General features: G+C 33.4%; 2 long non-coding RNA genes across 4 annotated transcripts; both read left to right on the plus strand.

The window, feature by feature from the left end:
* The first annotated feature begins 16,873 nt into the window (after positions 1-16,873).
* Positions 16,874-53,554, plus strand: LOC140693702 (uncharacterized). Of its 3 annotated transcripts, none has more exons than XR_012069397.1 (4): positions 16,874-16,983; positions 18,460-18,716; positions 27,258-27,328; positions 53,228-53,554. It is a non-coding gene; the product is annotated as an uncharacterized lncRNA (long non-coding RNA). The 3 variants fall into 3 exon arrangements; XR_012069398.1 differs by lacking the exon at positions 16,874-16,983 and adding an exon at positions 16,998-17,270; XR_012069399.1 differs by lacking the exon at positions 16,874-16,983 and adding an exon at positions 17,255-17,521.
* A 38,474-nt stretch (positions 53,555-92,028) lies between these two features.
* On the plus strand, positions 92,029-93,676 carry LOC140693709 (uncharacterized). The gene is made up of 2 exons (XR_012069406.1): positions 92,029-92,278; positions 93,356-93,676. It is a non-coding gene; the product is annotated as an uncharacterized lncRNA (long non-coding RNA).
* The last annotated feature ends 50,503 nt before the right edge of the window (positions 93,677-144,179 follow it).

The raw sequence follows: 144,179 nt of genomic DNA on the forward strand, positions 1-144,179 counted from the left end.
GAATTTTCTTTCCTACTTCATTTTTTGAAATACTTGGGAGGAAAGTGGTTTTAGTGAAGGCATCCAGGCATTTTGTTCAAGGGGTGTTTTTAAAATTATACATTTTATTTAACTTGCACAGATTGTTCTTTTCAAGTTTTCAGTTTTCTCTTTATTCAGTGTTGGCAGGCTGAGAAATTTATCCATTTCTTTAAGATCGTCCAGTTGGTTGTCATGTAACTGCTCAGAGTGCTTTCATAATCTTTGTTTGTATTTCTGTAATATCAGATGTTATTTCTACTGTTTCATTTATTATTTTTTGGGGGCCCACTCCCTGTATTTCTTGATAAGCTTGGCTAAATTTTATCAATTTGTTAAAATTTTTAAGAAAATAAAAGCTGGTTTTTTTATGATTTTTAAATTATTTTTTAATTTTATTGTATTTATTTTCAACCTAATCATTAAAGATTTCTCATTCTACTGCCTTTAGGTTTTGTTTGCTCTTATTTCACTTTATTTTGGGTGGCAAGCTTGGTCCTTTGTGTGAGGTTTCCTTTTTCCTTGTAGAAGGCCTGAATTGCTCTAAACTTTCCCCTTAGATTTGCCTTTGCTGCATCCCATAAATTTTATGAAGCTCTTTTCATTGTAATTTGATTCTACGTATGTTTTCATTACCTCTTTGATTTCATCATTGACCTTGTTTTATTTTTTTTTTAAAGGATGTAGTTTAATCTCATGTTTGTGGTTTTCCTGCTCTTCTCTACAGATTTGATGCATAGTTTCATAATTTTGTGTATGGAAAATTACTTGCTGTAAACTATATTAGCTTAATGTTCCTGAGGCTCTTTTTATGACATAATATGTGGCTAATTCTTTAGAAATCATCCTGTGCACCCATGAGAATCTTATGTGTTCTCCTTTTCTGATGCAGTTTCCAATAACTCATTTAGATTCAAATGATCTAATTTGACATTAAGACCTCTGTTTCCTTACAGATACTCTTTCTGGAAGATATGGCCATCAAAAAAGTGAGGTGTTAAACTCATCTATTATTGTTTTATAATGAATTAATTACTTCATGTCTACTAATATTTCTTTTTATACTTATGATCTACATTGTTGGGTACATATATAATTTAATGAGTGTAATACTCTATTTTTATTTTGATCTCTTTTTCTTTATGTAATCTCATATTTATCTTTCATTGTAAACCTTATTTTAAAATGTATTTTGTATGATTTGAGCTTTGCAATCTGCACATTCTTGTCATTTCCATGAAATATAATTTCCATCTATTTCCTGGCTGTGTATGTCTTCCACCATAGAGTAAGATTTTTTTGGGTGGAGGCCAAGATGTTGGAGGAGAAGGATGCTGGCATCGCACCCTTTTCCACAAATGCACCAAGACTCATCCACAGACCCACTCAGCTAACCAGAGAACCTGCAGAACTCTGATAGAGCATTGTCCTCTTCAAAAGATAAAGATGCAAAAAATCTGGCAGGAGAAAAGGAGGAAAGAAATAAGAAAAGGTAAAGCAGATTGTGACAGGTCTCACAGGGAGGGATCAGCTAAAAAGGACTGGCGCTCTTTCACTAGGTCTCCCCACTCCAACTGAAATGTTGGCAGAACGGACGGGGAGCCTCCAAGGATTGGATCTCTGAAGTCTATAAGTTGACTGACAGTACTAAGTTAAACAGGCAGAGGATCCCTGTGACAGCCAGCCTGTGATGCATCCAGGCAGCTGAGGGCAGGGCCATGCTGCAAGACCTGGTTGGAAGATGGGGATGGGTGCACTGAGGCAGACCAGGGGAATGGATGGGGCTGTGTGCCATTGCTGTGGGTGGACAGGGCAGAAAAACCTGGGCCCTCCATAAAACAACAGGGCAGATGTTCCCTGGCAGGGGAAAGGTGCATTCCCCATCTCTGAAATTCCACAAATTTTCTTGGAGAAGAGAGCTGGGGCTCAGCCACAGCCACCATACCCTCTGGTGCTTTGCACCCAGGTGGCAGTGGGGGCAAAACCTGTATCCTCTCCTAAGGACTTAGCAGCCTCAAAAGCCAAATGGGGCTTGTCTACAGTCCGAGGCAGATAGGATACTTCTGTCGTTTTTCCTCAGAATACTTGCTCTGCCTAGACAAACATGGAGATGTGTTTTGGCCCAAACAGGGACAGGTCTGTTCCTAAGTCTACCCTGAGCCCAATTCCGGTGTGCAAGCCTGAGGCGGAGCATTCAGTGGCACAGAGCAGTGGAGAGACTGGCACCCTGAGGTGGCTGGCAACCCACCAAATTTTGGGGTTGAATGCAGCCTCTGGCCATGGTGCTGGGAGAGGGCATGACACCCACTCCTGCCTGCTCAGTCAGAAACATTTGACTGCAGCCTCAGACAGGGCAGTGAGAAGCCAGCTCACAGTAAAGATAGCTGCTCCAGAACCAGTTTTCAGTGTAGGAGCAATCTACTTGCTGATAGGCTCTGGGAGCAGCACAGATGAGGGCTCCAATGGAGGGCCTCTGGAAAAAGCAAGCTCAGCTTCAAAAACAGGATGAATACAGAAAGAGTTCACATTAAATGTACACAGTCTCCAGGAGGACACTGACCATCCCCTTGTCTTAATCTGTTTTTACCTGTTCCATTTTCTATTACCCTCTTAATTTTTACTACTAAGTCAATTATATATACCCCCATATTAATCCCTTTGAAATTTTTAAAAATATTTTTAATATTATTATTTTTCAAAACTCTGCACCAACTTGCTTTTCTATTATTCATTATACAATGTCTTCAAACTTTTATTTCTCCCTTCTTTAAAATTCTTTATGTCTCTCTCTCTCTTTTTTCTCTTTTCTTAGTTGTATTTCTACATAGGCATTGTGTAGATAAACACCTTTAAGAGCACAGTAGATAATTGATACTCCATAAACCACAGTGCCAGAGAGGTAGGAGCAAGATGAAGAAGCAAACATTCTCAATTAAAAAACAAGAGAAATCCCCTGAAAGAATGATCAGTGAAATAGATATCGATAGCCTACTAGATCAAGATTTCAAACAAGAGTGATCAAATTATTGAAGGAAATAAAAGATAGAGTTTAGAGATATAAAATATGTAAAAAATGAAATGGAAGATATAAAGAAAAGCTGAGTAGAATAGGTAAACCTATTTACTGAGATGAGAAATGATCTAAAGTGGTCACAAAGCTGACTAGACATTGCAGAGGAATGAATTATTGACTTAGAAGACAGGACAATAGAAAGCATCCAATCAGATTGTCTACAAGAGAAACAATTGAATAAAGCATGAGAACTAAGGGATAATATAAAGCATGCCAATCATGGCATGATAGAAATCCCAGAAGGGGAGGAATGATCAAAGGGGATTGCGAAGGTGTTTGAAGAAATAATGACTGAAAACTTCCCAAACAGATACAAGGAATCAGATATCCAAGTACACTAACCTCAGAGTGTCCCAAACAGGAAGAATGCAAATACCAACACCAAGACATAAAATTAAGATGTCCAGAGTCAAGAATAAAGAAATGATCCTAAAGGCAGCAAGAGAATAGCAAAGAGTGAGTTATAAGGGAATCCCCATAAGGCTCCCAGCTGATTTCACTACATCAATACTAAAGGCCTGAAGGGAGTGGAAAGATATATTCAATGTCCTGAATGAAAAAAAGTTGTATCCTAGGATACTTTAATCAGCATGTTTATCCTTCATGGTAGAAGGATACATAAAGAAATTCACAGACAAGAAAATGCTACAAGAGTTTAGCAACACTAGACCCATGCTAGAAGAAATATTTAAAAGTCTACTCTAAATAGAAAAGCAGCAGGATACAACAAATATGTGAAACTCACAGCAGGAAAAGTGCTAACTCATGAATTACAAATAAAATACACACAAAATTTTAAAACAAGTGATACAAATCATTGAGAATGGGAGAGGGAGGCAGGAAAAGAGAGAATTTTTTTTTTGTTCTTTCTTTTTAAAATATTTTGTTCTCTGTAGGATGGGTTTGAGATCATGTTACTATAAGTTTAATAAAATCACTTATAATAATGGTCTAAAAGACTTATAAAAAAGGGTAACAACAAGACAAAAACTTATCAGGGTGTCAATAAAACTAAATAAAATACATGATAATACAAAGGAAAATGACCAAACCATAAAAGGAAGATAAAAGGAACAAAGAGGAAATACCAAATCAACTGCAAAAATAATGTCAAAATAGCAATAAACACAAACCTATAATCGATTATTTTAAATGTTAATGGACTAAATGCTCCAGTCGAATGTCATAGAGTGATATGCTGGATAATAAAGCAAGAACTTTCAAAATGCTACATACAAGAGACCCAATTGAGAGAGAAGGACACATAGAGATTGAGAGTGAAAGGATGGAAAAGAGTATTCCATTCAAATGGAAAAGCCAAAAAAGCAGGTGTTACAGTAGTCATTTCAGATAAAGTAGTCTTTAAAACTAAGGCCATAAAGGAAGGTAAAGAAGGACATTTTATAATGATTGAAGGAGTTATACAAGATGAGGATAGCACACACGTTAATATATATGCACCAAATAGAGGAGCTCCTAAATACATAAAATAATTACTAACAGATATAAATGGGGATACTAATGGGAATCTAAACATATTTGGAGATTTCAACACTGAATTAACATCACAGGACAGATCACTGAGATAAAAAATAAATTAGGCAACAGAGAAGTTAAATAATACAATAGAAATATTATACTTGGTGGATATTTTCAGAGCATTGCACCCCCCACAAAATAGTATATACATTCTTTTCAAGTGCACATGGGACATTTTCCAGGATTCATGATATACTTGGGCACAAAAGAAACCTCAGCAATTTTAAGAAGACAGAAATTACCTCAAGCATGTTTACTGAACACAATGCCATGAAGCTATAAATCAACAACAGAGAAACAAATGATAACAAAAGGAAAACATGGAGATTAAAAAATATATTATTAAAAAACCAATGGGAAAATAAAGAAATCAAAGCTGAAATGAAAAAGTACCTTGAGACAAAAGAAAATGAAAGCAAAACGGCACAAAATTTATGGGACACAGCAAAAGCAGTGCTGATAGGGGAGTTTATAGCGATACAGGCCTTCCTCAAAAAAGAAGGACAATCACAAAAAAATAATTTAACTCACCAGCTGAATGAACTAGAAAAATAAGAACAAAAAATCGCCAAAGACAGCAAAAAGAAGGAAATCATAAATACTGGGGAGGAAATAAAATAGAGATTAAAAAGAGCATAGGAAAAAATTAAACCAATCCAAAAGGTGGTTTTTTAAAAAAGTAAGTAAAATCGACAAACCTCTGGCAAAACTCAAAATGAAGAAAAGAGAGAGAGCACAAATTTGCAAAATAAGATAGGAGAATGGAGAAATTACAACAAATAAAATAGAAATACAGAATATCATATGAGAATATTCTGAAGACTATATGGAATCAAACTGTATGACCTAGACGAGATGGACAAGTTTCTGGAAACATACTGTCCACCAAGACTGAATCTAGAAGAAATTAACCCCTTGAACAAGCAGAGCACTAGAAATGAAATCAAAATAGCAATATAAAACCTCCCTATGAATAACAGCCCAGGACAGGATGGCTTCACTAAGGAATTCTACCAAACATACAAAGAAGGACCCATATCAGTTTTACTCAAACTCTACCAGAAGATTGAAAAGGAAGGAATACTCCCAAAGTCATTGTATGAAGCCACATTCACCCTGATACCACAACCAGGCAAAGACACTACCAAACAAGAGAATTAAAAGCCAATATCACTGATGAACACAGATGCCAAAATCCTCACCAAAATAGTAGCAAATAGAATCCAAAAACACAGAAAAAAGATTATACATCTTGACCAAGTGGGGATCATGCCAGGGACACAGGTGTGGTTCACCATATGCAAATCAATCAATGTAATACAGCACATCAAAAAGAGAAAGGAACAAAACCGCATGATCATCTCAATAGATGCAGATAAAACATTTGCTATAATTCAACACACAAGTATGATAAAAATTTTAACCAAAGTGGACATAGAGGCAACATATTTCTGCATCATGAAAGCTATAGATAACAAATCTACAGACAGCATAGTACTCAACGGTGAGAAAGTCAAAATCTTCCCACTAAAAACTGGGACAAGTCAATGATGCCCACTCTCACCATTTCTATTAAACACAGTATGGGAAGTCCTAGCAACAGAATTCGGACAAGAAATAAAGTTATTCAAGTTGGATAGAATGAAGTAAAACTGTTATTATATTAACTTAGATGACCTGATCATCTATATAGAGAACCCTAAAGATTTTCCAGAACAAAACTACTAAAGCTAATAAAGACAATTCACCAAGTAGCATGATTCATGATTAATATATAAAAACTGTCACATTTCTTTACCCTAACAGTGAAATATTCCATAATTTTAAAAAATTCATATGAAATCAGGTCAAAAAATGAAAAACCTAAGAAAAACCAAGATTAAAAAATCAATAGGATACTGATAAATAAATTTGAAGATGATGCAAAGAAATGGAATGAAATCTCAAGGTCTAGTTGAGATTAATTAATATTGTTAAAATATGCATACTACAAAAGATGTCTACAGATATAAAGTGATTCAGCTCGAACTACATGATATTTTCCTCATAACTAAAAATACTCCTAAGATTTGTATGGCACTGAAAAAGAACAAGAACTGCAAAAGTAACAATGAGGAAAAAGAAAAATTTGGAGGTATAACCCTAAACCCTCCCAGATCGCAGAATATATTGCAAATATACAGTAATCAAAACAGCACAATACTGGAAAACATACAAGCAACTATATCACTGGAACAGAACACATAGGCAGAAATGAATCATCACATCTATGGTCAACTAAACTATGACAAAGGAAACAAAAATATACAATGCCTAAAAGACCATCTTCAGCAAGTGATATTGATAAAACTAGACAGCTACATGTAAATCAATGAAATTAGAACACTCCCTCACACTGTACACAAATAAACTCAAGATGTTTTAATTATCTGAATCTAATACATGACACAATAAAACTCCTGGAAACTAACATATGCAAAACAAGAGAGAAATTGTAGTAAAATTTTCTTACGTCATTCTTCCAAGCTGAAAACAATAAAAGCAAAATAAATAAAAGCAAAAAAAATAAACTTAAAAGCTTCTACACAGCAAAATAAACAGAATGAAAAGATGAACTTAAATCTAAGAACACATTAGGAAACTACGCAATCAACAAGAGGCTAATTTCTAAAATACACACATCGTTCATTCAACTACATTTCAAAAATCTACAAACAACTCAGACAGAAAATGAGCAGAAGACAATTCTCTAAAGAAGACACACAGATGACAAATAGGAACATAAAAAAAATGTTCACATTGCTAATCATTATACAAAGGCAAGACAAAAATAAAATAATGTTTTACCTCACACTAGTGAGAAGGGCTGTCATCAAAATGTCTCAAATAATAAAGACTGTGGAGGTTGTAGAGAAAAAGGGACTCTCCAACGCTCTTGGTGGGTATGAAAATTGGTGCAATAACTTTGGTAACAGTATGGAAGCTCCTTTAAATAATAAAATTAGACCTATCATATGACCCAGAAATCCCAGTCCTGGGCATATAAAACATAAAACCTGAAAACAAAGAATCCTAGGGTAAAACATAAGAAGTACACTTGACTTAATTTGATACTTTATATGTCTCCTCTGGCAAGGGAAGCAGAAGCAAAAGTAACAAAATATGATTAGATCATTCTAAACAGATTTACACTGAAGAGGAAATGATAAATAAAACGAAAATTCAACCAAAACAATGGGAGAATATATTTTCAAGTAATATTTTCCAATCAACTGTTAATATTCAAAATATATGGCAAACACATACACCACAACAACAAAAAAGACCAAACAATCCAATTTAAAAAAATGTCCATAGGAACTGAATAGATAGATCTGAATCAATTTTCTGAAGAAAACATACAGTTGGCAAAATGACACATGAAAATATGTTCAGAGTTATAAATTTTTAGGAAAGTCATAAACCAAAAATGAGACAAGACCTCACACTTCTCAGAAGGCTCTCATCAAAAAGTAAAGAAATAGATGTTGGAGAGATTGTGGAGAAAAAGAATAACCGAGGACACTGTGTATGCAAAGAATGCAAAGTATTAATTCCATTGCATATAAACATCAAATTTTCTTCATCTAGTTTTTTTCAAGGGATGTTGGGTTTGTAGGCCCCTGTCTGAAGGCTGTAGAGATTAAGCCCATCGGCTGAACTGATAAACAAGCTGTGAGGAATGTCACATATTCAGGCTGGATAAGAAATGGCCTACTCAATGTATCCAGTATAGATGGCTGGATACCCAATGATGGGTAAGTTCCTCAGAGGAGGACAAACTACGGCAGGCACAGCCGCCGGCTGGATAAGAGATGGCCTGCTTAATGAAGTTCCGTGATGAACTTGAAAACAATCCTTGATCATTTAACATCCTGTGCTTTCTGCAGGAGCATCAGGACATAAATAGCTTAAGATTATTAACATTGTTATAACTTAGATGATATATGAGGTATTGTGCATGTCCTATATAAACCCTTCTTCTAATAATCAATGAACAGAGAACTGCTTCGCTTCTCTCCACACAGTGTTTTTGTATATATGTTATCGTGCCACTGACAGGGTTAATTTAATTTGTTGGGAGTGTCTTAAAAGGATGTTGCATTATATACAATGCTCTTTCTGCACCTATTGAGATGATTATGTGAGTTTTGCTTTTCATTCTATTAGTGTGGCATGTCACCTTTATTGATTTGAATATTTTGAAGTCTCCTTAAACCCAGGGATAAATCCCTTTACTCATGTATGTGTATGATACATTAAATGTGTTGTTGAATTCATTTTGCTTGTGTTTTGTTGAGAATTTTGGCACATATTTTCATCAGGGATAATATTCTATATTTTGCATATAATGTCTTTTCTAGCATTGTATTGCAAATAAAGCTGGCACCATAAAATAAGTTTGGAAACTTTCACCCCCTTCAAATTCTTGGAAGATTTGGGGAAGACTTGGTGAAAAATTGTCTTCAAATTTATGACAGAATTCACCAGTAAAGTCATCTAGTATATATTTTCTTGTTTGGGAGGTTTGGATTTCTGATTTACTCATACACACTTTTGCTCTATTTAAATTTCTAATTTTTTCTTGATTCAGTATTGGAAGACATATGATTCTGGGAATTTGTCTTTTGTTCTAGGTCATTCAAATTGTTGGCTAGTGGTAATTTCTTATGATGCTCTGTATCTCTACACATCTACAATATCTTCTCTTTTATTTCTAATTTAATTTCAATCTTTATTTTCTTAGCCAACCTAAATGTTTGTCCAATTTATGTTTAAAAGAAACAGACTTATGTATATTTTATATCTTTTCAATTATTTCTCTTGATATTTCCCTTACTCTGATTCATTCAATTTTCTCATTATTCTTTCTGTTTTCTCCTAGATTCTTGATGTGTAAAGATAAGTAGTGTGAATATTTGTATTTCTTTTATTATTAAATATTATTTATATAGTTATTATTTATTCATTTACTTACATAATCATTTACTTATTTACTTATTTATTCATTTATTTATCAATGAAGTACTACCATTTACAATGTGTCAATCTATGGTTTATAGCAGAATGTCCAAATTCATGCATATGTTTTTGTGCCTATTAAAATAAACTTCATGATATTTACATACAGCCCTGTGTCATACAAAAGGCATTTTGAAAAAATCTATTGTTATATATAGTTGATAACATATATAACTCTACAGCTCCCAAATACATCGTCTCTTAGCCCCTTTCTTCAGTAACCATGAGATTATTAAGTAGGTCTGCAAGTTTGTTTCACTTTTGTAAATGGAATCATAGTGTTCTCATCCAAAATTTTTTTAATGTTCTACATATGTGATGTCATGTATTATTTTTCTTTCTCTTTCTGGCTCACTTCAATTAGAATGACACTATTTGGGACATCCATTTTGCTGCATTTGTCATTGTTTTATCATTTTTTAAGGCAGAATATAATTCCATTGTGTAAATATGGCATAAATTCTGCATATTGTCATCTCTTGATGGACAATTAGTGTGCTTCCATGTCGTGGCTCTTGTCTATAGCACTGCTAAGAATATTGGGGTGCAGGTGTCTTTTTGAATTAGGGTTCTCTTTGATATATACCCAGATGTGGGATTGCTGGATCATATGTTAAGTCTAGTTTTATTCTTTTGAGGAATCACCGTCCTGTTTTCCACAAAGACTGCAACAAACTCTATTCCTACCAACAGTGTAGGAGTGGTCACTTTCTCTACAGCTTCCCCAGCATTTATTGTTTGTGGAGTTTTGAATGATGGCCATTGTGACTATTGTGAGTTGATACTTCATTAAAGTTTTGAATTTCCCTTCTCTGATAAAGATAGTGAGCAATTTTTTTTTCATATTTCTATGTGGTATTTGTATGTCTCTAATGGAGATTTGCTTGCTTAGGGCTTTTGAAAATTTTCATATTGGGTTTCTTGGGTTTTTTTTATTATTATTAGGTTGTATGAACCCTTTATATTTTAGAAATTTAGCCTTTTTCAGTTGCATCACTTCTAAATATTTTCTTTAATCCTGTAGGTTGTCATTTTGACTTGTTTATGGTTCACTTTACTGTGCAAAAGCTTATAAGTTTAATTAGGTCCCATTTATTAAATTTGCTCTTACATCCATTACCTGGGTAAGCTGTTCTATAAGATAATTGCTGAGATTCATCTCAGAGTGTTTTGCGTATGTTTTCTTCTAGGAGATTTACTGTGTCTTGGCTTATGTTTAAGTCTTCAAGTCATTTTGAGTTTATACTTGTGTATGGAGTGAAGGAGTGTTCCAACTCCATTGCTCTGATGCTGCTATCCAGTTTTCCCAACACCAGTTGGTGAAGAGATGGAATTTTCTCTGTCATATTCTTGGCTACTCTGTCAAATATTAATTGAACATAGGCCTGTAGATTTACTCCTAGGCTCTCTATTCTGTTGCATTTGTCCATATGCCTGTTTCTGTACCAATATCATGTCGTTTTGATTATTGTAGCTCTGCAAAAGTGTATGGAGTCCAGGCGGGTTATTCCTCCAGCCTATTTCTTTGTCTTCAATATTGTTTTGGAAATTATGGATTTTTTTTGATTATATATGTCATATAATCATTTGTTTCATTCCTAAAAAGAAATGTTTTGCATAATTTGATAGGAACTCCGATTAAGTCTGTGGATTGCCTTGGGCAGTATGGCCATTTAAACAATAGTATTTCTTCAATTATTAGACCATTGGGTATCTTTTCAATTCTTCAAATCTTTCTTGATTACCTTAATCAATGTTTTCTTGTTTTCTATGTATAAGTCATTTGCTTCCTTGGTCAGAGTTTTGATTAAACATTTTATAGTTTTGGGTGAAGTTATAAAAGGGGATGTTTCTATACTTTGTTTTCCTGTTGATTCAATGGTAGTGTAAAGAAATCTAAATGGTTTGTACATTACTCTGTCTACCTTTCCCATTTCCTTTTATTGCCTAAGTTATATTTTGTGAAGTCTTTACAATTTTCTATATATAGTGTCATGTCTGAATATCGTGACAATTTTACCTCTTCTTTCCCAGTCTGAATTTTTATTTCTTTTTCTTGCCTGATCGTTGTGGGTAAGAATTCCAAGACTATATTGAATTGAAAGTGTGAGAATGGGCATCCTTGTCTTGTCTCAGGTTTTTGTGGGAAGTTTTCCAGTTTTTCACCATTGAGTATTTTGCTGGCTATAAGTTTGTGGTAAATAGTTTTCATTATGTTGAAATATGGTCCCTCTATGCCCACTGTGATAAGAACTTTTATTGCAAATAGTGTTAAATTATATCAAATGCTTTTTCTGCATCTACTGAGATGATCATATCGTTTTTGTCTTCTCTTTTTTTGATATGGTGTTTCATAATTTATTAATTGATTTGCATATGTTAAACCATCCTTGTGTTCCTGGGATGAACCCAACTTGTTCATGGTGAATGATCTTTTTTTTAAATGCTGTTGGATTCTGTTTGTTAATAATTTCTTAAGGACATTTACATCTATGTTTATCAATGATATTGGCCTATAGTATTCTTCTTGGGGTAGTGTCTTTGGTTTTCTTATCGGTTTGATTTTGACCTTATGGTGTGAGATTGGGAGTACTCCTCCATATCAATCTTTTGGAAGAATTTGAGTTGGAATTGTATGGATTTTTCCTTCTATGTTTGGTCAATTTCCTCAGTGAAGCTATTTGGGTCTGAATTTCGTTTGCAGAGATTTTTTATTTAATTGATAATTCTATTCCAGTTTTGGTGATCTGTCTATTCAAATGGTTAATCTCTTCTTGATGCAATATTGCTGGGATGAATGTTTCCAAAAACTTCTCCATTTCTTCCTGGTTATCCAGTTTGTTTCCATACAGTTGCTTATGGTATTCCCTTATGATGTATTGTAAATTTGTTGTACACTTTGTAGTTTCTCCATTTTCATTTCTTATATTATTTTTGTTCTCTCTCTTTTCTTGCTGGTGAGCCTGTCCAGAGATTTGTCTATTTTGTTTACTACTTCAAAAAAGAGTTTGATTGATTTTTTTTCTATTTTTTAACTTTATTTTATTCTTCCTCCCTTCATCTTTATTTTTTCCTTCTTTCTGCTGACTTTTGGTTTTGTTTGCTCTTCTTTTCTTGATTAGTTTACATAGAAAATTAGATTATTTATTACAAAATGTTCTTCTACTTTTAGGAGGGTCTTGTCACTCTGAACTTCCCTCTTAAGAGTGCTGTTACTGTATTCCATAGACTTTGTGTAGTGTTTTGTCATATTTCTCAAGATATTTTTTAATTTATTCTTTTATTTCATCACCTACCCCCCTTGTTTTAGTACCATGTTTTTAATCTGGATGCTGTTATTTTCCTCCCTGGTTTTCCGTGATTGATTTCTAGTTTCATGCTATTATACTCAGAAAAGCTGCTTGAAATTATTATTATCTTCTTAAATTTGTTGAGGCTTCTTCAGTGCCTGAGTTCATAATCTTTCCTAGAAAATGTTCCATGTGCACAGGAAAAGAATGTATATTCTCTTTTGGGGAGAAGTACTGTTTTGAAAATGTCAACCATCTCTAATTATTTTATAATGACTTTTAGTATCTTTGTTCCCTTATTAATTTTCTGTGTGAAAGACCAGTCCAGTGGTGGTAATGGGAAGCTGTAGTCTCCTACTGTGATTGTGTTCCCAGGGATTTCTCTCTTTTTATCTATTAATATTTGCTTTTCTTTTAGGTGCTCCTATATTGAGTGCATATATCATAATGAGTATAATATCCTCATGTTGTATTACTTCTTTAATCATTATGTCACGTCCTTGTTTATCTTTCTCTATGGCCTTTCTTGTAAATTCTATTTTGTGTGAAGTCAGTACTGCTAGTCCTGCTTTCCTGTCAAGTGCATTTGCATGGAATATAATTTTCCATCTTCTGATTTTCAATTGATGTGTGTTCCTCTTACTAATGTGGGTCTCTTGTATGCTTCATAATGTAGGGTCTTGTTATATTATCCCATCTGACAATATATATCTTTTTATTGAAGCACTAAGTCCATTAACATTTGTGATAATTATTGATAGACTGGTGTTTATTTCCATTATGAACTTCATTTCCCAGGTGATTTGTTATTTCCTTTTTGTTAATTTTTTTTCTCCTTGTGGCTTGATAAGTTTTCTTTTACTATTTTGGTTTCTTTTTTCTTTGTGACTTCATTGTTAGTATTTGATTTATGGTTACATTGTTTTGTATTTATATTGACCCGTACTATATCTGTTTATTTTAGCTGAAAAGAACACAAACTCAAATCCATCCTACAGAGAACAGAAACAAGAAGAAAACTCCCTGTATTGTCCTGTTTCACTCTGTGACACTTAAAAATTTTAATGTCCTGTTTTACAACATAATATTTATTCTGTTGTAAGTCATTGAATCTATTGCCTTTCTAATTATGCCTTTCTCTTCTTTATAGTGTCCTGCTTCTATTTTATTTAGAGTAGATCTTTCATTATTTCTTTTTCTCTTGCTAAATTCTTTTAGTATTTGCTTGTGTGCAAGTTATTTATCTCTCCTTCAATTCTCAAAGATAGCCTTGCTTCATAAAGTATCTTAGAACCCAGTTTTATTTTATTGATGACTTTGAATATGTCTTGTCACTGCCTTCTGCCTGCTGTATTTGTGTAGGAAACTAGTTTACAAATTTTATATATATAATTATATATATTTATGTAAAGAGCACCTAGAAATGAAGTTAATATATAAGGTGAAAACCTATACATAAAAAAACAGAAAACATTGATGAAGAAATTAAAATTTATCCAAAGAAATGAAAAGATCTCTTATGTTAACGATGTGAAACAATGTGGTTGAAACAACCATACTACCCAAAGGAATCTACATTTAGTGTGATTCATATCAAAATACCCATGAGAATTTTCCATTAAATAGATCAAATAATTTCAAAATTTATATATAATCACAAAGACCATAAGTTGACAAAATAATTTTGAATAAGAGTATTAAATTTAATGGTGTAAAGTTCTCTGATGTTAAACACTCCTACAAAGCTTTAGTAATTAAAACAACATGTTACTGGCTCAAAAACAGACACCAATCAAAAGAAGAGAATAGATCAACCAGATATAATTCCTCACACCTATGATCAGTTAACCCATGGTAAAGTAAGCAAGAGTACAAAATGAAGACATTCTCCTCAATAATTAGTGCTGGAGAGATTGAACATGTAAAAGATTGATTAGAATATTTCCTCACATTGTATACAATCCATGAGCAAAGAATATCATTCTATTTATTTTGTTTTCTTTTATTTCTTGCACCTGAAATTTATAGATCTATGTTAAGATCTTTTATTTCACATACCAAATGCATTCCTATATTATTCTATTTGATATAAGTTAACACACAATTGTTTTCCTAATTTCTCTTTCTGATAATGTGTTGTTACTATACAAAAATGCAATGAATATTTGTATATTGATTTTGTATTCTGCAAGTTTACTGAGTTTGTTGGTTATTTCTAACAGTCACTGGAGGTGTCTATGGAGTTTTCTATCTATGCATAATTATGTCATCTGTAAAAATTCACTGCTTTTTTACAAGTAGGATGACTTTTATATTTTTCTTGACTGATTGTTCTGGCTAGGACTTCTAGTAATGTAATTTAGGACTTGTGTAAGTGAGCTAGTTTTTCTTATTACTGGACCAGAGTAAAACATTCCTGTATGCTAATATTGAAATTGATGTTAGTCATGGTTTTTTCATATATGGCTTTTATTATGTTTAGTTACATTCTTTGTAGAGCAAATTTGTAAAGAATATTTTTATAAAATAGTTATGATCAGATCTGTCAATAATTTTCCTACATTTTTTGAGATTGTTATTTTTGAGTTCTTTGTTTTTTAAGGGATGATATCACATATATTGATTTGTGTATGTTAAATAATATTTATGTATCAGGACTAAACACAACTTAACTATAGTTTATAATACTTGTAATATGCCATGAATTCAGGTTGCTAATATTTATTTAGAATGGAATTTATAGATACTGAAGGAAAAATTTTCTTTGTAGCTTGAGTGTACATTTATTTATTTAAAAATTTTATCACTCATTTTGAATTTGGCTTCAGTTTAACGGAATTTATTACTAAATAAAAATATAAAGTTTTGTAGAACAGCATTTACTTCAGTTTACTGATACAGAACATAGCTATTATTTACAATTAGTGAACAAAACACTTGCCTTAAAATGCCGTATTATACTAACAATGCCAACTGTTTCAGAACTGAGAAATGTACTGCTACCTAAAATGAATTGCCTGGTCTTTTTCACCCCAAACCACATATACTGTTGTTTCTTTGTTTTTGATTGTTTATTTCTTTGCCCCTTAATGGAGGCACTGCTTATTGAACCAAGGATCTTGTGCATAAATGTATTTATCAACATCATTTTGGAACACATAACAGAACCCACAAGAGTATGGATAATAAACATGACAAAAAATTTATTTCTTCTAGCGACTGAAAAACCTCTGAGTGAAAGAATGGCAAACATAAACATTTGTAAATATACAATAATATGTTCTCTTTTGTAATTTTAAAGTAGAATATTAAATTACATTTTTTTTACTTATAGCAATGAAATGAAATTTAAAACAAAAATTCCCCCCTTTGGGATTTCTTAAATTTGATTGCTTATTTTAACCTAATTTTATTTCATAAATATTTACCATTTATTTATAAACATACCAAATAAACAGATATTTATTCTGCTAATATTTTGAATATAGAGTTATTTATTGTAAAGTACACAGATAAATACATACTTCCATTTCCAAATCAAATTATTTTTCACCTTAATTACAACTGATCATGAAAGTGTTATAAATTTTATGTAGAGGTTTTAAACAGTTTTCACTGTAAATTCCAAAATTTAAAATTATTTTATATATTTTCTGCATTATTTATACTCTGTTCCCCAATCTGGTGTAAATTTATGTACAAAAGGATGGATATTGGTTTTATTTCATAGACCCCAAAATTAAATTATTAAAAAGATTTTGTGTGGATAATATTTGCAGATCACACTATAAAAATAAACATCCTACATGTTTCATTTTAACTGGATAAATGAGAAGTAAACACTGACTGAACATTACACTTGAGTTGCTAGGAGACCAGTCGTTTTGTGATGTCACAGCTACTCAGGTTGAGAACCATTGTGATGGCCTAGCAGTTTATCTGTGCAGGCCTACCAAAGCAGCATTTGAAGATGCAGTGCTCAAAATCATGCAGAATAAAAAGGTAGCTGTAGATAAAGTTACTTTAGATGGCATATTTTTCTTCAGAAATTCAAGTTGTGTCTCATAAAGATGGACCAATTGGTTCAGGAAACCCCGGTAGATCTCTATTGTGTAATCAAACATTCCTTGTGGACTTGGACTTGAAGACTATGATTGAAGAAAATGCTGTTCAGTATTTGTCTGAAAGATCCTTGATTAAAAGACCATGTTACATACATTGTGTCTCTGAACCAGATGAAGATAATGATTTTCGTTCTCTGTCATTTCCAAGAAAACTCTGGAAAAAAGGTGCAAGTGACAAACTTAAATCCATCTGGTGGGGTGATAATGGACCTTCCATAGTGATTGATGAAGATGTCTTTAAGAAGGAAGTTTTGGAAAGAAAGCCCCCTTTCAGAATATTTCAAATTCGAAGTATGAAAAGTTTAGTTAGACAGCTTAACCTTTATGGGTTTGGTAAAGTGCAGCAGAATTTTCAAAGATCTGCTTGTCTAGTTGACTTTCTGGCAAAAGAAAAAGAAGTCTCTGTTTTAAGAAAGGTATACAGAAATTTTAGATACCACTTGGTAACTTATATATAAAATTTTATTCTGTACATCATCCTATGGTAATATAAATGTTAAGATAGATTTTGAAAATTGTATTAAACTACTAAGGCTAAAATACTTTATTTTTTCTAAAAAATGAGGACAGTACCTTAAGAAGTCAAAATTATGAGAAACTTTGCTTGAAACTCTGAATCTTAACAGAAATCAAAATAAAGGTATTAATGCTGCTTTTAAAACGTGGCATAAACCATTACTGCAAATACTACCTTCTTAAATTTGATGACTATTCTATTTAAATGTGTAGTTTCCAAACAAGAAACTTAAAAATATCGTCAGCAATGTTCATATTTTGATGATATTATCTTTGCATTGTAAACGTGAAATCTGAGGATTTACAGGTTAGGCTAATTTTTGGCTTGTATTTTGATTTAAAATATTACTAAAAATTTTCACCTTTGGTTGTAGCTGCAGTTCTGTCATAATCCAAATTTTAAATGAGGCTGTCCCCAGATTTTACTTAGAGTAAATAGAAGAGTTGGGATTAAAAATGATTCTCTGGTATCTTCATTGGCTGAAGATTTCAAAAAGAATCACTTTAAAGCAGGGGGTAATGTGGATAATCATAATTCTGGTTTTGTGGCTAACGCTAGTGGAGAAAGTGCTTTTTAACCTACTGCAAATTTTAACATGCCTCTAATAAGAAGGCCCTCTACCACCCAGATAATTGGTGATACAACTACCCTTATCAGAGGTGATTTTTCTCCTCCATCATCAAGGTCAGTTAGACCAACAGAACAAATTGCAGTGGATCAACGTGCTATTTTAAATGAGTTGACCACTGTCCACTGGCACTATCAATGCAGCTAAACTGAAGCAAATGGCCGTGTTGTGAACTTCATTACAACTAAATATTCTACTTCTCTGTACAGCATATTGTCTCCCATACAGAGCAATTATTTTGGACTGATGGTGGAGCCTTATACTTTTCCAAATACATATCACAACATATCTGCCAATGAAGGTCGTTTTTATAAACTTCAACCTGGGAGCAACCCACGGATTCTAGTGCCAGTGATAGCTGATACATCAGCTACCTCTCTTTCAAGGCCAACTCATCAGCCATCTTCAGTTTATGAACGTCATCCTAATTACAACTGATCTACCACAGGATTACCATATTATACAGGTAACAAAGATTAAAATGATGTTGAAAAATGTCGACAAATATCTGCCAATTTCTTGTTTGAACGATAAACATAGATGTGTAGCTGTATTTTCCTTTTATTTTTTAATAGAATTAAGAGTTAAATGGGGAGTAAGTTACCATTTAAAAAAAAAGAGATATTTGATATGATCATTTGATGAAACAATATGGGAGTAAATTTAAATAATTTCTTGTAAGGAAGAAGAGAAAATGGAAGAATTTGGAATAAGACTAAAACATGGAGAGTGGGAAAAGTACTAAATGGTTTCTGGTTCATACTGGAAAGTATTAAAAGTGTTAAGTTAGGATAGGTTGGAACAGGAGATAAATGCAGGTATCGGCCCAGGGATCATGGTCTCTATTATGTCATCCCTGGAATCATAAAGGTCACATGATGTAGTCTCAGATGGCACATTCAGCACGTGGTAGAATTTAAGAAGTAATTTTATCAATGGTCTTCTTTGCGCTGTTCTCAAAGCATTCGAATGGGTGCTTTCATTCCCTGCCCTCAAGATTCTACACTATATTTTCTAGTCAATAATTTATATTGCTTTTCTGTTCCAGCCAAAGGCCAGCTTACATCCTCAGGGTGGCACTTAATGCTTTTCCAACTCTAAGCCCACAAACTCAACTTAGTTTAGTCAGTTCTTTATAAATTGGCATCTGACTACCTTGGCATATCTTAATGTTTCACTGTATCTGGAGATACATCCAGGCAAATGCTTGTCAACTATTTTAGCTCCAACCTCACCACTTTTGCTCCAGCTCATCCTTGGAAGTTGTGTGTCCTCCTTTTACCTACTTACACTTTTCCAGTCTCAGCACAGAAACCACCTCCTCCAGATGTTTTCTGTCTATCCCACTTTCCTTGTCTAACTTGTATACCAGCAAAGTAAGCACAGCACATGCCAAAGGATGAATTTTACTATTTAGTGAACGAAAAATACATGTTGACTTTAAGCAAAATCTACTTTCCTGAAACAACAAAACTCTCATGGTTTTCAAAATATTTCGTTATGGTCTTTACTCTTCACCACAAACTAGTTCTTTTCATAGTCCAAGGACTAGTAACTCAAGAGAGTAAGTGGAAGTAGGTACAGGAGAAAAAGTATTATTTTCTTCTTAATTCATGCTCCAGAGGCCTAAAGCATTCCATTCCCATTTGCTGGAATTTTTCCTGTCTCTTCATCACCCACCCACCCCAAAATAGCTGATTCTCTTCCCCTTACCAATAACTATACTGACTTCTAATTAATTTACTTCTTAGAATCAGAAATTTACACAGAAGAGACAGTGCCATTGCAAATATTTAATGTATGTTTATACACCCCACATAAATTGTGCCCCTTCTAACTTTCACACAGGAAGCATCTTAGAGGTACTAGCCCGTTGGTTGGAGTGGTCATATTCAGTAACCCAATTGCAATCTAAAATGTGTGGAGTAGGAGGAAGTGAGGGTAGTGGAATTAAAGATTTATCTAACTGCAAGAACACCAAATTTCTGCAGATATTAGAAATATAAAATATTCATGGAAGACTCTGACTTTTTCCCATTATTTTAAAATTAAAGGTGAAGCATTTTCAGAATGTGAAATGCCCTGAAATGCTGGAAAAATTGTAGGCAAGTTCAGGGAGCCTAAGGCTTCTGCTCATAATCATGCAGTCAGTGTCAGCTGATAAGACTGAAATGGCAAGATTCAGTCCTGAAAATGCGTCACCAGTTGTGAAGAAAGCCTTTGATAATCTGGAGAAAAGGCAAATGGGCCAGGGTAAGCTGTAGCAACATCCCACCAATATGAAATTTACCAAGAGAAGAAAATAGCCCACTTGTAGCAGGAGAACTTTGTCTGGACAGCAGTGGTTTTTTCCTACAACAGAAATTTCAAGCTTTTAAGTTTGTGAGCTCAACTCTGATGGTGGCTATGTTTTTGCTTACATTAGCAGTCTGGGGTTCAGATGGGCTGGTTCAGCAGCTAGTTTCCAGCTCTCTTATCAGACAGTGGTTCTCACCACGATCATATTAACAAGGTTCTATAATGAAAAGTGAAAAGCTACAGTTTACTTTCAAAATTAGAAATCCTAAATAAGAATATTGTTTATTTGTCCATCTGTAGTATTCTACCTTGCAAAAGCTAGACTATTGGCAAAAGTAGAAAAGTAGTCTGGTGTTTGAAAACTATTATCTGAGACCTGCCCACTGAATTCTTCCCACTAAGTACAACAAATATGTCTACCATTGTGTGTGTGTGTGTGAAAATGGATTGTTAAGCAGCAACTGTTTGTCTTATTTGAGTCATCAGTGAATTATTCCTCTGCATCTAGCAGAATCTCTGTGAGTTAAGAGTTTCATTGAGCCACCAGATTTCCTTCCAATCAGGGATAGGTAGTTTTTATTTCTCCCAGTATACTAATTGTTACCTGTTCATTGAATCCCAAGCTGATATTAGGGCCATTATAATGAACCCTTGAATTGGACTGAGGTATATACATTTTCCTGTCCCCAGAGCCCAGCACAGGACTGTGTCTCCTTTTTAATTTAAGCTTATGTCTAATTTTTTTTGTCTTATTCTCATTGTTGACACAATTTATTATGGCTTTGAACAGCCGTTGTCTTATTTATAGCAACTGAGCCACTGACTTATTCCCGTTCAACTAGAAATTGCAATAACCTTTCTTTCCTTGGACTACCTGGAATAGAGTGAGCATAGTCATCATTTTGAAAGCAGTCCTCAGTCCTAATAGTGCAGAACCTTTACAGTTCTTTGCCCAGCACTTGAGCGAGAATGTTTCTTGTGGATCTCAGGGATTATCCTCACATCCCCTGTTGCAACCATGAGAAAACACCACATTGTTATCCAAAATCAAGTCTTAGTCAGTATTGCATTCCCATTGCAAAACAGTTAAGAATTGTAGGAGTTCTGAGATTTTACCATGCTGAGATTTTTAGCAACCCAGCAGGTTCCTTTATTACAGATGCTGTCGTGGAGATGAGACTTTCGGTCAGAGACAGTGAACTTTATCACTCACAGCAAAAGCAGCCAGGGTTACCATTTGTTTCCATTCTCTAATCTTAGATGAATATACAGAGTGATATTTTGTTGCCTACAGAAGCAGTGGGCTTTTAACATGAAGAAAGTTTAAGGCATGACAAAACACTAATTTTATTAGTATCTTTATGTATAATTTATTAGAATCACTTATTTATTAGTATTTTTACCTAGGATAAATATATCATGACTCAAGATTTCTTGCTGCAAAAACAATCATGAGAAATGACATGGGAAAAAATGACCATTGGTTTTCCATTTTTTCTTCCACTTTTTTTTGAGATATAATTGGCATAAAACATTGTGTAAGTTTAGGTGCACAGGATAGTGATTTGATTTACAAGTATCATGAAATAAATATCATAGCAACTTTAGGGAGAATTCATTATCTCTTTTAGATACAATTTGAAAGAAATACAACTTGTCTTTTGGTTGTGATGAGAAACATTATGGTCTACTCTCTTAACAACATTCATTTAGCACATAAAGCACTATTAGTTGTAATTTTCATTTTACTATGGGACATCCTTACAACACGTTTATTTTATGGCTGGAGGTTTGTAGATTTTGAGTGCATTAATCAAATTCTCCTTTCCCAACCTCTGCCTCTGTTGACTGCAAGTCTAATTTTTTTCTATAAAAATGTTTCCTTGTTTTTGAAGTGTACTTTAATCTAAACACTGTGTTGGTTTCTCTTACACAACATACTGTTTGCAGTTTTTAATACATTTCAAGCTGCTCACCAGAATATACCTAGTTATGACTTGTTGCTATGTAAAGAAGTTTTATTGTTAATTACTAATACCCATACAGTATGTTTCTTGTCCCTGACTCATTTAATTTGCAATTGGAAAATTTTCTCTCTTAATTTCCCTCAACTTTTTCTTTTCCTTACCCCATTTCCCTCCTTCTTGTGAACAACCTGTTGCTTTCTATAACTATAACTCCTTTTCTGTGTTGTTATGTTCATTTGTTTTAAATTCCACATATGAATAAAATCATTCAGCATTTGTCATTCTGTTTCTGACTTATTTCACTTAGCATATTACCCTCTTGATCTACGAATTTGTTGCAAATGACAAGAAATTATTCTTTTTAGAGCTGAGTAATAACTCATTGTATTTTTATGTGTGTGTGCATATATATAGTGCATATAAATATATATTGTGTGTATGTATATATAAATATTGATAAATCTGCATTTAAGTTGGGTAGATATATATACTATAAACACACATGTTCTTTATCAATCATCTATTGATGAGCAATAAATATGCTTCTATATCCTGTCTATTGTGAATAATGTTGCAGTAAATATAGGTTTGAATTTATCTTTTCTAATTAGTGTTATCATTTTCTTGAAATAATTATCCAGATATGGAAATGTTGGTATATATTTCATTTTTAATTTTCAGATATATCTCCATGTTGTTTTCCACAGTGGCAGCACATATTTACATTCACTCCAGCAGTGCATCATGGTTGTTTTTCTTACATCCTCATGAACACTTATGTTTGTTATCTTTTTGATAATAGTCATTCTGACAGGAGTGACAGAAAATCTCATTGTGTTCTGGACTTGCATTTTTCTGATGGTTAGTGATGTTGATCGGTTTCATATGCCTGTTGGTTGCCTTTCCCCCACTGTATATTCAATTTTTGTAATGGGATAAATGACCATAAGTGTCTGATTTCATTTTGAAGCATTCTTTGTGTTCCATTATTCTGTTTGTTCTGTGCCACTACCATATTCTTTTAATTCTGTAGCTTTTAATTGTAGTTTAAAATGAGGGACAGTGATACACCCTCTTAGTTCTTTGTCAAAGCGTTTGTGTTTTTAGTTTGTTTTCTTTTCTTTCTTTTTTTAATTGATTTCAACTATTTTGTGTTTACATGTAAATTTTAGATTTATTTATTGTAAATTCTGAAAATGCCCTTGGTATTTTGATAGGCACTGAATTTAATTTGTTTATTTTCTTGGCTAGTACTGTCATTTAAAGAATTTATTTTCTCATCTACCAACACAGTATATCCTTTCATCTGTTTGCATTATCTTCAATTTCTTTTGTAAATATTATACAGTTATCTGAGAACAGGTCTTTTAACTCCTTGGTTGGAAACATTTCTTGATTTTTTTTTGTTTTTTGTAATCCAGCTGTAAAAGTGATATTTCTCTCACTTTCTCTATCTATTAGCTTGTTGTTAGTGTGTAGAAATGCAAGTTTTCTGTATGTTAATTTTACATTCGGAAATTTTACCAAATGCGTTGATAACTCTTAGAAATTTTGTGGCACCATTTTTAGGATTTCTGTTTAAAGTATTTCATCTGCAAACAGATACTTTTACTCCTTTTCTTAATTAGTTATATTTTATTTACTTTTATTTTGGATAGCTATGGCTAGAATTTCCAGTACTATACTGAATAAAAGTGGTAAGAATGAGCATTCTTGTCTTCTTCCTTCTCTTATTGGGGATGCTTTCAGCTTTTAATCAGTGAGTGTCATGTTAGCTGAGTTCTTGTCATATATGACCTTAACTATGTTGAGGTATGTTTCTTTATACCCACTTTGAGGAGAAATATATTCTTAAAAAGATACCAAATTTGTCAAAACATTTTATGACTCTATTGATGTGACCATATAATTTTTATTCTTCAGGTTGTTAGTGTGGTGTATCATACTGATTAATTTGTGGGTATTTAATCAATTTTGCATCCCTAGAAATAAATGGACTTAATCATAATGTATAATCCTCTGAAAATATTGTTTGATTTGCTAACAATTTAGTGATGATTTTGCATCTATGCTTATCAGTAGTATTTAATCTCTAATTTTTTGAGGTATTTGTTCCAGTTTTATTAGTGGTGTGATACAGAAATGTGGGGTAGAAAGCCTTCCTTCCTCTCGAAATTTTTGGAATACTCTGTGAAGTATAGGTGAAACCTCTTCTCAAAATGTTTGGCAGAAATCACCTGAGAATCTGTGTAGGCCTGTAATTTTGTTTCTTGGAAGATTTGGTTTAATTACATATTCAATTTCATTAGTGATAATCTGTTCATATTTTCTTTCTCATTCCATTCTGGAGATTAGTTCTTTCTAAGAAATTGTCCATTTCTTCTAGGCTTTCCATTTTATTGGCATATAATTTGTTGTATCATCTTATGATGCTTTGTATTTCTTTGAAATAAGATGTAACTTCTCATTCATCTCTGAGCTTATTAATCTGTAACTATCTTTTTTGCTCTTGTGTCTGGTTAAAGTTTATCAACTTTATTTATCTTTCAAAAGGCATTATTTAGTTTGATTATATGTTTCTATTTTAATCTTTATTTTATTTAATTATGTTCTGTCCTTTCAGCTGTCTTTCCTTCTAGCAAAAAGTTTGTTTATTATTTTCTACAACATTTGCTGGTAACTATATTTTATAAGAGAGAGATATTTCCTATTTGTATAAGTGGGATTATTTTGCTATAAGCATCCCTATTAATACTGCTTGTGCTATACCCCATGGATTTTGTTTTGGTTGTCATGTTTTATATATATTTTTTCTTTCAATTATTCAGCAATCCATTTGTTGTTAATATTGCATGATTTATCCTCCACACTTTAGTATTTTTCTCAGGTTTTTTCTTTTAGCAAATTTTCATTCTCACAGAATCCATAAGTTTCTTCAAAAAACAAGGAGAATAATACTAAAATTTATACATAAATCTGAAAGACCCACATTTTCTAAAAGTATTTCGAAAAATGAACAAAACTGTGGGCATTACCCTCCCTGACTTTATAACATACTACAAAGCTACAGCAATCAATACATCAAAATATGGTACTTAAAGAAACACATAGATCAGTAGAACAAAATAAAGAGTCCAAAAATAAACCCGCACACCTAAGGTCAATTAGTCTACAATGAAGGAGGCAAGAGTATACAATGGAAAAAAGGCAGTCTCTTCAACAAGTAGTTCTGAGAAAAGTAGACAGTACATGTAAAATGAAGATGTAAGAGCACTTCCTTCCAAAGTATAAAAAATGAGGTAAAAATGGATTAATTTCCCAAATGTAAACACAAATTTATACAATTTCTGACCAAGAACAGGAGCAGAAGTGACTCTGAGATAAATCATAGCAATGTTTATTTTTGATTTGTCTTCAAATTTCAAGCATAAAGGAAAACTAACAATTACAGTTTTTAGTTTACTGAGGAAAAAATAGATGTATTATGTGACACAGGGATTCTAATTCTTGTATATGTGTGATGTGCAAAACCTTTTCCAGAGCAAAGGAAACCTTCAACAAGACATGATATCAGACAGAATAGAAGGAAAAATTTCAGACAATGAGACCAACAAGATGTTAATATTCATAATATATATATAGCATATTAGACAAAATATTTAATAAACAAAGACCCCAACTTAAAAACAGTTGAAGGATCTTCATGGAAACTTTTCAAAAACAGACATGTGGATGATTTTCATGCACATAAAAAGAAACATATTGTTGCTATTCATTAGGAAATTAAAAATCAAAACCAGAATGAAACATAATCTCACAACAACCAAAACGGCTTTTAATAAAAACTCTACAAATGACAAATATTAATAAGAATATCAATAAGAGGGAACCCAGGTGCACTGTTGGTGGAAATATAAATTGATGCATCCACTATTATAAAAGTGTGGACAGTGCTAAGGAAACTAGAAATAGAAACATTATATGTAGCCACAATTCCAGTTTTTGTTATAAATCTGATAAAAATGAAAACATTAACTTTAAAGGATAAATTACCCACAGAGTTCTTAACATCATCATTTATAGTAGCCAAGGATAGAAGCACAACTCAACTGCCTATCAACAGATGATTGGCTTAAGTAGTTGTGAGATATAGATAACATAATAAATACTAAGTCATTGTCATATTAAAAAATAAAACTCTACAATTTGGAAATATGTGAGTGGACCCAGAGATTATTGCACATAGTAAAATAAGTCATACAGAGAAAAACACACTATGTTGTCACTTAAATGAGGAAAATAAAGATATAAGAGAAATAATCATAAAAAAACAGAAACAGAATCACGTATATATGTGTAGTGTACCAAGTAGTGGTTTCCTGTGGGGACAGGGAAGAACGATGGAGAAGACAGAAATGTGCAAGATACTGGTAATAAATTAGAAAACCAAAAGGGCTATATTTACAGCACAGAGAAATATTTTAATAATTTAATTGATTTTAAAGATGTTATATGGATATATTATAGTAAAATGTGTATGTGGGTGTAAAAAACATTGAAGAAAAACCCCAGGAAAAACAAAATATTTTGTAGTTCTATGATATTAAGGGATGTGATTTGTTCACTTTCTTTACTGTTCTTATAATGTCCTTAGTAGAATTTAAGCTTTCATTTGAAAAAGTATATACTTTTAAAAGTGACATAAGTTTAAATTATTTTTGTCTCTCCCCTTACATCTACAGTCAGTAAAGCATTCACATCTGAAGAAAAATAACTACAACACAAAGCAATAATCCAGAAGGCATGTGAACAGGTAAAGTTTGATGGACTAAAATACACAAATGAGGCTGAACTAAGGGAAGAGCAGATTTGGTGTCTGCAACCAAGGCCCACTGACTAAGATATCTTAGTCCACAAGTTCAGAGAACCCAGTAGAAACAGAGTCACAGTGGTTCACACAGATTCGACCTCCAACTTCACCAGTGCTCATGGTCACATGTAATTAGGAGGGACCCACAATGGAGACAGAATTTCCATCCTTCAGACGCTCAGACATTCATGACACTGTCCCTACTCCCCATTCACAGTGGTGGAGACATGTTACCTTGCAATACTGGACATGGCAAAGGCACTTGCCTGATTCCAAATACCCACCTGTCTTTACATGTTTCCTCACTGAGTACACTGAGTTTCAAGGGATATCAAATAAAAGGAAGGGTTCACAGTCCTAGTGACAAGAGTGGCATTAACTACCAGAGAAGTCTAAGAAGTGACAATGAAAACATATCTTTATCCAGAAAATAGTGACTGCAAAGTGCCAGATTGAAATATTATCACAGGTAGCTCAGGTAAGTAAAACAAAATCTGTGCAATATTGCAAACAACCAGAAAACAAAAACAAGGACTCCAACTCAAAATCTGTTATTTAGTGTCATCAGAGAAATAACTTATCAAGACCATGACAAATCACAGTAACATTATAGGGCGTGCACACACACAGATAGACACACAAAGTCACCGACACAGACACAGTCAAACACGCACATGCAACTGCACACACACACACACACACAATGTCAACCCTGCAGCAAACAAACTTAAAGTCATGGTATATTGCCACATTACTAATAGAGAATCCAAATAGGTGTCATACAGAATCTCAATACAAAAAACAAAACTAAGAAAGCAGTTTAGTGAGCTCAGGAATAAATGAAATGATGATAAGGAATACATTATCAAAGAGACTGAATCTATAAAATAACCAAATAGTATTGGAGGACCAGGAGAATTTAATAAATGAGATGAAGAAAGCAACAGAAAGCATTGGAAGTAGACTGTCTTTGTGGAAGAGAGATTAGCAAACTCACCAATACAAAACTAGAAATGATAGGAGAGGGCAGAGATTCAAGATATTAAAAAGTGAGGGAATTCTACAATAGCCATCAGACTTCTTCAGGAAGTACACATTAGACTGGAATCCTGGAGGGAGAAGAAATTTAGAAGGCAGCTAATGGTTTATTTAAAGAAGTAATAGTTGATAACTTTCCGAACCTGTGTAAGAAGCTGATATACATGTCCGTGAGCCAACACCAATAACTATAAGAAAAAGGGACCTCCTTCAAGATATGTCATATGCAAATTGGCAAGTCAATGACAGAGTAAAATTTTAAAAGCATCCAAAAAAGTTATGATAATCTACAAATGAACCCCCATTAGGCTATCAGCAGATTTCTGAGAAGAAAACATAGGCCAAGGGTAAATAAAATTACATTTTCAAATACTAAAATACAAAATGTCTCACCCATTAATACTTACACAATTATCACTTAGAGATACAGTGAAAATAAAGACTTTAACAGACAAACAATACCTGAATGAGGTAAAATAAACAACCGAGATAACTTATAATAGGTGTAAAAAAGAAGCTTTCCAAGAAATATAAAATGGCAAAAATATGCAAAACATTGACCAAAATGCTAAGGAGAGACCACGAGAAATTTGCAACTGTTTCTTTGGGTATGTTTTTAAATGCTACTATAATATATGGATTAAAGAGAGAAAAATAGGAAATCAGTTGCAATAAATATAGATACTTCAAACTGGTTACATGTTCATAGCAGTAAAAGAAATAAATTGAAACAGTAATCATAAAAGGTAAAGATTAAAAATAAAATAATATTTAAGGAAGCTTCTATCAGCTGATAAAGGACTAAATTACACATGAGATGTTTTATTTTTAATTGAAGTACAGTAGATGTAGTATATTGTGTAGTTTCAGAAGTAAAGCATAGTTATTTTTACCAGTTTGTAGATTTTATTGCATTATGAATTATTAAAATGATTGTAACATACAATTATTTTAAGCCATTGTGTATAATTCCCTGACCTATGCAGATTATTCTTGTTGCTTCTCTCTTTTATTTATACTAGTTTGTATCTGTCAATGTCCTACCATTAAATTCTCTTTTCCTTCCACTTTGGTAAACATAAATATTTTCCCATATCTTTGAGCCTGCTTAAGTCTTGTCTATCTAATCTCTTTACCTCTCCATCATGTCTCTGTCTATTTATCCATGTATCTATCTATCTATCTATCTATCTATCTATCTATCTATCTATCTATCTATCTACCATGTATGTATGTATCTGTCCATCTATTTATCTGTCATCTATCAAAAGATAGCTATAGATTGATGTAAACTGATAATTGTTATTCTTTATATTCCACATATAAATTATGTTATATTCTTTTGTCTTTTTCTAAGTTACTTCACTAAGCACAATATTTACTAGGTTCATTCATGATGCTGAAATAACATAGTGTTATACTTTTTCATCACTGAGTAATATTCTATGGCATATTTATAGAAACATCATATCTTCTTAAGTCCATAGTCTACTGTGGACTCTTGGATTGCTTCCCTGTCTTGTATATTATAAACACTGCTATTGGGAACATTGGTTCCTCTCAATTTAGGGTGTTTCCCCAGATTTTTTCTATGAGAGGCATTACTGGGTCATATGGTAGTTAACTTTTTAGGTTTTAAAGAAATCTGAATACTGTTTTCCATAGAAGTTGTAGCAATTTACATTCCTGCCAAGAGTATACAAGAGATTTGTTACCACAACATCATCTCCAACACTTACTATTTGTAGACTTTTTGATAATAGCCGTTTGACCTATGTGAAGTGATAACTCATTTCAGTTTTGATTTGCAATTACCTAATAATTAGTTATGTTGAGCAATTTTATCACTTGCCTGTTACTCATCTGTAAGTTTTCTTTGGAAAAATATTAACTCAGGTACTCTGCTCTTGTTATTGATTGGGTTTTTGTTTTTCACCTTGTGTTGTGTAATCTAAATACATCTTACATCTATTAACATACATCTATTAACCCCTGGTCACTTGCATTGTTTGCAAATATGTTCTCCTATTACACAGGCAGTGTTTTCACTTCATTGATATTGTCCTTAGCTGTGCAGAAATTTTCAAGTTTGTTTAGGTCCCACTTGCTTATTTTTGCTTTTATTTCTTTTGCCTTAGGAGATTGATATAAGAAAATATTCCTATGATATATATCCAATAGGGTTTCACCTACATTCCCTTCTAGACGTTTTATAATATCAGGTCTTATATTTAGGTCCTTAATATACTTGGAGTTTATTTTTGTATATGATGTCAGGGAATGCTCTCATTTCACTGTTTTACATGTAGATGTCCAGCTATCCCAACACCATCCATTGATGAGACTGTCTTTTCTCCATTGTGTACTCTTGCCTCTTTTATCATAGATTCATTGCTCATAGGTGTGTGGAATTATTTCTAGGCTCTCTATCTGTTTCTAATTGATTATATCTCTGTGCCAATGCCATACTGTTTTTATTACTGTAGGTTTGTAGTATAGTAAGGTGTCCGGGAGGGTTATACCTCCAGATATGTTGTTTTCCTCAAGATCATTTTGGCAATTTTTAATGGTTTCATGTAAAACTTAGAGTTATTTAATTTCTGGTTCTGTAGAAAATACTACAGCTTCGTAACAAGAATTGCACTTGATCTGTAGGTTTCTTTCTGTAGTACGGCCATGTTAACAAGACATCTTTCAATCCAAGAGCACAAGACATCTTTCCATTTCTTTGAAACATTTCAATCCAAGAGCACAAGACATCTTTCCATTTCTTTGAAACATTTTTAATTTCTTTGTCAATGTTTTGTAATTTTCAGTGTGTAGATATTTCACATATGTTGCTACATTTAATCCAAAATATTCTGGGGAATGGGGTTTTAAACATTATTGCTTTCAATGTCCATTTTATGGTATCTCTTCATTAATGTGTAGAAATGCAAGAGACTTTTTTACGTTAATCTTGTACCCTGCTCCCTTAATGAAATTATTTATTGTTCATAATAGTCAGTGTGGAGCCCTTAGGACACTCTATGTAGATTTTTATGCCATCAGTACTGGTGAAAATTTGGCCTCTTTTTCCATTTTGCATTTCTTTTACTTTTTTTCTTTTCCTCTTCCTTTCTTGTATTAGTGTGGAACACAAGTGGTGACAGTAGGAGCCCTTGTCTTGTTCCCGAATTTACCCAGAAGGCTTTCAGCCTTTCCCCTGAGTATTTTAAATTGTTATAAATGGCCTTTAGTATGTTGAGAGATGTTCCCATTTTACTCACTTTCATGAGAGTTCTGAAGGTTAATGTATGTTGAATTTTCATGTGCTTTTTCTTTGTGTATTGACATGGTCTTGTGAATATTGTCCTTCCTTTATTAGATAATTGTCATACTGATTGAATTGTGTATGTTGAACCATCCTTGTGTCTCTGGAAGGAATCCAACTGATCATAATGTATAATCTTTTCTATGTATTGCTGGATTAATTTGTTGATGTTTTTTGAGGATTTTTGAATATATATTCATCTAGGATATTGGATTTTCATTTTCATTTTTTTTTTGGTATTTTCTTTGACTGGTTTTGTTATCAGTGTAATGGTGGCCTCATAGAATAACTTTGGGAATTTTCCTTCTATCTTCATTTTTTAAAATAGTTGGGGGGAAAGTGGTTTTAGGGAATGCATCCAGGCATTTTGTTCAAGGGGTGTTTTTAAAATTACAGATTTTATTTAACTTATACTGATTGCTCTTTTCAAGTTCTCAGTTTTCCCTTACTTCACTGTTGGCAGGCTGTACATTTCTAGAAAATTGTGCATTTCTTTTAGGTAGTCCAGTTTGTTGTCATGTAAAAGCTCATAGTGCTTTCATAACCTTTTTTTTTTTGTATTTCTGAAATATCAGATGTTATTTCTACTCTTTCATTTCTTATTTTGTTTTGGTCCAGTCTCTGTATTTCTTGATAAGCCTGGCTAAATGCTTACATGTTTGTTAAATTTTTAAGAAAAATTAAAGATGTTGATGATATGAATTGTAATTTATTTTTCAACTTTTACTTTATTTATTTTCAACTTAATCATTAAAGATTTCTCTTTCTATTGCCTTTGGGTTTTGTTTCTTTTATTTCTTGTTATTTTTGGTGGTATGCTTTGTCCTTTCTATGAGGTTTTTCTTGTTCCTTGTAGAAGCCCTGGCTTCTTCTCAACTTCCCTCTTAGATTTGTCTTTGCTGCAACCCATACATTTTATGAAGCTGTGTTGTCATTGTAATTTGTCTCCAGGTATGATTTTATTACCTCTTTGATTTCATCATTGAACATGTTTTATTTTATTTTTTTAAAGGATGTGGTTTGACCTCATGTTTGTGCTTTTCCTATTCTTCTTTCTACAGTTGATTCATAGTTTCATACTTTTGTGTATGTAAAAATACTTGCTGTAATCTATATTTGCTTAAAGTTCCTGAGGCTCATTTCATGACATAATGTGTGGTTAATTCCTTAGACAACATCCTGTGCACACTTGAAAAGTTTATGTGTTCTGCTTTTCTGATGCAGTGTCTAACATTTCAGTTAGGTTCAAATGATCTAATATGCTATTAAGACCTCTGTTTTCTTACAGATATTCTTTCTGGATGATCTGGCCATCATTATAATAAGGTCTTAAACTCATCTGCTATTATTGTTTTATAATGAATTAATTCTTTGTTGTCTACTAAAATTTCTTTTTATACATAGGATCTATGGTGTTGGGTCCATATATAATTTAATGAGTGTAATACCCTATTTTTTTATTGATCTCTTTTTCTTTATATAATCTCATGTTTCTTTCATTTTGGCCCTTATTTTAAAATGTATTTCCTATGAGTTGAGCATTGCAATCTGCACTTTCTTGTCATTTCCAGGGAATATCATTTCCATTTATTTCCAGGCTATGTTTATCTTCCACCATAAAGTGAGACTTTTTTGGGGGGGAGGCAAAGATGTTAGAGCAGAAGGATGCCCGTAGCTCACCCTTTCACACAAATGCACCAAGACTCACATCCACAGACCCACTCAGCTAACCAGAGCACCTGCAAAACTCTGCCAGAACATTGTCCTCTTCAATAGATAAAGGTGCGAAAAATCTGGTAGGAGAAATGAAGAAAGAAAGAAGAAAAGGCAAAACATAGTGGGACAGATCCCATGGGGAGGGAGCAGCAAAGAAGGACTGGTGCTCATTCACTGTATCTCCCCTCTACAACTTAGAGTTTGGCAGGACGGAAGGGGAGCCTCCAAGGTTTGACCTTTACAAAGTATAATTTGACTGACAATTCTCAGTTAACAGGCACAGAGGATCACTCTGAAACACAGCCAAAAATGCACCCCAGATGCAGGGGGCAGGGCCTTGCTGCCCGAGCTGGGAGGAAGATGGGGATGGCTGCACTGAGGCATCCCAGTGGAATGGAAAAGGCTTTGTGCCATTGCTGTGGGTGCAAAGGGCAGAACAACCTGGGCCTTCCATAAAACGACAGGGCAGATGTGCCCTTTTGGGGGGAAGGGTACTATACCCATCTCTGGAAATCTGCAAAAAGTTCTAGGTGAAGAGAGTTGGGGCTAAGACACAGCCACCATAACCTCTGGTGTTTTGCACCCAGGTGACAGTGGGGGCAAAACCTGCATCTACACCTAAGAACCTAGATGCCTCAAGAGCCAGATGGAGACTTGCCTACAGCCTGAAGCAGATAGGATACTACTGTCCTGGTTTCTCAGAGATCTTGTCCACCAAGACAAACAAGGAGCTGGATTTTGGCCCAGAACAGGGACAGGGCAGATACTCAGTCTACCCTGAGCCCACTTCTGTTGTGCAAACCCGAGGCAGAAAGTACAGTGTCACAGTGCAGCAGAGTGACCAGCACCCTGAGGGTGCATGTGGCCCCCTACATTTTGGGCTGGAATGCAGCCCCTGACCATGGTGTTGGGAAAGGTTGTGATGCCCAATCCTGCCTTGTCAGTCTGCAACATCTGACTGCAGCATCAGGCAGGGCAGTGATAAGCCAGCCCATAGTAAAGAGAGCTGAACCTGACCCAGTGTTGGGTTTAGGAGCTATCTGCTTGCCGACATGCCCTGGGAGCACCACAGATGAGGGCTCCAATGGAGGGTCTCAGGAAACAGCAGGCTGAGATTCCAAAACAGGATGAATACAGAAAAATTTCACAGTCTCCAGGAGGACACTGACCACCCCCATGTTTTAATCTGTTTTACCTATTCCATTTTCCATTACCCTCCTAATTTTTACTTCTTATGCAATTATATATACCCCCATTTAAATCCCTTTGAAATTTTTAAAAATATTTTTATTATTATTATTTATCAGATTTCTGCTTCAACTTGCTTTTCTATTATTCATTATACAATGTCTTCAAAGCTTTTGTTCTCCCTTCTTTAAAATTCTTCATCTCTCTCTCTCTTTTTTCCATTTTCTAACTTGTATTACTACATAGGTATTAGGTAGATAAACTCTTTTAGGACCGCAGTAGATAACTGATACTCCATAAATCACAGTGCCAGAGAGGTAGGTGCAAGATGAAGAAGCTGAGAAACCATTCACAATTAAAAGAACAAGAGATATCCCCTGAATTAATGATCAGTGAAATAGACATCAATATCCTACAAGATCAAAATTTCAAAAAAATAGTGATCTTATTATTGAAGGAAATTAAAGATAGTGTTTCGAGATATAAAATATGTTTAAAATGAAATGAAAGGTATAAAGAAGAGCCGAGTAGAATTAGTAAACCCATTGACTGAGATGAGGAATGATATAAAAGCATCATAAAGCTGACTAGACAATGCAGAGGAAAGAATTAGTGACTTAGAAGACAGGACAATAGAAAGCACACAATCAGAATAGCTACAAGAGAAACAATGAGAAACAAATGAAAAATGCATGAGATCTATGGGATATTATAAAGCATGCCAATCTTTGTATGATAGAAGTCCAAGAAGGGGAGGAAAGATCAAAGGTGATTGCAAAGCCATTTGAAGAATTCATGACTGAGAACTTCCCAAACATAAAGAAGGAATCAGATACTCAGGTACAGTAAGCTCAGAGTGTCCAAAACAGGAAGAACACAAATATACCCACACCAAGACATATAATTAAGATAGCCAGAGCCAAGGATAAAGAAATGATCCTAAAGGCAGCAGGAAAATAGCAAAGAGTGAGATACAAGGGAATCCCCATAACTCTCCCAGCTAATTTCACTACACAAGTACTACAGGCCTGAAGGGGGTGGAAAGATATATTCAAAGGCCTGAGTGAAAAAAGATATACCCTAAGATACTTTAATAAGCAAGTCTATCCTTTTTGGTAGAAGGAGACATAAAGAATTTCACAGACAAGAAAATGCTTCAAGAGTTTAGCAACACTAGACCCATGCTAGAAGAAATATTGAAAAGTCTACTCTAAATAGAAAAGAAGCAGGATGCTTCAGAAATGTGAAATTCACAGCTGGAAACGTGATAACTCATGAATTACAAATAAAATATTCACAAAATTTTAAAATAAGATATCCAAATCATTGAGAGTCGGAGAGGGAAGCAGGAAAATAGAACATTTTTTTTTTTAGTCTTTAAAAATTCTTTTGTTTTTGGTTAAATGGGATTGAGATCATGTTACTATCAGTTTAATAAAAGCAGTTATAATAATGGTCTAAAAGACTTATAATGAAGGGTGACAACAAGACTAAAACATATCAGGGAGTCACTAAAACAAAATAAAATTCATGAAAATACAAAGGAAAATGACCAAACCATAAAAGGAAGGTGATATGAACAAAGAGGAAATAACAAATCAACAGCAAAGATAAGGTAAAAATGGCAATAAACAGAAACCTATCATTGATTACTGTAAATGTTAATGGAATAAATGCTCCAGTAGAAAGTCAAAGAGTGGCATGCTGTATAATGAAGCACGAACCTTCAATATGCTGCATACAAGAGAACCACTTCAGATAGAAGGACACATATACATTGAGAGTGAAAGGATGGAACAGGGAATTACATTCAAATAGGAAATCCAAAAAAGCAGGTGTTACAGTACTGATTTCAGACAAAATATTCTTTAAAACAAAGGCCATAAAGAAAGATAAAAAAGGGCATTTTATAATGATTGAAGGAGTGATTAAAAAATGAGAATAGCCCACTCGTTAATACATATGCATGAAAAAAAGGAGCACCTAAGTACATAAAATTATTACTTACAGATATAAAGGGGGATAGTGATGGGAATCTAATCATAGTTGGAGAATTCAACACTGCATTAACATCACTGGAAAGATCACTGAGACAGAAAATGAATAAGGCATCAGAGAAGGTAAATAATACAGTAGAAATATTACACTTGGTGGATATTTTCAGAGCATTGCAACCACAAAAAATAGAATATACAGCCTTTTCAAGTGCACATGGGGCATTTTCCAGGATTCATGATATACTTGGGCACAAAAGAAACCTCAGCAATTTTAAGAAGATAGAAATTATCTCAAGCATCTTTACAGACCACAAACCCATGAAGCTAGAAATCAACAACAGAGAAACAAAGGGGAACAAAAGGAAAACACGGAGATTAAAAAATATGTTAATAAAAAACCAATGGGTCAATGAAGAAATCATAGCTGAAATGAAAAATACTTTGAGACAGAAGAAAATGAAAGCAATACCACACATAATTTATGGGTCACATCAAAAGCAGTGCTCAGAGGGGTGTTTACAGCAATACAGGCCTTCCACAAAAAGAAGAACAATTTCAAAAAAAATTTAAACCACCAGCAGAATGCACTGGAAAAAGAAGAACAAAAAACAACAAAAGGCAGCAGAAAGAAGGAAATCATAAATATTGGGGAGGAAATAAATAAAATAGAGATTAAAAACACCATAGAAAAATATCGACAAATCCAAAAGCTGGTTTTTCAAAAAAGTAAGTAAATTCAACAAATCTCTGTCCAAACTCGAAAAGAAGGAAAGAGAGAGACCACAAATTAGCAAAACAAGGAAGGAGAATAGAGAAATAACAACAAATAAAAAATACAGAATATCATACGAAAGTATTATTAAAAGTATATGGACAACCTAGACGAGATGGAAAAGTTTCTGGAAACATACTGTCCACCAACACTGAATCAAGAAGAAACTGACCCCTTGAACAAGGAGAGCACTAGAAATGAAATCAAAATAGCAATATGAAAGCTCCCTACAAATAAAACTCCAGGACAGGACGGATTCACTGCAGAATTCTACCAAACATACAAAGAAGAACTCATACCAGTCCTTCTCAAACTCTTCCAGAAGATTGAAAAGTAAGGAATACTCCCAAAGTCATTCTATGAAGCCACAATCACCCTGATACCACAACCAGGCAAAGACACTACCAAAAAAGAGGATTCTAGATCAATATCACTGATGAACACAGATGCAAAACTCCTCACAAAAATTGTAGCAAATAGAATCCAACAACACAGATGAAAGGTTATACATCATGACCAATTGGGGATTATGCCAGGGACACAGGGGTGGTTCAACATATGCAAATCAATCAGTGTAATACAGCACATCAACAAGAGAAAGGAACAAAACCACATGATCTTCTCAATAGATGCAGGAAAATTATTTGATAAAATTCAACACTCAAGTTTGATAAAAAATCTCACCAACATATCTCAGCATCATGAAAGCTAAAGATAAACCTACAGCCAGCATAGTACTGAATGGTGAGAAAATTAAACCTTCCCACCAAAATCTGAGACAAGACAAGGATGCACACTATCACCACTCCAACTCAATATAATCATGGAATTCCTAGCCACAGCAGTCAAACAAGAGAGAGAAGTAAAAGGGATGCAAATTGGAAAGGAAGAGGTAAAATTCTCACTATATGCAAATAATATGTTACTATATAGAGAAAACCCTGCAAGATCCAACCAAAAACTACTACAGCTGAACGGAGAATTCAGCAAGGTAGCAGTTTACAAGATTAAGGTTCAAAAATCAGTGGCATTTCTTTACACTAACGATTCAGATAATGCTAAAGAGCTACAGTAAAAATGACAGCACTGTATTGGTAGGAAAACAGACATATAGGCCAGTGGAACATTATAGAGAGCCTAGAAATGAACCCACAAACTTTTAGTCAATTAATCTTTGACAAAGGAGGCAAGAAAATACAATGGAATTGAGACAGTCCCTTCAGGAAATGGTGTTGGGAAAAATGGACAGCAGCAGGAATATCAATGAAGCTAGAACACTCCCAATGAAGCTAGAACACCATACACAAAAATAAACTCAGAATGGGTCAAAGACTTAAACATAAGACAAGATACAAGAAACCACCTAGAGGAAAATATAGGCAAAACGTTATCTAACTTACGTCTCCAAAATTTTCTTGCAGGTGAAATAAAAACAAGAATAAACATGTGAGACGTAATGAAACTTACAAGTTTCGGCACAGTTAGAAATCGGAAGTGAAACAAAAAGACCACCTACGGAATGGGAAAATAATTTGCATATGAAACCTATAAAGGCTTGATCTCCAAAGTATATAAGCAGTTCATCCAACTGAATAAGAAAAAATAAACAACATAATACAAAAATGGGCAGAAAACCTAAACAAGCGATTCTCCAAGGAAGACATACAAATGATCAAAAGACACATCAGAAAATGCTCAATATCTCTGATTATCAGAGAAATGCAAATCAAAACTACAGTGAGGTATCACCTCACACTACTCAGAATGGCCATCATTCAAAAATCCACAAATGACAAATGCTGGAGGAGCTGTGGATAAAAGGGAACAGTCCTTCACTGCTGGTGGCAATGCAGTATGGTGAAGCCACTGTGGAAAACAGGATGGAGATTCTTCAAAAGCCAAGGAATAGACTTATCATATGACACAGGAATCCCGCTCCTGGGCATAAATCCAGAAAAAACCCTATTGTAGGATGACACCTGCACCCCAATGTTCATAGCCAGCATTATTTACAATAGCCAAGATGTGGAAAAGTCCAAAATGTCCATCAACAGTTTATTGAATAAAGACGAGGTGGTATATTTATACAATGGAATGCTATTCAGGCTTATAAACTGACAGCATAATGCCATTATCAGCAACATGGATGCTCCTGGAGAAAATCAGTCTAAGTGAAGTAACCCATATATAGAAAGAGAAATACCATATGAGATGGCTCATCAGTGGAAACTAAAAACAAAACAAAACAAAAAACAAAAAAAAACAGAAATTCAAAACAGAAATAGACTCATAAATATAGAATACAATGTTTTGGTTGCCAAGGGGGCACGGGGCAGGGAGAGATAGACTGGGAATTCAAAATTGTAGAATTGATAAACAGGATTGTACTATATAGCACAGGGAAATATATAAAACATCTTACGGCAGCTCACTGAGGAAAAAATGGGAAAACAAATGTGTTATGTTCATTGTAACTGAAAGATTGTGCTCTTCGCTGGAATTTGAGTCAACTTTGTAAAATGAATATAAACGAATAAAAAAAGTTAAAAATAGAAGAAAACATGATCCTAAATATTACAGGTGTAAATATAAATTAGAGAGCAAAAACACTATGCAAAAGAGTAGTAAAACACCAGATTTTGTTTTATGTTTTCTTTTTAAGGTAAGCAAAATCAAAAAACCTCTAGCCAGGTGCACCAAGAAGAAAAGAGAGATGCTCCAAAGAAATAAAATAAGAAATAAAAAGAGAAATAATAATTGTTACCTCAGATATACAAAAAAAGGATCATTTTGTCAACACATACATGCCAATAACCTGGACAACTTAGAAGAAATAGGCAAATGTCTAGAAAGAGACAGAGATAAGGAGAAACAAATAATTTGAACAAACTAATTACTAGAAGAAAGTTAGAATCTTCATTTAAAAAAATCGTTAAACATTAGTGCAGATATAAACAGCTGTCGTGGAGTACTGTACAAACATACAAAACAGGACTTATACTGTTCAAACTATTCAAACATAGTGAAGATGTGGGAAACTCCCAAATTAATTCAATGAAGACTTCATCAATGTGATAGCAAAGCCAACAAAGTACAGGCAAAGAGAATTTCAAGCCAATATATTTGATTGATTTAGTTGCAAAAGTTCTACCAAATATCATTAGCAAACTGCATGCAACAATAGCTAAAATGAATCATGCACTATGATCAACTTGGATTTATTGCAGGGTCACAAGAGAGGTTCAACATACACAAATCAGTTTGATACACCAAATTAACAAAAGAAAAAGTGAAAATGATGTGGTCACCCCAATAAATCCATAAAAAGCATTTCAAAAAATTCAACATTTATTCATTAAAACAACAACAACAGCAACAACAACAACAGCAACAACAACAACAACAACAGCAACAACAACAACAGAAACCTCTTACAAAAGTAGGATTCAGGAAATAAATCTCAACATAACTAAAGTCATTAATTACAGACCCACAGAAAATATAATATGTAAAAGTGAAAAACTGAAAGCCAAAATAAGAAATAAGACAAGGATGCCCACTCTCAAGATTTCTATTAAACACAGTATGGGATGCCCTAGCAACAACAATTGGAATAGAAAAAAATGTATTCAAATTGGATTGAATGTAGTACAACAGTCATTATTTTAGATGACATAATAATCTATATAGAGAACTCTAAAGATTCTCCACATCAGAACAACTAAAACTAATAAAGACATTTACCAATGTTGCATGATTCATGATTGATATAAAATACTGTCACATTTCTTTAACAATGAAATATTCCATAATTTAAAAAACCATATGAAATCAGATGAAAAATGAAAAACCTATTAAAAATCAAGATAAAAAATCATTAGGACACTGATAAAGAAAATTGAAGATGATGAAAGAAATGGAAAGAAATCTCAAGGTCCTAGCTTAGAGTAAATAATATTGCTATAATATACATACTACAAAAATGTCTACAGATATAAAGTGATTCAGATCGAAATACATGATATTTTCCATAGAAATAAAAACAGTCCTAAGACTTGTAAGGAACTGCAAGAGAACCAGAACTGCAAAAGGAACAATGTGCGAAAAGAACAAAGTTGGAAGCATAACCCATAACCCTCCCAGATCTCAGACAATATTACAAAAATACAGTAATCAAAACAGCACAATACTGGAAAACAAACATCTATATCACTGGAACGGAACACAGAGGTAGAAATAAAACATCACACCCATGGTCAACTAAACAATGACAAAGGAAACAAAAATATACAATGCCTAAAAGACAGTCTTCAGCAAGTGATGTTGAGGCAATTAGACAGCTACATGTAAATCAATGAAATTTGAACACTCCCTCATACAGTACAAAAATAAACTCAAAATGATTTAATTATCTGAATCTAACACATGACACAATAAATCTCCTGGAAACTAACATAAGGAAAACAATAGATAAATTGTACTGAGATTTTCTTATCTCACTCTCCCAAGCTGAAAACAATAAAAGCAAAATAATCAAATTAGTCTGAATTAAAATTAAAAGCTTATACACAGCAAAATAAACAGAATGAAAACATGAAATTCCAAATGGGAGAAAACATTTGGAAAAAATGCAATCAACAAGAGGCTAATTTCTAAAATACACACATCGTTTATAAAACTCCATTTCAAAAATCTACAAACAACCCAGCCAGAAAATGAGCAGAAGACAATTCTCCAAAGAAGACACACAGATGACCAACAGGAACATAAAAACATGCTCATATTGCTAATCATTATACAAAGGCAAGACAAAAATAAAATAATGTTTTACCTCACACTAGTGAGAAGGGTTGTCATCAAAATGTCTACAAATAATAAAGACTGTGGAGGTTGTAGAGAATAAGGGACTCTCCAACGCTGTTGGTGGGAATGAAAATTAGTGCAACCACTTTGGAAACAGTACAGAAGTTCCTTTTAATAATAAAAATAGACCTATCTTATGACACAGTAATCCCACTCCTGGGCATATAAAACATAAAACCTGAAAACAACGAATCCTAGGGTAAAACAAAAGAAGTACACTTGACTTAATTTGATTTTTCATATGTCTCCTCTGGCAGGGGAAGCAGAAGCAAAATTAACAAAAGATGATTGTATCAGTCTAAACAGATTTACACTGCAGAAGAAATGATCAATAAAATGAACAGTCAACCAAGACAATGGGAGACAATATATGCAAGTGATATTTTCCTATCAAGTGTTAATATCCAAAATATATGGCAAACTCATACACCACAACAAAATAAAGACCAAACAATTCAATTAAAAAAAGTCCATAGGTACTGAATAGATAGATCTGAATCAATTTTCTGTAGAAAACATACAGTTTGCTAAATGACACATGAAAATATGTTCAGAGTTATAAATTATTAGGAAAGTCATAAACCAAAAATGAGACAACACCTCACACTTGTCAGAAGGCTCCCAACAAAAGGAAAAGAAATAGATATTGGTGAGATTGTGGAGAAAAGGGAACACCATGGAAACTGTTGATAGGAATGCAAAGTATTGATTCCATAACATATAAACATCAAATTTTCTTCATCCAGTTTTCTGTCAAGGGATGTTTGGTTCGTAGGCCCCTGTCTGAAGGCTCTAGAGAATAAGCCCATGGGCTGAACTAATAAACAAGCTGTGAGGAGTGTTACATATCCAGGCTGGAAAAGAAATGGCCTATTCAATGTATCCTGTATGGTTGGCTGGATAGCCTATGCTGGATAAGATACTCATAGGAGGACAACGTAAGACAGGCAGAGCCGGCTGGATAAGAGATGGCCTACTTAATGAAGTTCTGTGATGAACTTTAAAACAATCCTTGATCATTTAACATCCTATGCTTACTGCAGGAGCATGGGGACATAAATAGCTTACGATTATTAACATTGTTATAACTTAGATGATATGTGAGGCATTGTGCATGATGTATATAAACCCTTTTCCTAAGAATCAATAAACAGAGAACTGCTTCGCTTATCTCCACACAGTGTTTGTGTGTATATTATATCGTGCCTCTGACAGGTTTAATTTAATTTGTTGGGAGTAACTTAAAAAGATGTTGCATTATATACAATACTCTTTCTGCACCTATTGAGATGATTATGTGAGTTTTATTTCTCATTCTATTAGTGTGGCATGTCATCTTTATTGATTTGAATATTTTGAAGTTTCCTTAAACCCAGGGATAAATCCCTTTACTCATGTATGTGTATGATACATTAAAAGTTTTATTGAATCCATTTTGCTTGTGTTTTCTTGAGAATTTTGGCTTATATGTTCATGAGGGTTATATTATATATATTGCATATAATGTCCTTTCTAGCATTTTATGCAAATATAGCTGGCATCATAAATCTAGTTTGGAAACTTTCACCCCATCAAATTCTTGGAAGATTTGGGGAAGAATTGGTGAAAAATTGTCTTCAAATATATGACAGAATATACCGGTAAAGACTTTTTGTAAGTATTTTCTGGTTTCAGAGGTTTGGATTACTGATTTGCTCATACACAGTTTTGCTATATTTAACTTTCTAATTACTTCTTGATTCAGTATTGGAAGACATATTTCTGGGAATTTGTCTTTTGTTCTAGGTCATTCAAATTGTTATCTAGTGGTCATTTTTTATGATGCTATGCATCTCTACAACATCAGTGTTAATATCTTCTCTTCTATTTCAAATTTTATTTGTCTTTATTTTCTTAGCCAACCTAAACTTTTGTCCAGTTTATGTTTAAAAGAATCACACTTAGGTATATTTTTTGTTATCTTTTCAATTATTTCTCTTGTTATTTGCCTTACTCTCATTCATTCAATTTTCTTCTTCATTCTTTCTGTTTTCTCCTAGGTTCTTGATGTGTAAAGTTAAGTAGCGTGAATCTTTGTATTACATTCATTATTAAATATTATTTATTTATTTATTTATTTATTTAATTTGTCTATTTATTTACGTATTTATTTTCTTATTTACTTATATATTCATTTATTTATCATTGAACTACTTCCATTTACAACGTGTCAATCTGTGGTGCATAACACAGTGACCCACTTCATGCATATGTTTGCATGCCTTTTAAATTTAACTTCATGATATTTAACATACTGCCCTGTGTCATACAATAGACATTTTGAAAATATTTATTTTTATATATAGTGGATAACATTTATAAATCTACAGCTCCCAAATATATCCTATCCTTGACCATTTCGGCAGTTACCATAAGATTATTATGTAGATCTGCAAGTGTGTTTCATAGTTGTAGATGAAATCATAGTGTTCTCATCCAAATTTTTTTTTTAGGTTTCTCCATGTGTCATGCCATGTATAATTTTTCTTTCTCTTTCTGGCTTACTTCAATTAGAATGACACATTTTGGGAGATATATTTTGCTGCAAATGTCATTGTTTTATCAATTTTTATGGCAGAATATTATTCCATTTTGTAAATAAGGCATAAATTCTGTATACTGTCATCTGTTGATGGACATTTAGGGTGCTTCCATGTCATGGCTTTTGTATATAGCACTGCTAAGAACATTTGTGTGCAGGTGACATTTTGAATTAGGGTCCTCTTTTATATATACCCAGGAGTTGGATTGCTGGATAAGTTAAATATATTTTTATTCTTTTGAGGAATACCCATCCTGGTTTCCACAATGACTTCAACAAACTACATTCCTACCAACAGTGTAAGAGGGTTCCATTTCATCATAGCTTCCCCAGCATTTATTGTTTTTGGACTTTTTATTGACGGCCATTGTGACTAATGTGAGGTGATAATTCATTATAGTTTTGAATTGCCCTTCTCTGATAATGAGAGTTAGCAATTTTTTTTTCATATTTCTATGTGGCATTTGTATGTCTCTAATGGATAATGTATTGTTTAGGGCTTCTGTGCATTTTCAGATTGGGTTTCTTTTTTTTGTATTATTATTAGGTTGTATGAACTCTATATTTTGGAAATTTAGCCTTTGTCAGTTGCATCATTTCTAAATATTTTCCTTAATCCTGTAGTTAGTCATTTTGCTTTGTTTATGGTTCCCTTTGCTGTGCAAAATCTTATAAGTTTAATTAGGTCCAATTTTAATAATTTTGCTCTTACATCCATTACTTGGGTAGACTGTACTAGGAGATCATTGCTGAGATTTATCTCAGAGTGTTTTGCCTATGTTTTCTTCTTGGAGATTTACTCTGTCTTGCCTTACATTTAAGTATTCAAGCCATTTTGAGTTTATTCTTGTGTATGGAGCGAAGGAGTGTTCTAACTCCATTGCCCTGCTTGCTGCTATCCTGTTTTCCCAACACCAGTTGGTGAAGAGATGGTCTTTTCTCAGTCATATTCTTGGCTACTCTGTCAAAGATTAATTGAACATAGGCCTGTAGATTTATTCCTAGTCTCTCAATTCTGTTGCATTGGCCATATGTCTGTTTCTGTACCAATATCATGTCGTTTTCATTATTGTAGGTCTGCAATAGTGTATGGAGACCAGGAGGGTTATTCCTCCAGCCTCTTTCTTTGTCTTCAATATTGTTTGGAAAATTATAGATCTTTAGTGTATCTATATAATTCTTGCAATCATTTGTTTCAGTCCTAAAAAGAAATGTTTTGAATAATTTGATAAGAACTGAGATTAAGTCTGTGGATTGCCTTGGGCAGTATGGCCATTTTAACAATATTATTTCTTCCATTACAAGACCATTGGTTATCTTTTCAATTCTTAAAATCCTTTTTGATTTCCTGAAACAATGATTTCCTGTTCTCCATGTATAAGTCATTCACCTACATGGTCAGAGTTATTTTTAAGCATTTTATAGTTTTGGGTGCAGTTATAAAAGGGGTTGTTTCTATACTTTTTTTTTCCTGTTGATTCAATGGTAGTGTAATGAAATCTAATTGGTTTTTGTACATTACACTGGCTACCTTGCCCAATTCCTTTTTTACCCTAAGTATTTTTTGTGAAGCTTTTACAGTTTTCTATATATAGTGTCATATCTGCATATCATGACAGTTTTAACTCTTCTTTTACAGTCTGAATCATTTTATTTATTTTTCTTGCTTGATCGTTGTGGCTAGGAATTCCAAGACTATATTGAAATTGTGAGAATGTGCATCCTTGTATTGTCTCAGGTTTTTGTGGAAAGGGTTCCAGTTTTTCACCATTGAGTATTTGCTGGCTAAATATTTGTCATAAATAGCTTTCATTATGTTGAGATATGGTCCTTCTATGCCCACTGTGATAAGAACTTTTATCACAAATAGGTGTTAAATTTTATCAAATGCTTTTTCTGCATCTACTGAGATGATCATATCATTTTTGTCTTCTCTTTTGTTGATATGGTGTATCACAATTGTTTGATTGATTTGCAAATGGTAAACCATCCTTGTGTTCCTGGGATGAACCTAAAGTGTAAATGGTGCATGATCTTTTTTTACATGCTGTTGGATTCTGTTTATTAATAATTTCTTAAGGACATTTACATCTATGTTTATCAATGATATTGGCCTATAGTTTTCTTTTTGGGGTAGTGTCTTTTTCTGCTTTTGGTATCAGTTTGATATTGGCCTATGGTGTCAGTTTGGGAGTACTCTCTCCATATCAATCTTTTGGAAGAGTTTGAGGAGGACTGGTATGGATTTTTCTTTGTATGTTTGATCAAATTCCCCAGTGAAGGTAATTGGGTCTGGATTTTGTTTGCAGAGAATTTTATTTTATTGATATTTCTATTCGATTTCTGGTGATCTGTCTGTTCAAATGGTTAATTTCTTCTTGATGCAATATTGGTGGGCTGAATGTTTCCAAAAACTTCTCCATTTCTTCCTGGTTGCCCAGTTTGTTTACATACAGTTGCTCATGGTAATCCCTTATGATATTTTGCAAATTTGTTGTACTCTTTGTATTTTCTCCATTTTCATTTCTTATATTATTTGTGTTCTCTCTCTTTTCTTGTTGGTGAGCCTGTACAGAGATTTGTCAATTTTGTTTACTATTTTAAAAAATAATTAGATTAATTTTTTTCTATTTTTTAATCTCTATTCCAAATCTTCCTTCCATGGTCTTTATTTTTTACATCATTCTGTTGACTTTTGGTTTTGTTTGCTCTTCTTTTCTTGATTAGTTTACATAGAATGTTAGATTATTTATTTGAAATTGTTCTTCTTCTTTGACGAAGGCCTTTTCACTATGAACTTCCCTCTTAAGCCTGCTTTAAGTTTTCCATAGAATTTGTGCTGTGTTTTGTCATATTTCTCAAGATATTTTGTAATTTCTTCTTTTACTTCATCAACTCTCCCCCTTGTTTTAGTACCATGTTTTTTATTCTGGATGGTGTCATTTTTTCTCCCTGTTTTTCTGTTTCATGGTATTATACTCAGAAAAGATGCTTGAAATATTTTTTATCTTCTTAAATTTGTTGAGGCTTTTTCAGAGCCTGAGTTCATAATCTTTCCTAGAAGATGTTCCATGTGCACAGAAAAGAGTGCATATTCTGTTTTGGGGAGAATTACTGTTTTAAAAATATCAACCATCTCCAATTATTTTATAATGTCTTTTAGTATCTTTGTTCCCTTATTAATTTTCTGTGTGAAAGACCAGTCCAGTGATGTAATGGGGAGTTATAGTCTCCAACTCTGATTGTGTTCCCAGGGATTTCTGTCTTTTTATCTATTTGTATTTGCTTTATATATTTAGGGGCTACTATATTGAGTGCATATACATTAATGAGTATAATACCCCCATTTTGCATTGTTCCTTTAATCATTATATCATGTCCTTGTTTATCTTTCTCTATGGCCTTTCTTGTAAAGTCTCTATTGTGTGAAGTCAGTACTGCTAGTCCTGCATTCTTCATATGTACATTTGAATGGAATATATTTTTCCATCTTCTGACATAAATTTGATGTGTGTTCCTCTCGCAAAAGTGGTTCTCTTGTATTCATCATAATGTAGGGTCTTCTTATATTATCCCATCTGACAATATATATCTTTTGATTGAAGTACTAAATCCATTAACATTTGCGATAATTATTAATAGACTAGTGTTTATTTCCATTTTTAACTTCATTTTCCAGTTGATTGGTATTTCCTTTTTGTTCATTTCTTTTTCTTTTTGTGGCTTGATAAGTATTCTTTTATAATCTTGGTTTCTTTTTTGCTTTGTGAATTCATTGTAAGCTTTTGACTTATTATTACGTTGTTTTATATTTATATTGACCTATGATATTTCTGTTTATTTTAACTGATAAGAATATAACTCAAACCCATCCTGCAGAGAAGAGAAACAAGAAGAAAACACTCTGTATTTTCATGTTTCAGTCGGTGACGCATAAAATTTTGACATCCTGTTTTACAACATCATATTTATTCTGTTGTAAGTCATTGTAGCTATTTCCTTTCTAATTATACCTTTCTCTTTTCTATAGCTTCCTGCTTGTTTTTTATTTAGAGTAGATCTTTCATTATTTCTTTTTCTCTTGCTTAATTCTTTTAGTATTTGCTTGTGTGGAAGCTATTTATCTCGCCTTCTACACTAAAAGGTAGCCTTGCTTGATAAAGTATCTTAGATTACAGCTATTTTCATTCAGGACTTTGAATATGACTTGCCACTGCCTTCTGCCTGTTGTATTTGTGCAGGAAATGTATTTACAAATACAATGTATTTAATTATATATATGTAAAGAAAACCTACAAATAAGTTAACAAATAAGGAGAAAACCTATACATTAAAAAACAGAAAATATTGATGAATGAAATTAAAACTGGTCCAAAGAAATGAAAAAAATCTCTTGTGTTAATAATGTGAAACAATGTGGTTGCAACAACCCTACTACCCAAAGCAATCTACATTTAGTGTGATTCATGTCAAAATACCCATGATATTTTTCCATTTAATAGAACAAATAATTTCAAAATTTATATGTAACCACAAAGATCATGAGTTGCCAAAATAATCTTCAAAAAGTGTATTAAATATAATGGTGTAAAGTTCTCTGACGTTAAATAGTCCTACAAAGCTTTAGTATTTAAAACAAAATGATACTGGCTCAAAAACAGACACCAATGAATTGAAGAGAATAGAGCAACCAAATATAATCCCTCACACCTATGATCTTTTAACCCATGATAAAGGAAGCAAGAGTATAAAATGAAGAAAAGACATTCTCCTCAATAATTAGTGCTGGGAGATTGAACATGTAAAAGATAGATTAGAATATTTCCTCACAATGTATACAATCCATGAGCACAGAATATCTTTGTATTTATTTTGTTTGCTTTTATTTCTTGCACCTGTAATTTATACATCTATGCTTAGATCTTTTATTTCACTTATCAAATTTATTCGTATTTTAATATTTTTGGTATTAATTTACACACAATTGTTTCCCTAATTTCTCTTTCTGATAATGTGTTTTTAGTATACATAAATGCAACGGATATTTGTATATTGATTTTGTATTCTGCAAGTTTACTAAGTTTGTTCATTATTTCTAACAGTCACTGGAGGAGTATATGGAGTTTTCTATCTATGCATAATTATGTCATCTGTAAAAATTTTACTGCATTTTTACAAGTTGGATGCCTTTTATAATTTTTCTTGACTACTTGTTCTGGCTAGGACATCTAGTACTGTAATTTAGGACTTCTGAAAATGAGCTACTTCTTCTTATTACTGGGCCAGATGAAAACATTACTGTATGTTAATATTGAACTTGATGTTAGTCATGGGTTTCCCATATATGGCTTTTATTATGTTTAGTTACATTCAATCTAGAGCAAATTTGTTAAGAATATTTTTATAAAAAAAGGTAATATCCAATCTGTGAATAATTTTCCTACATATTTTCAGATTGTTATTTTTGAATTCTTTGTTTTCTAATGGACGGTATCACATATATTCATTTACATATGTTAAGTAATATTTATGAATGAGGACTAAACCCAACTTAACTATAATTTCTAATACTTATAACGTGCAATAAATTCAGGTTGCTATTATTTATTTAGAATGGAATTTACAGATACTGAAGGAAAATTTTACATTGTAGCTTGAGGGTACATTTATTTATTTAAAAATTTTATCTCCCATTTTGAATTTGGCTTATGTTTAACTGAATTTATTTCTAAATAAGTATATAAGTATTGGTAGAACTGGATTTACTACAGTTTACTGATACAGAACATAGCTATTATTACAATTAGTGCACAAGACACTTGCCTTAAAATGCCGTATTATACTTACAATGACAAATGTTTCAGGACTGAGAAATATGTTGCTTCCTAAAATGCATTACCTGGTCTTTTCCACCCCAACCCACATACACTGTTATTTCTTTGTTTTTTGATTGTTTGTTTCCCCCTTAATGGAGGCACATTTATTGAACCCAGGATATTGTGCATAAGAGTATTAATCAACATCATTTTGGAACACATAACAGAAGCCCCAAGGGTATGTATTATATAGATGACAAGAAAATTTATTAGTTCTATGCACTGAGAAACCTCTGAGTGAAAGAATGGCAAAAACAAACATTTGTAAATATACAATAAGATTGTCTCTCTTGTAATTTTAAAGTAGTATATTAAATTACATTTGTTTTACTTATAGCACTGAAATACAATTTAAAACAAAAATGCCACCCTTTGGGATTTCTTAAATTTTAATGATTATTTTAATCTAATTTTATTTCATAAATATTTATCATTTATTTATAAACATAAAAAATAAACATATTTATTCTTCACATGTTTTGAATATAGAGATACATATTGTAAAGTACACAGATAAATAACTACTTCCATTTCCAAATCAAACTAAGTTTCACTTTAATTACAAATGATGATGAAATCATTATACCATTTCTTTACAGTTTTTACACAAATTTCACTTTAAATTCCAAAACTTTAAAATTACTATAGATATTTTGTGCATTATTTATACTCTGTTCACCAATCTGGTATAAATTTGTGTACAAAAGGATGGAGATTGGTTTTATTTCATAGACCCCAAAATTAAATTATTTAAAAAGATTTTGTGGGAATAAGATTTGCAGATAACACTATAAACATAAGCATCCTATATGTTTCATTTTAACTGGATGAATGAGAAGTAAACAGTGGCTGAATGTTACTCTTGGGTTGGTAGGAGATCAGTCGCTTTGTGATGTGACAGCTACTCAGGTTGAGAACCATTGTGATGGCCTAGCAGTTTATCTGTGCAAGACTGCCAAAGCTGCATTTGTAGCTGCAGTGCTCAAAATCATGCTGATTAGAAAAGTAGCTGTGGAAAAATTTATTTGAGATGGCACATGTTTCTTCAGAAATTCAAGATGTGTCTCGTAAAGATGAACAAACTGGTTCAGGAAACCCCGGTACATCTCTATTGTGTGATCAAACATTCTCTGGGGACTTGGACTTGAGGTCTATGATTGAGGAAAATATTTTCCAGACTTTCTCTGAAGAATCCATGATAAAAAGACCATGTTACACACATTGTGTCTCTGAACCAGATGAAGATAATAATTTTCGTTCTCTGACATTTCCCAGAATACTCTGGAAAATGACTGGGAGTGACCAATTTAAATCCATCTGTTGGGATGATAATGGAACCTCTGTAGTGATTGATGAAGATGTCTTTAAGAAGGAAGTTTTGGAAAGAAAGTCCCCTTTCACTATATTTGAAACTGGAAGTATGAAAAGTTTAGTTAGAGAGCTTAAGCTTTATGGGTTTAGTAAAGAGTGGCAGAATTTTCAAAGATCTGCTTGTCTAGCTGACATTCTGGCAGAAGAAAAATTAGTCTCTGTTTTAAGCAAGATATTCAGAAATATTAGTTACGACTTGGTAACTTATATATAAAAGTTTATTTTGTACATCAATCTATGGTAATATAAATGTAAAGCTAGATTTTGAAAATTGATTGAACTACTAAGACTAAAATCCTTTATTTTTTCAAAAAAATGAGGACAGTGCCATAAGTAGTCAAGATTATGAGAAACTTTGCTTGCAACTATGAATCACACCAGAAATCTAAATAAAGGTATTAAAGTTGCTTTAAAAATTGGAATTCACCGTTGCTGCAAATGTTAACTTCTTAAATTTGATGACTATAAAATTTAAATTTGTATTTTCCAAATAAGGAACTTCAAAATATCATCAGCATTGTTTATATTTTGATGATATTTTCTATGCACAGTAAACGTGAAATCTGAGGTTTTATTAGTTAGGCTTATTGTAGTCTTGTATTTTGGTTTAAAATATTACTAAAATTTTTCTCCTTTGGTTGTAGCTGCAATTCTATCATTATCCAAATTTTAAACGAGTCTGTCCCCAGCTTTTAGTGAGAATAAAAAGAAGAGTTGGGATTAAAAATGCCTCTCTGGTATCTTCATTGGATGAAGATTTCAAAAAGAAGCACTTTAAATCAGGTGGTAATGTGGATAATCTTAATTCTGGTTTTGTGGCTGACACTAGTGGAGAAAGTCCATTTTTATCTCCTGCAAATTTAAATATGAATCTAATAAGTAAGCCCCCTACTAGCCACATTATTGGTGATACAAATACCCCGATCAGAGGTGATTTTTCTCCTCCATCATCAATATCAGTTAGACCACGAGTGCAAATTGCAGTGGATCAACGTGCTATTTTAAGTCAGTTTACCACTGTCCACGGGCACTCTCAAAGCAGCTTCAATGAAGCAAATGACACTGTTGTGAACTTCATTACAACTACAACTTCTAATTCTCAATACAGCATCTTGTCTCCCATACAGAGCAATTGTTATGGACTGATGTTGGAGCCTTCTACTTTTCCAAATAGATATCACAACAAATCTGCCAGTGAAGGTCGTTTTTCTAAACTTCAACCAGGGAGCAACCCACGGTTTCCAGTGCCAGGGATAGCTGATACATCAACTACCTCTCTTTCAAAGCCAACTCATCAACCATCTTCAGTTTATCAACGTCATCCTAATTAAAACTGATCTACCAGAGGACTACCAGTTTATGCAAGATAACAAAGATTAAAATTGATGTTGTCAAATGTCCACAAATATCTGCAAATTTCTTATTTGAACAATAAACATAGATTTGTACCTGTATTTTCCTTATTTGTTTTAAATGGAGTTAAAATTTAAATGTGAGACTAAGTAACCATTTAAGAAAAAAAATATTTGATTGATTTGATCATTTGATGGAACAAAATGTAAGTAAATTTAAATAATTTCTTGTAAGGAAGAAGAGAAAATGGAAGAATTTGGAAAAAAACTAACACATGGAGAGAGACAAATGTACTAAATGGTTTCTGGTTCATCCTTGAAAGTATTAATAGTGTTAAGTTAGGATAGGTTGGAACAGAAGGTAAATGTAGGACAAGCCCAGGGATCATGGTCTCTATTGTGTCACTCCTGGAACCATAAAGTTCACATAATGTAGTCTCAGATGGCATATTAAGCATGTGGTAGAATTTAAGAAGCAATTTTATCTATGGTCTTCTTTGTGCTGTTCTCAAAACATTCCAATTGGTGGTTTCATTTCCTGAACTAAAGAGTCTACAGTATATTAACAAGTCAATAATTTATGTTGCTTTTACGTTCCAGCTAAAGACAAGCTTATGTCCTCAGGTTGGCACTTAATGCCTATCCATCTCTAAGCCCAGAAACTCAACTTAGTTTAGTCATTCCTTAATAAATCTGGTATCTGACTTCCTTGGAATATCTTTATGTTTCACAGTATCTGGAGATATATCCAGGCAAATGCTTGTCAACAATGTAAGCTCCAACCTTACCACTTTTGTTCCAGCTCATCCATGGACTTTAGGTATCCTCCTTTTACCTTCTTAGACTTTCCCAGTCTCAGCATGAAACCACCTCCTCCAGATGTTTTCTGTCTATCCCCCTTTCATTGTCTAACTTGGATACCAGCACTGTAAGCACAGCACATGCCACAGGATGCAATTTAATATTTAGTGAATGAAAGATACATGTTGACTTTAAGGAAAATCTACTTTCCTGAAACAACAAATCTCTCATGCTTTTCAAACTATTTCGTTATGGTGTTTACTCTTCCCCACAAACTAGCTCTTTTCATAGCCCAAGGACTAGTCACTCAAAACAGTAAGTGGGAGTAGGTAAAGTAGACAAAGTATTATTTTCTTCTTAATTCATGCCTCGAGAGGCATAAAGTATTCCATTCTCATTTGCTGGATTTCTTCCTATCTCTTCATCACACACCCACCCAAAATAGCTGATTCTCTTCCCCATACCAATAACTATACTGCCTTCTAATTAATTTACTTCTTAGAATCAGAGCTTTGTCCAGAAGAGACAGTGCCATTTCAAACTTTTAATGTAGATTTATACACCCCACATAATTTGTGCCCCTTCTAACCTTAACACAGGAAGTATCTAAGAGGTACTAGACCCTTGGTTGTGGTGGTCGTATTCAGTAACGAAATTGCAATCTAATATGTGTGGAATAGTAGGAGGTGAGGGTGGTGGAATTAAAATTTGTCCAACTGCAAGATTACCAAATTTCTGCAGATATTAGGAAATATAATATATTCCTGGAAGACTTTGAGTATTTCCCATTTATTTAAAATAAAAGGTGAAGCATTTTCAGAATGTGAAATGCCCTGAAAGGGTGGAAAAATTGTAGGCAAGGTCAGGGTGTCTAAGGCTTCTGGTCATAATCATGCAGCCAGTGTCAGCTGATAAGACTGGAATGGTAAAATTGAGTCCTGAAAATGTGCCACCAGTTGTGAAGAAAGTATTTGATTATCTGGAGAATGGGCAAATGGTCCAGGGTAAGCTCTTGGAACATCCCACCAATATGACCTTTATCAAGAGAAGAAAGAGACCACTTGCAGTAGGAGATCTGTGTATTGACAGCAGTGGTTTTTCCTACAACAGAAACATCACGCTTTTAAGTTTGTCAGCTCAAATCTGATGGTGGCTATGTTTTTGCTTACATTAGCAGTCTGGGGTTCAGATGGGCTGGTTCAGCAGCTAGTTTCCAGCTCTCTTATCAGACAGTGGGTCTTACCGTAATCATCTTAACAAGGTTCTATACTTATAAGCCAAAAGCTACAGTTTACTTTCAAAATTCAAAATCCTAAAGAAGAATATTGTTTGTTTGTCCATCTGTAGTTTTCTCCCTGGTAAAATCTAGACCATTGGCAAAAGTACAAAAGTTGGCTGGTGCTTTGAAAACTATTCTCTGTGCACTGCCCACTGAATTCTTCCCAGTAAATACTACAAATCTGTCTACCACTGTGTGTGTGTGAAGATGGATTGTTAAGTTTGTCTTAGCTGAGTCATCAGTGAAATATTCCTCTGCATTTGGCAGAATATCTGTGTATTAAGAGTTTCATTGAGCCACCAGATTTTCTACCGATCAGGGAGAGGTAGATTATATTTCTTCCAGTATACTAATTGTTAACTGTTCATTGAATCCCGAGCTGAAGCTAGGGCCAAGCCTCTGAACCCTTGAATTGGACTGAGGCAGGTACATTCTTCAGTCCACAGAGCCCAGAACAGGATTGTGTCTCCTTTTTAATTTAAGCTTACATCTAAGTTATTTTTCTTTTAATTCTCATTGTTGTCACAACTTATTTTGGCTTTGAACAGCCGTTGACTAATTTATAGAGACTGAACCACTGACTTATTCCTGTTCACCTAGAAATTGCAATAATCTTTCTTTCCTTGGACTACATGGAGTAGAGTTTGCATTGTCATCATTTTGAAAGCAGTCCTCAGTCCTAATAATGCAGAACATTTACAGTTCTTTGCCCAGCTCTTGAGCGAGAATATTTGTTGTGGGTCTCAATGATTATCCTCACATTCTCTAATGCAACCATGAGAAAACACCACATTGTTATCCAAAATCAAGTCTTTGTCAGTATTGACTTCCCATTGCAAAACAGTTAAGAATTGTAGGGGTTCTGAGATTTTCCCATGCTGAGATTTTTAGCAACCTAGCATGTTCCTTTCTTACTGATGCTGTCATGGAGATGAGACCATCGGTCAGAGACAGTGAACTTTATCACTCAGCAGAAGAGCATCCATTTCCTAATCTCAGATGAATACACAGAGTGAAATTTTGATGCCTACAGAAGCAGTGGGCTGTTAACATGAACAATGTTTAAGGCATGGTAAAACTAATTATATTAGTATCTTTATGTATTATTTATTAGAATCACATATTTATTAGTATCTTTACCTAGGATAAGTATATCATAACTCAAATTTACTTGCTGCAGAAACAATCATGAGAAATATCATGGGAAAAATGAATATTGTCTTTCCATTTTTCCTTCTGCATCTATTGAGATATAAATGGCATAGAACATTGTGTAAGTTTAGGTGTCCAGGATATTGGCTTGATTAACAAGTATCTTGAAACAAATATCATAGCAACATTAGGGAGAATTCATTATCTCATTTAGATTCAATATTAAAGAAATACTATTTGCCTTTTGGTTGTGATATAAAACCTTATTGTCTACTTCCTTAACAACATTCATATATAACATAAAGCAGTATTTATTGTAATTTTCATATTACTACGGGGCATCCCTTGAACACGTTTATTTTATGGCTGGAGGTTTATAGCATTTGAGTGCATTAATCAAATTCTCCTTTCCCAACCCCTGCCCCTGTTAACTACAAATCTAATTTCTTTCTAAAAGTATGTTTCTTTACGAAGTGAACATTAATTTATAAACTGTGTTAGTATCTCTTAAACATCAAACTCTTTGCAACTTTTAGTACACTTCAAACTGATAACCAGAATATATCTAGATATGATATGTTGCTATTTAAAGATATTTCGTAGTTATTTACTATTGCCCATACAGCACATTTCTTGACCCTGACTCATTTAATTTGCAACTGGAAAATTTTCTCTCTTAATTTTCATGAAATATTTCTTTTTCCTCACCCCATTTCCCCCATTCTTGTGAACAACCTGTTTCTTTGTATATCTATATCTCCTTTTCTGCTGTGTTATTTTCATTTGTTTTAAATTACAAATATGAGTAAAATCATATATCATATGTCATTCTATTTCTGAATTATTTCACTTAACATATTACCCTTTTGGTCTACAAATTTGTTGCAAATGAAAAAATTATTCTTTTTATAGCTGAGTAACAACCCATTGGAATTTTATCTGTGTGTGTGCATATATATATACATATATATTTATATATACATGTAAATATAGATTAATCAATAAAATCAAAGATAAAAATATAGCTGTGTAGATATATATATTATAAACACACATTATCTTTATCCATCATCTATTGATGAGCAATTAATTTGCTTCTATATCCTGTCTATTGTATATAATGCTGCAGGGAATATATGTTTGAATTTATCTTTTCTGGTTAGTGTTTTTATTTTCTTGGAATAAGTATCCAGATATGGAAATGTTGGATTATATTTCATTTTTAATTTTTCGAGAAAACTGCATACTGTTTTCCACAGTGGCAGCACAAATTTACATTCACTCCAGCAGTGCATCAGGTTTGTTTTTCTTACATACTCACCAACACTTATATTTGTTATCTTTTTGATTATATTCTTTCTGACAGGGCTGACATAAACTCTCATTGTGTTTTGGACTTGCATTCTTCTGATGATTAGTGATGTTGACCGGTTTCATATGCCTGTTGGTTACCTTTTCCCCACTGTATATTCATTTTTTGTAATGGTCTAAATGACCATAACTGTCTGATTTCATTTTTAGGCATTCTTTGTGTGCCATTATTCCCTTTGTTCTGTGCCACTACCAAATTCTTTTTATTACTGTAGCTTTGTATTATAGTTTTAAATCAGGGAAAGTGATACATCCTCTTTGTTGTTTATAAAATAAATTTGTATTTATGGTTTGTTTTTTTCTTTTGTTATTTGTTTTAGTGATTTCAACAATTTTGTGTTTACATGTAAATTTTAGAATTATTTATTGTAAATTATGAAAATGCCCTTGGTATTTTGATAGGCACTGAATTTAATTAGTGTATTTTCTTTGCTAATACTGTCATTGAAACAATATTATTACCTCATCAATGAACACAATATATACTTTCATCTGTTTGCATTATCTTCAATTTCTTTTATAAATATTTCATAGTTTTCTGTGTACAGTTCTTTTACCTCCTTGATTGGATATATTTCCAGGTTTATTTTTTTTGTAATGCAACTCTAAGTGAGACAGTTCCCTCACTTTCTCTATCTGTTAGCTTGTTGTTAGGTGCAGAAATGCAAGATTTCTGTATGTTAATTTTACAATATGAAATTTTATATCAAATGCATTGATAAGCCCTAGTAGTTTTGAGGTGCCATCTTAAGGATTTCTGTTTAAAGTATGTCATCTGCAATCAGATACTTTTATTCCTATTCTAAATTAGCCATATTTTATTTACATTTATTTTGGATAACTATGGCTAGAATTTCCAATACTATTCAGAATAAAAGTTGAAAGAGTGTGCATTCTTGTCTTTTTCCTGTCCATAAAGGAGATGATTTCAGCTTTTAATCAGTGAGTGTCATGTTAGCTGAGTTCTTGTAATATATGATCTTATCTGTGTTGAGGTATGTTTCCTCATGCCCAATTTGAGGAGAAACTTACTCATAAATAGATACTGAATATTTCAAAACATTTTATGACTCTTTTGAAGTGAGCATATTATTTTTTTCTTCAATTTGTTAGTGTGGTGTATCATATTAATTAATTTGTGGGTAATGAATCGCTTTTGCATCCCTTGAATAAAATGGACTAATCATACTGTATAATCCTTTTACTGTATTTTTTTCATTGCTAACATTTTAGTGATGATTTTTACACCTATGCTTATCAGTAGTATTTAACCTGTAATTTTTTGAGGTATTTGTTCCAGTTTTAATAGTAGTGTGATACAGAAAGTTGGGGTAGGAAGCCTTCCTTCCTCTGCAAATTTTTGGAATTCTCTGAGAAGTATAGGTGATAGCTCTTCTCTAATTGTTTGTCAGAATTCACCTGTGAAGCTGTCTAGGCCTGGAATTTTGTTTCTTGGAAGATTTTGTTTAATAACTTATTCAAATTCATTAGTGATAATCTGTTCATATTTTCTCTTTCTCATTCCATCCTGGAGATTATGTCTTTTTAAGAAATTGTCCATTTCTTCTTGGGTTTCCATTTTATTGACATATAATTTGTTGTATCTTCTTATAATGTTTTGTATTTCTTTGATATAAACTGTAACTTCCATTTATTTATGGGCTTATTTATCTGTATTCTGGTTTTACTCATGAGTCTGGTTAAATTTTATCAATTTTATCTATCTTTCAATAGCCATTATTTAGTATGATTGAATGGTTCTATTTTTAATCTTTTTATTCGTGTATCTTATGATCTTTCAGCTGTCTTTCCTTCTACTAACAAGTTTCTTTCATATTTTGCTACATCATCTGTTTGTACGATTATGTTATAAGAGAGAGATATTTCTTATTTGAATAAGTGGGATTATTTTGCTATATTCATCCCTATTAATACTGCTTTTGCTATACCCCATGGTCTTTGTTTTTGTTGTCATTTTCTTTATATATATTTCCTTTGATTTATACAGCAATCCATTGGTTGTTTAATATTGTATGATTTATAATCTAAATTTTAGTATTTTTCTTTTGTTTTTTCCTTTAGAAAATTTCTATTCTCCCAGAATCCATATGTTTCTTCACAAAACAAGGAGAAAAATAATAATATTCAAAATCAGAAGACACAAATTTCCTAAAATTATTTTTGAAAAATGAACAAAGCTGTGGGTATTACCCTCCCTGACTTTAGAACATATTACAAAGCTACAGTATTCAAAACATCAAAATTTATCACTAAAAGACACACATAGATCAATGGAACAATATAAAAAGTCCAGAAATAAACCCACACACATATGGTCAATTAATCCACAATGAAGGAGGCAAGAGTATACAATGGAAAATTGGCAATCCCTTCAACAAGTAGTTCTGGGAAAACAGGACAGTACATGTAAAAAGAAGATGTATGAGCATTTCCTTCCATAGAATACAAAAAAAATGGATTAATTTCCTTAATGTAAAACCTGAAACTATATAATTTCTGACCAAGAACATGAGGAGAACTGACTTTGAGATAAATCATAGCAATATTTATTTTTGATATGTCTCCTAATTAAAAAAAGGAAAATTAATAATAGTTTTAAGTTTACTAAGGAAAAATTAGATTTTCTACGTGATACAGGGATTCTAATTCTTGTATAAGTGTGAAGTGCAAAACCGTTTTCAGAGCAAAGGAAACCTTCTACAAGAAATATGACAACACATAGAATAGAAGGAAAAACTTCAGACAATGAGACCAAGATGGTGTTAATAGCCATAATATATATGTAGCATATTAGACCCAATATTTTAAAACACATGCCCCATCTTAAAAACACTTTAAGGGTCTTCATGTAAACTTTTCAAAAACCGACATGTGGATGATTTTCATGCACATAAAAAGAAACATAATTTTGCTATTCATAAGGGAATCATAAATCAAAACCAGAATGAAATATAATCTCACAGCAACCAAAATGGCTATTAGAAAAGTCTTCAAATGACAACCATCAAAGGATAAAATGGAGCCCAGGTACACTGTTGGTGGAAATAAAAATTGATGCATCCACTTATATAAAAGTATAAACAGTGCACAAATAACTAGAAATAGAAGCATTATATGTTGCAGCAATTCCAGTTTTTGGTATAAATCTGTAAAAACATGAAAACATTAACTTTAAAGGATATTTTACCCCCAATGTTCTTTACATCATCATTTATAATAGCCAAGGATAGATGCAGAAATCAACTGCCCATCAAGAGATGATTGGCTGAAGTAGATGTGAGATATAGGTAACATAATAAATAGTCATTGCCATATCAAAAAATAAAATTCTTCAAATTGGAACAATGTGACTGGACCCAGAGAGTGTTGTATATATGAAAATAAATCATACAGACAAAAACACTTTAAGTTATAACTTACATGAGAAAATTAAAGATATAAGTGTAATAATCATAAAGAAACAGTAACATAATCACATATATATGTGTACTGTTCCAAGTAGTGGTTTCCTTTGGGGACAGACAAGAAGGATGGGGAAGACAGAAATATGCAAGCTACTAGTTATAAATTAGAGGAGCAACAGTGCTATATTTACAGCACAGAAATATTTTAATAATTTAAATGATTTTAAAGAAATTATAGGCATATATTTTAGTAAAATGTGCGTGTATGTGGGAAAAATATTGAAGAAAAGAACCCAGGAAAATAAAATATTTTGTAGTACTATGACATTAAGGGGGGTGATTTGTTCAATTTCTTTATTCTTCTTATAATGTCCTTATTATAATTTAAGCATTTAAATGAAAAAGTATATACTTTGAAAAAAGTGACATAAGTTTAAATTATTTCTGTCTCTCCCCTTAAATCTACAGTCAGTAAAACGTTCACATCTCAACAAAAATAACTACAACACAAAACAATACTCCAGAACGCATATGTACAGCTGACGTTTGGTGGGCTAAAACACATAAAGGAGGCTCTACTGAGGGAAGAGAAGATTTGGTGCCTGCAACCAAGGACCACTGACTAGGGTATCTGAGCCTACAGGTTCAGAGAACCCAGTAGAAACAGGGTCTCAGTGGTTCACACAGCTTCAGCCTCAAACTGCACCAGTACTCATGGTCACAGGTAACTAGGAGGGAGCCACAATGGAGACAGGAATTCCATCCTTCAGACACTCAGACATTCATGACATTGTCCTAACTCCCAATTCATATTGGTGGAGACAAGTTACCTTGCAAAACTGGTCATGGGAAAGGCACTTGCCTGATTCCAATTACCCACCTGTCTTTGCATGTTTCCTCAATGTGTACACTGAGTCTCAAGGCATATCAGATAAAAGGAAGTGTTCACCATACCAGTGACAAGAGTGGCATTAACTACCGGAGAATTCTAAGAAGTGACAATGAAAGCACATCTTTTATCCAGACAGTAACGACTGGAAAGTGCCATTTTGAAATATTATCAGAGGTAGCTCAGGTAAGTAAAACCAAAAATTGTGCAATATTGCAAACAACCAGAAAACAAAAGCAAGGTCTTCAACTCCCAATCTGTTATTTAGTGTCATCAGAGCAGTAAATTACCAAGACCATGACCAATCACAGTAAAATTATAGGGCATGGTAACATACAGATACACAGACACAGACACCAAAACAGACACAGTCACACACGAGCACACACACGCACACACACACAATGTCAACCCTGCAGCAAACTTAAAGTCATGGTATATTGCCATATAATTTAGACTCCAAATAGGTGTCATACAGAATCTCAATACATAAAACAAAACTCAGATATAAGTTTAGTGAGCTTAGGAATAAATTAAATGCTGATAAGCAATACATTACCAAAGAGACTGAAACTATAAAATAACCAAACATAATTGGAGGACGAGATGAACTCAAAAACTGAGACGAAGAATGCAACAGAAAGCACTGGAAGCAGACTGCCTATGTGGAAGAGAATTTACCAAGCTGACCAATACAAAACTAGAAATGATAGAAGAGGGCAGAGATACAAGATATTAAAAAGTGAGGAAATTCTACAATAGCCATCAGACTTCTTCAGGAAATGCACTTTAGTGTGACATCCTGGAGGGAGAAGAAAGTTAGAATGTAGCTGATGGTTTATTTAAAGAAGTAATAGTTGATAACTTCCCAAACCTGTGTAAGGAACTGATATACAAGTCCGTGAGCCAACAAAACACCAATAACTTTAAGGCAAAGAGACATTCAAGATACGTCAGATGCAAATTGACAACTCAATGACAGAGGAAAATTTTAAACGCAGCCAAAAAATATTATAATAATCTACAAAGGAACCTCATTAGGCTTTCAGCAGATTTCTCAGCAGAAAACATTGGCCAAGGGTAAATAAAATGACATTTTCAAACTCCTGAAATAATAAACCTCTCACCCAAGAATACCCTACCTTGCACAGTTATCACTTAGGTATAAAGTGAAAATAAAGTCTTTACCAGACAAAAAAAACCTGAATGAGATGAAAAAACAAAACTGAGACACCTTATACGGGGTGCAGAAAAGAGCTCTACTAAGAAAAATAAGAGAGCAAAAATATGCAAAACATTGAACAAAATGCTAAGTAGACACCATGAGAAATTTGCAACTGTTTCTTTGGGTATGTTTTTAAAAGCTTCTCTACTATATGTATTCAAGAAAGAAAAATAGAAAATCAGGGGCAATAAATATATATACATCAATCTGGTAACAACTTCACAAGAATAAATGAACTAATTTGAGACAGTAATATTAAAAGTTAAAGAGTAAAAATAAATCAATATTAAAGGAGCTGCTATCAGCGGAAAAAGGGCTAAATTATACATGAGATGTTTTATTTTTAATTGAAGTACAGTTGATGTAGTATATTGTGCAGTTTCAGATGTACAGTTAAGGGATACCAACCTCTTTGTGGATAATATTGCATTATAAATTATGACAATATTTTTAACATTAAATTATTCTAAGTTATTGTGTATAATTCCCTGATCTATACAGATTATCTTGTTGCTTCTCTCCTTTATGTATTCTATATTATATCCCTCAATATCATACCATAAAATTGCACTTCCCTTCCACTTTGGTAAAGATAAATGTTTTCCCATATATTTCAGTCTGCTTCAGTCTTGTCTATCTAATCTCTCTTTCTTTCTACCATATCTCTATCAATCATTCAATCAATCAATCAATCTGTCTATCTGTCTATCTATCTATCTATCTATCTATCTATCTATCTTTCTATCTATCATCTATCTATATATCTATCTATCTCTCTATCATTTATTATCCTTCTATCTATCTATTTATCTGCCATCTATCAATAGATAGCTATAGATAGATTTACATAGATATCTGTTATTCTTTAGATTCCAAACATAAATTATATTATATAGTTTTGTCTTTGTATAAGTTACTTCACTAAGCACATTATTTACTAGGTCCTTTCATGACGTTGAAATAGCAATGTGTTATACTATTTCATGGCTGCATTTTATACCATTGCATATTTATAGAAATATCGTATCTTCTTAATTCCATAGTCTACTGTGGACTCTTGGATTGCTTCCCTGTCTTGCATATAATAAACAGTGCTGTTTTGAACATTGATTCTTCTCAATTTATGGTGTTTTCCCCAGATTTTTCTGAGGAGAGTTATTAATGTTTCATATGGTATTTGTTTTTTAGGTTTAAAGAAATCTGACTATTGTTTTCCATAGAAGTTGTTCAAATTTACATTCCTACCAAGAGAATTCAAGAGAATTCTTACTTCCACATGGTCTCCAACACTTTCTATTTGTAGACTTTTAGATAATAGCCATTTGAGAAGTGTGAAGTGATACCTCTTTGTTGTTTTGTTTTGTAATTACCTAATAATTAGTAATGTTGAGCAATTTTATCACTTGCTTGTTGCTCATCTTTATGTTTTCATTGGAAAAATATTAGCTCAGTTACTCTGCCCTTGTTTTTGATTGGGTTTTTGCCTTTCACATTGAGTTGTGTAACCTAAATGTATGTTGCATCTATTTACCTACATCTATTAAACCCTGGTCATTTGCATTGTTTACCGATATGTTCTCCAATTACACAGGCAGCGTTTTCATTTCATTGATTGTGTCCTTAGCTGTGCAGAAGTTTTCAAGTTTGTTTAGGTCCCACTTGCTTATGTTTGCTTTTATTTCTTTTACCTATGGAGACTGATATAAGAAAATATTCCTATGATATATATCCAATAGGGTATCACCTATATTCCCTTCTAGCAGTTTTATAGTATCAGGTCTTATATTTAGGTCCTTAATACACTTGGAGTATATTTTTGTATATGATGTCAGGGAATGCTCTAATTTCACTGTTTTACATGTAGATGTCCAGCTTTCCCAACACCATCCATTGACGTGACATTTTATCCATTGTGTACTCTTGCCTCTTTTATCATAGATTCATTACTCATAGGTGTGTTGAATTATTTCTAGACTGTTTTTATTGATTATATCTCTGTGCCAATTCCATGCTGTTTTTATTCCTGTAGGTTTGTAGTATAGTAAGGTATCTGGGAGGGTAATATCTACAGATTTGTTGTTTTTCTCAAGATCATTTTGGCAATTTTTTAATGGTTTCATGTAAAACAGTTATTTTTTTCTACTTCTACGGAAAACACTATAGCTATCTAACAGGAATTTGCTTAAATCTGCAGGTTTCTTTGTGTAGTACGACTATGTTAACAATACAAACTCTTTCAATCCAAGAGCACAAGACATATTTCCATTTCTTTGAATAATTTTTAATTTCTTTGTCAATGTTTTATAATTTTCAGTGTGTAGACCTTTCCCATATGTGGTTACATTTATTCCAAGATATTCGAGGGGATGGATTTTAAATAGTATTGCTTTCAAAGTCCATTTTAGGGTATCTCATGATTAATGTGTAGAAATGCAAGAGACTTCTTTACATTAATCTTGTACCCTGCTCCTTTGTTGAAATTATTTATTATTCATAATAGGCAGTGTGGATCCATTAGGACTCTCTATGCAGATTGTTATGTCATCAGTACTGGCGACAGTTTTGCCTCTTTCTTTCCATTTTGCATTTCTTTTACTTCCTTTTCTTTTCCTCTTCCTTTATTGTTTTACTGTGGAACAGAAATGGTGAGAGTAGGAGCCCTTATATTTTACCCTAATTTACCCAGAAGGCTTTCAGCTTTTCCCCCTGAGAATTATAAATTGTTTTAAATGGCCTTTATTATGCTGGGAGATGTTCCCATTATACTCACATCCATGAGAGTTCTGATCATGAATGTATGTTGAATTTTGTCAAATGCTTTTTCTGTGTGTATTGACATGGTCCTGTGAATTTTGTCCTTCTTTTGTTAGATATGTGTCATGCTGATTGACCTGTGTATGTTGAACCATCCTTGTGATTCTGGAAGGAATCCAACTGATCATCGTGTATAATCCTTTCTATGTATTGCTGGATTAATTTGTTGATGTTCTTTTGAGGATTTTTGAATGTATATTCATCAAGGATATTGGATTTTCATTTTTTTTTTGGTAGTGTCTTTGGTTTTGTTATCAGGGTAATGGTGGCCTTATAGAATAAATCTGGGAATTTTCCTTCCTCCTGCATTTTTTGAAAGAGTTGGTGGGAAAGAGGTTTCAGTGAAGGCACCCAGGCATTTTGTTCAAGGGGTGTTTTTAAAATTAAAGATTTTATTTAACTTATACTGATTCTGCTTTTCAAGTTTTCTTTTGTGTCTTTATAAAGTGTTTGTAGGCTACACGTTTCTAGAAATGTATCCATTTCTTTAAGGTCGTCCAGTTTTTTGTCACATAACTTCTCACAGTGCTTTCATAATCTTTTTTTGTATTTCTGTAATATCAAATGTTATTTCTACTCTTTCATTTCTTATTTTGTTTGGGTCCATTCTGTGTATTTCTTGATAAGCCTGGCTAAATGCTTACCAGGTTGTTAATATTTTTAAGAAAAAAACTCTTGATTTTAGGACATTTAATTTATTTTTTGATTTTTATTTCATTTATTTTCAAAGTACTCATTAAAGAATTCTTATTCTAATGCCTTTGGGTTTTGCTTGTTTTTATATCAAGTAATTTTGGGTGTTATGCTTGGTCCTTTGTGTCAGGTTTTTCTTGTTCCTTGTAAAAGGCCTTAATTGTTCTAAACTTACTTGATAGATTTGTCTTTGCTGCATCCCATACATTTTATGAAGCTGTGTTTTCATTGTAATTTGTCTCTAGGTATGATTTTATTACCCCTTTGATTTCATAATTGACGTTGTTTTATTTTTTTAAAGGGTGTGGTTTAATCTCATGTTTGTGCTTTTCCTGTTCTTCTTTCTAGAGTTGATGCATTTTTTCATAATTATGAGTATGAAAAAATACTTGCTGTAATCTATATTTGCTTAAAGTTCCTGAGGCACTTTTCATGACATAATTTGTGGTTAATTCCTTAGATAAAATCCTGTGCACACTTGAAAAGTTTATGTGTTCTGATTTTCTGATGCTATGACCAATAAACCAGTTAGGTTCAAATGATCTAATATACTATTAAGACCTCTGTTTCCTTACAGATATTCTTTCTGGTTGAACTGGCCTTCAGAATAAAGAGGTGTTAAATTCATCTACTATTATTGTTTTATAATCAGTTAATTCCTTCATGTCTACTAATATGTCTTTATATAATTTGGATCTGTGGTGTTGGGTCCATATATAATTTAATGAGTGTAATACCCTATTTTAATATTGATCTCTTTTTCATTATATAATCTCATATTTATCTTTCATTGTGGCCCTTATTTTGAAACGTATTTTGTATGAGTTGATCATTGCAATATGCACTTTCTTGTAATTTCCATGAAATATCTCTTCCATCTATTTCCAGGCTGTGTTTATCTTCCACCATAAAGTGAAACTTTTTGGGGGCAGAGGCCAAGATGGTGGATTAGAAGGATGCTCGTTACTCACCATTTCCCACAAATGCACCAAGACTCACACACACAGACCTACTCAGCTAAGCAGAGAACATGCAGAACTCTGCCAGAACATTGTCCTCTTCACTATGTAAACATGTGGAAAAGCTGGTAGGAGAAAAGGAAGAAAGAAAGAAGAAAAGGCAAAACAGAGGGGGTCAGGTCCCCCAGGGAGGGAGCTGCAAAGAAGGGCTGGTGCTCATTCACTGGGTCTCCCCTCTCCAACTGAGAATTCGGAAGGATGGAGGGTGAGCCTCCAAGGCTTGGGTCTGTACAGAGTATAAGTACGCTGACAGAACTAAGTTAAACAAGCAGAGACACCCAGATCAAAATGCAGCCCGGAAGCTGCGGGCAGGGCCATGCTGCACAAGCTGGGTGGTAGATGGGAATGGCTGCACTGTGGCAGCCAGGGGAAATGGAGGGGGCTGTGTGCCATGGCTGTGGGTGCACAGGGCAGAAAAATCTGGGCCCTCCATAAAACAATAGGGCAGATGTGCCCTGTGTGGGGAAGGGTGCATAACCATGTCTGAAAACCCACAAAAGTTTCTAGGTGAAGATAACTGGGGATCAGATACAGCCACCATACCCTCTGGTACTTTGCACCCAGGCAGCAGTGGGGGAAAAATCTGCATGCACCTCTGAGGACATAGCAACCTTAAGGGCCAGACGGAGACTTCTTTACAGCCTGAGGCAGATAGGACACTTCTGTCCTGGTTCCTCAGAAAACTTGATTCACCAAGACAAACAAGGAGCTGGGATTTGGGCCAGACCAGGGACAGGGCTGTTCCTCTGTCTTCCTGGAGCCAACTTCTGGTGTGCAAACCCGAGGCAGACAGTACAGTGACACAGAGCAGCGAAGTGACCAGCACCCTGAGGGGGAGTGTGGCCCCTCACTTTTTGGGCTGGACCGCAGCCCCTGAACATGGTGCCAGGAGATGGTGTGATGCCCACTTCTGCCTGGTCAGTCTGGAACAGCTGACTGCAGCATCCGGCAGGAGAGTGACAAACAAGCCCAAGTCAAAGAGAGCTGCTCCAGATGCAATGTTGGGGGTAAGAGCGATCAGCTTGCCGACAGACACTGGTAGCAGCAGAGTGAGGGCTCCAATGGAGGGCCTCTGATAAAATGAAGATGAGATTCCAAAACAGGATGAATACAGAAAGATTTCACATTAAATATACACAGTCACCAGGAGGACACGGACCACCCCAAAGTTTTAATCTGTTTTTAACTGTTCCATTTTTTATTAACCTCTTAATTTTTACTTCTAAGGCAATTATATACACACCCATTTTAATCCCTTTGAAATTTTTAAAAAATAATTTTATTATTATTGTTTTTCAAAACTCTGCTTCAACTTGATCTTCTATTATGAATTATACAATGTCTTCAAACTTTTGTTTATCCCTTCTTTAAAATTCTCTGTCTCTCTCTCTCTTTTTTTTTCTAAGTTGTATTACCACATAGACATTAGGTAGACAAACTCCTTTAAGACCACATTAGATAACTGATACTCCATACACCACAGTGCCAGAGAGGTAGGAGCAAGATGAACAAGCAGAGAAACCATTCCCAATTAAAAGAACAAAAGAAATTCCCTGAAAGAATGATCAGTGAAATAGACATCGATATCCTACTAGATCAGGAGTTCAGAAGAGGAGTGATCAAATGACTGAAGGAAATAAAGTATTTAGAGATACAAAATATGTCAAAAATGAAATGGAAGCTATAAAGAAGAAATGAGTAGAATATGTAAACTCATTGACTGAGATGAGGATTGATCTAAAGGTGTTGCAATGTTGACTAGATAATGCAGAGGAAAGAATTAGTGACTTAGAGGACAGGACAATTGACAGCACCCAATTAGAAGAGCTACAAGAGAAACAATGAGAAAAAATGAAAAACGCATAAGGAATATATGGGATAATAGAAAGCATGCCAATCTTGGCATGATACAAGTTCCAGAATGGGGGAAAGATTAAAGGGTATTGCTAAGGTGTTCATAGAAATAATGACCGAGAACTTCCCAAATTTAAATAAGGAATCAGATATCCAAGTATAGGAAGCTCAGAGTGTCCCAAAAAGGAAGAACCCAAATACACCCACACCAAGACATATAATTAAGTTGGCCATAGAAAAGGATAAAGGAATGATCCTAAAGGCAGTAAGAGAATAGCAAAGAGTGAGTTACAAGGGAATCCCCATAAGGCTCCCAGCTGATTTCACTACAGAAATACTACAGGCCAGAAGGTACTGGCAAGATATATTCATAGTCCTGAATGAAAAAAATGATATATTGTAGGCTACTTTAACCAGCAATGGTATCCTTTCTGGTAGAAGGAGATATAAAGATTTCACAGACAAGAAAAAGCTACAAGATTTTAGCAATACTAGACCCATGCTAAAAGAAATATTGAAAGGTATACTCTAAAATCAAAAGAAGTAGGATACTGCAGGAATGTTAAACACACAGCTGGAAAGGTGATAACTCATTAATCATAACTAAATTAAACATAAAATTTTTAAAAAAGACATATAAATAATTGAGAGTGGGAGAGAGAGGCAGGAAAATAGAGAATTTTTTTGTCTTTCTTTTAAAATTTTTCTTTCTCAGTAGAATGGGTTTGAGATCTTGTTACTATCAGTTTAATAAAAGCAGTTATAATAATGGTATAAAAGACTTCTATAAAAGGGTAACAAAAAGACAAAAACATATCAGGGAGTCAGTGAAACTAAATAAAATTCATGATAATTCAAAGGAAAATGACCAAACCATAAAAGGAAGATGAAACGAACAAAGAGGAAATATCAAATCAACTGCAAAGATAAGGTCAAAATGGCAATAAATAAAAACATATCATCGATTATTGTAAATTTAATGGACTAAATGCTCCAGTCAAATGTCATTGAGTGGCAGGCTGCATAATAAAGCAAGAACCTTCAATATGCTGCATACAAGAGACCCACTACAGGGAGAAGTATACATATAGATTGAGAGTGAAAGGATGGAAAAGGGTATTCCATACAAATGGAAAAGCCAAAAAAGCAGGTGTTGCAGTATTGATTTCTGACAAAAGAGTCTTTAAAACATAGGCCATAAAGAAAGATAAAGAAGGACATTTTATAATGATTGAAGGAGTGATACAAGATGAGGATAGCACACCCGTTAATACATATGCACCAAATAGAAGAGCACCTAAGTACATAAAATAATTACTAACAGATGTAAAGGGGGATTGTGATGGGAATCTAATCATAGTTGGAATTTACAACACTGAATTAACATCACTGGACCTATCACTGAGACAGAAAATGAATAAGGCAACAGAGAAGTTAAAAAATACAATAGAAATATTACACTTTGTGGATATTTTCAGAGCATTGCCCCCCCACAAATTAGTATATACAATCTTTTCAAGTACACATGGGACATATTCCAGGATTCATGATGTACTTGGGCACAAAAGAATCCTCAGCAATTTTAAGAAGATAGAAATTACCTCAAGCATCTTTTCTGAACACAATGCCATGAAGCTAGAAATCAACAACAGAGAAACAAATGAGAACAAACGGAAAACATGGGGAGTTAACAATATGTTACTAAAAAACGAATGAGTCAAAGAAGAAATCAAAGCTGAAATGAAAAAGAACCTTGAGACAAAAGAAAAGGAAAGCAATACCACACAAAATTTATGGGACACAGCAGAAGCAGTGCTGAGAGGGGAGTTTATAGCCATACAGCCCTTCCTCAAAAAAGAACAATCACAAATTAACAATTTAACCCACCAGCAGAATGAACTAGAAAAAGAAGAACAAGAAACCCCAAAGGGCAGCAGAAGGAAGGAAATCATAAATATTAGGGAGGAAATAAACAAAATAGAGATTCGAAAAATAATTGGAAAAAAATCAACCATTCCAAAAGCTGGTTTTTTGAAAAAGTAAGTAAAAGCAACAATCCTCTGTCCAAACTCAAATAGAAGAAAAGAGAGGGAGCACAAATTATCAAAATAAGATAGAATGGAGAAATTACAACAAATAAAATACAAATACAGTATGTCATACGAGAATATTATGAAAAGTTTATGGAAACAAACTGGATAACCTAGAGGAGATGGAAAGTTTTCTGGAAACATACTGTCCACCAAGACTGATTCAAGACATAACTGATCCCTTGAAAATGCAGAGAAGTAGAAATTAAATCAAAATAGCAATATAAAGCCTCCCTAAAAATAACAGTCCAGGACCGGATGGCTTCACCGAGGAATTCTACCAAATATAGAAAGAAGAACTCATACCAGTTTTTCCCAAACTCTTCCAGAATAATGAAAAAGAAGGAGTACACCCAAAGTCATTCTGTGAAGCCACAATCACCCTGATACCACAACAAGGCAAAGACACTACCAAACAAGAGAATTATAGGTCAATATCACTGATGAACACAGACACCAAAATCCTCACCAAAATAGTAGCAAGCAGAATCCAACAACACAGAAAAAAGATTATACATCATGACCAAGTTGGGATCATGCCAGGGACACAGGGGTGGTTCAACATATGCAAATTAATCAATGAACACAGCGCATCAACAAAAGAAAGTAGCAAATCCACATGATCATCTCAATAGATGCAGGAAAATCATTTGATAGGATTCAACACACACTTATGATAAAAACTCTCACCAAAGTGGGCATAGAGGCAACATAACTCAGCATCATGAAAGCTATAGATAACAAACCTACAGCTAGTATAGTACTCAATGATGAGAAAGTTAAAAACTTCCCACTAAAATCTGGGACAAGGATGCACAGTAACACCACTCCAACTCAATATAAACTTGGAAGACCTAGCCACAGCAATCAAACTAGAGAGAGAAGTAAAAGGGATGCAAATTGGAAGGGAAGTGGTAAAATTATAACTATATGCAGATAATATGTTATTATATATAGAAAACCCTGCAAGATCCAGACAAAAATTACTACAACTGATGGAATAATTCAGCAAGGTAGCAGGTTACAAGATTAAGGTTCAAAAATCAGTGATATTTCTTTATGCTAATGATTCAGATAATACTATAGAGCTACAGTCAACATGACAGCACTGTATTGGTAGGAAAACAGACATATAGGCCAATGGAATAGAACAGAGAGTCCAGAAATAAACCCACAAAATTTTGGTCAATTAATCTTTGACAAAGGAGGCAAGAAAATACAATGGAAAGGAGACAGACTCTTCAGCAAATGATGTTGGGAAAACTGGACAGCAGTATGTAAATCAATGAAGCTAGAACACTCTCAATGAAGCTAGAATACCATACACAAAAATCTCAGAATGGATCAAAGACTTAAACATAAGACTAAATAAATAAACTTCCTAGAGGGAAATATAGGCAAAACACTATCTGATATAAGTCTCGAAAATTTTCTCATAGAAAAAATAAAAGCAAGAATAATCAAATGAGACCTAATGAAACTTACAAGCTTCTGCACAGTAATGAAACCAGAAGTAAAACAAAAACACAACCTACGGAATGGGAAATAAAATTTGCATATGAAACCAACAAAGGCTTGATCTTTAGAGTATATATGCAGCTCATCCAACTGAATAAGAAAAAATAAAAAAAACAATCAAAATGGGCAGAAAGCCTAAACAAGCAATTCTCCAAGGAAGACATACAAATAATCAAAAGGCACATCAAAAAATGCTCAATATCACTGATTATCAGAGAAATGAAAATCAAAACTACAGTGAGGTATCACCTCACACCAACAACTACAAGAACAACATTAAAAACGACAGAATCCTCTTAGCAAATTAGGATTCAGGAAATATATGTCAACATAACTAAAGTCATTAATTACAGACCCACAGACAACATAACATGCAAAAGTGAAATACTGGAAGCCAAATTAAGGAATAAGATAAGGATGCCCATTCTCACCATTTGTATTAAACACAGTACGTGAAGACCTAGCAACAGAATTCGGACAAGAAAAAAAGTTATTCATGTTGGATTCAATGTCGTAAGTCTGTTATTATTTTAGATGACATGATAATCTATATAGAGAACCCTAAAGATTCTCCACACCAAAACAACTAAAACTAATAAAGACATTTAGTAAAGTAGCATGATTCATGATTAATATACAATAACTGTCACATTTCTTTACACTAAGAATGAAATATTCCATAATTTTAAAAAATCCATATGAAATCAGATCAAAAAATGATAAACCTATGAAAAAACCAAGATAAAAAAATCAATAGGACACTGATAAAGAAATTTGAAGATGATGCAAAGAAATGTAAAAAAATCTCATGGTCTTAGTTTAAAGGAATTTATATTGTTAAAATATTCATACTACAAAAGATGTCTACATATATAGAGATTCAGATTGAACTACATGATATTTTCCACAGAACTAAAAACAGTCCTATGATTTGTATGGAACTGCAAAAGAACCAGAACTGCAAAAGTAACAATGAGGGAAAAGAACAAAGTTGGAGGCATAGCCCATAACCCTCCCAGATCTCAGACTATATTACAAAAATACAGTAATCAAAAGAGCACAATGCTGGAAAACAAAGAAATATCTATATCACTGGAATGGAACACAGAGACAGAAATAAAAATCACACATATGGTCAACTAAACTATGACAAAGGAAACAAAATTATACAATGCCTAAAAGACAGTCATCATCAAGTGATGTTAAGAAAGCTAGACAGCTACATGTAAATCAATGAAATTAGAACACTCCCAGAAGAGGCAAGATGGCGGAGTAGAAGGACGCTCGTAAGTCACAATCTCCCACAAATACAGCAATACCCACATCTACAGACCCACTCAACCAACCAGAGTGCCTGCGGAAATCTGACAGAACATCGCCCTCTTCAAAAGATATAGACGCCAAAAATCTGGTAGGGGAAAAGGAAAAAAGAAAGAACAAAAGGCAAAGCAGCACGGGACGGGTCCCGCGGGGAGGGAGCGGCAAAGGAGGGCAGGAGCTCGCTCACTGGGTCTCCCCTCTCCAACTGAGAGGCCAGCGGGACGGAGGGGGAGCCTCTGAGGCTCGGACCTGTACAGAGTAGACCTTGTCTGACAGAACTAAGTTAAACGGGCACAAAGCGTTCTCCCGACACCCAGCCTGAGACGCGGGCAGGCAGCGGTGGGCAGGGCCAGGCTGCACAAGCCGGGTGGAGGACGGGGGCGGCTGCACGGAGGCAGCCCCTGGGAACTGCAAGGGGCTGGGGGTCGTGGCTGTGGGTGTACAGGACAGAAAAACCTGGGCCCTCTAAAACGGCAAGATTGATGTGCTCTCGGGGGAAGGGTGCCTACCCCCATCTCTGAAAACCCGCAGAAACTTTTCAGGGGAAGAGAGGTGGGGCTCAGGCACAGCCGCCAAATTCTCCGGTGCTGAACCCTCAGGCGGGGGCGGGGGCGAAACCTTCATCCGCATTGAAGGGTTTAGCAGCCTCAAAGGCCAGACTGAGACTCGCCTACAGCCCGGGGCAGATAGGATCCTTCCATCCTGGACCCTCAGAGAACTTGCTCCACAAAGACAAACAAGGAGCTGGGTCTTGGCTCGGAGCAGGGATGAGGCTGTCCCTCAGTCTTCCCTGAGCCACCCACGGAGCGCCGACCAGGGCGGAGCGCGCAGCCGCACAGAGCAGCGGAGCTACCAGCGGCGCAGGTAGAGGGAGAGCAGCCCCCGCCTGTCGGGCAAGAACACAGCCCCTGACTGAAGTGCTGGGAGGGGGCACGACCCGCCCTCCTACCTGTCCAGTCTACAACATCTGACTATGGCATCCGGAGGGGCAGTGACCCGCCCGCCCACAGCAGAGGAAAGCTGCATCTGACCCTGGGTTAGGAGGAGGAGCGATCTGCTTGCTGACAGGTGCTGGGAGCAGCACAGATGAGGGCGCCAACAGAGGGTTTATGAAAACAAGCTGAGCTACCAAAACAGGACGAAGACAGAAAGACTTCACATTAAAAGCACACAGACTCCAGGAGAACACCGACAACTCCCTTTTTTTTAAATCTGTTTTTACCTGTTCTATTTTCAATTACACCCTTAATTTTTACTTCTTAATTCATTTCTATTTCTCTTGGGTTTTGATGTCCTGTTATTGATTAGACACAGGTTTCAAATACATCTATTCATTTCCCCACCGCTTCTTTTTTTTTTTTTTAGGTTTTAAAAGGACGTCTCAACCCGATTAATACTCTTCTTCACCTTGCTCTTCTATTATTCATTATACACTGTTTTCAAACCCTCTCTCTCCCTTCTTTTAAAAATCTTTCTCTCTCTCTCTTATTTTTTTTCTTTTTTTCTAAGTTCTATTCCTAAATAGGCACTAGACAGATAAAATCCTTAAGATCCAAAATAGACAACTGATACTCCATAAAGCACAATACCAGAGAGGTATGAGCAAGATTAAAAAGCAGAGAAACCTTTCCCAATTAAAAGAACAAGAGGAATCCCCTGAAAGAAAGATCAATGAACTAGACATTGATAGCCAACTAGATCAAGATTTCAAAAAAGGATTGATCAAATTGCTGAAGGAATAAAAAGAGATAGTGTTTAGAGATATAAAATATGTCAAAAATGAAATTGAAGCTATAAAGAAGAGCCAAGAAGAATGGGTAAACTCATTGACAGAGACAAAGAATGACCTAATAGCTGTGCAATGCTTAGTAGTTAATGCAGAGGGACGAATTAGTGATCTAGAAGACAGAGCAATAGAAAGCACCCATTCAGAAGAACTACTAGATAAGCAAAAAAAAAAAAATGATAATAGCATAAGGGACCTATGGGATAATATAAACAATCCCAATCTTCACATAAGAGGGTTCCCAGAAGGGGAAGAAGAATCAAAGGGGATTGAAAAGGTTTTTGAAGAAATCATGACTGAAAACTTCCCAAACTTAAAGAAGGAATCAGATATCCAAGTACAGGAAGCACAGAGGGTCCCAAACAGGAAGAATCCAAATAGACCCACACCAAGACATTTCATAATCAAGATGGCCAGAGTGAAGGTTAAAGAAATGATTCTTAAGGCAGGAAGAGAAAAGCAAAGAGTGAATTACAAGGGAACCCCCAAAAGGCTCTCAGCTAATTTCTCTACAAAAACACTACAGGCCAGAAAGGAGTGGAAGATATATTCAAAGCCCTGAATGAAAAAATGATGCAGTCTAGGATACTTTATCCAGCAAGGGTATCCTTTAGGATAGAAGGAGAAATAAAGAGTTTCACAGACAAAAAAAAAAAAAAGCTGCAGGAGTTTAGCAACACTAAACCCACGCTAAAAGAAATATTGAAAGGGCTATTCTAAATAGGAAAGCAGCAGGATGCTACAGAAATGAGAAACTCACCACTGGAAAGGTAATAATTCATGAATTACAAATAAAGAAAACATACAAATCACTGAGAGTGGAATAGAGAGGCAGGGAAATATAGAATATTTTTTCTTTCTTATTTAAATTTTCTAAAGCGTAAGATGGGATTGAGATCATGTTACTGTCAGTTTAATAAAAACAGTTATAATAATAGGTTAATAGATTTATAAAAAAGGGTAACCACAAGTCAAAAATTTACAAGGGAGTCACAAAAATTAAATAAAATCCATGATAATACAAAGGAAAATTACCAAACCACAAAAGGAAGAAGAAAGGAACAAAGAGGATATACCAATTCAACTGCAAAGATAAGTTCAAAATGGCAATAAACACACATCTATCATTAATTACTGCAAATGTTAATGGACTAAATGCTCCAGTCAAAAGATATAGAGTGGCAGACTGGATAATAAAGCAAGAACCTTCAAAATGCTGCCTACAAGAAACCCAATTTAGGGAGAAGGACACATATAGATTGAGAGTGAAAGGATGGTAAAGAATATTCCATGCAAATGGAAAAGCCAAAAAAGCAGGTGTTGCAGTACTAATTTCAGACAAAATAAACTTTAAATCAAAGGCCATAAAGAAAGATAAAGAAGGACATTTAATACTGATTAAAGGAGTGATACAAGATGAAGATATTACACTCATCAATATATATACACCCAATATAGGAGCACCTAAGTTCATACAAGAATTACTAACAGAGATAAAGGGGGATATTGATGGGAATACAATCATAGTTGGAGATTTTAACACTGCATTAACATCACTAGACAAATCTTCCAGACAGAAAATAAACAAGGCAACAGAGAAATTAAATACTACAATAGAAAAACTAGATTTGGTGGATATTTTCAGAGCATTACACACCAAAAGAATAGGATATACATTCTTTCCAAGGGAACATGGAACATTTTCCAGGATCGATCATGTGCTTCGGCACAAAAGAAACCTCAACAATTTTAAGAAGATACAAATTATCCCAAGCATCTTTACTGACCACAATGCCATGAAACTGGAAATCAACAACAGAGAAACAAAGGAGGAAAAAAGGAAAGCATGGAGATTAAACAATATGTTATTGAAAAACCAATGGATCAATGAGGAAATTAAAGCTGAAATTAAAAAATACCTTGAGACAAATGATAATGTAAGCACAACCACTCAAAACCTATGGGACACAGCAAAGGCAGTGCTAAGAGGGAAGTTTATAGCGATACAGGCTTTCCTCAAAAAAGAAGAACAATCTCAAATAAACAAGTTAACCCACCAAAGGACAAAAAGCCCCAAAAAGCAGCAGAAGGAAGGAAATAATAAAGATCAGAGAGAAATTAAATACAATTGAGATTAACAAGACCATAGAAAAATCAACCAAACCAAAAGCTGGTTTTTTGAAAAAGTAAATAAAATCGACAAACATCTGGCCAAACACACATAGAAGAAAAAAGAGAGAGCACAAATTACAAAATAAGAAAGGAAAACTGAGAAATTACAACAAACAAAATAGAAATAAAGGATATCATACGAGAATATTATGAAAAACTATATGGAACCAAACTGGATAACCTAGAGGAGATGGACAAGTTTCTGGAAACATACTGTCCACCAAGACTGAATCAAGAAGAAACTGAACACTTGAACAATCCGATCACTAGAAAGGATATAGAAATAGCAATTAAAAACCTCTCTACAAATAAAAGTCCAGGACCAGATGGCTTCAACGGGGAAATCTACCAAACATACAAAGAAGAACGCATACCAGTCCTTCTCAAATTCTTCCAGATGATTGAAAAGGAGGGAATACCCCCAAATACATTCTATGAAGCCACCATCACCCTGATACCAAAACCAGGCAAAGACAATACAAAAAAAGAGAATTATTGGCCAATATCACTGATGAACATAGACGCCAAAATTCTCACCAAAATTTTAGCAAATTGAATCCAACAACACATAAAAAAGATTATACATCATGACCAAGTGGGGTTCATCCCAGGGACACAAGGCTGGTTCAACATACGCAAATCAATCAATGTAATACATCACATCAACAAGAGAAAGGACAAAAACCACATGATCATCTCAATCAATGCAGAAAAAGCATTTGATAATATTCAACACTCATTTATGATAAAACTCTCGCCAAAGTGGGTATAGAGGGAACATATCTCAACATAATAAAAGCTATATATGACAAACCTACAGCCAGCATAGTACTCAATGTTGAAAAACTCAAAAGCTTCCCACTAAAATCTGGGACAAGACAAGGATGCCCACTATCACCCCTCCTATTCAACATAGCCCTGGAAGTCCTACCTACAGCACTGAGGCAAGAGAAAGAAATAAATGGATCCAGATTGGAAATGAAGTGATAAAAGAGTCATTATATGCTAATGACATGTTTCTATATATAGAAAACCCTAAAAGGTCCACACAAAAGCTACTAGATTTGATTGAAGAATTCAGGAAGGCAGCTGGTTACAAAATTAACTTTCAAAAATCAGTTGCATTTCTTTATACTAACGATAAATCAACAGAAAAAGAAAGTAAAGAAACAATGCCCTTTAAAATAGCACGCAAAATAATAAAATATCTGGGAATAAATCAAACCAAGTAGATGAAAGAATTATACACAGAAAACTATAAACCGTTGATGAAGGAAATAAAAGAAGACTTTAAAAAATGGAAAGATATTCCATGCTCCTGGATTGGAAGAATCAATATTGTTAAACTGGTCACACTGCCCAAGGCAATCTACAGATTTAATGAAATTCCTATCCAGTTACCCAGGATATATTTCATAGAAGTAGAACAAATCATAATAAAATTTATATGGAACCATCAAAGACCTAGAATTGCCAAAGCATTGCTGAAGAGAAAGAAAGAGCCTGGAGGAATAACTCTCCCAGACTTCAGACAATACGATAGAGCTACAGTCATCAAGACAGCATGGTATTGGTAACAAAACAGACATATAGACCAATGGAACAGAATAGAGAATCCAGAAATGAACTCACAAACATTTGGTCAACTCATATTCGACAAAGGAGGCAAGAATATACAATGGAAAAAAGACAGTCTCTTCAGCAAATGTTGGGAAAACTGGACAGCAGCATGTAAAACAATGAAGCTAAAACACTCCCTTAAACCACATACAAAAATCAACTCAAAACGGATTAAAGACTTAAACATAAGACAAGATAAAATAAATCTCCTAGAGGAAAATATAGGCAAAACATTATCTGACATGTATTTCAAAAATTTTCTCCTAGAAGAAATAAAAGCAAGAATAAAGAAATGGGACTTAATGAAACTTACAAGCTTCTGCACAGCAAAGTAAACCAGAAGTAAAACAAGAAGAAAACCTACAGAGTGGGAGAAAATTTTTGCAAGTGAAACTGACAAAGGCTTGATGTCCAGAATATATAAGCAGCTCGTACGACTCAAAAAGAAAATAATAAACAACCCAATCCAAAAGGGGGCAGAAGACTTAAACAAGCAATTCTCCAAGGAAGACATACAAATGATCAAAAGGCACATGAAAAAATGCTCTATATCACTAATTATCAGAGAAATGCAAATCAAAACTACAATGAGGTATCACCTCACACCAGTCAGAATGGCAGTCATTCAAGAATCCAAAAATGACAAATGCTGGAGAAGCTGTTGAGAAAGAGGAACCCTCCTACACTGCTGGTGGGAATGCAGGTTGGTGCAGCCACTGTGGAAAACATTGTGGAGATTCCTCAAAAGACTAGGATTAGATTTAACATATGAGCCAGGAATCCCACTCCTGGGCTTGTATCAACAAGGAAATCAACTTCAGGATGACACCTGCACCCCAATGTTCATAGCAGCACTATTTACAATAACCAAAACATGGAAACAGCTTAAATGTCCATCAACAGGTGACTGGATAAAGAAGATGTGATATATTTATACAATGGAATACTACTCAGCCATAAAATCCAACAACATAATGCCATTTGCAGCAACATGGTTGCTCCTAGAGAATGTCATTCTAAGAGAAGCAAGCCAGAAAGAGAAAGAAAAATACAATATGAGATCGCTCATATGTGGAATCTAAAAAACAAAAACAAAAACAAACAAACAAACAAAAACAAAGCAAAAATACAGTTCAGAAATAGACTCATGGACAGAGAATACAGAATTGTGGTGAGGAGGGTGGTAGATGGTGGGAAGGGATAGATGGGGATTTCAAAATTGTAGAGTAGATAAACAAGATTACACTGTATAACACAGGAAAATATACACAAAATGTTATGCTAAATCACAGAGAAACAAATGTGACAATGAGTGTGTATATGTCCATAAATGACTTAAAATTTGTGCTGAACATTGGAATTTGACCCAAAATTGTAAAATGATTATAAATCAATACAAAATGTTAAAAAAAAAACCCAAAAAAGAACACTCCCACACACTGTACAAATATAAACACAAAATGATTTAAATATCTGAATCTAATATATGACAAAATATAACTCCAGGAAACTAACATAGGCAAAACAAGACATAAATTGTAGCAAAATTTTCTTATGTCCCTCTCCCAAGCTGAAAACAATAAAAGCAAAATAAACAAAAAGGTCCTAATTAAACTTAAAAGCTTTTACACAGCAAAGTAAACAAAATGAAAAGATGAAATTCCAAATGGGAGAAAACATTTGGAAACAATTCAATTAACAAGAGGCTAATTTCAAAAATACACACATCGCTCATAGAACTCCATTTCAAAAATCTACAAACAACTCAGCCAGAAAATGAGCAGAAGACAATTCTCCAAAGAAGACATACAAATGACAAACAGGAACATAAAGTTATGCTCACATTGCTAATCATTATACAAAGGGAAGACAAAAATAAAATAATGTTTTACCTCACACTAGTGAGAAGGGCTGTCATGCAAATGTCTACAAATAATAAAGACTAAGGTGGCTGTGGAGAAAAAGGGACTCTCCAACGCTGTTGGTGGGAATGAATATTGGTGCAACAACATTGGAAACTGTATGGAAGTTCTTTAAAAAATAAACATAGACCTATCATATGATGCAGCAATCCCAATCCTGGGCATATAAAAGATGAAACCTGAAAACAAAGAATCCTAGGGTAAAACATAAGAAGTACACTCTGACATTGGACTTAATTTGATTTTACATATGTTTCCTCTTGCAAGGGAAGCAGAAGCAAATCTAACAAAATATGATTGTATCACTGCAAACAGATTTACACTGCTGAAGAAATGATCAATAAAATGAAAAGTCAACCAACACAATGGGAGAATATATTTTCAAGTGATATTTTCCAAACTAGTGTTAATATCCAAAATATATGGCAAACTCTTACCCCACAACAACAACAAAAAATACCAAACAATCCAATTAAAAAAAGTTCATAGCAATGAACAGATAGATCTGAATCAATTTTTTGTAGAAAACATATGGTTGGCTAAATGACACATGAAATTATATTCAGATTTATAAATTATTAGGAAAGTCATAAACCATAAATGAGACAAGAACTGACAATTGTCAGAAGGCTCTCATCAAAAAGAAAGGAAATAAATGATGGTGAGATTGTGGAGAACAAGGAACACCGTGGACACTCTTGATAGGAATGCAAAGTATTGATTCCAATGCATATATACATCAAATTTTTTTCATCCAGTTTTCTATCAAGGGATGTTGGGTGTAGGCCCCTGTCTGAAGGCTCTAGAGAATAAGCCCATGGGCTGAAATGATAAACAAGCTGTGAGGAATGTCACATATCCAGGCTGGATAAAAAATGGCCTAATCAATGTATCTAGTATGGATGGCTGGATAGCCTATGCTGGGTAAGATCCTCAGATGAGGACAAACTAAGACAGGCACAGCCGGCTGCATAAGAGATGGCCTACTTAATGAATTTCCGTGATGAACTTTAAAACAATCCTTGATTATTTAACATCCTGTGCTTACTGCAGGAGCATGGGGACATAAATAGTTTATGTTTATTCACATTGTTATAACTAAGATGATATGTGAGGCATTGTGCATGTCCTATATAAAACCTTCTTCTAAGAATCAATAAACAGAGAACTGCTTCGCTTCTCTCCACACAGTGTTTGTGTGTATATGATATCGTGCCACTGACAGGGTTAATTTAATTTGTTGGGAGTATCATAAAAGGATGTTGCATTATATACAATGCTCTTTCTGCACCTATTGAGATGATTATGTGTTTTATTTCTCATTCTATTAGTGTGGCATGTCACCTTTATTGATTTGAATATTTTGAAGTATCCTTAAACCCAGGGATAAATCCCTTTACTCATGTATGTGTATGATACATTAAATGTGTTGTTGAATTCATTTTGCCTGTGTTTTGTTGAGAATTTTGGCACATATGTTCATCAGGGATAATATTCTATATTTTGCATATAATGTCCTTTCTAGCATTGTTATGCAAATAAATCTGGCATCATAAAACAAGTTTGGAATCTTTCACCCCCTTCAAATTCTTGGAAGATTTGGGGTAGAATTGGTGAATAATTGTCTTCAAATTTATGACAGAATTCAGCAGAAAATTCGTCTTGTAAATTTTTACTAGTTTGGAAAGTTTGCATTATTTTTGTACTCTTACACTCTTTTGCCCTGTTTAATTTTCTTATTTCTTCTTGATTCGGTATTGGAAGACATATGTTTCTGGAAATATGTCTTTTGTTCTAGGTCATTCAAATTGTTGGCTAGTGGTAATTTCTTATGATGATTTGCATCTCTACAACATCAGTGGTAATATCTTCTCTTTTATTTCTAATATTATCTGAGTCATTATTTTCTTAGACAACCTAAACTTTTGTCCACTTTATGTTAAAAAGAAACAGAGTTAAGTATATTTTTTTATCTTTTCAACTGTTTCTCTTGTTATTTGACTTACTCTCATTCATTTAATTTTCTTCTTTATTCTTTGTTTTCACCTAGATTCTTGATGTGTAATGTTAAGAAGTGTGAATCTTTGTATTTCATTTATTATTAAATATTTTTTATTTAGTTATTATTTATTTATTTATTTATTTACATATTTATTCATTTATTTATCATTGAAATACTGCCATTTACAATGTGTCAATCTGTGATGTATAGCACAGTGTTCCCATACATGCATATATTTGTGTGCCTATTAAAGTTTACTTCACGATATTTAACTTACTGCCCTGTGTCATAGAAAAGAAATTTTGAAAAAATCTATTTTTATATATAGTGGATAGCTTTTATAAATCTACAGCTCCCAAATATATACTCTCGCAGCCCTTTTTGGAAGTAATCATAAAATTGTTTATTAGATCTGCGACTGTGTTTCAGTTTTGTAGATAAAATTGTAGTGTTCTCATCCAAATTTTTTTTTAAGGTTCCACATATGTCATGTCATGTATTATTTTTCTTTCTCTTTCTGGCATTTTTCAATTAGATTGACACTTTTGGGGGCATCCATTTTGCTTCAAATGTCATAGTTTTACCATTTTTCATTGCAGAATATTATTCCAATGTGTAAATATGGCATAACTTCTGAATACTGTCATCTGTTGTTGGACGATAAGGTTGCTTCCATGTCTTTTGTATATAGCACTGCTAAGAACATTGGGTTGCAGAAGTCTTTTTGAATTAGACTTCCCTTTGATATATACCCAGAAGTGAGATTGCTGGATTGTATCTTAATTCTGTTTTTATTCTTTTGAGGAATCCCCATCCTGGTTTCCACAATGACTGCACCAAACTACATTCCTACCAACAGTGTAGGAGGGTTCCCTTTCTCCACAGCTTCCCCAGCATCTGTTGTTTGTGGACTTTTGAATGATGGCCACTGTGAGTATTGTGAAGTGATAATTCATTATAATTTTGAATTGCCCTTCTCTGATAATGAAACTGAGCAATTTATTTTTTCATATATCTATGTATCATTTGTATGTCTTTATTGGAGAATTGCTTTTTTAGGGCTTCTGCCCATTCTCAGATTGGGTTTCTTTTTTTTTATTATTATTATGTTGTATGAAGTCTTTGTATTTTGGAAATTAAGACTTTGTCAGTTGCATCATTTCTTAATATTTTCTTTAATCCTGTAGGTTGTCATTTTGCTTTTTGTCTGGTTTGCTTTGCTGTGCAAAAGCTTATAAGTTAAATTAAGTCCCATTTACTAATTTTGCTCTTACATCCATTACCTGGGTAGGCTGTTCTAGGAGGTCATTGCTGAGATTTATCTCAGAGTGTTTTGCGTATTAACTCTTCTAGGAGATTTACTGTGTCTTGCCTTTCATTTGAAACTTCAAGCCATTTTTTGGTTATTCTTGTGTATGGAGTGAAGGAGTGTCCTAACTCAATTGCTCTGCATGCTGCTATCCAGTTTTCCCAACACCATTTGGTGAAGAGATGGTCTTTTCTCTGTCATATTCTTGGCTACTCTGTCAGAGATTAATTGAACATAGGCCTGAAGATTTATTCCTAGGCCCTCTATTCTGTTCCAATGGTCCATATGACTTTTTCTGTATCAATATCATGTTATTTTGTTTATTATAGCTCTGCAATATTGTTTGGAGACCTGGTGGTTTATTCCTGCATCCTCTTTCTTTTTCTTGAATATTGCTTTGGAAATGATGGATATTTTATGACTCTGTGTAAATCTTAGGAGTATTTGTTTCAGTCAAAAAAAATGTTTTGAATAATTTGATAGGAAATCAAATTAAGTCTGTGGATTGCCTTGGGCGGTATGGGCATTATAACAATATTGTTTCTTCCATTACAAGTTCATTGGGTATCTTTCCACTTCTTCAGATCTTTTTTGAATTCCTCAATCAATGTTTTCTAGTTCTCCATGTATAAGTCATTCACCTACTTGGTCAGATTTATTCTTAAACATTTTATAGTTTTGGGTGCAGTTAAAAAAGCGGTTGTTTCTATACTTTGTTTTCCTGTTGATTAAATAGTAGCATAAAGAAATGCAATTGGTTTTCCTACATTACACTGGGTACCTTGCCCAGTTCCTTTTTTAGCCTAAGTAACTTTTTTGTGAAGCTTTTTCGGTTTTCTATATATAGAGTCATGTCTGCTTATCATGGCAATTTTACCTCTTCTTTTCCAGTCTGAATGCTTTTATTTCATTTTCTGGCCTGATCGTTGTGGCTAAGATTTCCAAGACTATATTGAATAGAAATTGTGAGAATGGGCAAACTTGACTTGTCTCAGGTTTTTCTGGGAAGGGTTTTGGTTTTTCACCATTTAGTATTTTGCTGGCTATATGTTTGTCATAAATAGCTTTCATTAGCTGAGATATGGTCCCTTTGTGCCCACTGTGATAAGGACTTTTATAGCAAATAGTGGTTAAATTTTATCAAATGCTTTTTCTTTATCTACTGAGATGATTATGTGGTTTTTTGTCCTCTCTTTTGTTGATATGTTGTATCAAAATTGATTGACTGATTTGCATATGTTCAACCATCCTTGTGTTCCTGGGAAATACCTAACTTGACCATGGTGTATAATCTTTTTTTACATGCTGTTAGATTTTGTTAGTTAATAATTTCTTAAAGACATTTACATCTGTGTTTATCAATGATATTGACCTATAGTTTTGTTTTGGGGTAGTGTCTTTGTTTGGTTTTCGTATCAGGTTGATGTTGGCCTTATGGTTTGAGTTTGGGTGTACTCTCTCCATATCAATTTTTGGAAGAGATTGAGGAGGAGTGCTATGGATTTTTTCTCTCTATGTTTGGTCAAATTCCCCAGTGAATCTATTTGGGTCTGAATATTTGTTTGCAGAGATTTTTTATTTTATTGATAATTCTATTTCATTTCTGGTGATCTGTCTTTTCAAATGGTCAGTTTCTTCTTAATGCAAAAATGGTGGGCTGAATATTTCCTGAAACTTCTCCACTTCTTCCTGGTTATCCCATTTGTTTCCATATAGTTGCTCATGGTATTCCCTTATATTTTCCAAATTATTTGCAGAATTTATAGTTTCTCCATTTTCATTTCTTATGTTATTTGTGTTCTCTCTCTATTCTTGTGATGAGTCTGTCCAGAGTTTTGTCAATTTTGTTTACTATTTCAAAGAATTGTTTGATTTTTTCTATTTTTAATCTCTATTTCAATTGTTTCTTCCTTGATCGTTATTTCCCTCTTTCTGTTGACTTTTGGTTTTGTTTGTTCTTCTTTTCATGATTAGTTTACATAGAACATTAGATTATTTATTTGAAATTGCTCTTCTACTTTGAGGAGAGCCTTGTCACTATGAACTTCCCTCTTAAGCCGGCTTTAACTGTATTCCATAAACATTGCATAGTGTTTTGTCATATTTCTCAAGGTTTTTTTTAAATTTCTTATTTTACTTCATCAGCTCCCCCCCTTGTTTTAGTACCATGTTGTTGAATCTACATGCTGTCATTTTTTCTCTCTGTTTTTCTGTGATTGAATTCTAGTTTCATGTTATTATACTCAGAAAAGATACTTGAAATAATTTTTATCTTCTAAAATTTGTTAAGGCTTCTTCTGTGCCTGAGTATGTAATCTTTCCTAGAAAACATTCCATGTGCACTGGAAAAGAATGTATATTCTGTTTTGGGGAGAAGTACTGTTATGAAAATATAAACCAAATCCAATTATGTTATCATATCTTTTAGTATCTTTGTTCCCTTATTAATTTTCTGTCTGAAAGACCAGTCTGGTGATGATAATGGGGTGTTATAATTTCCTACTGTGATTGTATTCCCATCAGTTTCTCCCTTTTCATCTATTAGTATTTGCTTTATGTATTTAGGTGCTCCTGTTGTGAGTGCATGTATCTTAATGTGTATAAAACCCTCATTTTGTATTTCTCCTTTAATGACCATATCATGTCCTTGTTTATCTTTCTCTATGGCCTTTCTTGTAAAGTCTCTTTTGTGTGAAGTCAGTACTGCTAGTCCTGCTTTCTTGTCATGTCCATTAGCATGGAATATATTTTTCCATCTTCTGACATTCAATTGATGTGTATTCCTCTTACAAAATTGGGTCTTTTGTATGCTTCAAAATGTAGGGTCTTGTTATATTATCCCATCTGACAATATATATCTTTTGATTGAATCACTAAGTGCATTAACATTTGTGATAATTATTGAGAGACTGGTGTTTATTTCCATTTTGAACATTTTCCATTTGATTTTGTATTTCCTTTTTGTTCACTTCTTTTTCTTTTTGTGGTTTGATAAGTTTTCTTTTATTATCTTGGTTTCTATTTGTCTTTGTGACTTCATTGTAAGCTTTTGACTTATGGTTAACCTCTTTTGTATGTATAATGACCAGTTATTGTATCTGTTTATTTTAACTGATAGGAATACAAATTCTAACCCATCATAAAGAGAACAGAAACAAGAAGAAAATACTCTGTATTTTCCTATTTCACTCTCTAACCCTTAAAAATTTTGATGTCCTCTTTTTAACATCATGTTTATTCTATTGTAAGTCATTGTAGCTATTACTTTTTTAATAATGCCTTTCTCATTTCTATGGCATACTGCTTCTTTTTTTCTTAGAGTAGATTTTCATTATTTCTATTTCTGTCGCTAATTTCTTTTAGTATTTGCTTTTGTGGAAGTTATTTATCTCTCCTACTATTCTAAAGGATAGCCTTGCTTGATAAATTATTTTAGATTACAGCTTTCTTTCATTCAGGACTTTGAATATGTCTTGTCACTGCCTTCTGACTGTTGTATTTGTGCAGGAAATGTGTTTACAAATATAATGTATATAATTATATATATATATGTAAGGAATACATACAAATGAACTTAACGAATAAGATGAAAAACTATACGTTAAAAAATAGAAACCATTGATGAAGGAAATTAAAACTGATTCAAAGAAATGAAAAGATCTCTTATGTTAATGATGTGAAACTATATGGTTGAAACAACCATACAACCCAAAGCAATCTACATTTAGTGTAATTCATGTCAAAATACCCATGAGATTTTTGCATTAAATAGAAAAAATAACTTCAAAATATATATGTAACTACAAAGATCATGAGTTGTCAAAATAAACTTGAAAAAGAGTATTAAATCAATTAGTGTAATATTCTCTGATGTTAAACAGTCCTACAAAGCTTTAGTAATTTAAACAACATGATTCTGGCTCAAAAACAGACACCAATCAATAGAAGAGAATTGAGCAACCAGATATAATCCCTCACACCTATGATCAATTAACCCATGAAAAATGAAGCAAGAGTATAAAATGAAGAAAACACATTCTCCTCAATATGTAGTGCTGGGGAGATTGAAAATGTGAAACATAGATTAGAGTATTTCCTCACATTGTATGCAATCCATGAGCACAGAATATCTTTTATTTCTTTTGTATACTTATATTTATTACACCTTTAATTTATAGAACTATGTTTAGATCTTTTATTTCACTTATCAAATTTATTCCTATTTTATTCTTTTTGGTATAAATGTACACACAACTGTTTTCCTAATTCCTTATTCTGATAATGTGATGTTACTGTATAAACATGCAACATATATTTGTATATTGATTTTGTATTCTGCAAGTTTGCTAAGTTTGTTCATTATTTCTAGCATTCACTGGAGGAGTAAATGGAGTTTTCCATCTGTGTATAATTATGTCATTTGTAAAAATTCTACTGCTTGTTTACTAGTTGGAAGCCTTATATAATTTTTCTTGACTAGTTTTTCTGGCTAGGACTTTGAGTAGTGTAATTTAGGACTTGTGAAAATGAGCTACTTTTTCTTATTACTTGACCAGAAGAAAACCTTCCTGTATGTTAACATTGAACTTGATTTTTGTCATGGGTTTTTCATATATGGCTTTTATTATGTTTAGTTATATTTTATTTAAAGCAAATTTGTTAAGATTTTTTTGTATACAAAAGTTAAGATCAGTTCTGTCAATAATTTTCCTACATTTTCTGAGATTGTCACTTTTGAATTCTCTGTTTTTTAATTGATGGTATCACATATATTGATTTGCATTTGTTAAATAATACTTATGAAACAGGACTAAATCAAACTTAACTATAGTTTACAATACTTATAATATGCCATGAAATCAGGTTGCTAATATTTATTTAGAATGTAATATACACATACAGAAGGAAAAATATACATTGTAGCTTGAGTGTACATTTATTTATTTAAAAATTTTATCTCTCATTTTGAATTTGGCTTATGTTTAATGGAAATTATTTCTAAATAAAGAATATAACTCTTGGTAGAACTGAATTTACTACAGTTTACTGATACAGAACATAGCTATTATTTACAATTAGTGCACAAATCACTTGTCTTAAAATGCCATATTATATTAACAATGCCAACTGATTCAGGACTGGGAAACATAATGCTTCCTAAAATGCATTATGTGGTGTTTTCCACACCAACCCACATATACACTTATTTCTTTTTTTTTTGATTGTTTGTTTGCCCCTTAATGGAGGCACTGCTTATAGAACCCAGGATCTTGTGCATAAGTGTATTTATCAACATCATTTTGGAGCACTTAACAGAATCCAAAAGAGTATGGATTATAAAGATGACAGGAAAATTTATTCCTTCTAGGGACTGAAAAACCTCTGAGTGAAAGAATGGTAAAAATAAACATTTGTATGTATACAATAAGATTTTCTCTTGTGTAATTTTAAAGTAGAATATTAAATTACATTAGTTTTACATATAGCACTGAAGTACAATTAAAAACAAAATTTCCCCACTTTGAGATTTCTTAAATTTGATTGATTAAAGTTTTATAATTTTAATTCATAAATATTTACCATTTATAAACATACCAAAGAAATTGACATTTATTCTGCTCATGTTTTGAATATAGAGCTACTTTTTTAAGGTACACAGATAAATAATTACTTCCATTTCCAAATCAACTTATGTTTCACTTTAATTACAAAAGATAATGAAATAGTTATAAATTTTCTGTACAAGTTTTACACAAATTTCACTTTAAATTCCAAAACTTTAAAATTATTTTATTTATTTTGAGCATTATTTATACTCTGTTCACCAAACTGGTATAAATTTGTGTACAAAAGGAAGGAGAATTTTTTTTATTTCATAGACCCCAAAATTAAATTATTTAAAAAGATTTTGTGGGGATAATATTTGCAGATCACACTATAAAAATAAGCATCTTATATGATTCATTTTCACTGGATGAATGAGAAGGAAACACTGGCTGAATGTTAATCTTGGGTTGCTAGGAGACCAGACGTTTTGTGATGTCACAGCTACTCAGGTTGAGAACCATTGTGATGGCCTACTAGTTTAAATGTGCAGGCTTGCCAGAGCAGCATTTGAAGCTGTAGTGCTCAAAACCATGCAGAATAGAAAAGTAGCTGCAGAAAAAGTTATTTGAGATGGCACTTGTTTCTTCAGAAATTCAAGATAAGTTTCCTAAAGATGGGTCAACTGGTTCAGGAAACTCCAGTAGATCTCTATTTTGTGATCAAACATTCTCTGGGGACTTGGACTTGAGGTCTATGATTGAAGAAATTGATTCTCTGACTTTGTCAGAAGGATCCTTGATAAAAAGACCATGTTACACACATTGTGACTCTGAACCAGTTGGAGATAATGATTTTCGTTCTCTGAAATTTCCAAGAAAACTCTGGAAAATGTATGGGGGTGACCAATTTAAATCCATCTGGTGGGATGATAATGGATCTTCCATAGTGATTGATGAAGATGTCTTTAAGAAGGAAGTTTTGGAAAGAAAGGCCCCTTTCAGAATATTTGAACCTGGAAGTATGAAAAGTTAAGTTATACAGCTAAAGCTTTATGGGTTTAGGTAATTGCAGCAGAATTTTCAAAGATCTGCTTGTCTAGCTGTCTTTATGGCAGAAGAAAAAGAAGTCTATATTTTAAACAAGGTATTCACAAAGTTTAGTTACAACTTGGTAACTTAGATATAAAATTTAATTTTGTACATCAATCTATGGTAACATAAATTGAAAGATTTTTGAAAAATGTATAAAACTACTAAGGCTATAATTCTTAATTTTTTATAAAAATGAGGATAGTGCCTTAAGTAGTCAAGATTATGATAAACTTTGCTAGCAACTATGAATCTTAACAGAAATCTAAATAAAGGTATTAAAGCTGTTTTCAAAACTGGCTTTCACCGTTAATGCAAATGCTAACTTCTTAAACTTGATGACTGTATTATTTAAATGTGTATATTCGAAATAAGGAATTTCAAAAAATAGTCAGAATTGCTCATATTTTGATGATATTATCTTTGCATTGTAAACGTGAAATCTGAGGTTTTATAGGTTAGGCTTATTGTAGTCTTCTAATTTGGTTTAAAATAATACTAAAATCTTTCCACTTTGATTGTAGCTGCAATTCTACCATATTTCAAATTTTAAACGAGGCTGTCCCCAAATTTTAGTGAGAATAAAAATAAGAGTTGAGATTAAAAATGTCTCTCTGGTATCTTCATTGGCTGAAGATTTCAACAAGAAGCACTTTATAGGAGTGGGTAATATAGATAATCATAATTCTGATTTTGTGGCTGACACTAGTGGAGAAAGTGCATTTTTACCTTCTCCTAATTTAAACATGCCTCTTAACAGAAAGCCCTCTACTAGCCATATAATTGGTGATACAAATACCCCGATCAGAGGTGATTTTTCTCCTTCATCATCAGTGTCAGTTAGACCATGAGAACAAATTGCAGTGGATCAATGTGCTACTTTAAGTCAGTTGACCACTATCCACAGGCGCTCCCAAAGCAGCTAAACTGAAGCAAATGGCTGTGCTGTGAACTTCATTACAACTACAACTTCTATTTCTCATTACAGCATCTTGTCTCCCATACAGGGCAATTATTTTGGACTGATGGTGGAGCCTTCTACTTTTCCAAATAGATATCACAACATATCTGCCCATGAAGGTCGTTTTTCTAAACTTCAACCAGGGAGCAACCCACGGTTTCCATTGCCAGTGATAGCTGATACATCAACTACCTCTCTTTCAAGGCCAACTCATCAGCTATCTTCAGTTTAATAACGTCATCCTAATTACAATTGACCTACCAGAGGACTACCAGATTATGCAGGATAACAAAGATTAAAATTTATGATGGCAAATGTCGACATATATCTGCAATATTCTTATTTGAACAATAAACATAAATGTGTACCTGTATTGTCCTTATATTTTTAAAATAGAGTAAAGATTTAAACTCGAGACTAAGTTAGCATTTAAAAAAAAAAGAGATATTTGATTGATATGATCATTTGATGGAACAATATGTGAGTACATTTATATAATTTCTTGTAAGGAAGAAGAGAAAATGGAAGAATTTGGAAAAAGACAAAAACATGGAGAGAGGGAACAGTACTAAGTGGTTTCTGGTTGATCCTGGAAAGTATTTAAAGTGTTAAGTTATGATAGGTTGGAACAGGAGATAAATGCAGGAACCGGCTCAGGAGTCATGGTCTCTATTATGTCATCCCTGGAATCATAACAGTCACGTGATGTAATCTCAGATGGCACATTCAGCATGAGGTAGAATTTAAGAAGTAATTTTTTCTATGGTCTTCTTTGTGCTGTTCTCAATGCATTTCAATTGGTGCTTTCTTTTCCTCCCTCAAGGGTCTGCACTATATTTTCTAGTGAAAATTTAATGTTGCTTTTATGTTCCAGCCAAAGATATGCTTACATCCTCAGAGGGGCACTTAAAGAATTTCCAAATCTAAGTCCACATCTCAACATAGTTTAGTCATTTCTTTATAGATCTGGCATCTGGCTACCTTGGAATATCTTTATGTTTCACTGTATCTGGAGATATATCCAGGCAAATGCTTGTCAACCATATTAACTCCAACCTCAAAACTGTTGCTCCATCTCATCCTTGGACTTAGGATGTCCTCCATTTACCTACTTAGATTTTCCCAGTCTCAGCACAGAAACCACCTCCTCCAGATGTTTTCTATCCAACTTTCCTTGTCTAACTTGGATACCAGCACTGTAAGCACAACACGTGCCACAAGATGCATTTTATTATTTAGTGAATGAAAAATACATGTTGACTTTAAGCAAAATCTACTTTCCTGAAGCAACAAAACTCTCATGGTTTTCAAACTATTTCGTTATGGTCTTTACTCTTCACCACAAACTAGCTCTTTTCATAGCCCATGGACTAGTCATTCAAGACAGTAGTGGAGGTAGGTACAGGAGACAAAGTATTATTTTCTTCTTAATTCATGCCTCCAGAGGCCTAAAGCATTCCATTCTCATTTGCTGGAATTTTTCCTGTCTCTTCATCACCCACCCACCCCAAAATAGCTGATTCTCTTCCCCATACCAATAACTATACTGCCTTCTAATTAATTTACTTCTTAGAATCAGAGCTTCGTCCAGAAGAGACAGTGCCATTGCATATATTTAATACAGGTTTATAGACACCACACAAATTTTGCCACTTCTAACCTTAACACAGGAAGTATCTAAGAGGTACTAGAACCTTGGTAGTGGTGGTCATATTCAGAAACTAAATAGCAATCTAAAATGTGTGGACTAGAAGGAGGTGAGGGTGGTAGAATTTAAAATTTGTCCAACTGCAAGAATATAAAATTTCTGCAGATATTAAGAAATATAAAATATTCATGGAAGACTATGAGTAATTCCCTTTTACTTAAAATAAAAGGTGAAGCATTTTCAGAATGTGAAATGCCCTGAAATGCTGGAAAATTTGTAGGCAATGTCAGGGTATCTAAGGCTTCTGGTCATAATCATGCATCCAGTGTCAGCTGATAAGACTGAAATGGCAATATTGAGTCCAAAAATGTGTCACCAATTGTGAATAAAGCCTTTGATAATCTTGAGAATTGGCAAATGGGCCAGGGTAAGCTCACGCAACATTCCGCCAATATGTCCTTTACCAAGAGAAGAAAAGAGACCACTTGCAGTAGGAGATCTGTGTATGGACAGCAGTGGTTGTTCCTACAACAGAAACATCAAGATTTTAAGTTTGTCAGCACAAATATGATGGTGGCTATGTTGTTGTTTACATTAGCAGTCTGGGGTTCAGATGGGATGGTTCAGCAGCTAGTTTCCATCTCTCTTATTAGACAGTGGGTCTTACCGTGATCATCTTAACAATGTTCTATACTGATAAGTCAAAAGCAACAGTTTACTTTCAAAATTAGAAATCCTAAAGAAGAATATTATTTGTTAGTCTATCTGTTGTTTTCTACCTGGGAAAAGCTAGACTATTGGCAAAGTACAAAAGTTGGCTGGTGTTTGAAAACTATTCCCTGAGCTCTGCCCACTGAATTCTTCCCACTAAATACTACAAATCTGTCTACCACTGTGTGTGTGTGAAGATGGATTGTTAAGCATTAACTAAGCTTGTCTTAGTTGAGCCATCAGTGAATTATTCCTCTGCATCTGGCAGAATCTCTGTGAATTAAGAATTTCACTGAGCCATCAGATTTTCTACCGATCAGGGAGAGGTAGATTATAATTCTCCCAGTGTATTAATTATTACCTGTTCATTGAATCCTGAGCTGATGTTAGGGTAAAACCACTGAAACCTTTAATTAGACTGAGGCATATACATTCTCCAGTCCCCAGAGCCCAAAACAGGACTGTGTCTCCTTTTTAATTTAAGCTTATATCTTAGTGTTTTTTCTTTTAATTCTCATTGTTGGCACAACTTAGTTTTGCTTTGAACACACGTTGACTAATTTATAGAGACTGAACAACTGACTTATTCCTGTTTTCCTAGAAATTGCAGTAACATTACTTTCCTTGGACTACCTGGAATAGAGTGAGTGCAGTCATCATTTTGAAAGCAGCCCTCAGTCCTAATAATGCAGAACCTTTACACTTCTTTGCCCAGCACTTGTGCAAGATTGTTTGTTGTGGATCTCAGGGATTTTCCTCACATCCCCAAATGCAACAATGAGAAAACACCACATTGTTATCCAAAATCAAACATTTGCCAGTATTGCATTCCCATTGCAAAACAGTTAAGAATTTTAGGAGTTCTGAGATTTTACCATGCTGAGATGTTTACCAACCTAGCATGTTCCTTTCTTACTGATGATGTCATGTAGATGAGACAATATTTCAGACACAGTGAACTTTATCACTCACCGCAATAGCAGCCAGGGTTAAATTTTGCATACATTCCCTACTCTCAGATTAATACACAGAGTGAAATATTCAAACCTACAGAAGCAGTGGGCTGTTAACAAAAAGAAAGTTTAACGCATGATAAAACACTAATTATATTGGTATCTTTATGTATTATTTATTAGAATCACTTGTTTATTAGTATCTTTACCTAGGATAAGTATATCATGACTCAACTTTACTTGCTGCAGAAACAATGATGAGAAATGACATGGGAAAAAATGAACATTGACTTTCCATTTTTCCTCCTGCTTCTATTGAGATATAATTGGCGAAGATCATTAAGTTTAGGTGCACATGAGAGTGGTTTGATTTACAAGCATAATGAAATAAATATCATAGCAACTTAAGGGAGAATTCATTATTTAATTTAAGTACAATATTAAAGAAATACAATTAGTATTTTGGTTGTGATGAAAAACCTTAGGGTCTACTCTCTTAACAACATTCATATATAACAAAAAGCAGTATTAATTGTAATTTTTATGTTACTATGGGGCATCCCTAGAACATGTTTATTTTACAGCTGGAAGTTTGTTGCATTTGAGTGCATGAATCAAATTCTCCTTTCCCAACCCCTGCCTGTGTTAACTACAAGTCTATTTTTTTTCTATAAGTATGTTTCTTTTGAAGAGTACATTTATCTACAAACTGTATTAGTTTCTCTTACACATCATACTCTTTGCTATTTTTAGTACATTTCAAACTGATCACCAGAATATATCTAGTTATGATATGTTGCTATTTAAAGATATTTCATAGTTATTTACTATTCCCCATACAGCACATTTCTTGTCCCTGACTCATTTAATTTGCAACTGGAAAATTTTCTCTCTTAATTTTTGTCAAATATTTCTTTTTCCTCAACCCATTTCTCCCCTTCTGGTAAACAACCAGTTACTTTGTATATCTATATCTCCTTTTATGCTGTGTAATTTTCATTTGATTTAAATTCCAAATACGAGTAAAATCATACAGCATTTGTCATTCTCTTTCTGACTTATTTCAATTAGCATATTACCCTCTTGGTCTAACCATTTGTTGCAAATGAAGAAGTTACACTTTTTATAGCTGAGTAATAACCTATTGTATTTTTATCTGTTTGTGGGCATATATATGCATATATATTTATATATATTTATATATATAAATATAGATAAATCTATGAAATATAAAAATAAAAAATAGATGGGTAGTTATATATACTATGAACACGCATTTTCTTTATCCATCATCTATTGATGAGCAATTAATTTGCTTCTATATCCTGTCTATTTTAAATAATGCCGCAGTGAATAAAGGTTTGAATTTATCTTTTCTAGTTAGTGTTTCTATTTTCTTGGAATAAGTATCCAGATATGGATACGTTGGATTATATTTTTAATTTTGAGAGAAAACTGCATACAGTTTTCCAGTGTCAGCGCCAATTTACGCTCAGTCCAGCAGTGCATCAGGTTTGATTTTCTTACATCCTCACCAACACTTATATTTGTTATCTTTTGGATTATAGTCATTCTGAAAGGACTGATATAAAATCTCACTGTGTTTTGGACTTGCATTTTTCTGATGGTTAATGATGTTAACTGGTTTCATATGCCTGTTGGTAATCTTTCCCCAACTGTATATTCATTTTTTGTAATGGGCTAAATGACCATAACTGTCTGATTTCATTTTTAGGCATTCTATGTGTTCCATTATTCCCTTTGTTCTGTGCCCCTACCATATTCTTTTTATTACTGTAGATTTGTATTATAGTTTTAAATCAGGGAAAGTGATACATCCACATATTTCTTTGTAAATTATGTTTGTGTTATTGTTTCTTTTCTTTTCTTTTCTTTTTTTAGTGATTTCAAGTCTTTTGTGTTTACATGTAAATTTTAGAATTATTTATTTTTAAATTCTGAAAATACCCTTGGTATTTTGATAATCACTGAATTTAATTAGTGTATTTTCTTGGCTAGTACTCTCATTTAATCAATATTTTGTTCCTCATCAATGAACACAGTATATCTTTTCATCTGTTTGCATTATCTTCAGTTACTTTTATAAATATTTAATAGTTTTCTGTGTACAGCTCTTTTACCTCCTTGGTTGGATATATTTCCAGGTTTTTTTTTTTTTTGTAATGCAACTGTAATGAGACAGTTCCCTTACTTTGTCTATCTGTTAGCTTGTTGTTAGTGTGCAGAGATGCAAGCTTTCTGTATGTTAATTTTACATTCTGAAATTTAATCAAATGCATTGATAAACCCTAGTAGTTTTGAGGTGCCATCTATGGATTTCTGTTTAAAGTATGTCATCTGCACACAGATACATTTACTCATATTCTTCATTTTCTATATTATATTTACATTAACTTTGGATAGCTATGGCTAGAATTTCCAATATTATTCTGAATAAAAGTGGTAAGAGTGAGCATTCTTGTCTTCTCCCTGCCCTTAAAGGAGATGCTTGCAGCTTTTAATCAGTGAGTGTCATGTTAGCTGAGATCTTGTCATGTATTACCTTATCTGTGTTGAGGTATGTTTCCTCATGCCCAATTTGAGGAGAAACTTAGTCACAAATAGATACGGAATTTTTCAAAACATTTTATGTCTCTATTGATTTGACCATATAATTTTTATTCTTCAATTTGTTAGTGTGGTGTATCATATTAATTAATTTGTGGGTAATGAATCACTTTTGCATCCCTGGAATAAAATGGACTTAATCATAATGTATAATCCTTTAAATGTATTTTTTGCTTTGCTAACAATTTAGTGATGATTTTTAAAACTATGCTTGTCAGTAGTATTTAACCTGTTGTTTTTTGAGGTATTTGTTCAGTTTTAGTAGTAGTGTGATACAGAAAGTTGGGGTAGGACGCCTTCCTTCCTCTGCATATTTTTGGAATTCTCTGAGAAGTATAGGTGATAGCTGTTCTCTAAATGTTTGGCACAAATTACCTGTGAAGCTGTCTATGCCTGGAATTTTGTTTCTTGGGAGATTTTGTTTAATTACTTATTAATGTCATTAGTGGTAATCTTTTCATATTTTCTATTTCTCATTCCATCCTGGAGATTATGTGTTTCTCAGAAATTGTATATTTCTTCTAGGGTTTCCATTTTATTTACATAAAATTAGTTGTATCTTCTATAATGCTTTTTATTTCTTTGATATAAGCTGTAACTTCTCATTTATTTCTGAGCTTATTAATCTGAACTCTTTTATTACTCATGAGTCTGGTTAAATTTTATCCATTTTATTTATCTTTGAAAAGACATTATTATTTTGATTGAATATTTGTATTTTTAATCTTTATTTTATTTATGAATGTTCTGACCTTTCAGCTGTCTTTCCTTCTACTAACAAGTTTGTTTCATATTTTGCTACATCTTCAGTTTGTATGATTATGTTATAAGAGAGAGGTTTCTTATTTATATAAGTGGGATTATTTTGCTATAAGCATCCCTATTAATACTGCTTTTGCTATACCCCATGGACTTTTTTTTGTCATTTTTCTTTATATATATTTCCTTTGATATATACAGCAATCCATTGTTTGTTTAATATTATATGATTTATCCTCGATATTTTAGTGTTTCTCTTAGGTTTTTTCTTTTAGTAAATTTCTATTCTCACAGAATCCATATGTTTCTTCACAAAACAAGGAGAAAAATAATAAAATTTATACAAAAACTGGAAAGAACCATTTTTCTAAAATTATCTTTGAAAAATGAACTAAGTTGTGGGTATTATCCTCCCTAACTTTAGAACATACTACAAAGATACAGTAATCAAAACATCAAAATATATCACTAAAAGAGACACATAGATTAATGGAACAAAATAAAAAGTCCAAAAATATGCCCACACACATAAGCTCAATTAGTCTACAATGAATGAGGCAACAGTATACAAAGGAAAAAAAGGCAATCTCTTCAAAGACTAGTTCTGGGAAAACAGAATATTACATGTAATAGAAAGATGTATGAGCACTTCCTTCCATAGAATACACAGTAACATAAAAATGGATTAATATCCTAAATGCAAAACCTGAAAATATACAATTTCTGACCATGAACAGGAGCAGAACTGCCTTTGAGAAAAATCATAGCAAAATTTATTTTTGATCTAACTCGTAAGTTAAAAAAAGGAAAAATAACAATAACAGTTTTTACTATTACTGGGAAAAAATAGATATAGTATGTGATACAGGGATTCCACTTCTTGTATAAGTGTGAAGTGCAAAACCTTTTGCAAAGCAAAGGAAACCTTCAGCAAGATTTATGACAACACACAGAATAGAAGGAAGAGTTTCACACAAGGAAACCAACATTTAGTTAATATCCATAATATATATATGTAGCATATTAGACCCAATATTTAAAAAACAAAGACCCCAAAATAAAAACAGTTTAAGGATCTTCATGGAAACTTTTCAAAAACAGACATGTGGATGATTTTCATGCACATAAAAAGAAACATAACATTGCTATTAATTAGGAAATCATAAATCAAAACCAGAATGAAATATAATCTCACAGCAACCAAAATGGGTATTAAAAATATTCTTCAAATGACAAACATTAATAAGAATGTTGATTAAAGGGAACCCAGGTACACATATGGTGGAAATATAAATTGATGCATCCACTATTATAAAAATGTGGACACTGCTAAGAAAACTAGAAATAGAAGCATCATATTTTCCAGCAATTCCAGTTTTTGATATAAATCTGAAAAAAATGGAAGCATTAAATTTAAAGGATATATTACCCCCAATGTTCATATCATCATCATTTATAATAGCCAAGGTATGTAGCACAACTCAACTGCCCATCAACAGATGATTGGCTGAAGTAGATGTAAGATATAAATAACATAATAAATACTTAGTCATTGTCATATCAAAAAATAAACTTATGCCTTTTGGAACAATGTGACTGGACCCAGAGACTGTTGCACACGGGAAAACAGGTCATACAGAGAAAAACACTCTACATTACCACTTACATGAGGAAACTAAAGATATGAGAGAAATAATCATTAAAAAAAAGAAACAGAATCATATATATATGTGTAGTGTACCAAGTAGTGGTTTCCATTGGGGACAGGAAGATGGATGGGGAAGACAGAAATATGCAAGCTACTAGTTATAAATTAGAGAAGCATTAGGGCTATATTTACATCACAGAGAAATATTTTAATAATTTAAATGATTTTAAAGAGTTTATAGGCATATATTATAGTAAAATGTGCATGCATGAGGGAAAAACATTGAAGAAAAGAACCCAGGACAAACAAAATATTTTATAGTACTCTGATATTAGGAGGTGATTTGTTCACTTTCTTTACTGTTCTTGTAATTTCCTTATTAGAATTTAAGCTTTTAAATGAAACAGTATAGACTTTGAAAATAGTGACATAAGTTTAAATTATTTCTGTCTCTCCCCTTAAATCTACAGTCAGTGAAACTTTCACATTTCAACAAAAATAACTACAACACAAAACAATACTCCAGAGCACACGTGTGCAGCTGAAGTTTGATGGGCTAAAACACATAAAGGTGGCTGAACTGAGGGAAGAGCAGAGCTGGTGCCTGCGACCAAGGCCCACTGACTGGGGTATCTGAGCCCACAGGTTAAGAGTACCCAGTAGAAATAAGGTCACAGTGGTTCACACAGCTTCAGCTACCAAGTGCACCATCACTCATGGTCACAGGTAACTAGGAGGGAGCCACAATGCAGACAGAATTTCCATCCTTTAGACACTCAGACATTCGTGACACTCTCCCTACATCCTATTCACAGTGGTGGAGACAAGTTTCCTTGAAACATTGGACACGGCAAAGACACTTGCCTGATTTCAAATTCCCACATGTCTTTACAACTTTCCTCAATGTGTGGACTGAGTCTCAAGGGATATCAGATAAAAGGAAGGGTTCACCATACCAGTGACAACAGTGGCATTAACTACCAGAGTTGTCTAAGAAGTGACAATGTAAGCAATCTTTTATCCAGACAGTAGAAACTGGAAAGTGCAATTTTGAAATATTGTCAGAGGTAGCTCAGGTAATTAAAACCAAAAATTGTGCAATATTGCAAAATACCAGGAAACAAAATCAAGGACTCCAAATCCCATTCTGTTTTTTAGTGTCATCAGAACAATAATTTACCAAGTTCATGACCAATCTCAGTAACATTATAAGGCAAGCACACACACAGATAGACAGAAACAGACACTGACACAGACACACACGTGCACGCACACGCACACACGCATGTACACACACACACAGAAAATATCAACCCTGCAGCAAACAAACTTAAAGTCATGGAATATTGGGGTATAACTAATAGAGAATCCAAAGAGATGTCATACAGAAACTCAATACAGAAAACAAAACTCAGAAAGCAGTTTAGTGAGCTCAGGAATAAAATAAATGGTGATAAGGAATACATTACCTAAGAGACTGAATCTATAAAATAACCTAACATTATTGGAGGACCAGATGAACTAAGTAAATGAGATGAAGAATACAACAGAAAGCACTGGAAGAAGACTGTCTTTGTGGAAGAGAGATAAGCAAACTCACCAATACAAAACTGGAAATGATAGGAGAGGGCAAAGATACAAGATATTAAAAACTGAGGAAATTCTACAATAGCCATCAGACTTCTTCAGGAAGTGCACATTAGCATGAAATCCTGGAGGGAGAAGTAACTTAGAAGGCAGCTGATTGTTTATTTAAAATATTAATGGTTGATAACTTCCCGAACCTTGGTAAGGAACTGATAAACAAGTCCATGAGCCAACAAAACTCCAATAACATTAAGACAAAAATACCTCCTTCAAGATACGTTATATGCAAATTGGCAAGTCAGTGATGCAGTAAAATTTTAAAGGCAGCCAAAAAAATTTTGATAATCTACAAAGGAACCCCCATTAAGCTATCAGCAGATTTCTGAGCAGAAAACATATGCCAAGGGTAATTAAAATGACATTTTGAAACTACTGAAGTAAGAAATCTCTCACCCAAGAATACTCGAACTTGCACAGTTATTACTTATATATAAAGTGAAAAAAAAGACTTTACCAAACAAACCTGAACAAGATGAAAAAAAACAAAACCAAGACACCTTAAAAGAGGTGCATAAAAGAGCTATTCTAAGAAAAATAAAATGGCAAATATACGCAAAACATTGAACTAAAGCAGAGACCAAGAGAAAGTTGCATCAGTTTCTTTGGGTATGTTTTGAAATGTTACTATTCTATATGTATTAAAGAGAGTAAAATAGGAAATCAGATGCAATAAATATAGATACATCAATCTGGTAACATGTTCACAAGAGTAAAAGAAATAATTTGAGTCAGTAATCATAAAAGTTAAAGAGTAAAAATAAAACAATTTTAAAGGAAAATGCTATCAGCCGAAAAGAAACTAAATTACACATGAGGTGTTTCATTTTTAATTGAAGAACAGTAGATGTAATATATTGAATAGTTTCAGATATACAGCATAGTGATTCCAACCACTTTGTAGATTATATTGCATTGTAAATTATTACAATAATTGTAACATAAAATTATTAAAAGTTATTGTGTAAAATTCCTTGATCTATACAGATTATCCTTGTTGCTTATCTCCTTTATGTATACTACTTTGCATCTGTTAATGTCCTACCATTAAATTGACTTTCCCTTCCACTTTGGTAAATATGAATTTTTTCCCATATCTTTCAGTCTGCTTCAGTCTTCTCTATCTAATCTCTCTATCTCTCTACCATGTCCCTATCAAACTATTTATCTATCTATCTATCTATCTATCTATCTATCTATCTATCTATCTTGTATGTATGTATCTATCCTTCTATGTATCTATTTATCTGTCACCTATGAATAGATAGCTATAGATAGATGTACACAGAGATTTGTTATACTTTAGATTCCACATATAAATTATATTATATTCTTTTGTCTTCGTCTAAGTTAATTCACTAAGCACAATATATACTAGGACAATTCATGATGCTAAAATAGCAATGTGTTATACTTTTTCATGGCTGAGTAATATTCCATCGCATATTTATAGATATTTCATATCATCTTAAGTCCATAGTGTACTGTGGACTCTAGAATTGCTTCCCTGTGTTGCATATTATAAATAGTGCTGTTTTAAACATTGGTTCTTCTCAATTTATGGTTTTTTTCCCCAGATTTTTCCTAGAAGAGATATTACTCTTTCATATGGTAGTTCTCTTCTGGTTTTAAATAAATCTGAATACTGTTTTCCATAGAAGTTGTAACAATTTACATTTCTACCAAGAATATACAAGAGATTTCTTACCTCCACATCGTCTCAAACACTTTCTGTTTGTAGACTTTTTGATAATAGCCACTGACCAGTGTGAAGTGATAATTCATTGTGGTTTTGAAATGCAATTAACTAATAATTAGTAATGTTGAACATTTTTATCACTTGCCAGTGACTCGTCTGTATGTTTTCTTTGGAAAAATATTAACTCAGGTACTCTGCTCTTTTTTTTAATTGGGTTTTCTTTTTCACATTGAGTTGTGTAACCTAAATCCATGTTACAAAAATTAAACTTCATCTATTAACCCCTGCCCTCTTGCATTGTTTGCAAATATGTTCTCCAAACACACAGGCAGTGTTTCCATTTCATTCATAGTTTCCTTACGTATGCAGAATTTTTCAAGTTTATTTAGGTCCCACTTTCTTATTTTTGCTTATATTTCTTTTACCATAGGAAACTGATATTAGAAAATATTCCTATGATAGATATCCAATAGAGTACCACCTGTATTCCCTTCTAGCAGAATTAAATTATCAGGTCTTACATTTAGGTTCTTAATACACTTGGGGTTTATTTTTGAATGTGATGTCAGGGAATGCTCTAATTTCACTGTTTTACATGTAGAAGTCCAGCTTTCCAAACACCACCCACTGACGAGACTGTCTTTTCTCCATTGTGTACTCTTGTCTCTTTTATCATTGATTTATTGCTCATAGGTGTGTGGAATTATTTCTAGGCTCTCTATCTGTTTTTATTGATTATATCTCTGTGTCAATGTCATGCTATTTTTATTACTGTAGGGTTGTAATATAGTAAGGTATCCAGGAGATTTATACCTCTAGATTTGTTGGTTTTTCTCAAGATCATTTTGACAATTTTAAATGGTTTCATGTAAAACTTAAAGTTATTTATTTTCTGGTTCTGTGGGAAATACTACAGCTTTGTAATAGGAATTGCACTAAATCTGTAGGTTTCTTTGTGTAATACGGCCATGTTAACAATATTAACTCCTTCAATCCAAGATCACAAGACATCATTCCATTTCTTTGAATCATTTTTAATTTCTTTTCCAATGTTTTTTAATTTTCAGTATTTAGATCTTTCATATATGTGGTTACATTTATTCCAAGATATTCGGGGGGATGGGATTTTAAATAGTATTGCTTTCAACGTCCATTTTAGGGTATCTCATGATGAATGGGTAGAAATGCAAGAGAATAATTTACATTAATCGTGTACCCTGCTCCTTTGCTGAAATTATTTATTGTTCATATTAGTCTGTCTGGAGCCCTTAGGACTCTATGTAGATTGTTATGTCATCAGTACTGGTGACAATTTTACCTCTTTTTTTCATTTTGCATTTATTTTATTTCTTTTTATTTCCTTTTCCTTTCTTCTTTTACTATGGAACAGAAGGGCTGAGAGTAGGAATCCTTGTCTTGTTCCTGAATTTATCCAGAATCCTTTCAGCTTTTCCCCTAAGTATTATAAACTGTTATAAATGTCCTTTAGTATGTTGAGAGATGTTCCGATTTTACTCACTTTCATGAGAGTTCTGATCATGAATATATGTTGAATTTTGTCTAATGCTTTCTCTGTGTCTATTGACACGGTCCTGTGAATTATGTCCTTCCTTTATTAAATATGCGTCATGCTGATTGCTATGTGTATGTTATACCATCCCTGTGACTCTGGAAGGAATCCAACTGATCATCGTGTATAACCCTTTCTATGTATTGCTGGATTAATTTGTTGATTTTTTTTGAGGATTTTTGAATGTACATTCATCAAGGATATTGTGTTTACATTTTCTTTTTTTTTTTTTTTTTTGGTAGTGTCTTTGGCTGGTTTTTTTAACATGGTATTCATGGCCTCATAGAATAACTTTGGGAATTTTACTTCCTCCTACATTTTTTGAAATAGTTGAGAGGAAACAAGTTTTAGTGAATTCATCCAGGCATTTTGTTCAAGGGATGTTTTTAAAATTATAGATTTTATTTAACTTATACTGATTGCTTTTTTCAAGTTTTCAGTTTTCTCTTTATTCACTTTTGGCAGACTGTACGTTTCAAGAAATATGTCCATTTCTTTAAGGTTGTCCAAATGGTTGTCATGTAATTGCTCAGAGTGCTTTCATAATCTTTGTTTGCATTTCTGTACTATCAGACATAATTTCTACTGTTTCATTTCTTTTTTTGTTTGGGTCCACTCTTTATTTGTTGATAAGCCTTGCTAAATGTTTATCAATTTGTTAATATTTTTAAGAAAAAATGCTGTTGATTTTATGATTTTTAATTTATTTTTTAACTTTTATTTTATTTATTTTCTACTGAAACATTAAAGATTTCTCATTCTACCACCTTTGGGTTTTGTTTGTTCTTATTTCTGGTTATTTTGTTTGGTAAGATTGGTCCTTTGTGTGAGGTTTTCCTTTTCCTTGAAGAAGGCCTGAATTGTTCTAAACTTCCCTCTTATGATTGCTTTTGCTGCATCCCATACATTTTATGAAGCTGTGTTTTCACTGTAATTTGTTTCCAGGTATGATTTTATTATCTCTTTGATTTCATCATTGACCTTTTTTTATTTAATTTTTTAAAAGGATATGGTTTAATCTCATGTATGTGCCTTTCCTGTTCTTCTTTCTATAGTTGATGCATAGTTTCATACTTTTGTGTATTGAAAAATTCTTGCTGTAAACTATATTTGTTTAAATTTCCTGAGGCTCTTTTCATGACATAGTATGTGGTTAATTCCTTAGACAACATCCTGTACACACTTGAGAAGCTTATGTGTTCTCCATTTCTGATGCAGTGTCCAATAACTCATTTAGGTTCAAATGATCCAATATGTCATTAAGACCTCTGTTTCCTTACAGCTATTCTTTCTGGATGATATGTCCATCAGAATAGCGAGGTGTTAAACTCATAAACTATTATTTTTTATAATGAATTAATTACTTCATGTCTACTAATATTTCTACTTATAATTAGAATCTACAGTATTGGGTCCATATATAATTTAATGAGTGTAATACTCTATTTTTACATTGATCTCTTTTTCTTTATTTAATCTCATATTAATCTTTCATTGTGAACCTTATTTTAAAATGTATTTTGTATGATTTGAGCATTGCAAGGTGCACTTTCTTGTCATTTCCATCAAATAACTTTTACTTTTATTTCCTGGCTGTGTTTATCTTCCACCATAAAGTGACAATTTTTTGTGGGGGAAGACAAGATGTTGCAGGAGAAGGATACTCATAGCTAACCCTTTCCCTCAAATGCACCAAATCTCATCCACAGACCCACTCAGCTATCCAGAGAATCTGCAGATCTCTGATATAACATTGTCCCCTTCAAAAGATAAAGATGCAATAAATCTGGCAGGAGAAAAGGAAGAAAGAAAGAAGAAAATGCAAAACAGATTGGGACAAGCTCCACAGGGAGGGAGCAGCTAAGAAGGACAGGCATTCATTCACTGTGTCTCCCCTCTCCAACTGAGAGTTTGGCAGGATGGAGGGGGAGCTTCCAAGCCTTGAATCTGTACAGAGTATAAGTTGACTGACAGAACTAAGTAAACAGGCACAGACACCCAGCCAAAATGCAGCCAAGAAGCTGGGGGCAGGGCCATGCAGCATGAGCTGGTTGGAAGTTGGGGATGGCTGCACTGAGGCAGTCCTGGGGAATGCATGTTGCTGTGTGCCATTGCTGTGGCTGTACAGAGCAAGACAACCTGGGCCCTCCATGAAGCAACAGGGCAGATGTGCCCTGTAGGGGGAAGGGTACTTAGCCATCTCTGAAAATCTGCAAACGTTTCTAGGTGAAGAGAGTTGGGGTTCAGACACAATACCTTCTGGTGCTTTGCACCCAGGCAGCAGTGGGTGCAAAATCTGCATCCATGTCTAAGGATTTAGAAGCCTTAAGAGCCAGATGGAGACTTCTCTACATCCTGAGGCAGATAGGATTCTTCTAACCTGGTTTCTCAGAGAACTTGCATCACCAAGGCAAACAAGCAGCTGGCTTTTGGGCCAGATCAGGGACAGGGCTGTTCCTCAGGCTTCCCTGAGCCCACTTCTGGTGTGCAAACCCAAGGCAGATCGTACAGTGCCTCACAGCAGCGGAGCAACTGGCACACTGATGGGGTGTGTGGCCCCCCAAATTTTGGGCTGGAATTCAGCCCCTGACCATGGTGCTAGGAGAGGGCATGATGCACACTCCTGCCTGGTCAGTCTGCAACATCTGACTGCAGCATCGGACAAGGCAGTGACAAGCAGCCCACAGTAAAGAGAGCTGCTCCAGATGCAGTGTTGGGTGTAGGAGTGATCAGCTTGCAGACAGGCACTGGGAGCAGCACAAATGGGGGCTCCAATGGAAAGCCTCTGAAAACAGGAAGATGAACTTCCATAGCAGGATGAATAAAGAAAGACTTCACATTAAATGTACCCAGTCTCCAGGAGGACACAGACCACACCCTTGTTTTAATCTGTTATTACCTCTTCCATTTTCTATTACCCTCTTAATTTTTACTACTTATTCAATTATATATACACCCATTTTAATCCCTTTGACATTTTTAAAAAATATTTTTATTACAATTATTTTTCAAAACTCTGCTTCAACTTCCTCTTATATTATGCATTATACATTGTCTTCAAACATTTATTTCCCCTTCTTTAAAATTCTTTATCTCTCTCTCTCTTTTTTCTATTTTCTAAGTTGTATTACTACATAGGCATTAGGTAGATAAACTCCTTTAGGACCACATTAGATAACTGATACTCCATAAGCCACAGTGCCAGAGAGGTAGGAGCAAGATGAAAAAGCAGTCAAACCATTCCCAAATAAAAGAACAAGAGAAATCCGCTGAAAGAACGATCAGTGTAATAGACATCAATAGCCTACTAAATCAAGATTTCAAAAAAGGGGTGATCAAATTACTGAAGGAAATAAAAGATAGTGGTCAGAGATATAAAATATGTCAAAAATGAAATGGAAGCTATAAAGAAGAGCCAAGTAGAATAGGTAAACTGAGATGAGTAATGATCTAAAAGTATCTCAAAGCTGACTAGATAATGCAGAGGAATGAATTAGTGACTAAGAAGACAGGACAATAGAAAGCACAGAATCAGAACAGCTACAAGAGAAACAATGAGAAACAAATGAAAAAAGCATAAGGGACCTATGAGAGAATAGAAAGCATGCCAATCTTGGCATGATAGAAGTCCCAGAGGGGAGGTAAGATCAAAGGGGATTGCAAAAGTGTTTGAAGAAATCATGACTGAGAACTTCCCAAACTTAAAGAAGGTATCAGATATCCAAATACAGGAAGCTCAGAGTGTCCCAAACAGGAAGAACCCAAATACACTCACACAAAGACATATAATTAAGATGGCCAGAGTCAAGGATAAAGAAATGATCCTAAAGGCAGCAAGAGAATAGCAAAGAGTGAGTTACAAGGGAATCACTATATGACTCACAGCTGATTTCACTACACAAATACTAAAGGCCAGAATGGAGTGGCAAGATTTATTCATAGTACTGAATGAAAAAAAGGTATACCCTAGAATACTTTAAATAGCAAGGTTTTCATTTATGGTAGAAGGAGACAAAAAGGATTTCACAGACAAGAAAAAGCTACAACAGTTTTGCAACACTAGACCCATGCTAAAAGAAATACTGAAAGTTCTACTCTAAAAAGAAAAGCAGCAGGATGCTACAGAAATATGAATCTCACAGCTGGAAATGTGATAACTCATTAATTAGAAATAAAATAAACACTAAATTTTAAAACAAGATATACAAATAATTGAGAGTTTGAGAGGGAGGCAGGATAATGGAGAATTTACTTTTTTGGTCTTTCTTTTACAAAATTTTGCTCTCAGTAGGATGGGTTTGAGATCATGTTACTATCCGTTTAATAAAAGCAGTTATAGAAATGGTCTAAAAGACTTATATAAAAGGGTAACAACAAGACAAAAGCTTATCAGAGTGTCACTAAAACTAAATAAACTTCATGATAATGCAAAGTAAAATGACCAAACCATAATAGGACGATGAAAAGAACAAAGAGGAAATAACAAATCTACTGAAAAGATAAGGTCAAAATGGCAATAAACACAAACATATCATCGATTATTGTAAATGTTAATGGGCTAAATGCTCCAGTCAAATGTCATAGAGTGGCAGGCTTGATAATAAAGCAAGAACCGTGAATATGCTGCATACAAGAGACCTACTTCAGGGAGAAGGACACATATAGTTTGAGAGTAAAAGGATGGAAAAGGGTATTCCATATGAATGGAAAAGCCAAAAAAGTAGGTGTTGTAGTATTGATTTCAGACAAAATAGTCTTTAAACAAAGGCCATAAAGAAAGATAAAGTAGGACATTTTATAATGATTGAAGGAGTTATACAAAATGAGGATAGCACACTCATTAATACATATGCACCAAATTGAGGAGTACCTTAGTACATAAAATAATTACTAACAGATACAAAGAGGGATAGTGATGGGAATCTAATCATTGTTGTAGATTTCAACACTGCATTAACTTCACTAGAGAGATCATCGAGACAGAAAATAAATTAGGCAACAGAGAAGTTAAATAATACAATAGAAATATTACTTGGTGGATATTTTCAGAGCATTACACACCCCACATAATAGTATATACATTCTTTTCAAGTTCACATGGGACATATTCCAGGATTCATGATGTACTTGGGCACAAAAGAATCCTCAGCAATTTTAAGAAGATAGAAATTACCTCAAGCATCTTTTCTGAACACAATGCCATGAAGCTAGAAATCAACAACAGAGAAACAAATGAGAACAAACGGAAAACATGGGGAGTTAACAATATGTTACTAAAAAATGAATGAGTCAAAGAAGAAATCAAAGCTGAAATGAAAAATTACCTTGAGACAAAGAAAATGAAAGCAAAACCACACAAAATTTATGGGACACAGCAAAAGCAGTGCTCAGAGGGGAGTTTATAGTGATACAGGCCTACCTCAAAAAAGAACAAACAGAAATAAACAATTAAACCCAATAGCAGATTGAACTAGAAAAACAAGAAGAAAAAAACCCAAATGGCAGCGGAAGGAAAGAAATCATAAATATTGCAGAGGAAATAAATAGAGATTGAAAAAACCATAAGAAAATAATCATCCATTCCAAATTGTGGTTATTTGAAAAAGTAAGTAAAATCGACAAACCTCTGGCAAAACTCAATAAGAAGAAAAGAGAGAGAGCACAAATTAGCAAAATAAGATAGGAGAATGGAGAAATTACAACAAATAAATTAGAAATACAGAATATCATATGAGAATATTATGAATAGTTTATGGAAACAAACTGGATAACCTAGAGGAGGTGGACAAGTTTTTGGAAACATACTGTCCACCATGACTGAATCAAGAAGAAACTGACCCTTTGAACGAGCAGAGCACTAGAAATGAAATCAAAATAGCAATAAAAAATGTCCCTACATATAAAAGTCCAGGACTGAATGGCTTCACAGTGGAATTCTACCAAACATACAAAGAAGAACTCATACCAGGATTTCTCACACTCCTCCAGAAGATTGAAAAGGAAGGAATACTCCCAAAGTCATTCTATGAAGCCACAATCACCCTGACACCACAACCAGGAAAAGACAATACCAAAAAAAATAATTATTGTCCAAAATCACTGATGAACACAGACGCCAAAATCCTCACCAAAATAGTAGCAAGCAGAATCCAACAACACAGAAAAAAGATTATACATCATGACCAAATGGGGATAATACCAGGGACACTGGGGTGGTTCAACATATGCAAATCAATCAATGTAATACAGCACATCAACAAGAGAAAGGACCAAAACCACATGATCATCTCAATAGATGCAGGAAAAGCATTTGATAAAATTTAACACCTATGTATGGTAAAAACTCTCACTAAAGTGGGCATAGAGGGAACATATCTCAGCATCATGAAAGCTATAGATAACAAACCTACAGCTAGCATAGTACTCAATGGTGAAAAAGTTAAAATCTTCCCACTAAAATCTGGGAAAAGACAACGATGCACACTATCACCACTCCAACTCAATATAAACTTGGAAGTCCTAGCATCAGCAATCAAACAAGAGAGAGAATTAAAAGGGATGCAATTTGGAAACGAAGAGGTAAAATTCTCAGTATATGCAGATAATATGTTACTATATATAGAAAACCCTTAAAGAACCAAACAAAAACTACTATATCTGATCAAAGAATTCAGCAAGGTAGCAGGTTACAAGATTAAGGTTCAAAAATCAGTGGTAATTCTTTATGCTAATGATTCAGATAATACTATCGAGCTACAGTCAACATGACAGCACTGTATATGTAGGAAAACAGACATATAGGCCAATGGAACAGAATAGAGAGCCCAGAAATGAACCCACAAACTTTTGGTCAATTAATCTTTGACAAAGGAGGCAAGAAAATACAATGGAATAGAGACAGACACTTCAGCAAATGGTGTTAGGAAAACTGGAGAGCAGCATGTAAATCAATGAAGCTAGAACACTCCCAATGGAGCTAGAACACCACACACAAAAATAAACTCAGACTGAATCAAAGACTTAAACATAAGACAAGATAAAATAAACCTCCTTGAGGAAAATATAGGCAAAACACTATCTGAAATAAGTCTCAAAATTTTTCTCATAGAAGAAATAAAAGTAAGAATAAACAAATGAGACCTAATGAAACTTACAAGCTTCTGCACAGTAAAGAAACATGAAGTAAAACAAAAAGACCACCTACGGAATGGGAAAAATAATTTGCATATGAAACATACAAAGGCTTGAACTTCAGAGCATATAAGCAGTTCATCCAACTGAATAAGAAAAAATAAACAAGCCAATGCAAAAATGGGCAGAAAACCTAAACAAGCGATTCTCCAAGGAAGACATACAAATGGTCAAAAGGCACATCAGAAAATGCTCAATATCACTGATTATCAGAGAAATGCAAATCAAAACTACAGTGAGATATCACCTCACACCAGTCAGAATGGCCTTCATTCCAAAATCCACAAATGACAAATGCTGGAGAGGCTGTGGAGAAAAGGGAACAGTCCTTCACTGTTGGTTGCAATGCAGTTCGGTGCAGCCAATGTGGAAAGCAGGAGATTCCTCAAAATCCTAGGAATAGAATACCATATGACCCAGGAATCCTTAAATCCAGAAGGAAATCTATTTCAGGATGACACCTGCAGCCCAATTTTCATAGCCAGCACTATTTACAATAGCCAAGACATGGAAACTGCCTAAATGTCCATCGACAGTTGACTGCATAAAAAAGAGGTGGTATATTAATACAATGGAATACTAGTCAGCCATATAAACCATCAACATAATGCCATTTTTAGCAACAAGGATGCTCCTGGAGAAAATCAGTCTAAGTAAATTAAGACAGAAAGAGAAATAAAAATGCCATATGAGATGGCTCTAAAAAAAAAACCAAACCAAAACAAAAAAAGCACAAATAAAAAAAGGAATAGACAGCAGACATACAATACAAAGTTTTGTTTGCCATGGAGTGTGGGGTGTGAAGAGATAGACTGGGATAGCAAAATTGTAGAATAGATAAACAGTATTGCACTGTATAGCACAGGGAAAAGTACAAAAGTTCATACAGCAGTTCAAAGACGATAAAATGGGACAACAAATGCACATATGTTCATTTTAAATGAAAAATTGTGCTCTACTCTGGAACTGGAGACAACTTCGTAAAATGACTGTAAATCAATAAAAAAGGTAAAAATGAAAAAAAATTATCCTAAATATTACAGGGGTAAATATAAATTATAGAGAATAAAAATCTATTCAAAAGAGTAATAGAACCAAGATTTTGTTTTATGTTTTCTTTTGAGATAAGCAAATTAATAAACCTCTAGCCAGGTGCATCATGAAGAAAAGGTAGATGATCCAAAGAAATAAATTAAGAAATAAAAGAAGAGAAATAACAATTGTTACCTCAGGTATACAAAAAAGGGATCATTTTGTCAAAAATTACACGCATAAAAACTGGACAACTTAGAAGAAATAGACAAATGTCTAGAAGGAGACAGAGATTAGGAGAAACAAATAATTTGAACATTCTGTGTGCTACAAGAAAGATAGAATCTGCATTTAAAAAAAATCAATGAATAGAAGTGCAGATTTAAACAACTCCCGTGGAGAACTGTACAAAAATACAAATCAAAACTTATACTCTTCAAACTATTCAAACTTAGTAAAGATGTGGGAAACTCCCAAATTAATTCTATGAAGCTTTCATCACCCTGATATCAAAACCAACATAAAAATAATGGGCAAATGCAATTTCAAGCCATTATATTTGATAGAATTACATGCAAAAATTCTACAAAATATTATTAGCAAACTAAATCCAGCAATACATACACCATGATGTACTTGGATTCATTGCAGGGTCAGAAGAGATGTTCAACATTTACAAATCAATCAGTTTGATACACCAAATTAACAAAAGAAAAAGAGAAAAAGAAATGGTCATCCCAATAAATCCATAAAAAGCATTTCATAAAATTCGACTTTTATTCATTAAGACAGCAAATACAGTAACAACAACAACAGCAACATCAGCAACAATGACAGAAACCTCTTAGCAATGTAGGATTCAGGAAATATATCTCAACATAACTAAAGTCATTAATTACAGACCCACAGACAACATAATATGCAAAAGTGAAAAACTGAAAGCCAAATTAAGGAATAAGACAAGGATGTCCACTCTTACAATTTCTATTAAACACAGTATGGGAAGTTCTAGCAACGGCAATTGGACAAGACAAAAAGCTATTCAAGTTGGATTGAATGAAGTAAAACTTTTATTATTTTAGATGACATAATAATTTATATAGTGATTCCTAAAGATTCTCCAAACTAAAAGAACTAAAACTAATAAACACATTTAGCAAAGCAGCATGATTCATGATTAATATACAAAAACTGTCACATTTCTTTACACTAAAAATTAAATATTCCATAATTTTATAAGATCCATATGAAATCAGAACAAAAAATGAAAAACCTATAAAAAAATAATAAAATGAAGATAAAGAAATTTGAAGTGGATGCAAAGAAATGGAAAGAAATCTCAAGGTCTTAGTTAAGAGGAATAAATATTGTTTAAATATACATACTACAAAAGTTGTCTACAGATATAAATTGATTCAGATCGAGCTGCATGTTATTTTCCACAGAACTAAAAACAGTCCTATGATTTGTATGGAAATGCAAAAGAACAAGAACTGCAAAAGTAACAATGAGGTAAAAGAACAAAGTTAGAGGCATAACCCATAACTCTCCCAGATCTCAGACTATATTAAAAAATACAGTAATCAAAACAGCACAATGCTGGAAAACAAATAAACATCTATATCACTAGAATGGAACACATAGGCAGAAATAAGACATCACACCTATGGTCAACTAAACTATGACAAAGGAAACAAATATATACAATGCCTTTAAGACATTCTTCAGTAAGTGCTGTTGAGAAAGCTAGACAGATACATGTTAATCAATGAAATTAGAACATTCCCTCACACTGTACAAAAATAAACTCAAAATTATTTATATATCTGAATCTAATGCATGACAAAATAAAACTCCTGGAAACTAACATAAGCAAAACAAGACATATACTGAAGTAAAATTTTCTTATGTCACTCTCCCAAGCTGAAAACTTTAAAAACAAAATAAACAAATAGGACCTAATTAAATTTAAAAGCTTCTAAGTAGCAAAATATATAAAATGAAAAGATGAACTTCCAAATGGGAGAAAACATTAGGAAACAATGCAATCAACAAGAGGCTAATTTCTGAAATACACACATCTTTCATACAACTCCAATTCAAAACTCTACAAACAACTCAGACAGAAAATGAGCAGAAGATATTTCTGTAAAGAAGACACACAGATGACAAACAGGAAAAGTAAAACATGCTCACATTTCTAATCACTATACAAAGCGAAGACAAAAATAACATAATATTTTACCTCACACTATAGAGAAGGCCTGTCATCAAAATGTCTTCAAATAATAAAGAATGGGGTGGTTGTGGAGAAAAAGGGACTCTCCATCGCTGTTGGTGGGAATGAAAATTGGTGCAACCACTTTGGGAACAGTATGGGAATTCCTTTACATAATAAAAATAGACCTATCATGTGACACAGCAATCACACTCCTGGGCATATAAAACATAAAACCTGAAAACAAAGAATACTAGGGTAAAATATAAGAATTACACTGTGACATTGGATTTAATATGATTCTTCATATGTCTCCTCTGGCAAGGGAAGCAGAAACAAAACTAACAAAATACGATTGTATCACTCTAAACAGATTTACACTACAGAAGAAATGATCAATAAAATGAGAACTCAACAAACACAATGGGAGAATATATATGCAAGTAATAATTTCCAATCTAGTGTTAATATCCAAAATTTATGGCAAACCCTTACCCCACAGCAACAACAAAAATACCAAATGAACCAACTAAAAAAAGTCCATAGGAACTGAAGAGATAGATCTGAATCAATTTTCTGTAGAAAACATACAGTTGGCGAAATGACACATGAAATTATGTTCAGAGATATAAATTATTAGGAAAGTCATATACCAAAAGTGAGACAAGACCACACACTTGCCAGAAGGCTCTCATCAAAAAGAAAATAGATGATAGTGAGATTGTGGAAAAAAGATACCCCATGGACACTGTTGATAGGAATGCAAAATATTGATTCCATTGCATATATACATCAAATTTTCTCCATATATTTTTTCTGTCAAGGGATGTTGGGTTAGTAGGCCCCTGTCTGAAGGCTCTATAAAATAAGCCCTTGGGCTGAACTGTTAAAAAAGCTGTGAGGAATGTCACATATCCAGGCTGGATAATAAATTGCCTAATCAATGCATCCAGTATGGATGGCTATATAGCCTATGCTGTGTAAGTTCCTCATAGAAGGACAACCTAAGACAGGCACAGCCGGCTGGATAAGAGATGGCCTACTTAATGAAGTTCCATGATGAACTTTAAAACAATCCTTGATCATTTAACATCCTGTGCTTACTGAAGGAGCATGGGGACATAAATAGCTTAAGATTATTAACATTGTTATAACTAAGATGATATGTGAGGCATTGTGCATGTCCTATATAAACCCTTCTTCTAAGAATCAATAAACAGTGAACTGCTCCACTTTTGTCCACACAGTGTTTGTGTGTATATGATATCGTGCCACTGACAGGGTTAATTTAATTTGTTGGAAGTAACTTAAAAGAATGTTGCATTATATACAATGATTTTTCTGCACTTATTGAGATGATTATTGAGTTTTATTTCTCATTCTATAAGTGTGGCATATCACCTTTATTGATTTGAATATTTTCCAGTATCCTTAAACCCAGGGATAAATCCCTTTACTCATGTATGTGTATTATACATTAAATGTGTTGTTGAATTCATTTTGTTTTTGTTTTGTTGAGAATTTTGTCACATATGTTCATCAGGGATAATATCCTATATTTTGCATATAATGTCCTTTCTAGCATTGTTATGCAAATAATACTGGCTTCATAAATCATGTTTCGATTCTTTCACACCCTTCAAATTCTTGGAAGAATTGTGGAAGAATTGGTGAAAAATTGTTTTCAAATGTATCGCAGAATTCACCAGTAAAGTCATCTTGTAAATATTTTCTTGTTTGGGGAGTTTGGATTATTGATTTACTCATGCACACTTTTGCTCTATTTTTCTTTCTTAATTCTTCTTGATTCAGTATTGGAAGACATATGTTACTGGAAATTTGTCTTTTGTTCAAAGTCATTCAAATCTTTGGCTTGTGGTAATTTCTTATGATGCTTTGCATCTCTACAAAATCAGTGTTTATATCTTCTCTTTTATTTCTGATTTTATTTGAGTCTTATTTTCTAAGTCAACCTAAACGTTTGTCCACTTTATGTTTACAGACTTAGGTTTTTTTTTATCTTTTCAATTATTTCTCTTATTTGCCTTACTCTGATTCATTCAATTTTATTCTTTATTCTTTCTGTTTTCTCCTAGATTCTTGAGGTGTAAAGATAAGTAGTGTGAATTATTGTATTTCATTTATTATTAAATATTTTCTATTTAGATACTATTTATTTATTTATTTATTTACATATTTATTCATTTATTTATCATTCAATTATTGCCATTTACAATGTGTCAATCTGTGGGGTATAGCACAGTTTTCCCGTGCATGCAAACATTTGTGTGCATATTAAAGGTTTCTTCACGTTATTTAAGTTACTACCCTGTGTCATACGAAAGAAATTTTGAAAAAAATCTATTTTTATATATAGTGGATAACATGTATAAATATACAGCTCCCAAATATATCCTCTCACTGCCCCTTTCTGCAGTAATCATAAAATTGTTCAGTAGATCTGCATGTGTGCTTCAGTTTTGTAGGTGAAATCACTGTGTTCTCATCCAAAATTTTTTTAAGTTTCCAAATATGTCATGTAATGTATTATTTTCCTTTCTTTTTCTGGCTTACTTCAATTAGAATGACACTTATTGGGGACATACATTTTGCTGCAAATGCCATTGTTTTTTCATTTTTTATTGCAGAATAGTATTCCATTGTGTAAATATGGCATAACTTCTGATTACTGTCATCTGTTGTGGACAATTAGGTTGCTTCCATGTCATGGCTGTTGTATATAGCACTGCTGAGAACATTGGGGTGCAGGTGTCTTTTTGAATTAGAGTTCTCTTTGATATATACCCAGAAGTGGGACTGCTGGATTGTATGTTAAGTCTATTTTTATTCTTTTGAGGAATCCCCATCCTGGATTCCACAATGACTGCACGAATCTACATTCCTTCCATCAGTGTAGGAGGGTTCAAATTCTCCACACCTTCCCAAGCATTTATTGTTTGTGAACTTTTGAATAATGTCCATTGTGATTATTGTGAGGTGATACTTCATTATAGTTTTGAATTGCCCTTCTCTGATAATGATAGTGAGCAATTTTTTTTTTCATGTATCTGTGTGGCATTTGTATGTCTCTATTGGAGAATTGCTTGTTTAGGGCTTCTGCCCATTTTCAGATTGGGTTTCTTGCTTTTTTTATTATTATTATTAGGTGGTATGAAGTCTTTATATTTTGGAAATTTAGCCTTTGTCAGTTGCATCACTTCTAAATATTTTCTTTAATCGTGTAGGTTGTCATTTTTCTTTGTTTATGGTTCCCTTTGCTGTGCAAAAGCTTATAAGTTTAATTAGGTCCCATTTATTAATTTTGCTCTTACATCCATTACCTGGGTAGGCTGTTCTAGGAGATCATTGCTGAGATTTCTGTCAGAGTGTTTTGCCTATGTTTTCTTCTAGGAGATTTACTGTGTCTTGACTTACATTTAAGTCTACAAGCCATTTTGAGTTTATTCTTGTGTATGGAGTGAAGGAGTGTTCTAACTCCATTGCTCTGCATGCTGCTATCCAGATTTCCCAACACCAGTTGGTGAAGATATCGCCTTTTCTCTGTCATATTCCTGGATACTCTGTTAAAGATTAATAAAACATAGGCCTGTAGATTTATTCCTAGTCCCTGTATTCTGTTCCATTTGTCCACATGCCTGTGTCTGTACCAATATAATATAGTTTTGATTATTGTATCTCTGCAATAGTTTGTGGAGATCTGGTGGTTTATTTCTCCAGCCTCTTTTTTTTTCTTGAATATTGCTTTGGAAGTTATGGATCTTTTATGACCCTGTGTAAATCTTTGGATCATTTGTTTCAGGCCTAAAAAGAAATGTTCTGCATAATTTGATAGGAAATCACATTAAGTCTGTAGATTGCCTTTGGCAGTATGGCCATTTTAACAATGTTGTTTCTTCCATTACAAGTCCATTGGGTAACTTTTCAATTCTTCAAATCTTTTTTGATTTCCACAATCAATGTTTTCTAGTTGTCCATGAATAAGTTATTTACCTCCTTGGTCAGATATATTCTTAAGCATTTAATAGTTTTGGGTGCACTTATAAAAGTGTTTTTTTCTATACTTTGTTTCCCTGTTGATTTTTTGGTAGTGTAAAGAAATGCAATTTGTTTTTGTACATTACTCTGAGTTCCTTGCCCAGTTCCTTTTTTAGCCTAAGTAATTTTTTGTGAAGCTTTTACAGTTTTCTCTATATAGGGTCATGTCTGCATATCGTGGCAATTTTACCTCTTCATTTCCAGTCTGAATACTTTTATTTCTGTTTCTTGCCTGATCATTGTGGCTAGGTCTTCCAAGACTATATTGAGTTGAAATTGTGAGAATGGGCAACCTTGTCTTGTCTCAGGTTTTTATGGGAAGGGTTTCAGTTTTTCACTATTGAGTATTTTGCTGGCTATATATTTGTCATAAATAGCTTTCATATTGTTGAGATATGGTCCCTCTATGCCCACTGTGATAAGAGCTTTTATTGCAAAAAGGTGTTAAATATTATTAAATGCTTTTTCTGTATCTACTGAGATGTTCATGTGGTTTTTTGTCCTCTCTTTTGTTGATATGGTGTATCACAATTGATTGATTGATTTGCATATGTTGAACCATCCTTGTGTTCCTGATATGCACCTAACTTGTCCATGGAGTATAATCTTTTTTTGCATGCTGTTCGATTCTCTTTGTCAATAATTTCTTAAAGACTTTTACATCTATGTTTATCAAGGATATTGGCCTATAGTTTTCTTTTGAGGTATTGTCTTTGTCTGGTTTTGGTATCAGTTTGATGTTGGCCTTATGGTGTGAGATAGGGAGTACTCTCTCCATATCAATCTTTTGGAAGAGTTTGAGGAGGACTGGTATGGATTTTTCCTTGAATGTTGGGTCAAATTCCCCAGTGAAGCTATTTGTGTCTGAATGTTTGCTTGCAGAGATTTTTTATTTTATTGATAATTCTATTCCATTTCTTGTGATCTTTCTGTTCAAATGGTCAATTTCTTCTTGATGCAATAATGTTGGGCTAATGTTTCCAGAAACTTCTCAATGTCTTCTTGGTTATCCAGTTTGTTTCCATACAGTTGCTCATGGTATTCTCTTATGATATTATGCAAATTTGTTGTGCTCTTTGTAATTTCTCCAATTTCATTTCTTATGTTATTTATGTTCCCCCTTTTATCTTGTTGGTGAGCCTGTCCAGAGATTTGTCAATTATGTTTACTATTTCAAAAAATTGTTGATTGATTTTTTTCTATTTTTAATCTCTATTTCAATTCTTTCTTCCTTGATCTTTATTATTTCCCTCTTTCTGCTTACTTTTGGTTTTGTTCTACTTTTCATGATAGTTTACAAAGAACGTTCGATTATTTTTTTGGAAATTGCTCTTCTTATATAAGGAGGGCCTTGTCACTATGAAATTCCCTCTTAAACCTGTTTTAACGGTATTCAATTGACTTTGTGTAGTGTTTTGCCATATTTCACAAGATATTTTTTAATTTATTCTTTTAAATCTTCACCTCCCTCCCTTGTTTTAGTAGCATGTTTTTTAATCTACATACTGTCATTTTTTCTCCCTGTTTTTCTTTCATTGATTTCTAGTTTCATGTTTGTATACTGAGAAAGATGCTTGAAATAATTTTTATCTTCTTAAATTTGTTGAGGCTTCTTCTGTGCCTGATTACATAATCTTTCCTAGAAAATGTCCCATGTGCACTGGAAAAGAATATATAATCTGTTTTGGGGCCAAGTACTGTTTTGAAAATATCAGCCAACTCCAATTATTTTATTGCATCTTTCAGTGTCTTTGTTCCCTTATTAATTTTCTGTCTGAAAGACCAATCTAGTGATGGTAATGGGGAGTTATAATCTCCTACTGTGATTGTGCTCCCATCGATTTCTTCCTTTTCATCTATTAGTGTTTGCTTTATGTATTTAGGTGCTCTAATATTGAGTGCATATATATTAATGAGTATAATATCCTAATTGTGTGTTGCTCCTTTAATCATTATATCATGTCCTTGTTTATCTTTCTCTATGGCCTTTCTTGTAAAGTCTATTTTGAGTGAAGTCTGTACTGCTAGCCCTGCATTCTTGTCATGTCCATTTGCATGGTATATATTTTTCCATCTTCTGACATTCAAATGATATTTGTTCCTCTTACTAAAGTGGGTCTCTTGTATGCTTCATAATGTAGGGTCTTGTTATATTATCCCATATGACAATATATAACTTTTGATTGAAGCACTAAGTCCATTAACATTTGTTATAATTATTGATAGACTGCTGTTTATTTAAATTTTGAACTTCATTTTCCAGTTGACTTGGTATATCTTTTTTGTTCATTTCTCTTTCTTTTTGTGGCTTGATATGTTTTCTTTTTTATTATCTTGGTTTCTTTTTTGCTTTGTGAATTAATTGTAAACTTTTGACTTATGGTTACCCTGTTTTGTATGTATATTGACCCGTTATTATATCAGTTTGTTTTAACTGATAAGAATCCAAATTCTAACCCATCATACAGAGAACAGAAACAAGAAGAAAATACTCTGTATTGCCTGTTTCACTCTCTGATATTTAAAAATTTTGATGTCCTGTTTTACATCATGTTTATCCTATTGTAAGTCATTGTAGCTATTGCCTAAGTATGCCTTTCTCCTTTCTATAGAATCCTGCTTTTTTTTTTAGAGTAGATCTTTCATTATTTCTTTCTCTGTTGCTAAATTATTTTAGAATTTGCTTGTGTGGAATTTATTTATCTCTCCTTCTATTCTAAAGGATAGCCTTGCTTGATAAATTATCTTAGATTACAGCTTTCTTTCATTCAGGACTTGAATATGTTTTGCCACTGCCTTCTGTCTGTTGTATTTGTGTAGGACACATGTTTACAAATATAATATATATAATAATATATATATGTAAAGAATACCTAGTAATGAAGTTAACAAATTAGGAGAAAATCTATTAGTTAAAAAATAGAAAACATGGATGGAGGAAATTAAAAATGATCCAAAAAAGTGAAAAGATCTCTTATGTTAATGATGTGAAACAATGTGGTTGAAACAACCATACTACCCAAAGGAATCTACATTTAGTGTGATTCATGTCAAAATACCCATTAGATATTTCCATTTTATACAAAAGATAATTTCATAATTTATATGTAACAACTAAGATCATGAGTTGCATAAATAATCTTGAATAAGTTTATTAAATCTAATGGTGTAAATTTCTCTGATGTTTAACAGTCGTACAAAGCTTTAGTAATTTTAACAGCATGATACTGGCTCAAAAACAGACACCAATCAATAGAAGAGGATAGAGCAACCAGATATAATCCCTCACACCTTTGATCAATTAACCCATGAAAATGGAAGCAAGAGTATAAAATGTAGAAAAGACATACTCCTCATTAAGTAGTGCTGGAGAGATTGAACATGTAAAAGACAGAATAGAATAATTCCTCAAATTGTATACAATCCATAAGCACAAAATATCTTTCTATTTATTTTGTTTACTTATATTTCTTTCACCTGTAATTTATACATCTATGATTTGATCTTTTATTTCATTATCAAATGTATTCCTATTTTATTCTTTTTGTTATAAATATACACACAATTGTTTTCCTAAATTCTCTTTCTGATAATGTGTTGTTACTTTTTAAAAAGGCAACGGATATTTGTACATTGATTTTGAATTCTGCAAGTTTATTAAGTTTGTTCATTATTTCTAATGGTCAATGGAGGAGTATATGGAGTTTTCCATCTATGTATAATTATGTCATCTGTAAAAATTTTACTGCTGTTTTACAAGTTGGATGCCTTTTTATTTTTTCTTAAGTAGTTGTTCTGGCTAGGACTTCTAGTAGTTTAATTTAGGACTTGTGAGAATGAGCTACTTTCTCTTATTACTGGACCAGAGGAAAACCTTCCTGTATGTTAACATTGAACTTGATGTTAATCATGGGTTTTTCATGTATGGCTTTTATTATGTTTAGTTACATTTTATCTGAAGAGAATTTGTTAAGAATATTTTTATAAAAAGGATATGATGAGATCTGTCAATAATTTTCCTACATTTATTGAGATTTTTAAATTTGAATTCTCTGTTTTTTAAGGGATGGCATCACATATATTGATTTGCATACTTTATATAATATTTATGAATCAGGACTAAATCAAACAACTATTGTTTACAATACTTAAAATATGCAATGAATTCAGGTTGCTAAAATTTGTTTAGAATGGAATTTACAGATATTGAAGGAAAAATTTACATTTGTAGCTTGAGTGTACATTTATTTAATTAAAATTTTATCAATCATTTTGAATTTGGCTTATGTTTAATGGAATTTATTTCTAAATAAAGAATAAGAGTTTTGGTAGAACTTGTGTTACTACAGTTTACTGATACACAACATAGCTTTTATTTACAATTAGTGAACAAAACTCTTGCCTTAAAATACCGCATTTTACTAACAATGGCAACTGTTTCAGGACTGAAAAACATAATGCTTCCTAAAATGCATTACCTAGACTTTTCCACCCCAACCGGCATATACTGATTTTTTTTGTTTTTTGATTGTTTATTTGCCCCTTAATTGAGTCACTGCTTATTAAACCCAGGATCTTGTGCATAAGGTTATTTACCAACATCATTTTGGAACACTTAACAGAAGCCACAAGAGAATGGATTATAAAGATGAAAAGAAAATTTATTCCTTCTCTAGGGACTGATAAACCTCTGAGTGAAAGAATAGCAAAAATAAACTTTTGTAAGTATACTATAAGATTTTCTCTTTTGTAATTTTAAAGAAGAATATTAAATTTCATTTCTTTTATTATAGCACTCAAATACGATTTAAAAAAAATTGCCACATTTGGGATTTCTTAAATTTGATCCATTATTTTAATCTAATTTTATATCATAAATATTTACCATTTATTTATAAACATACCAGATAAACTGATATTTATTCTGCTGATGTTTTGAAGATAGAGCTACTGATTTTAAAGTACACAGAAAAATACCTACTTCCATTTCCAAATCAAATTAAGTTTCGCATTAATTACAAATGATAATGAAATTGTTATATATTTTCTTTACATGTTTTACACAAATTTCACATTAAATTCAAAAACTTTAAAATTATTTAATATATTTTGTGTATTATATATACTCTGTTCACCCATCTGTCATAAATTTGTGTAAAAAAGGATGGAGATTGGTTTTATTTCATAGACCTCAAAATTAAATTATTAAAAAGATTTTGTGGGGATAATATTTGCAGATCACACTATAAAAATTAACATCTTATGTTTCATTTTAACTGGATTAATGAGAAGTAAGCATTGGCTGATTGTTACACTTGAGTTGCTAGGAGACCAGGCGTTTTGTGATGTCACAGCTACTCAGGTTGAGAACCATTTTGATGGCCTAGCAGTTTATCTGTGCAGGCCTGCCAAAGCAGCATTGGAAACTGCAGTGCTCAAAATCATGCAGATTTGAAAGTAGCTGTAGAAAAAGTTATATGAGATGACACATGTTTCTCAGAATTTGAAGATGTGTCTAATAAAGTTGGACGAACTGGTTCAGGAATCTGCGGCAGATCTCTATTTTGTGATCAAACATTCTCTGGGGACTTGGACTTGAGGTCTATGATTGAAGAAAATGCTTTTTAGAATTTGTTTGAAGAATCCTTGATAAAAAGACCATGTTACACACATTGTGTCTGAAAAAGATGAAAATAATAATTTTCGTTGTCTGACATTTCCAAGTAAACTCTGAAAAATGGCTGGGAGTGACCAACTTAAATCCATCTGGTGGGACGATAATGGAACTTCCATAGTGATTGATGAAGATGTCTTTAAGAAGGAAGTTTTGGAAAGAAAGGCCCCTTTCAGTATATTTGAAACTTGAAGTATGAAAAGCTTAGTTACACAGCTTAACCATTATGGTTTTAGTAAATTACGGCAAAATTTTCAAATGTCTGCTTGTCTAGCAGACTTCCTGGCAGAAGAAAAAATGTCTCTGTTTTAAGCAAGGTATTTAGAAATTTTAGTTACTACTTGGTAACTTACATATAAAATTTTATTTTGTACATCAATCTATGGAAATATAAATGTAAAGATAGATTTTGAATATTGTATAAAAGTACTAATGTTAAAATATTTTTTCTAAAAAAAGGACAGTGACTTAAGTATTCAAGATTATGAGAAACATTTCTTGCAACTATGAATCTTATCAGAAATCAAAATAAATGTATTAAAGCTGCTTTTGAGAAGTGTCATTCACCATTACTGCAAATGCTAACATCTTAAATCTGATGACGATACTGTTTAAATGTTTGTTTTCCAAATAAGGAACTTCAAAGTATCGTTAGTAATGTTCATATTTTCATGATATTATCTTTGCGTGGTAAACGTGAAATCTGAGGGTTTTATTATGCTTATTGTAGTGTTGTATTTTGTTTTAAAATATTACTAAAAGCTTTCTCTTTGGTTGTAGCTGCAGTTCTATCATAATACAAATTCTAAACGAGGCTTACCCCAGGTTTTGGTGAGAATAATAAGAAAAGTTGGGATTAAATATGCCTCTCTGGTATCTTCATTGGCTGAACATTTCAACAAGAAGCAATTTAAAGCAGAGGGTAATGTGGATAATCATATTTCTTGTTTTGTGGCTGACAGAAGTGGAGAAAGTGCATTTTTACCTTCTGCAAATTTAAACATTCCTCTAATAAGAAAGCCCTCTACTAGCCACATAATTGTTGATAAAACTATCCCGATCAGAGGTGATTTTTCTCCTACATCATCAATGTCAGTTAGACCACCAGAACAAATTGCAGTGGAACAACGTGCTATTTTAAATGAGTTGACCACAGTCCACAGGCACTACCAAAGTAGCTACACTGAAGCAAATGGCCGTGTTGTGAATCTCATTACAACTACAACTTCTACTTCTCAGTACAGCATCTTGTCTCCCATAAAGAGCAATTATTTTGGACTGATGGTGGAGCCTTCTACTTTTCCAAATAGATTTCACAACATATCTGTCAATGAAGGTATTTTTCTAAACTTCAACCAGGTAGAAACCCACGGTTCCAGTGCCAGTGATAGCTGATACATCAGCTACCTCTCTTCCAAGGCCAAATCATCAGCCTCTTCAGTTTATGAACGTCATCCTATTACAACTGATCTACTAGAGGACTACCCGATTATGCAGGATAACAAAGATTAAAATTGATGTTGGCAAATGTCGACAAATATATGCAATTTTCTTATTTCAACAATAAACATAGATGTGTAACTGTAATTTCCTTATTTTTTTTAAATAGAATTAAGAGTTAAACAGGAGACTAAGTTAACATTTAAAGAAAAAAAAGATATTGGATTGATATGATCATTTGATGGAACAATATGGGAGTAAATTTAAATAATTTCTTGTAAGGAAGAAGGCAAAATGGAAGAATTTGGAAAAAGACTAAAACATGGATAGAGGGAAAAGTACTAAGAGGTTTTTGGTTCATCATGGAAAGTATAAAAAGCGTTAAGTTAGAATAGATTGGAACAGGAGATAAATGCAGATACCGGCCCAGGGATCATGGTCTCTATTATGTCATCCCTGGAATCATAAAAGTCACATGATATAGACTCAGATGGCACATTCAGCATGTGGTAGAATTTAAGATGTAATTTTATCTATGGTCTTCTTTGTGCTGTTATCAAAGCATTCCAATTGGTGCTTTCATTTCCTACCCTTAAGTGTCTACACTATATTTTGTAGTCAACACATTATGTTGCTTTTATGTCCCAGCCAAAGACAAGCTTACGTCCTCAGGGAGGCACTTAATGCCTTTCCAACTCTAAGAGCACAAACTCAACTTAGTTTAGTCATTTCTTTATAAATCTGGCATCTGACTACCTTGGAATATCTTTATGTTTCACTGTATCTGGAGATACATCCAGGCAAATGCTTGTCAACAGTGTTAGCCCCAACCTCACCACTTTTACTCCAGCTCATCCTTGGACTTTGGGTGTCCTCCTTTTACCTACTTAGATTTTCCCAGTCTCAGAACAGAAAAAACCTCCTCCAGATATTTTCTGTCTATCCCCCTTTACTTGTCTAACTTGGATACCAGCACAGTATCACAGCACATGCCACAGGATGCATTTTAGTATTTAGTGAAAAAAATACATGTTGACTTTAAGCAAAATCTACTTTCCTGAAACAACAAAACTCTCATGGTTTTCAAACTATTTCGTTATGCTCTTTACTATTCACCACATACTAGCTCTTTTCATAGCCCAAGGACTAGTCACACAAGACAGTAAGTGGAGGTAGGTACAGGAGACAAAATATTATTTTTTTCTTTATTCATGCCTCCAGAGGCCTAAAGCATTCCATTCTCATTTGCTGGAATTTTTCCTGTCTCTTCATCACCCTCTCACCCCAAAATAGCTGATTCTCTTCCCCATACCAATAACTATACTGCCTTCTAATTAATTTACTTCTTAGAATCAGAATTTTGTCCAGAAGAGACTGCCAGTGCAAACATTTAATGTAGGTTTATACAACCCACATAACTTTTGCCCATTCTAACATTCACAGAGGAAATAATTAAGGGGTACTAGCCCATTGGTTGGGGTGGTAATATTCAGTAACCAAATTGCAATCTAAAATATGTGGACTACAAGGAGGTGAGGGCTGTAGAATTAAAAATTTGTCCAACTGCAAGAATACCAAATTTCTGCAGATATTAGGAAACAAGAAATATTCATGGAAGTCTTTGAAAATTTCCCATTAATTTAAAATAAAAGGTGAATCATTTTCAGAATGTGAAATGCCCTGAAATGCTGGAAAAATTGTAGGCAATTTCAGGTAGCCAGAGGTTTCTGCTCACAATCATGCAGTCAGTGTCAGCTGACAAGACTGGAATGACAATATTTAGTCCTGAAAATGTGTCACCAGTTGTGAAGAAAGCCTTTGATAATCGGGAGAATGGGCAAATGGGCCAGGATATATTCTTGCAACATCCCACCAATATGACCTTTACCAAGAGAAGAGAAGAGCCCACTTGCAGTAGGAGAACTGTGTCTGGACAGCAGTGGTTTTCCTACAACAGAAACATCAAGGTTTTAATTTTTTCAGCTCAATTCTAATGGTGGCTATATTTTTGCTTATATTGGCAGTCTGGGTGTTCAGATGGGCTGGTTCAGCAGCTAGTTTCCAGCTCTCTTATCAGACTGTGGGTCTTACCGTGATCATCTTAACAAGGTTGTATGCTAATAAGTCAAAAGCAACAGTTTATTTTCAAAATATGAAATCCTAAAGAAGAATATTGTTTGTTTATCCATCTGTAGTTTTCAACCTGAGAAAAGCTAGACTATTGGCAAAAGTACAAAAGTTGTCTGGTGCTTTGAAAACTATTCTCTGAGCTCTGCCTACTGAATTTTTCCCACTAAATACTACAAATCTGTCTACCACTGTGTGTGTGTGTCAAGATGGACTGTTAAGCAGTCACTAAGTTTGTCTTAGTTGAGTCATCAGTGAATTTTTCCTCTGTATCTGGCAGAATCTCTGTGAATTAAGAATTTCATTGAGCCCCAGATTTTCTTCCGATCAGGGAGAGGTAGATTATATTTCTCCCAGTATATTAATTGTTAACTGTTCATTGAATCCCGAGCTGATGTTAGGGTAAAACCACTGAAACCTTTAATTGGACTGAGGCATTTACATTCTCCAGTCCCCAGAGCCCAGCACAGGCCTATGTCACCATTTTAATTTAAGCTTATGTCCAAGTTTTTTTTTTTTCTCATTGTTAACACAACTTATTTTGGCTTTGAACACCCGTTGACTAATTTATAGAGACTGAACCACTGACTTACTCACGTTCACCTAGAAATTGCAATAAACTTTCTTTCCTTGGACTACCTGGAATAGGGTGAGCATAATCATAATTTTGAAAGCAGCCATCAGTCCTAATAATGCAGAACCTTTACACATCTTTGCCCAGCACTTGAGCAAGAATGTTTGTTTTGGATCTCAGTGATTTTCCTCACATCCACTAATTCAACCATGAGTAAACACCACAACTGTTATCCAAAATCAAGTCTTTATCAGTATTGCATTCCCACTGCAAAAGAGTTCGGAACTGTAGGAGTTCTGAGATTTTACCATGCTGGTTTTTTAGCAACCTAGCATGTTGTTTTCTTACAGATGCTGTCGGGAGATGAGACCATCTGTCAGAGACAGTGAACTTTATCAATCACAGCAAGAGCAGCCAGTTTTAAATTTGTATCCATTCCCTAATCTCAGATGAATACACAGAGTGAAATTTTGATGCCAACAGAAGCAGTGGGCTGTGAAAATGAAGAAAGATTAAGGCATGTTAAAACACTAATTTTATAATTATCTTTATGTTTACTTAATTTAAATCACTTATTTATTAGTATCTTTACCTAGGATAAGTATATCATCACTCAGGTTTACTTGCTGCAAAAACAGTCATGAGAAATGACATGGGAAAAAATAACCATTGACTTACCATTTTTCCTTCCGCTTTTTTGAGATATAACTGGCATAAAACATTTTGTAAGTTTAGGTGCACAGTATAGTGATTTGATTTACAAGTATTATGAAATAAATGTCATAGCAACTTTAGGGAGAATTCATTATTTCATATAAATACAATTTTAAAGAAATACAATTTGTCTTTTGATTGTGATGAGAAAACTTATGGTCTACTATCTTAACAACATTCATATTGAACATAAAGCAGTATTAATTGTAATTTTCATGTTAGTACGGGGCATACCTAGAACACGTTCATTTTTCGGATGGAGGTTTGATTATTTTGAGTGCATTAATCAAATTCTTCTTTCCCAACCCCTGCCTCTGTTAACTACAAATCTAATTTTTTTTAAGTATGTTTGTTTGTTTTTGAAGTGTAATTTAATCTATAACACTATGTTTATTTCTCTTACACAAATAAATGTTTGCTATTTTTAATACATTTCAAACTGATCACAAGAAAAAATCTAGTTTTGATATGTTGCTATGTAAATATATTTCATAGTTATTGACTATTCCCCATACAGTACATTTCTTGCCCCTGACTGATTTAATTTGCAACTGGAAAATTTTCTCTCCTAATTTTCCTCAACTTTTTCTTTTCCTCACCTCATTACCCTCCTTCTTGTTAACAACCTGTATCTTTGTATATCTATATCTCCTTTTCTGTTTTGTTATGTTCATTTGTTTTAAATTCCAAATATGAGTAAAATCATACAGCATTTGTCATTCTCTTTCTGATTATTTCACTTAGCATATTACCCTATTGGTCTACCCATTTGCTGCAAATGAAAAGAACTTATTCTTTTCAGAGCTGAGTAATAATCCATTGTATTTTTATGTGTGTGTGTGCATATATATATATATATATAGTTCTTATATATATATATTTAGTGTGTGTGTGTATATATAAATATAGATAAATCTGTAGTTATTAGATGGGTAGATATATATACTATAAACACACATCTTCATTATCCATCATCTATTGATGAGCAATTAGTTTGCTTCTATATCCTGTCTATTGTGAATAATGCTGCAGTGAATATAGGGTTGAGTTTATCTTTTCTAATTAGTGTTACAATTTTCTTGGAATAAGTATCCAGATATGGAAATGTTGGATTATATTTCATTTTTAATTTTTATATAAAGCTCCATGTTGTTTTCCACAGTGGAAGCACAAATTTACATTCACTGCAGCAGTGCATCAGGGTAGTTTCTCTTACATCCTCACCAACGCTTATATTTGTTATCTTTTTGATAATAGTCATTCTGATAGGAGTGACATAAAATCTCATTGTATTTTGGACTTGCATTTTTCTGATGTTTAGTGATGTTGATCGGTTTCATATGCCTCTTGGTTACCTTTCCCCAACTGTATATTCATTTTTTGTAATAGGCAAAATGACCATAACTGATTTCACTTTCAGGCATTCTTTGAGTTCCATTATTCTGTTTGTTCTGTGCCACAACCATATTGTATTTATTACTATAGCTTTTTATTATAATTTAAAATCAGTGACAGTGACACATCCTCTTTGTTCTTTGTCAAAGTTGTTTGTGTTTTTAGTTTGTTTTCTTTTCTTTCTTTTTCTTTTTGTGATTTCAACTCTTTTGTGTTTTCATGTATATTTTAGAATTATTTATTCCAAGTATCTGAAAATGCCGTTGGGATTTTGATAGTCACTGAAATTTTTCTGTGTATTTTCTTGGCTAATACTGTCATTTAAGCAATATTTTTTTCCTCATCTACGAACACAGTATATACTTTATCTGTTTCCATTATCTTCAATTTCTGTTATAAATATTTAATAGATTCCTTAATACAGGTGTTTTACCTCCTTGTTTGGATACATTTCTTTTTTTTTTTTTTGTAATGCAACTGCAAATGAGACAGTTCCCTCACTTTCTCTATCGGTTAGCTTGTTGTTAGTGTGTAGAAATGCAAGATTTCTGTATGTTAATTTTACATTCTGAAATTTTAGCAAATGCATTGATAAGCCCTAGTGGTTTAATGGTACCGTTATTAGGATTTTTGTTTTAAGTATGTCATCTGCAAGCAGATTCTTTTACTCCTTTTCTGAAAAAGCTATATTTTATTTACTTTTATTTTGGATAGCTATTGCTTGAGTTTCCAATACGATACTGAATATAATTGGTAAGAGTGAGCATACTTGTCTTCTTCCTGTTCTTATTGGAGATGCTTTCAGCTTTTAAACAGTGAGTGTCATGTTAGCTGAGTTCATGTCATATATGACCTTAACTGTGTTGAAGTATGTTTCCTCATGCCCACTTTGAGGAGAAATATATTCATAAATAGATACTGAATTTGTCAAAACATTTTATGACACTATTGAGGCGACCATATAATTATTATTCTTCAATTTGTTAGTGTGGTATATCATACTGATTAATTTGTGGGTACTGAATCACTTTTGCATCCCTGGATTAAAATGGACTTAATCATAATGTATAATCCTCCTAAAGTTTTGTTTTATTTGCTAACAATTTAGTGGTGATATTTGCATTTATGCTTAACAGTATTATTTCACCTGTTATTTTTTTTCCTGTTTTAGTAGTAGTGTGAAACAGAAATGTGGGTTAGGGAGCCTTCCTTCCTCTGCAAATGTTTGGAATTCTCTGAGAAATATAGGTGATAGCTCTTCTCTTAATGTTTGACTGAATTCACCTGTGAAGCTATCTAGGCCTGAAATTTTGTTTCTTGGGTGATTTTGTTTTATAACTTATTCAATTTCATTAGTGATAATCTGTTTATATTTTCTCTTTCTCATTCCATCCTGGAGAATATGTCTTCTAAGAAATTGTCCATTTCTTCTAGGGTTTCCATTTTAATTGTCATAAAATTTGTTGTATTTTCTTATGATGCTTTGTGTTACTTTGATATAAGCTGTAACTTCTCATTTATTATAGAGCTTATTATTCTGTACTCTCTATTATGCTCATGAGTCTGGTTAAATATTATCAATTATATTTTTCTTACAAAAGCCATTATTTAATTTGATTAGATGTTTCTATCTTTAATCTTTATTTTATTTATTTATGTTCTGACCTTTCAGCTGTCTTTCCTTCTGCTAACAAGTTTGTTTATTGTTTTGCTACATCTTTTGTTTGTAAGATTATGTTATAAGAGAGAGGTATTTCTTATTTGTATAAGTGGGATTATTTTGCTATAAGCATCCCTATTAATACTGCTTTTGCTATACCCCATGGACTGTGTTTCTATAGTCATATTTCTTTATATATATTTCCTTTGATTTATATGGCAATCCATCTGTTGTTTAATATTGTATGATTTATCCTCCACACTTTTCTATTTTTCCCAGGTTTTTTCTATACATAAATTTTTATTCTCACAGAAACAATGTTTCATCACAAAACAAGGAAAAAATAATAAAATTTATACAAAAATATGAAAGACACAAATTTTCTAAAATTATCGTTGAAAAATAAACATAGTTGTGGGTATTATCCTCCCTGACTTTAGAACATACTGCAAAGCTACAGTGATCAAAACATCAAAATATTCCAAAAAGAGACACATAGATTAATGGAACAAAATAAAGAGTCCTAAAATAAACCAACACACATATGGTCTATTAGTCTACAATGAAGGAGGCAAGAGTATAAAATGGAAAAAATGCAGTCTCTTCAACAAGTAGTTCCTGGAAAACTGGACAGTACATGTGAAAGGAAAATGGAAGAGCACTTCCTTCCATAGTATAGCAAATAAGGTAAAAATGGATTAAGTTTCTAAATGTAAAACTTGATACTAAAGAATTTCTGACCAAAAACAGGAGTAGAACAGCCTTTGAGATAAATCATAGCAACATTTATATTTGATGTATCTCCTAAGTAAAAAAAAGAGGAAAATTAACAATAACAGATTTTAATTTTACTGAGGAGAAAATAGAAGTACTATGTGATACAGGGATTCCACTTCTTGTATAAGTGTGAAGTGTAAAACCTTTTGCAGAGCAAAGGAAACCTTCAGCAAGACATATGACAACACACAGAATAGAAGGAATAATTTCAGACAATGGAACCAACATTTTGTTAAAATCTGTAATATATATGTAGCATATTAGACAAATTATTTAGAAATCAAAGACCCCAACTTAAAAACAGTTTAAGGATCTTCTTGGAAACTTTTCAAAACAGACCTGTGGAAGATTTTCATGTGCATAAAAAGAAACATATCATTGCTATTCATTAGGAAAATGTAAATCAAAACCAGAATGAAATATAATCTCACAGCAACAAAATGGCTTTTAAAAAAACTCTTGAAATGACAAAAATTAAAAAGAATGTTGATAAAAGGGAACTCAGGTACACTGTTGGTGGAAATATAAATTGATGCATCCACTATTATAAAAGTGTGAACAGTGCCCATAAAACTAGATATAGAAGCATCGTGTGTTGCAGCAATTCCAGTTTTTGGTATTAATCTGAAAAAAAATGAAAGCATTAAATTTAAAGAATATATTACCCCCAATGTTCTTAACATCATCATTTATACTAGTGAAGCATTGATGCACCACTCAACTTCCCATCAACAGATGATTGGCTGGAGGTGTTGAGAGATATAGATAACATAATAAATAGTTAGCCAATGTCATATAAAAATAAAATTCTGCATTTGGAGCAATTGGACTGGACCCAGAGTGTGTTGCATATAGGAAAATAAGTCATACAGAGAAAAACACTATACATTATCACTTACATGAGGAAACTAAAGATATAAGAGAAATAATCATAAAAAACAGAAACAGAATCATATATATATGCGTAGTGTACCAAGTAGTTGTTTGCTGTGGGGACAGGAAGAAGGATGGAGAAGACAGAAATGTGCAAACTACTAGTTATAATTTAGAGAAACAACTCAGCTATATTGTCAACAGAAAAATATTTTAATAATTTAAATGATTTTAAAGAAATTATAGGCATATATTATAGTAAAATGTGCATGTATGTGGGAAAAACATTGAAGAAAAGAACCCAGGAAATACAAAATAGTTTCTGGTACTCTGATATTAAGGTAGGTGATTTGTTCAATTTCTTTAATCTTCTTATAATGTCCTTAGTAGAATTTAAGCTTTTAAATGAAAAAGTATATTCTTTTAAAAAAGTGACACAAGTTTAAATTATTTCTGTCTCTCCCCTTAAATCTACAGTCAGTGAAACGATCTCATCTGAACAAAAATATCTACAACACAAAACATTACTGCAGAACGCATGTGTACAGCTGAACTTTGGTGGGCTAAAACACATAAAGAATACTGAACTGAGGGAAGAGCAGATTTGGTGTCTGCAACCAAGGCCCCCTGACTAGGATATCTGAGTCCACAAGTTCAGAGAACCCAGTAGAAACAGGTTCTCAGTGGTTCACACAGCTTCGGCCTCAAACTTCACCAGTACTCATGGTCACATTTAACTAGGAGGGAGCCACAATGGAGACAGAAATTCCATCCTTCAGACACTCAGACATTTATGACACTGTCCCTAATCCCCATTCACAGTGGTGGAGACAAGATACCTTGCAACACTGGACATGGCAAAGGCTCCTGTGTGATTCCAAATACCCACCTGTCTTTACACCATTCCTCAGTGTGTACACTGAGTCTCAAATGATATAAGATAAAAGGAAGGATTCACCAGCCCAGTGACAACAGTGGCATTAACTACCAGAGATGTCTAAGAAGCGACAATGTAAGCAATCTTTTATCCAGCCAGTAGAAACTGGAAATTGCCATTTTGAATTATTATCAGAGGTAGCTTAGGTAAGTAAAACCAAATATTGTGCAATATTGCAATCTACCAGAAAACAAAAACAAGAACTCCAACTCCCTAGCTGTTATTTAGTGTCATCAGAGTAATAATTCCCCAAGAGCATGACCAATTTCAGTAGCAGTATATGGCACACACACACACTGATACACACACACAGGCACCGACACAGATGCAGACACACACGCACATGCTCACGCACCCACACACGCACACATACACACACACAATGTCAACCCTGCAGCAAACAAACTTAAAGTCATATAATATTGCCATATAACTGATAGGAATCCAGAGAGATGTCATACACAAACTCAATATAAAAAACAGAACTCAGAAAGCAGTTTAGTGAACTCAGTATTAAAATAAATGATGATAAGGAATACATTACTGAAGAGACTGAAACTATAAAATAACCCAACATTATTGGAGGACCAGATGAACTTAGTAAATGAGATGAAGAATGCAACAGAAAGAATTGGAAGAAGACTGTCTTTGTGGAAGAGAGATTAGCAAACTCACCAATACAAAACTAGAAATGAAAGGAGATGACAGAGATACAAGATATTAAAAAGTGAGGAAATTCTACAGTAGCCATCAGACTTCTTCAGGAAGTGCACATTAGAGTGAAATCCTGGAGGGAGAAGAAAGTTAGAAGGCTGTTGATGGTTTATTTAAAGAAGTAATAGTTGATAACTTCCTGAACATGTGTAAGGAACTTATATACAAGTCTGTGTGTCAACAAAACACCAATAACTTTAAGACAATGAGACCTGATTTAAGATATGTCATATGCAAATTGGCAAGTCAATGACAGAACAAAATTTTAAAAGCAGCCAATAAGTTATGATAATCTACAAAGGAATCCCCATTAGGCTATCAGCAGATTTCTGAGCAGAAAACATATGCCAAGGTAAATAAAATGACATTTTCAAACTACTGAATTAAGAAATTTCTCACCTAAGAATACTATACCTAGCACAGTAATCCCTTACATATAAAGTTAAAGCCTTTACCAGACAAACCAAACCTGAATGGGATAAAAAAACAAAACCGAGACACCTTAAAAGAGGTACAGAAAAATGCTATTCTAAGAAAAGTAAAATGGCAAAAATAAGCAAAACTTTGAACAAAATACTAAGCAGAGACCACGAGAAAGTTGCAACTGTTTCTTTGGGTATGTTTTTAAATGCTACTTTACTCTATGGATTGAAGAGTGAAAAATAGGAAATCATTTGCAATAAATATAGATACATCAATCTGGTAAGGTGTTCACAACAGTAAAAGAAATAATTTTAGTCAGTATTCTTGAAACATAAAGAATAGAATTAAAACAATATTAAAGGAAGATGCTATCAGCAGAAAAAACACTAAATTATACATGAGATGTTTTATTTTTATTTGAAGTACAGTAGATGTACAGTTTTGTGTAGTTTCAGATGTACAGGATAGTGATAGAAACCACTTTGTATATTATATTGCATTATAAATTTTTACAATAATTGCAACATTATTTATTATATATTATTGTGTATAATTCCCTGATCCATACAGATTATCCTTGTTGCATCTCTCCTTTATGTATACTACTTTGTATCTGTCAATGTCTTACCATTAAATTGTCTTTCACTTCCAATTTGCTAAACATAAATTTTTCCCCATATCTTTCAGTCTGCTTCAGGCTTTTCTATCTAATCTCTCTATCTCCCTACCATGTCTCTATCAATCTATCTATCTATCTATCTATCTATCTATCTATCTATCTATCTATCTATCTATCTATCATGTATCTATGTATCTATCCTTCTATCTAACTATTTATCTGTCATCTATCAATTGATAGCTATAGATAAATGTACACAGATATGTGTTATTCTTTATATTCCACATATAAATTTTATTATATACTTTTGCCTTTGTCTAAGTTACTTCTCTAAGCAGAATATTTACTAGGTCCTTTCATGATGCTGAAATAGCAATGTGTTGTACTTTTTCATGGCTGAGTTATATTCCATTATATATTTATAGAAACATCATATCTTCTTAAGTCCATAGTCTACTGTGGACCCTTGGATAGATTACCTGTCTTGCATAATATAAACAGTGCTGTTGTGAACATTGGTTCTTCTCAATTTAGTGTTTTTCCCCAGATTTTTCCTAGGAGAGGTATTACTGGGTCATATGGTAGTATTACTGGGTCATATGGTAGTACTCTTTTTACTTTTTAAATAATCTGAATACTGTTTTACATAGCAGTTGTACCAATTTACATTCCTACGAAAGTATAAAAGAGATTTGTTTCCTCCATATACTCTCCAACACTTTCTATTTGTACTTTTTGATAACAGCCATTTGACCAGTGTGAAGTGATACCTCATTGTGGTTTTGATATGCAATTACAAATAATTATTAATGTTGAACATTTTTAACACTTGCCTGTTACTCATCTTTAAGTTTTCTTTGGAAAAATATTAACTCAGGCACTCTGCTCCATTTTTTTATTGGGCTTTTGTTTTTCACTTTGAGTTGGGTAACCTAAATCCATGTTACATCTATTAACCTACATCTTTTAACCCCTGGTCACTTGCATTGTTGGCAATTGTATTCTCCAATTACACAGACAATGTTTTCATTTCATTGATAGTGTCCTTAGCTGTGCAGAAGTTTTCAAGTTTGTTTAGGTCCCATTCACATATTTTTGCTTTTATTTCTTTTGCCTTAGGAGGCAGATATAAGAAATTATTCCTATGATATATATCCAATATGGTATCACCTATATCCCCTACTAGAAGTTTTTTAGTATCAGGTTTTACATTTAGGCCCTTAATAAACTTGGAGTTTATTTTTGTATATGATGTCAGGGGATGCTCTCATTTCACTGTTTTACATGTAGATGTCCAGCTTTCCCAACACAATCCATTGACGAGACTGTCTTTTCTCCATTGTGTACTCTTGCCTCTTCTATAATTGATTCATTACTCATAGGTGTGTGGAATTATTTCTAGGCTCTCTATCTGTTTTTATTGATTATATATCTCTGTCAATGCCATGCTGTTTTTATTACTGCAGGTTTGTAGTATAATAAGCTATTGGGGAGTTTTATACCTCCAGATTTCTTGTTTTTTCTCAAGATCATTTTGGCAATTTTTAAAGGTTTCATGTAAAGCTTAGAGTTATTTATTTTCTGGTTCTGTGGGAAATACTACAGCTTCGTAACAGGAATTGCACTAAATCTATAGGTTACTTTGTGTAGTACGGCCATGTTAGCAATATTAACTACTTCAATCCAAGAGCACAAGACATCTTTCCATTTCTTTGATACATTTTTAATTTCTTTGTCAACGTTTTATAATTTTCAGTGTTTAGATCTTTCATATATATGGTTACATTTATTCCAAGATATTCGGGGTGATGTGATTTTAAATAGTATTGCTTTCAACGTCCATTTTAGGGTATCTCATGATTAATATGTAGAAATTCAAGAGAATTCTTTAAATTAATCTTGTATCCGGCTCCCTTGATGAAATTTTTATTGTTCATAATACTCAGTGTGAAGACCTTAAGACTCTATGTAGATTGTTATGTCATCAGTACTGGTGACAATTTTGCCTCTTTCCATTTTGCATTTCTTTTACTTCTTCTTCTTTCCTTTTCCTTTCTTCTTTTACTATGGAACAGAAGTGCTGAGAGTAGAAATCAATATGTTGTTCCCTAATTTACCAAGAATGCTTTCAGCCTTTCCCCTAAGTATTATAAATTGTTATAAATGGCCTTTATTATGTTGAGAGATGTTCCCATTGTAGTCCCTATTATGAGAGTTGTGATCATGAATGATTGTTGAAATTTGTCTAATGATTTTTCTGTGTGTATTGACATGGTCCTGTGAATTTTGCCCTTATTTTATTAAATATGTGTCATGCTGATTGACTTGTGTATGTTGAACCATCCTTGTGACTCTGGAAGGAATCCAACTGATCATCGTGTATTATCCTTTCTATGTACTGCTGGATTAGTTTGTTGATGTTTTTCGTGGATTTTTGAATCTATATTCATCAAGAATATTGGCTTTACATTTTATTTTTATTTTTTGTTAGTGTCTTTGACTGGTTTTGTTATCATGGTATTGGTGGCATCATAGAATAACTTTGGGAATTTTCTTTCCTCCTTCATTTTTTGAAATAGTTGGGAGGAAAGTGGTTTTAGAGAAGGCATTTAGGTATTGTGTTCAAAGGGTATTTTTAATATCATAGATTTTATTTAACTTATACTGATTGCTCGTTTCAAGTTTTCAGTTTTATCTTTATTAAGTGTTGGCAGGAAGTACGTTTCAAGAAATTTGTCCATTTCTTTAAGGTCGTCTAGTTGGTTGTCATGTAACTGCTCAGAGTGCTTTCATAATCTTTTTTTGTATTTCTGTAATATCAGATTTTATTTCTACTCTTTCATTTATTATTTTGTTTGGGTCAGCACTCTGCATTTCTTGATAAACCTGACTTTATGCTTGTCAATTTGTTAATGTTTTTAAGAAAAAAAAGTTGTTGATTTAATGATTTTTAATTTATTTTTTAATTTTTTATTTATTTTCAACCTAATCATTAAAGATTTCTCTTTCCACTGCTTTTGGGTTTGTTTGTCCTTATTTCTAGTTATTTTGGGTAGAAAGCATGGTCCTTTGTGTGAGGTATTTTTTTTCCTTGTAGAAGGTCTGAATTGTTCTAAACTTCCCACTTAGATTTCCTTTTACTGCATCCCATACTTTGTATGAAGCTATTTTCATTGTAATTTGTTTGCAGGTATGATTTTATTACCTCTTTGATTTCATCATTGACCTTGTTTTATTTTAATTTTTTAAAGGATGTGGTTTAATCTCATGTTTGTGGTTTTCCTGTTCTTGTTTCTAGAATTGATGCATAGTTTCATAATTTTGTGTATGGAAAAATATTTGCTGTAAACTATATTTGCTTAAAGATCCTAAGGCTCTTTTCATGACATAATAAGTGGCTAATTCCTTAGAAAACATCCTGTGCACACTTGAGAAGCTTTTGTGTTCTCCTTTTCTGATGCAGTGTCCAATAGTTCATTTTGGTTCAAATTATCTAATATGTCATTAAGACCTCTGTTTCCTTACAGATATTCTTTCTGGATGATATGGCCATCAGAATAGTGAGGTGTCACATTCATCTGCTATTATTGTTTTGTAATAAATTAATTACTTCATGTCTACCAATATTTCTTTTTATAGTTAGGATCTACAGTGTTGGGTCCATATATAATTTAATGAGTGTAATACTCTATTTTTACATTGATCTCCTTTTTTTAAGTAATCTCATATTAATCTTTCATTGTGAACCTAATTTTGGAACATATTTTGTATGATTTGAGCATTGCAAACTGCACTTTATTGTCATTTCCATGAAATATCTTTTCCATCTATTTCCTGGCTGTGTTTATCTTCCACCAAAAAGTGAGATTTTTGGGGGGGAAGGCCAATATGTTGGAGGGGAAGGATGCTTGTAGCTCACCCTTTCTCACAAATGCACCAAGACTCATCCACAGACCCACTCAGCTAAACAGAGGACCTGATGAACTCTGATGGAACATTGTCCTCTTCAAAAGATAAAAATGTAAAAAATTTGGAAGAAGAAAAGGAGGAAAGAAAGAAGAAAAGGCAACACAGATTGGGACAGTTCCCACGGTGAGGGAGCATCTTTGAACCACAGGTGCTCACTCACAGTGTCTCCCCTCTTCAACTGAGAGTTCTGCAGGATGAAAGGGGAGCCTCCAACGATTGGATCTCTACAGAGAATAAGTTGACTGACAGATCTAAGTTAAAAAGGAACAGGGGATCCCTGTGTCACCAACCCCAAGATGAATCCTGGCAGCTGAGTGCAGGGCCATGCTGCACGAGCTTGATGGCAGATGGAGATGGCTGCACCGAGGTAGCTTGGGGAAATGGAGGGGGCTGTGTGTCATTGCTGAGGGTGCACAGGGCAGAACAATCTGGGCCCTCCATAAAACAACAGGACAGACGTGCCCTGGGAGGGGAAAGGTGCATTCCCCATCTTTGATAATCCACAAAAGTTTCTAGGTGAAGTGAGCTGGGGTGCAGACACAGCCACCATACCCTCTGGTGCTTTGCATGCAGGTGGCAGCGGGAGCAAGACCTGCATCCATTCCTAAGGACTTAGCAGCGTCAAGTGACAGATGGGGCTTGTCTACAGTCTGAGGCAGATAGGATACTTCTGCCCTATTTCCTCAGAGAACTTGCTCTGCCAAGACAAACAAGGAGCTGTGTTTTGGCCTAAACAGGGACAGGTCTGTTCCTCAGTCTACCCTGAGCCCAATTCAGGTGTGCAAACCCGAGGCAGAGCATACAGTGGCACAGAGCAGTGGAGAGACCAGCACCATGAGGGGGCTGGTGGCCTCCCACCTTTTGAGCTGGAACGCAGCCCCTGACCATGTGGCTGCGAGTGAGCATGATGTCCAATCCTGCCTGGTCAGTCTGAAACATCTGACTGCAGCTTTGGGCAGGGCAGTGACAAGCCAGCCCACAGTAAAGAGAGCTGCTCTGGAACCAGTGTTTGGAATAGGAGCAATCTGCTTGCTAACAGGCCCTGGGAGCAGCACATATTAGAACTCCAATGGAGGGCCTCTGGAAAAAGTAAGCTGAGCTTCCAAAACAGGATCAAGACAGAAAGACTTCACATTAAAAGTACACAGTCACCAGGAGGACACTAACCACCCCCTTGTTTTAATCTGTTTTTACCTGTTTCATTTTCTATTACCCTC

The sequence above is a fragment of the Vicugna pacos genome, unplaced genomic scaffold (assembly GCF_048564905.1).
Source record: "Vicugna pacos unplaced genomic scaffold, VicPac4 scaffold_20, whole genome shotgun sequence".
Lineage (NCBI taxonomy): Eukaryota > Metazoa > Chordata > Mammalia > Artiodactyla > Camelidae > Vicugna > Vicugna pacos.